Source organism: Macaca thibetana, chromosome 7 (assembly GCF_024542745.1).
Source record: "Macaca thibetana thibetana isolate TM-01 chromosome 7, ASM2454274v1, whole genome shotgun sequence".
NCBI lineage: Eukaryota > Metazoa > Chordata > Mammalia > Primates > Cercopithecidae > Macaca > Macaca thibetana.
In genome coordinates, this window is record NC_065584.1 from 76,577,846 (window position 1) to 76,693,309 (window position 115,464).

At 40.2% G+C, this 115,464-nt stretch overlaps 1 protein-coding gene, 1 non-coding gene and 1 pseudogene across 8 annotated transcripts; 2 read left to right on the top strand and 1 right to left on the bottom strand.

The window, feature by feature from the left end:
- Window positions 1-734: 734 nt before the first annotated feature.
- On the top strand, window positions 735-113,418 carry HECTD1 (HECT domain E3 ubiquitin protein ligase 1). 7 transcript variants are annotated; one of them, XM_050797822.1, is made up of 43 exons: window positions 735-1,148; window positions 2,562-2,722; window positions 33,203-33,437; window positions 36,579-36,806; window positions 37,902-38,183; window positions 38,282-38,552; window positions 39,927-40,003; window positions 40,090-40,188; window positions 42,554-42,668; window positions 43,233-43,407; window positions 53,025-53,163; window positions 53,366-53,536; window positions 60,979-61,201; window positions 62,050-62,313; window positions 62,412-62,488; window positions 67,169-67,303; window positions 67,852-67,998; window positions 70,186-70,280; window positions 72,401-72,506; window positions 75,322-75,456; window positions 76,386-76,525; window positions 76,807-77,130; window positions 78,308-78,474; window positions 78,569-78,745; window positions 82,582-83,418; window positions 84,104-84,325; window positions 88,826-88,959; window positions 90,616-90,738; window positions 92,249-92,405; window positions 95,603-95,825; window positions 98,040-98,094; window positions 98,323-98,505; window positions 98,897-99,104; window positions 99,192-99,277; window positions 99,840-99,967; window positions 103,363-103,564; window positions 105,249-105,386; window positions 105,698-106,305; window positions 107,294-107,372; window positions 107,465-107,558; window positions 110,455-110,605; window positions 112,209-112,353; window positions 112,466-113,418. In XM_050797822.1, the coding sequence occupies exons 2-43, from the start codon at window positions 2,583-2,585 to the stop codon at window positions 112,601-112,603; spliced, it is 7,833 nt and encodes a 2,610-aa protein (XP_050653779.1). In that variant the 5' UTR covers window positions 735-1,148; window positions 2,562-2,582; the 3' UTR covers window positions 112,604-113,418. The 7 variants fall into 7 exon arrangements, with proteins under 7 accessions (XP_050653779.1, XP_050653780.1, XP_050653781.1 ...); XM_050797823.1 differs by having other exon boundaries at window positions 741-1,524; XM_050797824.1 differs by having other exon boundaries at window positions 741-1,148; window positions 88,826-88,953.
- On the bottom strand, window positions 69,067-69,170 carry LOC126960184 (U6 spliceosomal RNA). The gene has a single exon (XR_007727772.1). It is a non-coding gene; the product is annotated as a U6 spliceosomal RNA (small nuclear RNA).
- LOC126958998 (60S ribosomal protein L21-like) lies at window positions 99,974-103,356 on the top strand (annotated as a pseudogene).
- Window positions 113,419-115,464: the final 2,046 nt, after the last annotated feature.

The following is a 115,464-nucleotide window of genomic DNA, read 5'->3' on the forward strand; positions in this document are numbered from 1 at the left end:
CAGTAGGACGTCTCCGGGCTCCAAGTACGTCCTATAACCATTCATCTTTTATTCTTAATGCGTGTGTGAAATAAAGTTTGAAAAGAATAACCACAGACATACTTGTGACCACAAGCCACAAGAAACGTAGTCAAAAGTGCACTCTCAGTGCTGCTGCCGACCGGGCACGGCGCTAGGCCTGCATCTGCGCTTTCCTGAAGCCTCAGTGTCTCATCTGTACAACGTTGATAATCCTCGGCAGCATCTCTTTCCCAGGGTTGCTCTGAAGGGTTTTCTTTGGGGTGAATCGCCGGGCGGTTGGCCTCCCAGGAGCTGGGGGAGGCGCCTTCCTTACGCGACGCACTTCCGTGCGCGAGGAGGGAAGATCTTGGCGGAGTGCGGGTGGCCTGGGCAGAAGGCTCAGCTGGGACAGGTTGGGCCGCAGCTTTGCTGCGCTGTGTGGTGCGACGCCCTCCGCAGTAGTGCGCAAAGTGTTAGCCACCGCGCCAAGCAAGCTGGACGTGCGTGCACGAGCGCGCTCGGACTGACAGGGAAGTGAGAAGGGCGCCAGGGCGCACCATAGAAAAGTCGCGGCATAAACGTACGACTCAGCCCGAGGCGGCGGGGACAAGAGCGCCGGGGCAGGGGCGGCGACGCGGCGGCGACGCGGCGTCCCCAGTTGGCGCCCCTGTGCGGCGGTCGGCCGTCTCCGCAGCGCCCCAGGTGGCCGCCGGCGGGGTCGCCGCCGGGGGAGCGGATTTGCTCCGCCTCCGCAGGGCTCGGCTGCCCTCGGCAGCTTCCCCGCCTGGCTCTCGCTCGACCCTCCTCCCCTCCCCCTCCCGGTTCGCGATGGACGGGGCCTCTCCCCCTCGCCGCCGCCGCCGCCGCCCGCAGCACCGCGCGGGCCTCTGAGCTGCAGGGCCTGAGGAGCCGCGTGCTGGGAACGGGACGTGCGCTGGCTGCTGCCGCACGGGAGAACCTCTCGCTTCCCTGTCACCAGGTCCCCGCGGAGGAAGGGGAGGGACGAGGCGCGGCTTTTCCTGTGCCGCCTGCCCGGTTCGACCTGCGCGGCCTGCGGCTTCTTGGGAACTCTAGGGCCGCGGCCGGGCCTGGCTCTGCCCGCGGCCTGCTGGGAGCTGGATCCGAGCGGTTTGGAACGACAAGCCCGAGTAAGAGCCTGCGGGAAGGGGAGGCGGGAGCGCCTCGGACCGTCGGAAGGGCCCTGCGTGGGGGCCAGGATCCCGGACGCCCGGCGACTGGCGGAAAGCGAGACCCCGGCGCCAAGTGAGGTCGGCCAGGCTGCTGCCGACTTCCCCGCTGGCCCCTTTGTTCCCCTCCCGGGGCCCTGCCGGCGGCGGGGCCCGGCTTGCCCGCGCCAGAGCCCCAGGCCGGCTCCTTTTGCCCTTGAGAAGGGTTCGCTGCCAGGCCTTCGAGTTCCGGGCGCAGCTCCCGGGAGACCCGGCGCCCTGCCTGGCCCGGCGGCCTCCTCTCGGGCACGAAGGCTTGCTGCTGCTTCCCCAGAACTTCCCCTCCTCCTAGACACAGGTAGTTAACTTAGTGGGGTTTGGTGCTGGGAAATCGGAGCGCGGGGACCAGCGCCTCTCAGCTCCCGGCTCAGCCGGGCCCCGGGTGTGGGGTCAACCCCGCTGGTCGCCGCCGTTGGGTGCCTACCGCGCCTCGCCGCCGGCTTCCCACACCTGCGGCTGCGTTACGTAGGACCCAGAGCTGTCCTCCAGTCAGGGCGCTTACGGGGCGTTTTTGTAATGACTTGCCTGTTAGGGCTGCTTCTCGGTTTTTTGTTTTTTTAACCAACTGCCCTATCTTGTGAAGATGGGAAAGAGGGCTCTAGGTTGGCCTATATTCGGATCCGTAACCTGCTAGTCCGTTGCATTTACTTTTAGTCTTTCTTTTTTTCTTTTTTTTTTTTTAACTTTTAAGAATAGTTGTCACGACTGCCAAAATTCCTAACCAACTATTTATTCATAGATAAATCTTATATATAATTGTCGTTTGTATTTGGACATCTTTAAAATAGAAGTAAATTGAGAAGTCAGCAGAATTTGTGAAGTTGGTGGTAATTTTGAAGGAGAAACAATTTGAAGGGGGATTGGATCAAGGTGTTTAGAGTTTCCTCAAAATACTGAATCTAACCCTTATCTGAAGATCAGTTTTGGGTGGAGAAGGAGGGGGATGAAGTTTGCCGGAAAAAACAGAACCTTTAGTTAGGTGTTCTTTGCTTTTTGGCATAGACTTTAGTGATAGCAGTAGTGGGATCTGAAGCTTGACTGTCTTTGACACAGACAGCTCTGGTTTCTAGTTAAGCAGCAACCTAATCAGCTTATATACTCTGCGAAACCGGTTTTCATTTGGTGTGATATCTGTACGTTAAACCTGGCGGATGAGGAAAGTTGAAAAACTGCATTAAGCACTCTTATGTCCAAATGTACTTAGCAGTCTTTTTTAATTGCTAGGAGGACACTATGAAAATTTGGTTCTAGCAGATGTAAAGGAAAAATTTAAGCCCAAGCTGATCAGTCCTGGACATTTAAAGGACTTTTTCCCCTTTACTTTTCAAATTTAAGCAAAGAGGCTTTTAAAAAACCATGGCAGATGTGGACCCAGATACATTGCTGGAATGGCTACAGATGGGACAGGGAGATGAAAGGGACATGCAACTAATAGCCCTTGAACAGCTATGCATGCTGCTTTTGATGTCTGACAACGTGGATCGTTGTTTTGAAACGTAAGTACATTCCTTCATCATCTTCCTTTGGGTTACTGTAGTGACATCTGTTTTCAACCATTCGCTGACTTCAGTTTGTGTAGAAATTTCTCTAGTGAATTTTAACACGTATCTTTAAAAAAATTCCTGAAGAGTTTTGTATTTACACTTTTCCAAGAAATAAAAATTGGTAGGTGAAGTAACTCTAGGACTGATAATTACGATGACACAAATACATATTTGTTGAATGAATGGGGATTAGTAGGAATACTAATTTTAACCCATAGCTTGGTTGATTCATTTTCAAAATATGTCATGAACTGGGGAAAATACAAATATTTATATTCTTAAAGGTATGTATTTCTGTACCATGAAATTGACTTTTGGAATAAGAGATGATAATAAACATATGTTTTGAACTGCCCATTTCTTCATTGATGTTATCATATGACAATACTTTTGTTAAAGCACATCATTGGTTTGTAAATTTCAGTTTGGGACGATATAAATTGGATCTTAAGCATATATCGGAAGAGTAGAAAATTTGGAGTAGTAGAAATATTTTGAAGTTTGGGGAGTTTAAACAATTTTATTGAGAGGTTATAACTTAGTATTTATGCGAAAATATAAAAGATAATTCATACTAGATAGGCCTTAAAGCCATTTTTTTCCTCTTATATAAGTCATAACTTGTCCAGTCAGAATAACCATTCTTCTGAGTGTTGAACATGTGTTTAATTTTTACTGTTTATTTTATATTTGTATTTACAGTTTTGAACTCCAATCATAAGTAATTGAAAACTCTGATGTTTCTTTATTCATTTTAATGCCATTTTAAGGTAATTAGTAGAAAATGTTTCGGTGAAACCCCGTCTCTACTAAAAAGTACAAAAAACTAGCCGGGCGAGGTGGCGGGCGCCTGTAGTCCCAGCTACTCAGGAGGCTGAGGCAGGAGAATGGCGGGAACCCGGAAGGCGGAGCTTGCAGTGAGCTGAGATCTGGCCACTGCACCCCAGCCTGGGCGACAGAGCGAGACTCCGTCTCAAAAAAAAAAAAGAAAATGTTTGAGATGTTGACCTAAAATTTGATATAATTATCTTAATGTGTTTCAGGTGGGAATAAAGTCTATATTACTCAATTGGCAAAATTTTTAAAGTACCTTCATTTTTGATTATTGAGTAACTTTCAGTTGTAACTCTTGTTAAAACAGTACTAAGATAAAAATCCTTATTAATAAAATTTCCAAATTACAGTTAGTTAGTGGTCCATTTATTTCCACCGGTTTTTGTCATTGGCAGAGTTTTGAGTATGTAAGAATAACTTAGCCGTTAGTTGACACTTGTTTTAGCAGGATTTATAGTAAAGTAGATTTTTTAAAAATTTATTTTTTTAAAATTGTTTTCCTCATCCTGACTCTCAAGATTAAAAATTGTGTTCATAGATTTCATTAGGGGTAACCTGGAAGTTACTTTTGGTATTTTAAAACTTATACTTGTCAGTCAAGTCAGTTGTCATTTCGTAGCTTCTGTTTAGTACTAATATGTAGTAGAGGTATTTGTTATGACATTTAAAAAAGTGTTGCCATGTTAAAACAGTTTAAAGGAAATTTTTAAAATGTAAAATTTATCTCTGTAAAATCCTTCCGTCCTAACATAACAACTGTTATTTTTTCCATTTTCCCTTCTAGGCTTTATTCACATATAGTATGATGTAATTTTTTTTTTTTTTTTTTTTTTTTAAGAAACTGGGGCCTCACTATGTTGCCCAGGCTGGCCTCGAACTCCTGGGTTCAAGTGATTCTCCTGCCTCGTCCTCTTCACTAGCTGGGACTACAGGCTGTGACACCATACCTGGCTTTATAATGTAATTTTAAGGAAACGAACCTGAAGTTAAGTCAGATGTGATTTACTATGTGAAGGTACAAGAGTATTTCAAGTTGAAGGGGTTAGCCATGTTTGGTGTACCATACCAGTAACCTCCAAACACTAGACATTTGATTTAATATTGTGATTGTTTTGTTTTTAAACATTAGTTTGCTTTCTTCATTATATAGCCAGATATTCTTTTGTCCTGGTTCCTTCTTGAAACTAGTGAGGCAGGCATAGGGAGATGGAAAGAATGGGCTGTGGCCTCAGAGACTTGGGTTCAGATTCTTAGTCTGCTGTGTTCATTAGCCCCTGAGAGTCTTACTTTCTTCCCCTGTAAAATGGAGTCTCATACGGAGTCTTGCTCTGTCGCCCAGGCTGGAGTGCAGTGGTGCAGTCTTGGCTCACTGCAACCTCCGCCTCCCAGGTTCAAGTGATTCTCCTGCTTCAGCCTCCCGAGTGGCTGGGACTACAGATGCGCACCACCACACCTGGCTAATTTTTGTATTTTTAGTAGAGATGGGATTTCACCATGTTGGCCAGGATAGTCTCCATCTCTTGACCTCGTGATCCGCCTGCCTCAGCCTCCCAAAGTGCTGGGATTACAGTTGTGAGACACCGTGCCCAGCCAGTAGTCTTTTTTCCAGTGGGCTTGGGAGGATTAAAGGAGAGAATGTATGTTAAGTGTTTTGAGTAAAAAAGTGGGCTACCCACTGATACCATCATTAATAAATATCTAATTTTTAATTTTATTTTAGCACTTTATTCCATGAATAAAGTGATTGTTTTGGGAAGGTCTTTTAAAATTCTTTTAAACAACTCAAGGCAGGCAAAAAAAGCAAGATGATGTGCATATTTTGGATATTGGTAAAAATCTTTCATACTACCTTGATTTCATAAAGTAGTAGCAAATAGGATTTAGTTCTAATAAAGCAAAACATGCCTGTATGTCATGATAATATGTTTACCTAGTTAGCTTGTCTTGATAGTTACACGTCTGTTTAGTCAAGAAAGGCAGGTGGTGTGGTAGAAACAATGGCCTCTGCAATGGGATAGACTTGGGTTCAGATACCTGCCTTTTCCAGTGAATAGTTGTATGATAGCCTTTGGAGTCTGTTTCCTCATCCTTGCAGGATTTTTCTGAAAATAAAAGGGATAATAGTCAAGGATTTCTTTTTTCTTTAACTTAGTATTGTACATGGCTCTCCACTTTTTTTTTTTTTTTTTTTTTGAGACAGAGTCTCACTCTGTCACTCAGGCTGGAGTGCAGTGGCGCGATCTCGGCTCACTCAACCTCCGCCTCCCACGTTCAAGTGACTCTCCTACTTCAGCCTCCTGAGTAGCTGAGACTACAAGCATGCGCCACCATGCCCCGGCTAATTTTTGTATTTTTAGTAGAGACGAGGTTTCACCATGTTGGCCAGGATGGTCTGAATCTCCTGACCTCGTGATCCGCCTGCCTCAGCCTCCCAAAGTGCTGGAATTACAGGCGTGAGCCACTGTGCCCAGCCGGCCCTCCACTGTTTGTACCCATTTTGACAGTGTCTTTTTGAAGTTAAAGGAATATAACTTTTTCTGTGATGTGTCAGTGCTTCTTATTAATGCCTGAACTTATCAAGGTAATGCTCCAGAAAGTAAAACATGTTCAAGATTGGTTTTTGCTTTTACTTGTATGATTGAGCTCTAAAATGTAATATGGCTAGGTGTGGTGGCTCACACCTGTAATCCCAGCACTTTGGGAGGCTGAGGTAGGCAGATCACTTGAGGTCAGGAGTTCGAGACCAGCCTGGCCAACATGGCGACACCCATCTCTACTAAAAATACAAAAATTAACTGGGCATTGTGGCATGTGCCTGTAATCCCAGCTACTTGTGAGGCTGAGGCAGGAGAATCTCTTGAACCTGGGAGATGGAGGTTGCAGTGAACCAAGATTGTACCATTGCACTCCAGCCTCAGCGACAGAGTGAGACCCTGCCTCCAAAAAAAAAAAGTAATATGAGTTGTTAGCTAATGAGTACTTTTGTATTCACATCAAAATAGGTGATCATTGTATGTATTAATGTTATAAATGTGTATCATGGACATTTATAGATCTTGCTACTAAATCTTAATATAATTTGAAAGTTATGTCCTCTGGAAATTGAACATCTCAGAAGATGCCTTTAGGTACCAGAAGGCTCTATTTAAAAAATAATGATGTCACTTAATTTTGAGGGCACAAAAGCATATACAGTAAAAAGTCTGTTGTCTTCCCTTTCCTGTCTCCTGGTTACTTGGTTCCTCTTCCCAGCGGAAACCACCGTTAATCATTTTCTAGTGTATCCTTCAAGAGATATCCAAGGAACATTTTGAGTCTGGATTCCAAAGCTGTTGAACACAGTGGTAAAAAAATCTTTTTTGGTATGTTTACACTAAAAGGTAAAAAAATACCTGTACAGAAACAAGTTTTTTAACCTTTAAATTGTCTACTTTATGTCAGGTCTTGGAAAGGTATGATGACCAAAGCAAATACAGGCTCTGCCCTTATGGTGCCTAATAGTCTAATAGGGAAGACATAATTGTGGGAAAAAATTGTGGTTACAAACTGTGTTAAGTGTCATGAAGGAAAAGCTCAGGGTACTATGACAGCATGAAGCAGGGACAAGACCTGGAGAGGTGGGGATGGGCAGAGTGGTCTTTGGGGAAGTGGTTTTTCTTTTTTTTTTTTTCGAGATAGGAGTCTTGCTGTCTCACCCAGGTTGGAGTGTAAGGCACGATCTGAACTCACTGCAACCTCCACCCCGCCAGGTTCAAGTGATTATCCTACCTCAGCCTCCCCAGTAACTGGAATTATAGGCACATGCCACCATGCCCGGCTACTTTTTGTATTTTTAGTAGAGACGGGGTTTCACCATGTTGGCTAGGCTGGTCTTGAACTCCTGACCTCAAGTGATCTGCCTGCTTTGGCCTCCCAAAGTGCTGGGATTACAGGCATGATCATTTTTTCTTTTTTTAAAAAATTAGATGGAGACAAGGTCTTACTAGGTTCCCCAGGCTGATCTAGAACTCCTGAGCTTAAGTGATCCTCCCGCCTTGGCCTTCCAAAGTGCTGGGATTACAGGCACGAGCCACCGTGCCTTGCCAAGAAAGGGGAAGTGGTTTTTCCTAGAGCTAGGAAGGATGAGTAAGGAGAGATAGGAAGTGGGGACAAAACAAACAAATGCTTGTAGACTTGATCGGAGGCTGTGATCCAGAGAGACAGAGGGTTTTGTGGTAAAAGTAGAAAGTTGAATAGATTTGAGAGAGATTTAGAAGGCAAGATAATCAGGACTTGTCAAATGATTAAATATGAGAGAGTGAGAAGGAAGTGTCATGGATGACTGAGGTTACAATGGATGATGATGCCTCTCACTGAGAGAGAACACTGGAAGAGGACCATGTTTTGAGGTATTGAGGTCATGAGTTTGGATTTGGATATGTTGAGTATGCGGTACTTTTGGGACAACTCGGGAGATATTAAGGAAGCAGTTGTATAAAGGACTCTGGAAATTGGAGGTGAAGCCTGGATTAGAGAAAAATGTTAGAGTCAAGCGCCTGTAGAGGTTAATTGTGGCTATGGGATGTGATTGAGGTCTAGGGCAGTGATACTTAAACTCTATGGTCTCAGGACTTCCTTAAGCTCTTAAAAATTATTGTGGATCCCAAAGAACTTTTGTTTATGTTAATATGCTTACTGCTATTTGCCATATTCAGAATGAAACTAGGAAGTTTTTTTTTTTTTTTTTTTTTTTTTTTTTTTTTTTTTTTGAGATGGAGTTTTGCTCTGTCACCCAGGCCAGAGTGCAGTGGCACGATCTTGGCTCACTGCAACCTCTGCCTCCTGGGTTCAAGTGATTCTCCAGCATCAGCTTCCCTAGTAGCTGGGATTACAGGTGCGCACCACCGCGTCCAGCTAATTTTTGTATTTTTAGTAGAGACGGGGTTTCACCATGTTGGCCAGGCTGATTTTGAACTCCTGACCTCAGGTCAGAACCCAGGAGGCGGAGCTTGCACTGAGCCGAGGTTGCGCCACTGCACTATGACCTGGGCGACAGAGCCAGACTCCATCCCCCAAAAAAATTATTATTATAATAATAAACCCCTTATGCGTTAAAATTTTTTTTTTGAAAAATAACTTTTTTGAAAGAAAATATTTTGGGAGGATAGTGGCATTAATTTACATTTTTGCAAGTCCCCTTAAAGTCTGCCTTAATGGAAGATAGCTGGATTCTCATGTCTGCTTCTGCATTCAGTTTGTTGCATTATATTGTTTTGATTGAAATATATGAAAAAATCATCCACAGATGTATTTGGGGAAGGGAAGAATATTATATTTTTTTAACATAATCATGGATATGCTTCTTTAATAACATATCAAAATTCAACAAGTGATAGTTTCTTAAGGATTAGTTATAATGTGGATTCTGTTTTTTTTTTTTTCCTGCGAGACAGGGTTTCGCACTCAGGCTGGAGTGTAGTGGTACAATTTTGGCTCACTGCAACCTCCACTTCCTAGATTCAAGCAGTTCTCCCACCTTAGCCTCCTGAGTAACTGGGACTACAGGCACACACAACCACACCGGGATAATTTTTTTATTTTTAGTATTTTATGTTGGACAGGCTGGCCTCGAACTCCTGACCTCAAGTGATGCACCTGCCTTGGCCTCCCAAAGTGCTGGATTACAGGCATGAGCCACTGCACCCTGCCAGGATTAGTTATACAGTTATATTAGTTATAGTAATGTGGATTCTGATATCATGTCAGTGAACTTATACTCCATTACATTAAAATCTGATGGTCTGTCTTATACTTTGAGTGACTATTTTACCCATATTTACTTTTGCAAAAATCATGCATTGGTCATGTGGAAAATATCAGTCCACTGAGTTACATATATTTTCCAAATGTGGACATATCTCATTCCACAGTGCCAAAAAGTCGTATTTGTTAATATGACTACCACTCTCATCAGACAAGTTTTTAAATATTCAGAAGCTGGCAAGCTCATGGTATGAAATACAAGTTTTCCAAAATTGTCATTTTTACTTGTTAAGTTGAGTGTTATGATTGGCATCAAATACTGTTGTTGTCCTTGAAATGAAAGGCATACGTGATTAAATTTTGAGAAAATGTTTGCCAGATATCTAAGTCTGAATAATCAGTTTGTCTCATAGTCCTTCAAGTAAAAATGGTGTTGCAAGAAAAAAGTGGCTAGTTCAGTTCTCAAGTTATGTACTTTGCCATGATTCTTCAGTATTCAGTGCTTTATAATTAATTCCCATTTCCTTTAAGTAGAATATTGAAAAGATACATCTTCAAGGGTTGAGATTTAGTAGATTTAATACTTTTGTTGCATCATGTAGTTTATTCTTTGGTGAAATTGGCTTTTTTCTTAATACTAGTGCTTGGCAGTGAAGAATACAGTTAACTAGTAGTACAGCTTAGTGCTAGTGCCTTGATTAATGTTAAAGCACATGCAGTTTTATCCACCATTGCTTTTGCATCATTAGTGCACGTGTAACACAGGAAAGAAAATGATTCAAGAAGAGAAAGGGCAATTGTTTTGAATACTAGTGAGAGGTCAAGTAGGGTTAAGATGAAAAGATGTCCTTTAGATTTAGCAACATTCTCAAGGTCATTGATCTTAATGAGAGCTGAGTGGAGTAGTGGTAAGGGGCAGATTTAAATGGGTTGAGGAGTGAGTGGGAAATGAAATTGAGGACATTTGAAAACTTTTTTGAAGAATTGAATTGGAAAAGGAGTGTGAGTTTTTTTTCTCTTAAAGGTCAAAGAGCTAAGAGAGCGAGTGAATAATCCCCAGGGTAAGGATTCTGAAAAACTGGGAGAGAATTGGCTTTTGTATAGAAGCAGTGCTTCTTAAATTTTAATGTGCATAATGAGAATCACCTGGGATCATGTTAAGCTGCATATTCTGATTCAGTTGGTCTTGTATGAAGCTTGATACTCTAAATTTCTAGTATGGTCCTAGATTATGCAGAAGCTGTTGGTCAGAAAATCCCACTTTGAGTAGCAAAACCCTGATCTACTGGTGGAGAGATTGGTTTTAGGCCAGTCTACTAAGAAAGAAGTTGTATACTACCGTTATAACAGAGAAGATGGAGGCGTTAGATGCCCATGTTTTGGGTTTGATGGTAAAAAGTTGAAGCGCTGGGGCTGGGCGTGGTGGCTCATGCCTTTCTGTAATCCCAGCACTTTGGGAGGCCAGGGCGGGTGGATCAGTTTTGAGGTCAAGAGTTCGAGACCAGCCTGGCCAACATGGCGAAACCCCATCTCTACTAAAAATACAAAAAATACAAAAAATTAGCCAGGTGTGGTGGCACACCCCTGCTTCTCAGGAGGCTGAGGTATGAGAATAATTTGAGCCCAGAAGGTGGAGGTTGCAGTGATCTGAGATCACAACACTGCACTCCAGCCTGGGTGACAGAGTAAGACTCTGTCTCTTAAAAAAAAAAGTTGAAGGGCTGGGGGTGGTGGCTCATGCCTATAATTTCAGCACTTGGGGAGGCAGAGGTGGGAGGATAGCTTGAATCCTGGATTTTGAGACCAGCCTGAACAACATAGTGAGACCCTGTCTCTAAAAATAATAAAAAATTAGTTGGGTATGGTTGCATTAGTTGGTTATGGTTGCACCCGTAGTCACAGCTACTCAGGAGGCTGAGGTGGGAAGGATCGCTTGAGCCTCGGAGGTGGAGGCTGCAGTGAGCCTGGGATTGTGCCGCTGCACTAAGCCTGGGCTACAGAGTGAGACCCTGTCTTGAATAAGTAAATAAAATTGAAGGGATTTGCATCTGATGATTATTTTCTTCTTGAAGTATGAGATTAAAAAGAGTGGTAGTATCTGGGATTGGTATGGAAAAGTGAATATGCTCAGATAGTGCTAGTAGCTTCGTAACAGACATCCTTTCATCAAAGCTAACTATAACCAGAGTTATAGTCTTTTTTTTTTTTTTTTTTTTTTGAGCTGGAGTCTTGCTCTGTTATCCTGGCTGGAGTGCAGTGATGTGATTTCGGCTCACTTAAACCTCTGCTCCTGGGTTCAAGTGATTCTTGTGGCTCAGTCCCCCAAGTAACTGAGACTACAGGTGTGTGCCAGCAAGCCAGGCTTATTTTTGTATTTTTTGTAGAGACTGGATTTCACCATGATGGCCAGACTGGTCTTGAACTCCTGACCTCAGGTGATCTGCTCGCCTTGGCCTCCCGGAATGCCGGGATTACAGGTGTGAGCCACAGTGCGTGGTCCTGAGTTATACTCTTAAAAATTGGTTTGCCTGTACTACTGCCTTTTACAGAATCTGTTGGGTTCTTTACCTACTGGGTTAAATTTAAATGTCTTCAAAGACCCCTCCTGCATATTCTCACATGTATACACTACTACCACTTTACTATATTTTGAGTTCTTCACTGGACTACGAGCTCATCTTTGTTTTCCCATTGCTGAGCATGGTGCCTGGCACACAAATAGCTAATATCCAGATGGTGAAGGAGTGAATTGAAGAAATTCCTTATATTGGACCTGTTTTCCACCTAATGCCTAAAATGCCCTGGAAGGTGTTTGTGGAGTTGAGAAACTGGTTGTTAGTGTGCAGGTGGAAGAGTATTGTATTCTTTTTTTGTAGCAGAAATAGTAACAGTATCAGTAAGTACTTTCCTTACTTTCTATGATAAATGTACCTGCCTTTTTTTTTTTTTTTTTTTTTTTGAGATGGAGTCACGCTCTGTCGTCTAAGCTGGAGTGCAGTGGTGTGATCTCGGCTCACTGCAACCTCTACCTCCCGGGTTCAAGCAATTCTTCTGCCTCTGCCTTCTGAGTAGCTGAGATTACAGGCGTGTGTCACCACACCCAGCTAATTTTTGTATTTTTTAGTAGACACAGGGTTTCACCATATAGGCCAGGCTAGTCTCAAACTCCTGACCTCGTGATCCGCCTGCCTTGGCCTCTGAAAGTGCTGGGATTACAGGTGTGAGCCACTATGCCTGACCTGTACCTGCCTTTTCTATATTGACCTGTTTTCTTCTTCTACCCAGTGACAGAGTAATAGGGAAGTGAATTACTTTTGTTGATCAGCCCTGACCCTTCTCTGGAGAAGGAATGTTCATTGATATATTAAATACGTATAATCCTCAAGAGTTAAATAAATGAACCAAACACGGTGGCTCATGCTTGTAATCCCAGCACTTTGGGAGGCTGAGGCAGGAGATGACTTAAACTCAGAAGTTCAAGTCCAGCCTGGCCAACATGGCAAAATCCCGTCCCTACTAAAAATAGAAAAATTAGCAGGGCGTGGTGGCACATTCCTGTAATTCCAGCTTCTCGGGAAGCTGAGGCACGAGAATCGCTTGAACCTGGGAGGTGGATGTTGTGTTGAGCCCAGATTGCACTACTGCATTCTAGCCTGGGAGACAGAGTGAGACTCTGTCTCAAAAAAAAGAAAAAAAATTAAATGAATTTCTGTAAACAGACAGCAACTGTGTATGTGCTTCTTTTCAGTGGACAGCAGAGAGAAGTGCTGGAATGAGAAACATTGTCTGTGAGGGTTTCTAACCTGGTACTCCAGGGGTCCATAGGTGATTAAATTCAGGGAACTTTTGTGATGATTACCAAAGTTTCTGTCAGCTAAAAAAATGTAGAGGCCTTTGCCCACTTTTTGATGGGGTTGTTTGTTTTTTTCTTGTAAATTTGTTTGAGTTCTTTGTAGGTTCTGGATATTAGCCCTTTGTCAGATGAGTAGATTGCAAAAATTTTCTCCCATTCTGTAGGTTGCCTGTTCACTCTGATGGTAGTTTCTTTTGCTGTGCAGAAGCTCTTTAGTTTAATTAGATCCCATTTGTCAATTTTGGCTTTTGCTGCTGTTGCTTTTGGTGTTTTAGACATGGCAAAGGATATGAACAGACATTTCTCAAAAGAAGACATTCATATAGCCAACAGACACATGAAAAAATGCTTATCATCACTGGCCATCAGAGAAATGCAAATCAAAACCACAATGAGATACCATCTCACACCAGTTAGAATGGCGATCTTTAAAAAGTCAGGAAACAACAGGTGCTGGAGAGGATGTGGAGAAATAGGAACACTTTTACACTGTTGGTGGGATTGTAAATAGTTCAACCATTATGGAAAACAGTATGGCGATTCCTCAAGGATCTAGAACTAGATGTACCATATGACCCAGCCATCCCATTACTGGGTATATACCCAAAGGATTATAAATTATGCTGCTATAAAGACACATGCACACGTATGTTTATTGCGGCACTATTCACAATAGCAAAGACTTGGAATCAACCCAAATGTCCATCAGTGACAGATTGGATTAAGAAAATGTGGCACATATACACCATGGAATACTATGCAGCCATAAAAAAGGATGAGTTTGTGTCCTTTGTAGGGACATGGATGCAGCTGGAAACCATCATTCTTAGCAAACTATCACAAGAACAGAAAACCAAACACCGCATGTTCTCACTTATAGGTGGGAACTGAACAATGAGATCACTTGGACTCAGGAAGGGGAACATCACACACCGGGGCCTATCATGGGGAGGGGGGGAGGAGGGGGGGGGGGGGGGGGGGGGGGGAGGGATTGCATTGGGAGTTATACCTGATGTAAATGACGAGTTGATGGGTGCAGCACACCAACAAGGCACAAGTATACATATGTAACAAACCTGCACGTTATGCACATGTACCCTACAACTTAAAGTATAATAATAATAAATAAATTTATAAAAAAAAAAAAAAATGTAGAGGCCAGGCACCACTGGTGGCTCACACCTGTAATCCCAGCACTATGGGAGGCCGGGGCGGGTGGATCGCCTGAGGTTGGGAGTTCGAGACCAGTCTGGCCAATATGGTGAAACGCCGTCTCTACTAAAAATACAAAAATTAGCAGAGCTCTGGTGGCATGCACCTGTAATCTCAGCTACTTGGGAGTCTGAGGCAGGAGCATCGCTTGACCCTGGGAGGCAGAGGTTGGGGTGAGCCGAAATCGCACCACTGCACTGCAGCCTGGGCTGCAGAGTGAGACCCTGTCTCAAAAACAAAACAAAAAAATGTTAAAAACCACTTTAATAGTTTTAACAGCAAAAATACAAGGAAAATTTATCAGAGATAGATTTTTATCATTTTTATGTATAGGTGTGATATTGTGTTTTAGAATACTTTGTAAGTGTGCTTTGCATAGTTCTTTTTTTTTTTTTTTTTTTTTGAGACGGAGTCTCACTGTGTCTCCCAGGCTGGAGTGCAGTGGCGTGATCTCGGCTCACTGCAAGCTCCGCCTCCCGGGTTCACGCCATTCTCCCGCCTCAGCCTCCCAAGTAGCTGAGACTACAGGCGCCCGCCACCACGCCCGGCTAGTTTTTTGTATTTTTTTTTTTTAGTAGAGACGGAGTTTCACCATGTTAGCCAGGATAGTCTCGATCTCCTGACCTCGTGATCCACCCGCCTCGGCCTCCCAAAGTGCTAGGATTACAGGCTTGAGCCACCGCGCCCGGCCGCATAGTTCTTGACTGTATCATTAGATTGAATTCCTCAGAGTCAGTGAAGTCTTTCTTACTCACCTTTGTATCCTACCCCCAACACTTAGCATAGCACTTGGCATAGAAAGGCATTCAAAGGCCGGGCGCGGTGGCTCAAGCCTGAAAGGCATTCAATAGATGTGTTGAATGAATTGCAGTCAAATTTGTATGTGTGTTTCAATTGGAGAAAAGCAAACTCATATCTTATAATTGGACTTTACCCCCTTTTTCTTTGCAAGGGAAAACCATAATTTTCAGCTACTATACCAGGAGTTATTTTCAGCTCAGCAATACCAAGAAAGTTAAGGCTGGGAGCAGAGGCAAAAATGGAATATGAAATGGATCAAAGTATGTTGTGTTATTTATTGTCTTTAAGAAACCAGATGTGTTCAGGTTTTTCAGTTAAAATATTTCATTTTTTAAAAAATGAAGTGCCTGATTTACCAACTATTTTATAAAATATCTCTTCTACAGATAATGCCCTTTAAAAAAAAAAAAAAGTTAAATTCTTTCATGTCATTGCCAGTCTTCTGAAATCTTGGCCCAAGTCCAAGTGAGATAGCCTGAAAAAAGCATATGGTAGTTATAGTACAGAAAATATTACAATTCCCAGGGAAATTCTTTCTCTTTGGAACCTCATGTAACCTTTTTTATTGTTTTCAGATACTTATCTCTGCTTCCATCAGGGAAAGATTCTGATGTCTTTACAGGTAGCATTTTGGAAACCAATGCCTAATTTGGAGTCATCTGAAGATTCTTCTTAATCTCACTTGTGTGGTTGACTACTCTGACAGAAGTTCTGTGTAGACTGATTGATCCTAAAGTTTCCTAAATAGGTCTCCTAATCTATTGGTGTTATATTAATAATATAGTACTCGTTTTAAGATAATGAGAAAGAATTTCTACCTATAATGTAAGAGGTAAATACTTGGCAAGCTTAAAATTTTGAATAACTGTCATTATATATAAAATTTTGTGCCATAGAAGTATCATTTTAGCATTATTCAGGGAGGGCTGTAATTATTCTATGAATGATAGTTAACTTTTTCTTAAATTTGTTTAAATTACATATGGTGAAGTTAACTTTTTATTATTGTACATTGCTATGAGTCATGTAACCGCCACTACAATTGAAATGCAGAACGTTTCCATCACTTTGAAACATCATCTAGTGCTGTCCCTTTGAACTCAAACCCTTTTCCCACCCTAGTGCCTGGCACTTGGTGGCCTGTTTTCTGTTGATATAGTTTTGACTTTTCATATATATAATATGTAGTTTTTTGAGTCTGATTTCTTTCACTTAGCATATTGCATTTGAGATTCATCTATGTTGCTATTGTATCAATAGTTCCTTCTCTTTAATTGCTAAGTAATATTCCTTTTCATGGATGTTTTGGTGATTATGACCTAAACTGCTATAAACAGTAGTGTATAGATTTTGTGTGTGTGTAAGAACATAAGTTTTAAAAAAATATTTGTTTATTTATTTTTTGAGATGGAGTTTCTCTCTTATTGCCCAGACTGGAGTGCAGTGGCTCGATCTTGGCTCACTGCAACCTCCGCCTCCCAAGTTCAAGCGATTCTCCTACTTCAACCTCCCAAGTAGCTGGGATTACAAGTGCCTGCCACCATGCCTGGCTAATTTTTGTATTTTTAGTAAGAACGAGATTTCACCATGTTGGCCAGGCTGGTCTCAAACTCCTGACCTCAGGTGATCTGCCCGCCTCAGCCTCCCAAAGTGCTGAGATTACAGGCATGAGCCACCGCGTCCAGCCGTAAGTTTTTATTTCTTCTGAAATTCTTGGAGATAAATTCAGCAAGATGTAGACATTGAAAAACTTATTTCAAAATTTATATGGAAATGCAAAGGACAGGCTTGCCAAAACAACTTTTATGAAGAACAAAGTTGGGAAATAATGCTACTTTATCTTTCAATATTTTTTATACAGCTGCAGTAATGAAGACAATGTAGTATTGATGTAAACATAGACAAACAGAACAGTGGAACAGAATACAGAGTTTTGAAATAGACTCCCACATATATGGAAAACTTACTTTGACAAAGGTACAAAGGCAGTTCAGTGGAAAAAGGATAGTTTTTTTTTTGTGATGCTGAAACAATTGGATATCCATATGCAATAAGTTTAACTTTGATACATATCTCACACTATATATATTTTTAAAAACCCAAATGAATCATAGACCTAGTTGTAAAACCTAAAACTATAAAACTTCTAGAAGAAAACATAGGAAAAATTCTTTGTAACCTTGAGTTACGCAAATATTTCTTTAGATAAGCACCAAAAGCACAATTCATAAGAGTAAATTTTTATGTTTGAAGGTTTTTACTACTAATTTAGTTTCTGTGATAGATAAAGGATTATCCAGGTTATCTAATGTTTCTTGCGTGAGTTTTAGTAGAATGTCTTACTTTATTTTTTTTGAGATGGAGTCATTCCGTCGCCAGGCTGGAGTACAGTGGTGCGATCATTGCTCATTGCAACCTCCGCCTCCTGGGTTCAAGTGATTCTCCTGCCTCAGTCTCCCTAGTAGCTGGGATTACAGGCGCGTGCCACCACGCCTGGCTAATTTTTTGCATTTTTAGTAGAAACGGAGTTTCACCATGTTAGCCAGGCTGATCTTAAACTCCTGACCTCAGGTGATCTGCCTGTCTCTGCCTCCCAAAGTGCTGAGATTACAGGCGTGAACCACCACACCCGGCCAGTAGAATGTCTTGTAAGGAATTTGTCTGTTTAATCTGAATTTAAATTTATGGGCATAGAGTTGTTTGTGATATTCCCTTTTATCCTTTTGATATCTGTAGGGTCATTAGTGATAAACCCCCTTTTCATCCTGATATTGGTTATTTTTATCCTTTTTATTTTGGTTAATCTGGCTAGAGATTTATCCATTGTCCAAGAATCTTTTCCAAGAACCAGCTTTTGGCTTCATTCATTTTCCCTATTTTTTCTGTTTAAAGTTTTATTGATTTCTGTTCTTTATTATTGCCTTCTGCTTTGGTTTTGTGTTTAATTTGCTCTTTTTTTCCTCTGTTTTCTTTTTTTTTTGAGGAGTCTCCCTCTGTCGCCCAGGCTAGAGTGCAGTGGCGCGATCTTGGCTCAATGCAAGCTCCGCCTCCTGGGTTCACGCCATTCTCCTGCCTCAGCCTCCCCAGCAGCTGGGACTACAGGCTCACGCCGCCATGCCCGGCTAATTTTTTGTATTTTTAGTAGAGACGGAATTTCACCATGTTAGCCAGGATAGTCTCGGTCTCCTGACCTTGTGATCCGCCCACCTTGGCCTCCCAAAGTGCTGGAATTACGGGCGTGAGCCCCCGCGCCCGGCCTTCTTTTTCTTTCTTTCTTTCTTTCTTTTTTTTTTTTGAGACAGTCTTACTCTGTCACCCAGGCTGGAGTGCAGTGACAGGGATCTTGGCTCACTGCAACCTCCAGCTCCCGGGTTCAAGCGATTCTCCTCCTCCTTCAGCAGATTACAGGCGCTCAAGACCATACCCGGCTAATTTTTGTATTTTTTAGTAGAGATGGGGTTTCACCAAATTGTCAAGGCTGATCTCGAACTCCTGACCTCAGATGATCCACCTGCCTCAGCCTCCCAAAGTGCTGGGATTACAGGCGTGAGCTACTGCGCCCGACCTTTTTCTCTGTATTCTTTCTTTCTGTCCTTTTTTTTTTTTGAGATGGAGTTTCGCTTTTGTTGCCCAGGCTAGAGTGCAGTGGTGTGATCTTGGCTGACTGCAACCTCCGCCTCCCGGGTTCAATCCATTCTCCTACTTCAGCTTCCCGAGTAGCTGGTATTACAGGCATGCACCACCACACCTGGCTAATATTTTTTTTGTTTGTATTTTTGTATTTTTAGTAGAGATGGGGTTTCTCCATATTGGTCAGGCTGGTCTCTGACTCGCAACCTCAGGTGACCTGCCTGCCTCGACTTCCCAAAGTGCTGGGATTACAGGCGTGAGCCACCACGCCCGCCCTTCTCTGTTTTCTTCTTTTTTTTTTTTTTTTTTTTTTTTTTTCCCGAGACGGAGTCTCGCTCTGTGGCCCAGGCTGGAGTGTAGTGGCGCAATCTCGCTCACTGCAAGCTGCGCCTCCCGGGTTCACGCCATTCTCCTGCCTCAGCCTCCCAAGTAGCTGGGACTACAGGCGCCTGCCACCACGCCCGGCTAATTTTTTGTATCTGTAGTAGAGAGATGGTTTCACCGTGTTAGTCAAGATGGTCTGGATCTCCTGACCTCGTGATCCGCCCACCTCGGCCTCCCAAAGTGCTGAGATTACAGGCATGAGCCACCGAGCCCGGCCCTCTGTTTTCTTAAGTGAAAGCTGGGGTTTGATTTTTGAAAGCTGGCGTTTGAGGCCTTAAGCATTTAATGCCATAAATTTCTCTTTATATACTACTTTAGTTGTATCCTACAAAGTTTGATGTTATATATTTATTTCATTCAGTTAGTAATTTTTTTTTTTTTTTTTTTTTTTTCTGAGACAGGGTCTGGTCCAGACAGAGAAACCCCGTCTCCAGCCCAGGCTGGAGTGCAGTGGTGTCATCTTGGCTCGCTGCAGCCTCCATCTCCCAGGCTCAAGCCATCTTTCCCACCTCAACCTCCTGACTAGCTGGGATTGCAGGCATGTGCCACCATGCCCAACTTATTTTTGTATTTATTGTACAGACAGAGTTATGTTGCCCAGGCTGGACTGGAACTCCTGAACTAAAGCCACCTGCCTGCCTCAGCTTCCCAAAGTGTTAGGATTACAGGCGTGAGCCACTGCATCTGGCCAGTCACAACATATTAACTAAGGAAATAAGCTAATTATGGGATAGTATTTATAGTATGGTTCTACTTATGAATAATGAAAACACATGGAAAAATGAGGCCAGGCGCAGTGACTCAGGTCTGTAACCCCAGTGTTTTGGGAGGCTGAGGCAGGAGGATTGCTTGAGCCCAGGAGTTTGGAGCTCCTGAAACATCCAGGTAGTAGTGAGTTATGATTGCGCAACTGTACTCCAGCCTGAGTGACAGTGAGATGCTGTCTTTTTAAAAAACAAAACCAAAAAGGTGGGGTGCTGTGGGGCATGCCTGTTATCTTAGCACTTTGGGAGGCTGAGGTGGGAGGATCATTTGAGGCCAGGAGTCAGAGACCACTCTGAGCAACAGAGAGAGAACTTACCTTTTAAAAAATCAATATATAAAAAATAGGGCCCAGCGCAGCAACTCCCCACACGTGGGAGGCCAAGGTGGGAGGATTGCTTGAGCCCAGGAGTTTGAAACCAGCCTGGGCAACATAGCGAGACCCCCATCTCTGCAAAAAATAAAAAAAAATTAGCCAAGCATAGTGGTGTTTAAGGCTGCAGTGAGCTGTAATTGTGCCATTGTACTCCAGCCTAGCCTACAGAGCAAGACTGTCTCTCTTAGAATTAAAAACAAAACAAAAAAACAAGAAAAGGACTAATACTCATCAGTCTTCAGATACAGTATTACCTCTTGTTTGGAATTATGGGGACTTTCACTGTGTACATTATGTGTTTCTGTAGTATTTTCATTTTATTGCTTTGTACTCAGATAAAAGCTAAGATACAATCTGGACTCAACGAGTTCATCCTGATCTTTTGCTCTTTGGCTCTGATTTCCAACTGCACCATGATACTTGCAGATCATTTATATCAGTTACTTACTGCTGTGTGACAAATCACCCCAAAGTTAGTAGTATACAACAAGAATTATGCTAACAGATTATCTGGAGTTTGAAAACTGGAAAGGGTAGAGTGGAGATGGCTTGTCTCTGTTCTGCGATATCTGGGACCTCAGCTAGGAAATCTCAAAGATGGGAAGTGACTTGACACTTAGGCACTAGAATCACCAGATGATTTGTTCTGTTGCATGTGGTTGAGCCTGGCTTCTAGCTGGGACCTTGCCTAGATTTGTTAGTTGGAACACCTACATGTGGACTCTCAATGTGGCGGCTTAGGCTTCCTCACAGGATGGCGACTGGGTTCTAAGAGCATGAGTCCCAAAAGAATGTGGTAGAAGCTGTATCATCTTTTGTTTATTGAGTTAGCATTTGAAGTCACACAGTGGTCACTTTCACTATAATCGTAAGCCTGCATGGATTCAAGTGGAAAGAACACGGGCCCTCTCTTAGGGAAGACTATCAAAGTCACATTGTAAAAAAGAATATGTGGGGTGGGAGATAGATAATGTTGTGGACATCACTGGAAAATACTAGCTGCCTCATCATGTAATTCCTCAAACATCTTTTCTAAGACAGGGTCTCACTCTCATCCAGGCTAGAATGCAGCTCACTGCAGCCTCTACCTCCTGGGCTCAAGTGATCCTCCTACCTCAGCCCTCTACCCCCCATCTGGTAGCTGGGACTATAGGTGTGCACCACCATGCCCAGCTAATTATTTAAATTTTTGTGGAGATGGAATGTCGCTGTGTTGCCCAGGCTGGTCTTGAACTCCTGGGCTCAAGCAATCCCATCTTGGCCTCCCAAAGTGCTGGGATTAATGGTGGGAGCCACTGTGCCAGGCTGATGCATTTGGATTTTATCCTCAGGGTACTGAAGGATATGAAATTAACAGATTTGTGTTTTAAGAAAATATCTTTGGCAATAGAATGGTGAATGGACTGGAGAGTCTAGTGAGAGATTCTGGTTAGGAAGCTGTGGTAGTAATACAGAAAAGAAGTGAGGAGGGTTGGCATTCTAAGGACAGATACTAAACCGAGTTAGGAGGTAGAACCAAGAAGATTAAGTCTTAAATTTTGTATTTTAGAAACGAGTTCTGGAAAACTTTTATGAATTTTGCTTGAGTGACTAAGCATATGGTAGATTAGAGGATATGAGTAATATGGCTTTTGGTAAAGAAGCTTCTTTTAGTCTTGGGCATTATGTTTGACAGCTCCTGAAACATATCCAGGTAGCAGTAGATGAGTAGGGGAGGCAGTTATGTCTGCAGTTCCGTTATTTAGGCTGGAGTTGGCATTTTGCTTTACTATGGGAAATGAGAGAGATGGAAGTGGATTCAGTTGTTTGTGTTGGGAAAGTTGGGGGCAGATGGGTATACCTCAGTCCAGTAGCTGGGACGATAGGCGTGCACCACCACGCCCAACTAATTATTTAAATTTTTGTAGAGATGGGAGGTGGGTGACCCTGTGGGAGTTGGGCCAGGATGAAGTAGTGTGTGGAGGGATGGGGGTGTATTTGTGAGGGATTGGGCATGTGTGGTGGAGGTCGGTAAGGGAGCTGAAGGAATTCTTTTCATTTGGCTTCTCATTCTAGATGCAAAAAAAAGTTATTCAGCATGTAAAACACTAGTGTCACTTCCATGCAGGAAACTCTGCTCCTTGCTGTATGAAATAAATCCCTAGTCCTGAGGAGTTTTTAGGAGAGAGTTACAATGGATAAGAAGAAATAAAATACAAATTGTAAAGGTAAGAGAAAAAACAGGCCTGTTTGGGGTGTTTAGGGAAGGTAGTCTAAAAGTCTAGGAGGTGACATTTAGGCTGAGATAGGAAGAATAACAAGGCCAGGAGCAGTGGCTCACGCCTGTAATCTCAGTACCTTGGAAGGCCAAGGCGAGTGTATCACAAGGTCAGGAGTTCGAGACCAGCCTGGCCAATATGGTGAAACCTCATCTCTACTAAAAATACAAAAATTAGCCAGGTGTGGTGGTGGTTGCCTGTAATCCCAGCTACTGGGGAGGCTAAGGCAAGAGAATTGCTTGAACCCAGGAGGCGGAGGTTGAAGTGAGCTGAGATCGTGCCACTGCACTCCAGCCTGGGCGACAGAGCGAGACTCCATCTCAAAGAAAAAAGGAAGAATAACAAAGAGCCAGCTGTGAAAAGAGTTGGGGGAAAAGGATTTTAGACAGATGGAACAGCACACACATTTTCTTTCTTTCTTTCTTTCTTTCTTTCTGTCTGTCTGTCTGTCTGTCTGTCTGTCTGTCTGTCTATAACTATCTCTGTATTTTGAAAACCATGTGTTCAGGCCAGGTGTGGTGACTCACGCCTGTAATACCAGCACTTTAGGTGGCCAAGGTGGGCAGATCACTTGAGGTCTGGAGTTTGAGACCAGCCTGGCCAGTGTGCTGAAACCCAATCTCTACTAAAAAATACAAAAATAAATCTAGCCAGGGCCAGTGGCTTGTGCCTGTAGTCCCATCTCCTGGGGAGGCTGAGGCAGGAGAATTGCTTGAACCCAGGAGTCAGTGAGCTGAGATTGTGCCACTGCACTTCAGTGATGGAGCAAGACTCCATTTCAAAAAGAAAAACAAAAAACCATGAGTTCGTACAACTATTTCTAGTTCTAATCTAACACCACAGGGCTCATGCTAGTTTTCTCTTTCTATATTTTCAATTCTCTTTTCCTTCAGTGAGAAACATGGCTCCCACTATCCTTAATATATTTATTTGATCAGTTCTCCTGTATGTATCAATTGCCCATCACTGGGACATTCCATTGCACAAGTGTCCTGTTCATTTTGCTCATGCTGTAATATCCTATACCAGAATGATCTCTTCTTTCCAGATATGCTGCTCCTCAGTGCCAGTGCTGGACATAACTCTTATGTAGATGTGTGAGGGGTTATTCCAGTAGTCCAAACCAGACTTTGAAGTTGGCTTAGATTAGAGGTTTTTTATTTGATTTTAATTTAATTTAATTTAATTTTTGAGAAAGTCTCACTGTGTCGCCCAGGCTGAAGTACAGCGGCGTGATCTCGGCTCACTGCCCCCTCCGCCTCCAGGGTTCAAGCAGTTCTCCTACCTCAGCCTCCCAAGGAGCTGGGACTATAGGCACAAGCCACTGCCCCTGGATAATTTGATTTTTTTGTGTTTTTTAGTAGAGACAAGGTTTCGCCACATTGGCCAGGCTGGTCTTGAACTCTGTAAGTCAAGTGATCAGCCCATCTTGGCCTCCCAAAGTGCTGGGATTACAGGCATGAGCCACTGCGCCCGGCCTGTTTTCGCCCAGGCTGGAGTGCAGTGGTGTGATCTTGGCTCACTGCAACCTCCACCTCCCAGGTTCAAGTTATTATCCTGCCTCGGCCTCCCAAGTAGCTGGGATTACAGGCATGTGCTACCACGTCTGGTTGATTTTTGTATTTTTAATAGAGATGGGGTTTCGCATGTTGGCCAGGCTGGTCTCGAACTTGCCTCTAGTGATCCGCCCACCTTGGCCTCCCAAAGTGCTAGGATTATAGACATGAGCCACTGTGCCTGGCCCATAGGATATATTTTGGAGGGCTTAATTGGTGGGATTTTTTTTTTTTTTTTGAGATGAAGTTTCACTCTTGTTGCCCAGGCTGGAGTGCAGTGGCGTGATGTTGGCTCACTGCAACCTCCGCCTCCTGGGTTCAGGCAATTCTCATGCCTCAGCCTCCTGAGTAGCTAGGATAATGGACACGTGCCACCACGCCCGGCTAATTTTTGTATTTTTAGTGGAGATGGGGTTTCACCATGTTGGTCAGGCTAGTCACCTACTCCTGACCTCAGGTGATCCACCTGGCTCGGCCTCCCAAAGTGCTGGGATTACAAGTGTGAACCACCATGCCCGGCCTAATTGGTGGGATTTAACTGATGGGTTGGGTGTGTAATGTGAGGAAAATGGGAGGAAGTCAATAATGATTCTCAGCTTTTTGGCTTTCTGGATGGTTGATATTTACTATGATGGAGGTTTGGGAATAGAGGCACACATCAGGAATTTTGTTGTGAATATACTCATTTTAAGATGCCTGTGATATTTCTAAATGGAGATAGTGGTATTGAGTCAGTCTGGGGTGGAGAATATACTTAGGGAGTTTTTGTGCTATGTAGATGAGATTTATATTTGTGGTGTATGAACTAAGAGAATGGATGAAATCCGTTAAAGAGGTAATTAAAGAGATAACAAAGATGACGAGGGAATCTAGGAAGGAGGCTGGAGTGGAAAACCAGGGGAGTCATAAATCGAGGGAAAATTGAAGAAAATACTCATTCTAGACCGTGAAAGAAATGTAGCAGAATTATCAGGTATTGTGCTCATCTAAGGTTGGTGATCGTAAGTTTATAGTGAGGTCAAATTTCCTGATAATGTGAGTATTTTTTCTTTGTCAATCCCTGATGACATAGATTCAGACCTAGGGAATGTGGGTGGTCGTTCATTTAGCTAGAAATGGGGCAAGGGATTTGAGAGTTTTGCTCGAGTGCTTGTCCAATAACCACAAAGGTCAAGTTGAATTATCTTTTTTTTTAAACAGGGTCTCACTTTGTTGCCCAGGCTGGAGTACACTGTATGATTATGGCTCACTGTAGTGTGGACCTCCCTGGTCTCATGTGATCCTCCTATCTCAGCCTCCTGGGTAGCTGGGACCTCAGGCGCGTGCCCCCACACCTGCTAAATTTTGTGTTTTTTTGTAGAGACGAGGTTTTACTATGTTGGCCAGCATGGTCTTGAACTCCTGGGCTCAAGTGATCTGCCCACCTCAGCCTCCCAAAGTGCTGGGATTACAGGCATCAGCTACCATGCCTGGCCTCAAGTTGAATTATCTGTCAACACAGGGTTTCTCTGAAATGATGCTATGAAATTCCCTAACAGTGGAAGCATCAGTTTTTTTTGTTTTGTTTTGTTTTTTTGTTTTTTTGTTTTTTTTTTTTGAGACGGAGTCTCGCTGTGTCTCCCAGGCTGGAGTGCAGTGGCGTGATCTCGGCTCACTGCAAGCTCCGCCTCCCGGGTTCACGCCATTCTCCCTCCTCAGCCTCCCAAGTAGCTGAGACTACAGGCGCCCGCCACCACGCCCGGCTAGTTTTTTTTTTTTTTGTATTTTTAGTAGAGACGGGGTTTCACCATGTTAGCCAGGATAGTCTCGATCTCCTGACCTCGTGATCCACCCGCCTCGGCCTCCCAAAGTGCTGGGATTACAGGCTTGAGCCACCGCGCCCGGCCTGTTTTTTGTTTTTTTTGAGACAGAGTCTCTCTTGCTCTGTCGCCCAGGCTGGAGTGCAGTGGCGCAATCTTGGCTCACTGCAAGCTCTGCCTCCCAAGTCTTGACTCAGTCTCCCGCGTAGCTAGGACTACAGGTGCCCGCCACCACGCCCAGCTAATTTTTTGTATTTTTAGTGGAGACGGGGTTTCACCATGTTAGCCAGGATAGTCTCGATCTCCTGACCTCAAGATCCGTCTGCCTTGGCCTCCCAATATGCTGGTATTACAGGCCTGAGCCACTGTGCCTGGCCAGAAGCATCAGTTTTTATATCTTACATGTTTAACTTACAATGGCTATATTAAAGCAGAATATCCAGCCATATATCTATTAGGAAATGACACTAGTTATTTGTTGTAGTTTCAATGTGAACTTTCAGGTAATACAATTCTCTCAACTATCTGTATTTTTTAGAATTAAGTAATTAATGTTGGCATTTTCTTCCTGTGTGTTTGCTTGATTTATAGTTAGATTTTTGAGATTTTGTAATTGGCTTTTCAGTTGTGAATAAATACTGTTAACCTATATGCATATGTGTGTATGTGTATATATATGTATATTTACACGTACATTTTTTAGGAGAATCTTACTCTGTTGCCCAGGCTGAAGTGCGTTGTGTGTGATCATGGCTCACTGCAGCCTTGAACTCCTGGGCTCAAGTGATCCTCTTGCCTCAGCCTCCCAAATAGCTGGTACTGCAGACATGTGCCACTATGCTGGCTAATTTTTTTTTGGGACAGGGTGTGTGGCTCACCCAGGCTAGAGTGCAGTGGCGTGATCTTGGCTCACTGCAACCTCTGCCTCTTAGACTCGAGTCATCCTCCCACCTAAGCTTTTCAAGTAGCTGGGACCGCAGGTGCACGCCTCCCTGCCTGGCTAATTTTTGTACTTTTTGTAGTGATGGGGTCTTACTTTGTTGTCCATCCTGGTCTTGAATTCTTAGGAGCTCAAGAGGTCCACCTGGCTTAGCCTCCTAAAGTGCTGGGATTACAGGTGTGAGCCACTGCACCCAGCTGCCTTATTTTTTAATCATTTTTTAGAGACAGGGATCTCACTATCTTGCCTAGGCTGGCCTAGAAATCCTGGGCTCAAGTGATCATCCTGCCTCAGCCTTCTGAGTAGCTGGGATTACAGGAGTGAGTTACTGTGCACGACTTAACCTGTACTTTAATTGAGTACTTTTGTTAGGAATCTTCTAATAGTGTTTTAAAGTTTTCTTAAAGAAAAGTTTTTAGAATTATGTGTAAGATAATGATTACATCTATTTTCACTTGAATGATATGTCTTTATAACTACTTACAATTTTATTATTTTGGGCGAGGTGTGGTGTCTCACACCTGTAATCTCAGCACTTTAGGAGTCCGAGACGGGAAGATCGCTGGAGCCCAGGAGTTCAAGACTAGCCTGGGCAACATAGCAAGACCTTGTCTCTACAAAAAATAAAAACAATTAATTACTGGGTGTGGTGGTGCATGCCTGTGGTCCCAGCTACTTGGGAGGCTGATTTGGGAGGATTGCTTGAGTCTGGGAGGTCAAGGATACAGTGAGCCGAGATCGTGCCACTGCACTTTAGCTTGGGTGACAGAGTGGGACCCTGTCTTTAAAAAAAAAAAAAAAAAAAGAAAATTTACTATTTCAAGAATTCTTATAAGTTTTCAGTTGAGTTGTGATGACAGAAAATTATTGGAATAGCTTTTGACTTAAAAGGCCCTCCACTGAGTTCAGCAGAATTTCTTTCCTCTGAAGACTGAATTATCTGAATTTGAGTTAACATTGTTTACTTCAGATAATTTTGACTAATCTTGAATTTCATATGCTAAAATTTCTTATGTGTTGGAAATTTTATTTGCTGTGGTAGTCTATTATAAATTAATAGATAAACAAAGGGGAAGTAATATACCCTTGAATTCATTACGAAAAAAAACTGTGTTGTTTATTTTTAAAACCTCATTTATGAGCAACTGAATTTATAACAGAATAAACTTTAGAGCAAATTTACCTGTTCCATTATGTAAGTATTGTTAGCATGAGAGATATCCAAGTACATTAACTTTGAGTTAACTTTCAAAAATTTGTTACTCATGTATACCTTTTTGCTAATACAGTTCATGTAAATACAGTGTAATTATATTTATGTATATTTTAAATAAAATATAACAAATTGTGTATATATATTTTTAATGTATATGTTTTCACATACTGATTGCTAGAGGGTTACTGAGTTTTACATCAAATTTCTTGCTTTATTTTTAGGAATCTGATTTGGGATTTTTTTTACCTTTCTTGTGTGTAAAGTAAATTTTAGTTAAGTTTTCATATTAAAGAGATAATTTTCAAGGATTTGGCTGTATTTGCCATAAATTAGTGGCCCTATTACAGGAAGTATCACGTAAATGCAAGGAGTCTGCCTAATCCGGCTGATTTCCTTTTGCATTGGCAATTAATGTATTCATAATAGTAACTTATAGTAATGTGAGTTTTTGTTTGTTTGTTTGATTTAATTATTATTTTTTGAGATAGAGTCTCACTCTGTTGCCCAGGCTGGAGTGCAGTGGCGTGATCTCGGCTCACTGCAAGCTCCATCTCCCAGGTTCATGCCATTCTCCTGCCTCAACCTCCCGAGTAACTGGGACTACAGGCACCTGCCACCACACCTGGCTAATTTTTTTGTGTTTTTAGTAGAGACGGGGTTTCACTGTGTTAGCCAGGATGGTCTTGATCTCCTGACCTCGTGATAGGCCCACCTCTGCCTCCCAGAGTATTGGGATTATAGGCATGGGCCACCGTGCCTGGCCAGTAATGTGAGTTTTTATTAGCAAAACTCATAGAAAGAAAAACTCATTATCATATAACTAGTTTAATAGGAATGTTGGCTGGGCACAGTGGCTCATGCCTGTAATCCCAACACTTTGGGAGGCTGAGGTGGGCAGATTGCTTGAGCTCAGGAATTCGAGACCAACCTGGGCAACATGGCAAAACCGCATCTCTACAAAAAATTTTTTAAAAACTAGCTGGGCATGTTGGCATACACCTGTGGTCCCAGCTACTTGGGAGGCTGAGGTAGGAGGAAGGTTGAGCCCAGAAGGTTGAGGCTACAGGAGCCTGATTACACCACTGCACTCCAGCCAGGGCGACAGAGCAACACCCTCTCTGAAAAAAAAAAAGAAAAAGAGGCCGGGCGCAGTGGCTCACGTTTGTAACCCCAGCACTTTGGGAGGCCTAGATGGGTAGATCATTTGAGGTCAGAAGTTCTAGATCAGCCTGGCCAACATGGTGAAACCCCATTCTCTACTAAAAGTAGAAGAATTAGCTGGGCATGTGGTAGGCGCCTGTAGTCCCAGCTACTCAGGAGGTTGAGGCAGGAGAATTACTTTACCCCAGGAGGTGGAGGTTGCAGTGAGCCGAAATGGTGTCACTGCACTCCAGCCTGGGTAACAGAGCGAGACTGTCTCAAAAAAAAAAAAAAAAAAAAGGAAAAAAGCCACCTTTGATTTTCCTTGAGACCTTCATATAAAAAAAACAGTGCATTTTACATATGAAGGAATATGCCCCAAATACCTTCTTACTGTTGAAAAAGTAACTCAACAGCTGAAAAAATGATTGTTTTGGCCAATAGCCAAAGGCACAACAGATATTTCTTAGGAACACGGTTGATCACAATTAAAATCTGAGACCCTATGAGGTTAGAGCTTTCTGGGTTTTTACCTTTTTTAAACTGGCACTGTGTTTTTTTTGTTTTTGTTTTTGTTTTTTGAGACAGAGTCTTGCTCTGTTGCCCAGGCTGGAGCGCATAGGTGTGATCATGGCTCACTGTAGCCTTGATCTCCTGGGTTCAAGTGAGCCTCCTGCCTCAGCCTCCCAAGTAGCCAGGACCACAGGTGCGCACTACCAGCCTGGCTAGCTTTTTGGTTTTTTGTAGAGATGAGGTCTACTTGGGATGCCCAGGCTGTTCTCGAACTCCTGGACTCAAGCACTCCTCTCATCTTGGCTTCCCAAAGTGTTGGGATTACAGAGTGATCCACTGTGCCCAGCCTAAACTGGCTCTTTAACTACACTTGTTCAGGAAATTCATCACATTTTAGGGAACACAACAGGAACTATTATTCCCCAAATTAACAAATACTGCATTCCCCCATGAAATGTATTAAGTTTATACTAAGCATTGCTCTTAAATTTTATTTTATTTTTTGATGTGCGGTTTTTACCCTGGGTAAGAAAAATGGATGAATAATTGTATTAATATAAAGCATATGGTAAATCTGTTCTTGTCATTTGATACTTGGACTATCAACTTCATCGTTTTATTCTTTATTCACAAACTAGTATTTTCTAAAGAAAACACATTACTCTTTTAGACCGTGTTTTTTCTTTAGTATTAACACTGTAACAGTCTCTTCTCATTTCTTCCGTCTACTACATATGCATATGTAGAGCATATGTATTATGCTCTAACAAGGCTTAAGATTCTGATATGCTAGGCCGTTTTGTTACCTTACCTGAGAACTATGGGACTAGCTCTTACAACCTAGCCTCAAGGCATTTAATTCCTGACTTAGAAATATTACAAATGACTACATATCATAGGTTGCCAGTGTTGCTGGCTAATAAAAAACACCTCTGGCTGGGTGGAGTGGCTCATGTCTGTAATCCCAGCACTTTGGGAGGTTGAGGCAGGCAGATCACTCGAGGCCAGGAGTTCAATACCAGCCTGGCCACCATGGTGAAACCCCATCTCTAGTAAAAATACAAAAATTAGCTGGGTGTGGTGGCGTGCGCCTGTAATTGTAGCTGTGCTGGAGGCTGAGGCACAAGAATTGCTTGAACGTGGGAGATGGAGGCTGCAGTGAGCCAAGATCATGCCATTGCACTCCAGTCTGGACAACAGAGCGAGACTGTCAAAAAAACAAAAACCTGTGTTTAATCAATGATTACTTAGTCATTGCATGAAAGATGTCTTCTATAAATGTTTTATTTTTATGTATTTTTTTAATAGTGAGTCTTGCCATGTTGCCAGGCTGATCTTGAACTACCTCAGCCTCCCAGAGTGCTGAGACTGCAAGTGTGAGCCATCATACTGGCCCTAAAATTTTTTTGACAGTATTCTTTCCTCTGAACCCTTTAAGTTAAGAGTCATCTAAGCCGATATTGAACCATAGAGTTAGATGTACTTTCACATTCATACAGAGTTTTTTTTTTTTTTTTTTTTAAGATGGAGTTTTGCTCTTGTTGCCCAGGCTGAAGTGCAGTGGTGTGATCTCAGCTCACTGCAACCTCTGCCTCCCGGGTTCAAGCAATTCTCCTGCCTCAGCCTCCTGAATAGCTGGGATTACAGGTGCCCGCCACTATACCCAGCTAATTATTTTGTATTTTTAGTAGAGACGGGGTTTCATCATGTTGGCCAGGCTGGTCTTGCTGACCTCAGGTGATTCACCTGCCTCGGCCTCCCAAAGTGCAAAGATTACAGGCGTGAGCCACCAGGCCCGGCCTCATACAGATATTTCTTAAAGGCTACTAAAGGTATGGGAAATATTCATTTGCATACACTAAAAATGGGAGGATAAATTATTCCATTAAAATGTTGAGGATATTACCCTTTGTGTTATCTGTAGCTATAGTTTAGTCTGTCTAGAGAAATTAGAATAATGCATTTGATGTCACATAGCTGAGATTTCTACTAAATGTAAATTATGATCTTTTCATATTTTAAGTGTTGATAAAATATAGGGAGTATTACTGATATCTCAGAAATTCTGTTTTTGATGGAACTGTCTTGTACAGGTTTGTGTAATAAGTATTAGACTGTTAGAGAGGATGGGGACTAAAGTTTAGTTTAATATGCTAGACACTGAGCTGTTTTTAATGGGTATTATTTCATTTAATCTTCATAACCATATAAAAGTATTGTTTTATTTATTTATTTATTTATTTAGAGACGTAGTCTCTCTCTGTCACCCAGATTGGAGTGCAGTGGCACAATATCAGCTCACTTCAAACTCCCTGTCCCGGGCTCAAGTGATTTTCCTGCCTCAGCCTCCCAAGTAGCTGGGACTACAGGCATGTGCCACCACGCCCAGCTAATTTTTGTATTTTTAGTAGAGATGGGGTTTTACCATGTTGGCCAGGCTGGTCTTGAACTCCTGACCTCAAGTGATCCACCCGCCTTGGCCTCCCAAAGTACAAGGATTACAGGCATGAGCCACTATGCCTGGCCTAAAGTAGGTGTTATTTAGCTATTACTTGTGCTTTACAAGAAAGGAAACAGGCGCAGAAAAGTCACACAGTTGCTGTTCTTTTTTTTACCCCAGTCTTTTAGACCCCAAATCAGTGCTTCTTTCTGAAAAATATGAATTGAGCAGTGTTCTGGCCTTCTGGGACTTTTAAGTGAATAAGAAATAAAGGGATGTATTAAACAGTATATGTGCTGCTTTTATGAAGTTTAAGGAACATGAAAGTACCACTTAAGTATTTGGGAGGTTAAGGAAGGTCTTATAGAGCAGTTCATGTTTGAGGTGAGTATTGAATTTTTTGTGTGTTTTTTTTTGAAATGGAGTTTGTTTTGCTCTTGTTGCCCAGACTGGAATACAGTGGCGCGGTCTCGGCTCACTGCAACCTCCATCTCCCAGGTTCAAGCGATTCTCCTGCCTCAGCCACCCGAGTAGCTGGGATTACAGGTGCCTGCCACCACACCCGGCTAATTTTTTGCATTTTTAGTAGAGATGGGGTTTCACCATGTTGGGCAGGCTGGTCTCCAACTCCTGACCTCAGGTGATCTGCCTGCCTCGGCCTCCCAAGGTGCTGGGATTATAGGCATGAGCCACCATGCCTGGCCAATTTTTTTTTTTTTTTTTTTTTTAAAAACATGGTTTCAAGTTAATGCTGCTATTTTAAACCATTTACACCTTGGTATTTTCAACAGTGATGAAATTAGCATGTATTACTATGGAAGCAAAAACAATGTGAGAAATATTACCTAATAAACATTCAGACGTGGTATTGAGCACAGTATGTTACATTATAACTTTTTATTTTCTGTTATTTTCTTAATATTTTGCTGTTAAGAATTTAATAACCCTAGAGGTAATATGATTTCTTTCACTACAGATGTCCTCCTCGCACTTTCTTACCAGCCCTTTGCAAAATTTTTCTTGATGAAAGTGCTCCAGACAATGTATTAGAGGTGACAGCCCGTGCCATAACATACTACTTGGATGTATCTGCAGAATGTACCCGAAGGATTGTTGGGGTTGATGGAGCTATAAAAGCACTTTGTAATCGTTTGGTTGTAGTTGAACTTAACAACAGGACTAGCAGAGACTTAGCTGAACAATGTGTAAAGGTAAGTGTTATTTATTGGCTCATTACTTATTTTTCTCGGACCTCTCAGGGATGAGTATTGGCTCATTTAAACATCACTTAGAGACTGAAAAATATATTTACTAAAAAATAAAATTCTTCCTGTTTTCAGTCTTACTTTGTTGAGAGTAGTTGAGAACAGTGGAAATCAGAACCCTTGTGGTACCAAAGGAGGTCCCATAGGCTTGGGAAAAGAAATCTTATCTTAGAAGGAAAACTGTAGGTCATTGCTATGTTCTGTGCTGCTTCAGTGCACTTCAGTTCCTGGTAGTCTCTTAGAGATAGGTTATCCCTGTTCTTACCCCAAATAATTTTGTATTATAGTAGTAACAATCACCACAACAGCCACCACCACCCACCAGTGCTAGGCATTATTCTGAGCACTTTAAGGTATTAACTCATTTAATCTTCACAGCGACTCTATACAGGATAGGTTGGTGCCAGGAATATTATCTTTTTTTTGTTTTTTTGAGACAGTCCCTATGTTGCCTAGGCTGGGATGCAGTGGCACAATGTCGGCTCACTGCAACCTCCGCCTCCCAGTTCTAGTGATTTTCCTGCCTCAGCTTCCCAAGTAGCTGGGACTACAGGTGCCCACCACCATGCCTAGCTAATTTGTTTTGTATTTTTGGTAGAGACCGGGTTTCACTATGTTGGCCAGGCTGATCTTGAACTCTTGACCTTGTGATACCCCTGCCTTGGCCTCCCAAAGTGCTGGGATTATAGGCGTGAGCTACCACCCCCTGCTGAATATTATCATTTCTATGTTACAGATGAAAAAAATTCAAGTATACTGAGGTTAAGGAACGTACTTGGGAGTAGTGAGCAGCAGAGCCAAGACTTAAAGTTTAGGAATTTGAAGATTAGGAAGTCTGGTTCTAGGGCCCAGGGATTTAACTATTTTTGCTGTATTCCCTGTAGCGTAAGCTGTTGTCTTTATGTAACTCTAAAACTTTGTGTAGTTCTAAAAGCATTAGTACTATATTTTACATTTAGTACTAAATTAATACATTTAGATTTTACATGATTTTATTTTATTTTATTTGAGGCAGTCTTGCTCTGTCTCCCAGGGTGAAGTGCAGTGGTGCAATCTCAGCTCACTGCAACCTCTGCTTCCTGGGTTCAAGCGATTCTCCTGCCTTAGCCTCCTGAGTAGGTGGGACTACAGGTGTGTGCCACCATGTCTGGCTAATTTTTTGTATTTTCAGTAGAGATAGGGTTTCACCATGTTGGCCAGGCTGGTCTCGAACTCCTGACCTCAGGTGATCTATCTGCCTTGGCCTCTAAAGTGTTGCTGGGATTACAGACTTGAGTCACTGTGGCCAGCCCCTGATTATTATTATTATTATTATTATTTTATGATTTCTGCTTCATTCTTTTTATGATTCTTGCCGCTTTAGGTTAGCAGTTCTCAAATTTTTTGTCTCAGGATCCCTTTACAAGTCTTAAATAATTGAGGATACCCAAAGAGCTTTTGTTTATATAGGTTTTGTCTATTTATTTAGCATATTAGATACTGAAACTGATAAATTTAAAATATTTATCTTAAAGTAATTACATGTTATACATAATAGCTTTAATGAAAAATAACTTTTTTTTGTTTTGTTTTGAGACAGAGTCTCGCTCTGTTGCCCAGGCTGGAGCGCAGTGGCACGATCTTGGCTCACTGCAAGCTCCGCCTCCTGGGTTCACACCATTCTCCTGCCTCAGCCTCCCGAGTAGCTGGGACTACAGGCGCCCGCCACCACGCCTGGCTAATTTTTTGTATTTTTAGTAGCAGCAGGGTTTCACCGTGTTAGCCAGGATGGTCTTGATCTCCTGACCTCGTGATCCGCCCGTCTCGGCCTCCCAAAGTGCTGGGATTACAGGCGTGAGCCACCGTGCCCGGCCAAAAAATAACTTTTTAAAATAAAGTTAGTGAGAAGACTGGAATTGTTAGGCATTTTTGCAAGTCTCTTAAGAACACTCTGTCTTTACAGTAGACAGCTGGATCTCCTATCTGCTTCTGCATTCAGTATAGTACAATATCACACCATGCTTAGCTTCTGGAAAATGTTACCCTAGACTCATGAGAATGAGAATGAAAAAGACAAATAGTGTTAGAGTATTATTACAAGCTTTTGCTAAATTACTTGTAGTTCTTTAGCTTGCGATACAGATTTCACTTTCTAAACCTGCACTGTCCAGTATGGTAGCCAAGTGAGTCTACCGAGCACTTCAAATGTGGCCACTCCAAATAGAGATGTGTTATAAGTATAAAGTATACTTGCAGTTTTAAAGACTATACATAAAAGACTATAATATATATCAGTAATTTTCTATATTGATTTCATGTTGAAATGATGATGCCTGGATATATTGGGTTAAATAAAATATTATTATTATTATTATTATTTTTGAGATGGAGTTTCATTCTTGTTGCCCAGGCTGGAGTGCAGTAGCACGATCTCGGCTCACCACAACCTCCGCCTCCCAGATTCAAGTGATTCTCCTGCCTCAGCCTCCTGAGTAGCTGGGATTAGAGGCATGTGCCACCATGCCTGGCTAACTTTATATTTTTTAGTAGAGATGGGATTTTTTTCATGTTGGTCAGGCTGGTCTCAAACTCCCAACCTCAAGTGATCCGCCCGCCTCAGCCTCCCACAGTGCTGGGATTATAGGCGTGAGCCGCTGCGCCTGGCTATTACTATTATTTTTTGAGACAGAGTCTCACTCTCTTGCTCAGGATGGGAGTGCAATGGTGTGATCATGGCTTACTGCAGCCTCGACCTCCTAGGCTCAAGTGATCCTCTAGCTTCAACCTCCTGAGTAGCTGGGACTATAGCACATGCCACTACTATGCCTGGCTAATTTTTGTATGTTTGTAGACATCAGATTTTGCCATGTTGCCCAGGTTAGTCTTGAACTTCTGGTCTCAAGCGAACTGCCCACCTTGGCCTCCCGAAGTGCTGGGATCACAGATGTGAGCTACCACACCCATCTAAAATATATTATTAACATTAATTTCATTTGTTTCACTGTTCTGTTTTTAATGTGTCACTAATAAATTTGGAGAGTGCATTATTTCTGTGATTCTTGAAAATCAGGCTTGCATTCTTTCGTTACGTTTGTTTTATTATTATAGGTATTAGAACTGATATGTACTCGGGAGTCAGGAGCAGTCTTTGAGGCTGGTGGTTTGAATTGTGTGCTTACCTTCATTCGTGACAGTGGACATCTAGTTCATAAAGACACCTTGCACTCTGCCATGGCTGTGGTATCAAGACTCTGTGGCAAAATGGAGCCTCAGGATTCTTCTTTAGAAATTTGTGTAGAATCTCTGTCTAGTTTATTAAAACATGAAGATCATCAGGTAAATAAGTTGCTGTTATATACTTTCCATTTTCAGAAAGTGATTTTTGTAGTGTCCCCTATTTATAATTATGATTAATTTGTACTTTTCACTTGATGAAATAGAGGTAATTCCATCTTCTTTCTCTCATCTCTCCACGTGGTAATCTCCATTTTGGGAATGAAACTTTTCAGATTATAGATGTGATATATGTTTATTCTTAAAATTTAAATACCATAAAAATATTTTTACAGCTGTACTTGTACTGAGTATAATTTTGTTGACTTGGTGCAGTTTTGTTGACCTGATTTTGTTGACTTAAGATAGATCTCATTTAAAGTAAATAAGACAGTATTTTTTATTTTTATTATTTTTTGTGAGACAGAGTCTTGCTCTGTCGCCCAGGGTGGAGTGCAGTGGCATGATCTTCACTCACTGCAACCTCTGCCTCCCGGGTTCAAGAGATTCTCCTGCCTCAGTCTCCTGAGTAGCTGGAATGACAGGCACCCACCACCATGCCTGACCAATTTTTGTATTTTTAGTAGAGACAGGGTTTCACCATATTGGCCAGGCTGGTCTTGAACTCCTGACCTTGTGATCCGTCGGCCTCGGCCTCCCAAAGTGCTGAGATTACAGGCTTGAGCCACTGCGCCAGGCATAAGACAGTATTTATAATCTTATCTGTAAACCCTTACTGAATTAGCATACTTTGGAAAATAAAACTTGACTTTTAATGCCTTTTTATTGTTCAGATGTTATTTTCAGTTGATATAGATTATCATGACAAAAGTACACATAATAATAGTTAATATTTTTGAGCTTTTACTATCCATCTAGATTCTTTATATGTGTTACCTCATTTAAGCTAACACAATGAAATATAGGTACCATTAATATCGCCATTTTACAAATGAGGGAACTGAGGCCTTAAGCAGTTTAAGTAACTTCCTTGGATTATACAGTTAGCAGTATATGGAGTTATGATTCAAATCTAGGCAGATCACATGCTTAATCACTTTGCTACAGTTGCCTTTCTTGTAGTGTCAGTATTGAAATGATCATTACTAACCCTTTGTGGGTGAATTTTATCTGTGGGCATTTTCTTCCCATTGTTAGGTTTCAGATGGAGCTCTGCGATGCTTTGCATCACTGGCTGACCGATTTACCCGTCGTGGTGTTGACCCAGCTCCATTAGCCAAGCATGGATTAACTGAGGAGCTGTTATCGCGAATGGCTGCTGCTGGTGGTACTGTATCAGGACCATCATCAGCATGTAAACCAGGTCGCAGCACCACAGGAGCTCCTTCCACCACTGCAGATTCCAAATTGAGTAATCAGGTGTCAACAATTGTAAGTCTGCTCTCAACACTTTGCAGAGGCTCTCCGGTAGTAACACATGTAAGAATGTTTTTGAATCTTTGCTTTTTTATCTTCAGAAAAAGTGTTTTTATATAATGCTAATATATTAAACTTCTTTCTTCCCATTCTCTTTCTAGGATCTTTTGAGGTCGGAGCTTCCAGATTCAATTGAAAGTGCATTGCAGGGTGATGAAAGATGTGTGCTTGATACTATGCGTTTGGTTGACCTTCTCTTGGTGCTATTATTTGAAGGACGAAAAGCTTTGCCAAAGTCTAGTGCTGGATCTACAGGCAGAATCCCAGGACTCCGGAGATTAGATAGTTCTGGGGAGCGCTCACATCGGCAGCTGATAGATTGTATTCGAAGTAAAGATACCGATGCACTTATAGATGCAATTGACACAGGAGGTCAGAAAATATTTTTTTTAAATACAAAAAGAAAGTTGTGAGATAAGCATATAGGCAGTTCCTAGATTTTGGACAGTACTCTTAGAAATCCAGATAACAAAGTGGCACCCCTTCAATATTATTCTCCACTCTCCCTGTGTATAATTGTGTAATTATCAGCTTGGTTCATGGTGAAACCTGAATAAATGCTTGTTGAATGAGTAAAACTTCTATAAAGTTTGAAATTTCTGTTTTATTACCTGAAGGAGATTTTGTAAATTCTAAGATTTTCTCAAGATTGATGGAAACTGATGTGAATGAATTATAATAATGCAGATTTTTTTGACTGCTGCATGAGGTGATCAGCAAATACAAATTCCTGAAAGATGCTTCTGGGTCATCAGATTTGTTCTTCTGTGTTCTTTGGATTATAGATGTGGATTAGCCACTTTTAGCAACTACTGCCTTATTGTGTATTTAGTGTTTTCCTTTCTTATTTCATGTTTGTTTTTAAGACTTAAAGCCTTGTGAATCCCCAGTGGCTTAAAAATTTTCAAATATTTTTTCTTCTTGTTTTTGCAGTGGGGACAGAGTCTTGCTCTGTTGCATAGGCAGGAGTGTAGTGGTACAGTCTTGGCTCACTGATCCTCTGCCTCCTGGGCTTGAGTGATTCTCCTGTCTCAGCCTTCCGAGTAGCTGGGATTACAGGCATGTGCCACCACACCCGGCTTATTTTTGCATTTTCAGTAGGAACGGAGTTTCACCATGTTGGCCATGCTGGTCTTGAACTCCTGACCTCAAGTGATCCTCCCACCTCGGCCTCTCAGAATGCTGGGATAACAGGTGTGAGCCACCGTGCCTGGCCTTAAATACTTTTTCTTAGCTGACCTCAGGTTTCTGATTATGTACTACTTTATAGTTGAACTAAATATTTAAAACACTCTCAGCCGGGCGCGGTGGCTCAAGCCTGTAATCCCAGCACTTTGGGAGGCCGAGGCGGGTGGATCACGAGGTCAGGAGATCGAGACTATCCTGGCTAACATGGTGAAACCCCGTCTCTACTAAAAATACAAAAAACTAGCCGGGCGTGGTGGCGGGCGCCTGTAGTCTCAGCTACTTGGGAGGCTGAGGCGGGAGAATGGCGTGAACCCGGGAGGCGGAGCTTGCAGTGAGCCGAGATCACGCCACTGCACTCCAGCCTGGGAGACACAGCGAGACTCCGTCTCAAAAAACAAAACAAAACAAAACAAAACAAAACAAAACAAAAAACACTCTCTTGGCTCTTTATTTAGATGATGACTAATGACAATCTTAAAATGGTTCAGCCTTTAGAAAAGTTTTATATTATTTTATTGACTTTAAAAATACATTTTCTTTTTTTCTTCAAAATTTCAGCCTTTGAAGTAAATTTTATGGATGATGTAGGTCAGACTCTATTAAACTGGGCCTCTGCTTTTGGAACTCAGGAAATGGTAAGCTAATAAATAAAAGCTAGTATTTAAATTAAAGATAGATATATTAATAAAAAGCAGCTTTATGATTCGTTATCATTTTACAGGTAGAATTTCTTTGTGAGAGAGGTGCAGATGTTAATAGAGGTCAAAGGTCATCATCATTACATTATGCTGCATGTTTTGGAAGACCTCAAGTAGCAAAGGTAAAGTCTAGGTTTTAAAATTACTAATTTTTAACATTTACATGGTTTAAAAATTAGAATGATATAAAACCTTTTATTTCCATGCCATCCCCATCCACTTCATTCCCCCTTACTCACTATAAGTGTTTCTTTTTAGTGTTTCCTAATGCAGATTCAATAATAACATATATATATGTGTGTGTTTCCTCCTTTTCTTATACACTCACCTGTACTTTGTTTTTTTACTTAATAATATAAATTAGAAAAAAAGTTCTCATGTAGAGAAAGTTCTCATGCATATCCTATACTACAAGTTTATTCAACTAGTCACCTAGTGTTGAACATGTGATTGTTTCTAATTTATTACTCTTGGCAATGAATAACTTTGCCTATATTTTCTGCTGTTTGTATTAATCAATAAAATGTCCCTTTTTAAAAAAATTTTTTTTAGACAGGGTTTTGCTCTGTCACCCAGGCTGGACTGCAGTGGCACAGTAGCAACTCACTGCAGCCTTGAATTCCTGGGTTCAAACGATCTGGTGCCTCAGCCTCCTCCTGAGTGGCTGGGATTATAGGCGTGTGCCATCATGCCTGGCTAATTTTTGTACTTTTAGTAGAGACAGGGTTTTGCCGTGTTGACCAGCCTGGTCTCAAACTCCTAGCCTCAGGTGATCTGCCTGCCTTGGCCTTCCAAAGTGCTGGGATTATAGGGTTGAGCCACTGCACCCAGCCAGATACTCTGTTTGTACAAGAATCACTTGACTCAGACTAGCAAAGGATTTTTGAGAGTTATTTTTATAGTTAGAGAAATTGAGGTTCAAAGAGGTTAAATGAAAAGGTTTACATCAAATATATGAACTAGATGTCTATAATCTGCCAATTGTGAAGTTATTTGGCATAGTACGAGGTTAGTCCACTCTGAAGTTGGGCATACCTGGATTTAAGTCTCAGCTTATGCACAAAAAAGGCTGTGTGACCTTGGACAATTTATTAAGTTTATCTGTAAAATAAGTATATATTCTTAGCAAGATTATTGTGAGAATTAGAAACAATATTGTATAGATTTACTGTAGTTACCAGCATATTGTAGGTGCTCAAATGGTAGCTGCTATTATTGTCATCTTTACACTACAACAAAATTTTCAATAACAGGTTAGTAGCTTTCTAGCCTGAGAACGGTGGCCTCTTCAAGCCTGAATTCTGTTTGTTTGAATTGGTTAGTTTTTAGAGAGAATGTTGCTTCTGAGGGTGACTAATACTAAGTAAACAAAGAGGTTTTAGAGTTTCCCTTTCAAGTGCTTTTAAAGTCAACCGTTAACAAAAAAGTTTTTATTGAGCCATTGTGATTAAGTAGTTGGGGTATGAAATTATGAAAGGTTTAAGGTGTTAGTGGGTATAGATGGATATATTGATGACTTTTATTTTTGAAACAGGGTCTTGCTCTGTCTCGCAGGCTGGAATGCAGTGGCACAATCATAGCTCATGTAACCTTGAATTCCTGGGCTCAAGTGATCCTCCTGCCTCAGCCTCCAGAGTCCCTAGAACTACAGGCGTGTGCCACCATACTGGCTAATTTTTATTTTTATTTTATGATTTATTTATTTACTTATTCGTAGAGATGAGATCTCACCATGTTGCCTAGGCTGATCTTGAACTCCTGGCCTCCAGTGATCCTCTGATGTAGCCTCCCAAAGTGCTGGGATTACAGGTGTGAGCCACCACACCTGGCTGACTTTTTGGTCTAAAATTTAATTGGACTTAACTTGGTAATTGGCAGTATATAGGAGGCGATGTCGTTGATTGTCAGGTCATAAACTATAACAGTACCTGTCTTAAAGAAATTGGGAGGTGGGGTTTGATGGAGAAAGTGACATGTTAAGATGGAACATACTTAATTTGGGAAGATGATAAATAACCAAGTACAATTAATTTGTAAGTTTTTCAAGATATGAATAGGCTGCTTTTTTGTTTTTTGAGATGGAATTTCGCTCTTGTTGCTCAGGCTGGAGTGCAATGGTGCGATCTCGGCTCACCTTAACATCTGCCTCCCGGGTTCAGGCGATTCTCCTGCCTCAGCCTCCCAAATAGCTGGGATTACAGGCATGCGCCACCATGCCCGGCTAATTTTGTAGTTTTAGTAGAGACGAGGTTTCTCCATGTTGGTCAGGCTGGTCTTGAGCTTCAGTCCTCAGGTGACCCACCCGCATTGGCCTCCCAAAGTGCTGGGATTATAGAATAGGCTGCTTTTAAGGTACTAAGTGCAAAGGCAGAGATTTGGATTGCCACCTACTTGATTAAGTAATTCTGGAAAATCTTTCGTTTACATAGTTGGATGTCAAAGAAATAAAGTATTGTTATATTCAAATTAAATGCTTTTCTTCTCTAGACTCTGTTACGACATGGTGCAAATCCAGATCTGAGAGATGAAGATGGGAAAACTCCATTAGATAAAGCTCGAGAAAGGGGTCATAGTGAAGTAGTAGCTATTCTTCAGTCTCCAGGTGAGTGCTACATTCTTTTCCTTTTAAGCCATCTGCTGTTATTTTTCATCTTTCACTTCCATAGCTTTCTGTAGACGCATTAACATTATATAAATGAACTATTCCTATGAAGTCAAATAATTATATATGTATATCCTTACATTTGATAAACCTTTAACAGCTTAATCTTCTATGTTCTTTGAGACCATGACTGCCTGATTCCAGAATGACCAAAATCTGAAATTCAAGAAATATGAGAATGTCAGATAAAGAATACTTTGGTGGTGTTTAGATAGGGTAGTTTGACAAAAGTTTTAAGTTTTCAGAGAGTTGAATCCAGAAGCTCTGTGAAATAATTTTTGGAACCAAGTGGAATATCCAAAATTACCTCCTTAATTTGTTATTGAGCTCATTGAAGTTACTGATGCTCTTCAATATTGCAAGCATAATTGAAACCGTGTTCTAATTTCAGTTTATTTGTTAATTAAAGATAATTATTGTTCGAAGTTGGATATATCTTAAGGTTTTTTCCTTGAAAGCAAAAATTTCCAAAAAAGTATTTCTTTAAAAAATATTTGTCCGCAGGTGATTGGATGTGTCCAGTTAATAAAGGAGATGATAAGAAAAAGAAAGATACAAACAAAGATGAAGAAGAATGTAATGAGCCCAAAGGAGATCCGGAAATGGCACCCATATACTTGAAAAGGTTATTGCCAGTGTTTGCACAAACATTTCAGCAAACTATGCTGCCTTCAATAAGGTAGTTATTCATACTATTTGTATGTGTTAGTCAAATTACACCAATTATATGGTTTTATTTATCTCCCTTTTCCAGAAGGATTTGAGGTTTATTTTAATGTTAAAAAGGTATGGTAAGAATAAAAATTAGATCAGAAGTGGGAAGTCCTATCTTTTCTTCTGACGATCTGAATGAAGAGGAGGGAGGTTTAGAAAAGATTCTTAGATTCTTAACAAATTTTTGGTAGGTCTCTGAATATTAAATCTCTATTTGATAAGTATTGCAAACACTTACTGAGATTTTTGGAAGCCTGTTGGTAGGGGCAGTATGAGATGGCCACTGGAGGAGTTATACAGATAGATGAGACTTGGCTCTTGCTTACTCTTCCCCTTGTGGGCTAGTAAGGCTGTATGTGGGTAAAACACAGGGTGATAAGTGGTAGATTAAGCACATATTCAAGGTTCTCTGGGAATATAGATGATTTAACAACTAATTGGGCTGGACAGATTGGAGACAGTTTTATGCAGAGGTGAGATTTAAATTGTGGTTTAAAGGACACTTAGGATTTTTCTAGGTAGACAGATTTGGAAGCATGGGTGAAGAAGAGTATGTGCAAATGCATGAAGGTATAAATCCATCCATCAGGAACTCCTTGTGGCTCTCCTTCTACAGTGCATCCATAGCTTGCTATTTCTTTTCATCTTTTGCTAGTCAGTACTCTGATCCAAACCTCAAAGACAGTGGTTTGATCACTGTAGTGGCCTCTTAATTAGTCATTCTGCTTTTTCTCTCTTGCTCCTTTACAATGTTTGTACATATTAGGCTGAATTATATCTGTAGATGTGTGTGTGTATATATATTTTTAATTACTTAATTTTTTGAGACAGGATATCGCTGTCACCCGGGCTGGAGTGCAGTGGCTGGATCATGGCTCACTGCAGCCTCGACTTCCTGGGCTCCAGTGATTCTCCCACCTTAGCCTCCCGAATAGCTGGGACTACAAGTGTGCCACCGTACCCAGCTAATTTTTTGTACTTTTAGTATAGATGGGGATTCACCGTGTTGCCCAGGCTCGTCTCAAACGCCTGGGTTCAAGTGATTGCCCACCTCAGCCTCCCAGGTGCTGGGATTACAGACATGGGCCACTACACCTGACCATATATATTTTTAGAGACAAGTCTTGCTCTGTCACCCAAGCTGGAGTGCAGTGGCACAATTATAGCTTACTGTAACCTTGAACTCCTGTGCTCCAGCAGTTCCCTACCCCAGCCTCTCAAGTAGCTAGGACTACAGATGTATACCGCCTTGCCTGACTAATTCTTAAATTTTTTGTAGAGACGTGGTGTTGCTCTTTTGCCCAGGGTGGTCTTGAACTCCTAGCCTCAATTGATTTTTCTGCCTTGGCCTCCCAAAGTGTTGGGATTCTAAGTGTGAGCTTCTGCATTGCACCTGGCCCTGGCCTGAGAATTATGTACTTTTTTTTTTTTTTTCTTAATTTTTTTAGAGACAAAGTCTTGCTGTCTTGTCTAGGCTGGAGTGCAGTGGCACAGTCACAGCTTACTGCATATTTGAACTCCTGGGCTCAAGGAATCCTCCCACCTTAGCTTACTGAGTATCTAGGACTACAGGTGTGCACCACCACACCAGCTAATGTTTTTATTTTTTTGTGGAGATGAGGTCTGGCCATCTTGCCCAGGCTGGTCTTAACTCCAGGGCTCAAGCAATCCTCTGGCCTCAGCTTCCTGAAGTGCTGGAATTACAGGCATGAGCTACCGCACTTGGCTTGAGAATTATATATTTAAATCATAATTATATCACACTACTTTCTAGTTTGAATCCTTCATAGCTTCCAGTTGGCTTTAACTAAAACTCAGCTTCTTAACCCTTAGGCTTGCAAGTTCTTAGATAATCCCAACCCAGCTCTCCACCTGAGTATTACCTAATATTTGGCCCATTACACTTATGCTAGCCTTCTTTCTATTTGTGGAACCCTCCAAGCACATCCTTGCCTTAGGGCTTTTGTACTTATTTGTCATCTGCTTGAGACTTTCTGTCCCCAGATCTTCTGAATGGGTGTTTGCTTCTTATTCAGATCTCAGTTCAAATGTTACATCAATTGAAGTCTGTCTCCCTGATTTAAATTTACCCTGTTACACTTTTTTTTTTTTTTTTTTAATTTGAGACGGAGTCTCGCTCTGTCACCCAGGCTGGAGTGCAGTGGCTGAATCTCAGCTCACTGCAAGCTCCGCCTCCCGGGTTTACGCCATTCTCCTGCCTCAGTCTCCCGAGTAGGTGGGACTACAGGCGCCCGCCACCACGCCTGGCTAGTTTTTTGTATTTTTTAGTAGAGACGGGGTTTCACCGTGTTCGCCAGGACGGTCTTGATCTCCTGACCTCGTGATCCGCCTGTTTCGGCCTCCCAAAGTGCTGGGATTACAGGCTTGAGCCACCACACCCGGCGCCTGTTACACTTTTTTTATCAATAATGTTTTACTGACTTTACAAAGCTTACGCTATCTTGGCTGGGTGCGGTGGCTAACGCCTGTTATCCCAGCACTTTGGGAGGCTGAGGCAGGTGGATCACTTGAGGCCAGGAGTTTGAAATCAGCCTGGCTAACATGGCAAAACCCATCTCTATGAAAAATTAAAAAATTAACTGGATGTGGTAGCGCTTTTCCATATTCCCAGCTACTCAGGAGGCTGAGGCAGGAGAATTGCTTGAACCCAGGAGGCGGAGGTTGCAGTGAGCTGAGATGGCGCCACTGCATTCCAACCTAGGCACCAGAGCAAGACTCCATCTCAAAAAAAAAAAAAAAAAAAAAGGTTACACTATCTGAAATACTGCTTTTTGGGGGCTTTTGTTTGTTTTATTGTCTCTTTAAGGTAAGCACCATGAGAACTGGTGAGATTCAAGTACCTTATGTACTGCTGCATTCCTACAAAGGCAAGGAGGTATAGAATAGGGCCTGATCCTTAGGTCCTCAGTAGATACTTACTGAATGATTGAATGAGTGTGTTTTGTTAGCAGTTGCAAATATTTCAGTATTAATGGAGTACAGGATACATTTGGAAAGCTCAGAGAGTAACGTTAAGAAAGTAGAGAGGAGCTTTTTATAACCTGTGAAGGCTTTTGTAGGCCATGTGAAATGATCTTGGCTTACTGCAGCCTCTGCCTCCTGGGTTCAAGTGATTCTCCTGCCTCAGCCTCCCAAGGGTTTAACAGGGATTACAGGCATGCACCACCATGCCCAGCTAATTTTTGTAGTTTTAGTAGAGATGGCATTTTGCCATGTTGGCTAGCGTGGTCTTGAACTCCTGACCTCAAGTGATCTGCCTGCCTCAGCCTCCTAAAGTACTGGGATGACAGGGGGTGAGCCACCGCGCCCGGCCCTTTAGACATTTTTAAACAATGTTTTAGCTGCAGGGTCTCACTGTCGCACAGGCTAGAGTATAGTGGAGTGCTCATAGCTTACTGCAATATCAAACTCCTGGGCTCAAGGGATTTTCCCACCTCAGCCTCCCAAGCCACTGCGACCGCAGTTGTGCACCACTGCGCCAGCTAATTTTTTGGGGGAGGACAGGGTGGCTCACTCTGTCACCTGGGCTAGAAGGCTCACAATCTCTGCAGGCTCTGCCTCCCAGGCTCAAGCGATCCTGTCACCTCAGTCTCCCAAGTAGCTGAGACTACAGATGCAAGCCACCATGCCTGGCTAAACACCTGGCTAATTAAAAAAAGTTTTGTTTGTAGAGATGAAGTCTTGCTGTGTTGCCCAGACTGGTCTCAAACTCCTAGGCTCAAGCAATCTTCCCATGTCAGCCTCCCAAAATGTTGGGTTTACAGGCATGAGCCACCGTGTGTGGTCTGGTTTTCTTTTCTTTCTTTCCTTCTTTTTATTTTTTATTTTTTATTTTTTTTGTGACAGGATCTTACCCTGCTGCTCAGCCTGGAGAGCGGTGGTATGATCTTAGCTCACTGCAGCCTCAGCCTCCTGGGCTCAAGCAATTCTCCAGCCTCCCAAGGAGCTGATACTACAGGCGAGCACCACCACACCCGGCTGATTTTTTTTTTTTTATGTAAACAGGGTCTCACTATGTTGCCCAGACTGTTGCCCAGATCCTCAAGAGGATCACTCTTGAGCTCTAGTGATCCTCCCAAAGTGCTAAGATTAACAGGTGCGAGCCACTGCGACTGGCCCAGTATTTTTTTTTAAACAGTTTGAGAGAAAAAAGTAGACTTGGTGGGATATAGTGGGAAGTTGTTCTTGGGTGAAAACATTAAATAATCTAAAGACATAAATTCTTCTAAAATTAATTTGTAGGTTATGCAGTTCTAAAGGAAATAACTACAGAATTTGTTTTAGAACTTGACAGATCCCAAAGTTCATCTGGAAGAATAAATAGGTGAGATTATTAAAGAAAAATCTGAAAAGTTAGTGTAACCCTTTAGCAATGAAACCTTTATGATAACTAGCAGAATAGTGTGTAAATCAATGGAATAAAATAGTCCCCCCAATATAGCCAGTTATATATAGGTATTGAATGTATTATAATGAATGTTTCTCAGATCATTCACGGGAGGGAGTACTATTTACTAAGTGGTACTGGAATATCTGCTTTGTAGTTTGATTTTAAAAATCACCCTAATCTTTTATCTTATATTTTAAATCTAAAAAAATTCTAAGACTTAAAAACTAAAGTATTAGGAAAAGAAAAAGGATAAGATACTTTTTTTTCCCTGTCCTCCAAAACTTTTTTTTTTTGAGACAATCTTGCTCTGTCACTTAGGCTGCAGTGCAGTGGCATGATCTTGGCTCACTGCACCCTCCGACTCCCAGGTTCAAGCAATTCTCGTGCCTCAGCCTCCCTAGGAGCTTGGAATTAAGGACATGCACCACCATGCCCAGCTAATTTTTGTATTTTTTTAGTAGAGATGGGGTTTCACCATGTTGGCCAGGCTGGTCTTGAACTCCTGGCCTCATGTGATCTACCCTCCTCGGCCTCCCAAAGTGTTGGAATTACAGGCATGAGCCCCTCCGAACCTCTGAGCAAAGGAAAATATACTTGAATGTTTATCAGACCTTGATAGGAAGAACGGCTTTTTGTTTGTTTGTTTTTTTGGGACAGAGTCCTGCTCTGTTGCCCAGGCTGGAGTGCAGTGCCACCATCTCGGCTCACGGCAACCTCCTGAGTAGCTGGGATCACAGGCACACACCACCATGCCTGGCTAATTTTTTTGTGTTTTTAGTAGAGATGGGGTTTTACCATGTCGGCCAGTCTGGTCTTGAACTCCTGATCTCGTGATCTGCCCACTTTGGCCTCCCAAAATGCTGGGTTTACAGGTGTGAGCCACCACACCCAGCCTGGCTTTTTCTTTTTTCTTTTTTTTTTTTTGAGACAGGGTGTTGCTGTCACCCAGACTGGAGTGCAATAATGTGATCATGGCTCACTGCAACCTTGAATTCCATGGCACAGTGTATCCTCTTGCCTCAGCCTCTTGAGTAGCTAGAACTGCAGGCACACACCACCAGGTCCAACTAATTTTTATTTTTAGAGACAGCCTTGCTTTGCTGCCCAGGCTGGTCTTGAACTCCCAGGCTTAAGCAGTTCCCCTGCCTTGACCTCCCAAACTGTGGGATTATAGGCGTGAGCCACTATGCCTGGCTTACTTTAGAAACTTATTTGCATTAGCCAAATATGTCCTTTTAAATTTATTTTATGTAAAAAGCATAAAACTACTACATACCAGAAACAGTATTAACTGCAGCCACAGATGTCCCAGAATAGAAACTTTTAATCTAAATAAATTTGCCAGCAGGTGGGTATTTGTTAGCAAATATGACAAAGGGATACTGTCTTTATTATATAAAGGGCATATACAAATTGATCGTAAAAATTTCAGAGCCATTTGAGTAAAGTAGCCAATGAAATTAAGGCACAGTGTTCAAGAAGAAACAGCAAAAAATTAATATAGAAAAATATATTTCCTAGCTGGGCATGTTAGCTCATGCATGTAATCCCAGCACTTTGGGAGGCTGAGGTGGGAGGATTGCTTGAGTCCAGGAGTTTGAGACCAGCGTGGGCAACATAGTGAAACCCTGTCTCTATAAAACGCACAAAAATTAGCTGAGTATGGTGGTGCATGCCTGTAGTCCTAGCTACTTGGGAGGCTGAGGTGGGAGGATTGCTTGAGTCTGGGCAGTCAAGGCTGCAGTGAGCCAAGATTGTGCTGCTGCACTCCAGTCTAGGTGACAAAGTGAGATGCTGTCTCAAAAAAAAAAAAAAAAAAAAAAAATTTCCTTACTAGTAAAAAGCAAAACATTTTAGAGATAAGTAAAATTTGGTATCATTTTTACCTATTCGACAATTAAGAAACTTAAAAAATTAGAAATTTTTTTAAGTAAAGAGGAGTATTGTAGATACTCATATTTAGTGATAATTTAAGGTGTTAACAGCCTTTTTTGAATCAGTTTGCCAATACGAATGCAGTACTCATACACATTCAATACTTAATGAAAGTGTTTAGGCTCTTAGATCTGAGAATCCCTCTGTATTGAAGGAATGTGAAGAAACTATTTCCACAAAAATAAATAGTGCTATTTTTAATAGAAAAGACTGTAAACTACATGTTCAAAATTTATATAATAGTGTTAAACAGAAAAATTTTATGTTGTAAGTATTATGTATCATCTGCTGATTAAGAGATAGAATTTGAATACAGGCTCTGTAATGTATTAGCTTGGTGATCTTAGTAGACTGATCTATCTCTCAATATCTTCACTTGTAAATTCGAGATAGTAAAACCCACCTCATAGATTTTGTTGTGTGGATTAAATTAATTATGTTTTTAAAGTGCATAAAAAGATTCCTACTCATAATGCCTCAGTATGTGAGAGAGATAGATAAATAATATATAAACATTCTAATGCATTGTTAATTGAAATAAGTAATGATATAAAACTAATACTTAAATTCTAGTATTTACAATGGAATATAAATAAAAACTGGGGCCAGTAATAAAAACTGGGGCCAGGCACAGTGACTCATGCCTATAATCCCAGCACTTTGGGAGGCCAAAGAGGATGGATCTCCTGAGCACAGGATTTTGACACCAGCCTGGGCAATGTGGTAAAACCCTTTCTCTACAAAAATAGAAAAGTTAGCTGGGCATGGTGGCAGGTGCCTGTAGTCCCAGCTACTTGGAAAGTTGAGACACAAGAATCACTTGAACCTGGGAGTCGGAGGTTGCATTGAGCCAAAATCCTGCCACTGCACTCCAGCCTTGGGGACAAAGCGAGATGCTGTCTCAAAAAAAAAAAAAAAAAAGAAATTTTGGCTGGGTGTGGTGGCTCACACCTGTAATCCCAGTACTTTGAGACGCTGAGGCAGGTGGATCACCTGAGGTCAGGAGTTTGAGATCAGCCTGGCCAACATGATGAAACTCCATCTCTATTAAAACTACAAAAATTAGCTGGATGTGGTGGTGCACACCTGTAATCCCAGCTACTCCAGAGGTTGAGACGGGAGAATCGCTTGAACCCAGGAGGTAGAGGTTGCAGTGAGCCGAGATCACACCACTGCACTTCAGCCTGGGTGACAGAGCGAGACTCTGTTCCAAAAAAATAAATAAATAAAACTAAATTAAAAACAACAAAACAAAAACTGGAAAGAATCAATCCTGTTAGAACAGTTTGTCCTCTGTCCACCTATCATTTTCTGTAATGTACTTGAATTTGTAATAAAGCATATTCCTTCATTAAAGAAATATAATGTTATAACTTCAGCTAGAGAGAGTTATAAAATATGTAGAGACCCCATGCTGTAGAAATACAGTTGTGTCACATGCTTCTCTGGGACATCAGTTGAGAATTTTGCCTCTTTATTCTTCTATCAGTCACCTCAAGGGTAATGATATCTGCAGCTTAGTGCCTAGAACATTGTTAGATACTTAGAAAATATTTGTTAAATGAATTGGTTATTGGCTCTTACATAATAGACAAACCTCTGTTTTTTTGGTTTATTTGTTTTTAAGACAGAGTCTTGCTCTGTCGCCCAGACTGGAGTGCAGTGGCACGATCTTGGCCTGCTACAACCTCCACCTCTAGGGTTCAAGCAGTTCTCCTGTCTCAGCCTCCCGAGTAGCTGGGACTACAGGTGCCCACCCTGCCCGACTAATTTTTATGTTTTTGATAGAGATGAGATTTCACCATATTGGTTAGGCTGATCTCGAACTCCTGACCTCAGGTGATCCACCTGCCTCAGCCTCCCGAAGTGCTAGGATTACAGGCGTGAACCACCTCTCCCAGCCAAGCCCCTTTTTATTAATAGTTTATTATCATTTAAGTGTATGTGGATATGTGTTTTTTATTTTAAAAGATGAGGTTACATGTTATAAAATTGAGGTTAATTTGGCCGGGTGCGGTGGCTCATGCCTGTAGTCCCAGCACTTTGGGAGGCAAAGGCGGGCAGATCACGGGGTCAGGAGATCGAGATTATCCTGGCTAACATGGTGAAACCCCATCTTTACTAAAAATACAAAAAATTAGCCGGGCGTGGTGGCGTGTGCCTGTAGTCCCAGCTACTTGGGAGTCTGAGGCAGGAGAATGGTATGAACCTGGGAGGCGGAGGTTGCAGTGAGCTGAGATTGTGCCACTGTACTCCAGCCTGGGCGACAGAGCGAGACTCTTATCTCAAAAAAAAAAAAAAAAAAGAGTGAGATTAATTTGTGTGACTTTATTGAGTGTATTTTATGGTCTAAGCAAAGCAGTACGTAAATAAAAGGGAAAGAAGGCATGTGAATTTGTTAATGGTGGGAATATTTTTGGGGCGTGGGATTATTAGGATCTCTTATTTTCATTTATATGAGTCCATAGTTGTAGTGAACATGGATTTTAAACTTGATGAAAGACAAATTAATTTAAAATTTTGTTTTTCATATAAATTACATGGTATCTTAAGTTCTTAGAGCATTGTATTTTGGATTATAGGAAATTTTAGATTAGTTATAATTTGTATCATTTCTTTTCTTTTCTTTTTTTTTGAGATGGAATCTCCTTCAGTCTCCCAGAATGGAGTACAGTGGCACAATCTCCTGGGTTCAAGTGATTATTCTGTCTCAGGCTCCTGAGTAGCTGAGATTACAGGTGCCTGCCACCATGTCTAGCTAATTTTTGTATTTTTGGTAGAGGCGGGATTTCTCCAAGTTGGCCAGGCTAGTCTTGAACTCCTGAGCTCAAGTAATCCACCTGCCTCAGCCTCCCAAAATGCAGGGATTACAGGCATGAGCCACCGTGCTGGGCCCCATTTATTTTCTTGGTAGTTGTAGTACTTTTTACTTAATTTTCTAAAATTATCATGACATGTTAATGTTCATGCTGGTAAAGTGTAGAATATAGAATAGAAGAGTGCATTTAAGAAAATTATAAGTCATTTTTGGTGAGCTCAATATATTTATAATAGAAAACAAATGGAATTATCTCAAAAATGAACATGTGCTGAGTCCCAATTTTTTTGTATTTTTTTATTAAGTGTATTCTTTTAGAGTGTATAAAATGTAACATTGGCTATTTTACTGTTCATTAATGCATGCATTTTGGTTTAAGTTCATTTGGCTTCATATAATTCTATTTTTACTTTTCAAGGAAAGCAAGTCTTGCTCTAATTCGAAAAATGATTCATTTTTGCTCTGAAGCACTGTTAAAAGAAGTTTGCGATTCTGATGTTGGTCACAATTTGCCTACAATACTAGTGGAAATCACTGCAACTGTCCTGGATCAAGAGGTCAGTTTCTTTTTCAAAACTCTTCTAGCATTAATTTCCTTTAGGTAGTAGTCTGAAATAAAAATTTTGTTTTAATTTCAGTAAATCATTTTGTGCAAATTACTGCATTTCTCTGCTCCTGGCAACTAAACTTATTTTTACTGTTTTTCTTTCACTTCCTTGCTATCATGTACTTCCCCCCTCCTTTTTTTTTTTTTCTCAGGATGATGATGATGGCCACTTGCTGGCTTTGCAGATCATAAGGGATTTAGTAGATAAAGGCGGTGATATATTTTTGGATCAGCTAGCCAGACTTGGTGTAATTAGCAAAGTGTCAACGTTGGCAGGTCCTTCCTCTGATGATGAGAATGAAGAGGAATCAAAACCAGAAAAAGTGAGTGGTCTTAATTGTAGAGGTATCAGGAAGAGTTACTTTTGAGGAAAATCTAGTTTCGATTTTTGATGGGTTTTGACAAGATGACAATTATCTTGACAAATAAATGACAATGAAATAGTTTTGTATAATTTTTAAATTGGTCAATTTTCTTTTAAAACATTTTATGGATCAACAATTTTAAACATACAGAAATGTTGCAAATATAATTAAAGAATATCAGAATACTCTCTATCCACGTCGACTAGTTATTGACATTTTGCCCCATTTCCTTTAATATTTTTTCAGACACATGTGTCTCTGTGTGTGTGTGTGTGTGTACATTTTTTTTTTTTTTTGAGATGCAGTTTTGCTCTTATTGCCCAGGCTGGAGTGCAATGGCACGAGCTCAGCTCACTGTCGCCTCCGCCTCCCGGGTTCAAGTGGTTCTCCTGCCTCAGCCTTCCGAGTAGCTGGGATTACAGGCATGCGCCACCATGCCTGGCTAATTTTGTATTTTTAGTGGAGACGGGGTTTCTCCATGTTGGTCAGGCTGGTCTCAAACTCCTGACCTCAGGTGATCCACCCGCCTTGACCTCCCAAAATGCAGGCGTGAGCCACTGCCCCAGCCAATGTGTGTACATTTATTTTATTTTATTTTTATTAATTTTTTGAGACGGAGTTACACTCTTGTTGCCCAGACTGGAGTGCAATGGTGCGATCTCAGCTCACTGCAACCTCCACCTTCCTGGGTTCAAGCGATTCTCCTGCCTCAGCCTCCTGAGTAGTTGGGATTACAGGCATGCGCCACCACACTCAGCTAATTTTGTATTTTTAGTAGAAACGGGCTTTCTCCATGTTGGTCAGGCTGGTCTCAAACTCCCGACCTCAGGTGATCCGCCTGTCTCAGCCTCCCAAAGTGCTGGGATTACAAGTGTAAGCCACAGTGCCTGTCCATGTGTACTTTTAAAAAATATTTGATGGTGGCCGGGTATGATGGCTGACGCCTGTCATTCCAGCACTTTGGTAGGCCAAGGCGGGTGGATCACGAGGTCAGGAGTTCAAGACCAGCTTGACCAATATGTTGAAACCCCGTCTCCACTAAAAATACAGAAAAAATTAGCCCGGCGTGGTGGCATGTGCCTGTAGTCCCAGCTACTCGGGAGGCTGAGGCAGGAGAATTGCTTGAACCTGGGAGGCGGAGGTTGCAGTGAGCTGAGATCGTACCACTGTACCCCCGCCTAGGCGACAGAGTGAGACTCCATCTTTTTTTTTTTTTCCCCAGACGGAGCCTTGCACTGTCGCCCAGGCTGAGTGCAGTGGCATGAGTTTGGCTCACTGCAAGCTCCGCCTTCTGGGTTTACGCCTTTCTCCTGTCTCAGCCTCCCGAGTAGCTGGGACTACAGGCGCCTGCCACCACACCCGGCTAATTTTTTGTATTTTTAGTAGACACAGGGTTTTGCTGTGCTAGCCAGGATGGTCTTGATCTCCTGACCTTGTGATCTGCCCATCTCAGCCTCCCAAAGTGCTGGGATTACAGGCGTGAGCCACCGTGCCCGGCCTGAGACTCCATCTTAAAAAAAAAAGATGGTAAGCTGAATACAAAGTTTTCCCTTTTAACCTAAATATTTCACCAAAAAACCAGGACATAGTTGTAGTATCATTATCAAAATTGTACTAATCAGAAAATTTAATATTTATGTAACACTAATATTTTCTCTGGAGACCATATTCAGATTTTGCCATTGTCTTTAATGGCCTTTGTAGTAATTTTTTTTTCTGGTCCACAATGAAATCCAGGAGCACACATTACGTTGCTTATCATATTCCTGAGGACCTGCGACAGTTTGTCCTGAGAACCTATAACAGTCTGTCCCCCTTTCTTTTATTTTCATAGCTTTGGTGTTTATGAAGAGAATAGAACAGTTAATTTGAACAAAGAATCTAACTTTATGTCATGTTTCTTTGTGATTTAATTCAGCTTATGTGTTTTAGCAGAAGTCCTATAGAGGAGATACTATGCTGTTCTAGGTGCATAATGTTCCTTCTTGGAGGCACACTCGTGTCTGTTTGCCCTGTTGGTTATGATAACTTGGATCACTTGTTTAAGTTTTTTCTCTTCCAGGTTTCTCTACTATAAAGTTGCTCTTTTTCCTTTTGTTTTTTTGTTGGGATCTTGCTGTGTTGCCCAGGCTGGAGTACAATGGCATGATCTCGGCTCACTGCAACCTCCACCTTATGGGTTAAAGTGATTCTCATGCCTCAGCCTCCAGAGTAGCTGGGATTACAGGCACGTACCACCACACCCAGCTAATTTTTGTATTTTTAGTAGAGGCAGGGTTTCACCATATTAGCCAGGCCAGTCTCAAACTTCTGACCTAGGTGATCCCCCCGCCTTGGCCTCCCAAACTGTTGGTATTACAGGCATGAGCCACTGCACTTGGCCTCTTTTTCCTTGTAGTAAGTAATTTGTAGGGACATAATTCCAGACTCTGTAAATATGCTGTTTCTCGGTAAACTTAACCGACCCATTTCTGTATTCATTGGTAACTCTTGCCTTAGACTGCAAATTTAAATATACCTTTTCCATCTCTAGTGATTCCCAGCAAGATTTATTTCTAATATTTAGTGAATTCTTATTGTATATTAGTAACAAGGTAGTAATATTTTTGAAAAAAATGGTGGCGTATGAGTTATAATTGTAGAATTCCGAGGGTGGTGAAAAGAGAATGTGTATGTGTTACCCAGATCTGGTTAATTGTCAGAATTACTGGGGGATTTAAGGAAAAACAAAAATATCATCTGAGTTTATTCTCTGGAGCTCTTCCTCTCAAGAAATAGGTTACAGAAATCCCAACCAAGATCCCAGCAGTCTTTTTGTAGAAATTAACAAGGAGATTCTAGGCTGAGTACAGTGGCTCACGAGTGTAATCCCAGCACTTGTGGGAGGCCGAGGCAGGGAGATCACCTGACGTCAGAAGTTCGAAACCAACCTGGCCAACATGGTGAAACCCTGTCTCTACAAAAAATACAAAAATTAGCCAGGCGGCCGGGCGCGGTGTCTCAAGCCTGTAATCCCAGCACTTTGGGAGGCCCAGACGGGCGGATCACGAGGTCAGGAGATCGAGACCATCCTGGCTAACACAGTGAAACCCCGTCTCTACTAAAAAATACAAAAAAATAGCCGGCGAGGTGGCGGGCGCCTGTAGTCCCAGCTACTCGGGAGGCTGAGGCAGGAGAATGGCGCAAACCCGGGAGGCGGAGCTTGCAGTGAGCTGAGATCCGGCCACTGCACTCCAGCCTGGGTGACAGCGTGAGACTCCCTCTCAAAAAAAAAAAAAAAAAAAAATTAGCCAGGCATGGTGGCACTTGCCTGTAGTCCCAGCTACTCGGGAAGTTGAGGCAGGAGAATCACTTGAACTGGGAGGTGGAGGTTGCACTGAGCTGAGATCGCACCACTGCACTCCAGCCTGGGCAACAGAGCAAGACTCTGTCTTAAAAAAAAAAAAAAAAAATTAGCTGGGCGTGGTGGCACGCACCTGTAATCCCAGCTACTTTGGAGGCTGAGGCAGGAGAACTGCTTGAACCTGGGAGACAGAGGTTGCAGTGAGCCGAGATCGTGCCATTGCATTCCAGTCTGGTTGACAGAACGAAACTCCATCTCAAAAAAAAAAGAAAACAAGGAGGGTCTAACATTTATATATAAATGCAAATATTCTAACATTTACATATAAATGCAATAGCCAAAGCAACCTGGAAAAGGAGCAGCATGGAAGGATATACATCAACAGATTTCAAGTTTTTATAAAACTTCAGTAATCAAGGAAGTGTGACAATAGTGTAAAGATAGATTAATGACCCAGTACACATATGGTCAATCAGTTTTCAACAAAAGTGCTAAGACAATCAAGAAAGGATGATCTTTTCAGAAAATGAACAGGTCAATAGCATATGCAAAACAAATTGAACTTCAACCCTTACCGTATATATATAAAATATATATATAGTATCATTTTTCTTTTTCTTTTGTTTTGTTTTTTGAGATTGAATCTGCCTCAGTCTCAACCCTTACCATGTGTATATATAGCATTATATATATACATTGTATATATACATGGTAAGGGTCCCATATACAAAAATTAACAAAATGAACCATAGACTAAAATGTATACACTAAAATTATGAAACTTCTAGAGAAAAAGAGAAATCTTAGTGACCTTGGGCTTGGGAAAGATTTCAAAAATGAAACTTCAAATGGTTATACTGTAAAAGAACACATAATTGCTAAGTTGTACTTCATCATCACACACTTTTGCTCTTCAAAATACATTGAAATGGTCGGCTGGACACGATGGCTCATGCCTGTAATCCCAGGACTTTGGGGAGGCTCAGGTGGGAGAATTGCTTGAGCCCAGGAGTTTGAGACCAGTCTGGGCAAAATTGTGAGACTCTGTGTCTGTTTTTTTTTTTTTTTTTTTTTGAGACCGAGTCTTGGCTCACTGCAAGCTCCGCCTCCCGGGTTCATGCCATTCTTCTTCCTCAGCCTCCCGAGTAGCTGGGACTGCCATAATGCCTGGCTGATTTTTTGTATTTTTAGTAGAGACAGGGTTTTACCATATTAGCCAGGATGGTCTCCATCTCCTGACCTCGTGATCTGCCCACTTTGGCCTCCCAAAGTGCTGGGATTACAGGCCCGAGCCACATGCCCGGCCAACCCGATCTCTATTTTTATTAAAAAAAAAAAAAAGAGAAAAGGGAAGCCAGATAATTCTCTCAGATTGTATTTATCTGAAAATGTCTTTATTTGGCCTTCTTTTTAAATTTTTCTTTTTTGAGACAGGGTCTTGCTCTGTCACCCAGGCGGGAGTGCAGTGGCGCGATCTTGGCTCATTGCAACCTCCGCCTCCCGTGTTCAAGCAATTCTCCTGCCTCAGCCTCCCAAGTGGCCGGAATTATAGGTGCACACCACCATGCTCAACTAATTTTTGTATTTTTCGTAGAGACAAGGTTTCACTATTGTTAGCCAGGCTGGTCTTGAACTCTTGACCTCAAAGTGATCCACAGCACCTCGCCTCTTTTTTTTTTTTTAATTAAAAAAATATTTATTTTATTTTTGTAGAGATGAGGGTCTCACTATGTTGCCAAGGCTAGGTTGGTTTTTGGCCTCAAGTTATCCTCCCGCTTTGGCCTTCCAAACACTGTGATTCTTTGTCTAGTAATTTTTGATTTGCTACTGGATATTGTAAATGTTATGATACTGAGCTTTGGGCTTTGTGGTCTTTCGTAAGGAATATTGGGCTTTGGCCAGGTACCTTGGCTCACGCCTGTAATTCCAGCACTTTGGGAGGCTGAGGCGGACAGGTTGCTCGAGCCCACGAGTTCAAGGTTAGCCTAGGTAACATGGCAAAACCCTGTCTCTACAAAGAATACAAAATTGTCATTGCATGGTGGCAGAATAGCTTTTACTCTAGGGAAGTTCACCCCTGTGATCCTGAATTTGTGATTTCTCTGAATTCACTGAATATCCTGGTGATCCATGAGGATTTTCTACTCTGGCTGTTTGGAATGCAAATGTCTGGCCGCTTGTATGATCTCTTACAACTTTCCAGTTGTTCTTTGCCCAATCTTATGGAGTATCACCCTGTATATGACTGTAGTGCTCAGTGGAAACTACTTTGCAGATTTCTGGAAAGGCTTTTTCTCTTTAGTTCCCTAATAGTGAACTCAGCCTCCACATATTCCAGTTGCCTTAAACTCCTCAAACTCTGATCTGTGTTTTCTTAACTTGTACTGCTAGGATCTGTGTTCCCCTTCCTCATGAGCTCAGCCAGCAAATGGTCTCTACTTTGTTTGCTTTCATTTTCTTAAGGATCATAGTCTTGCATTGACTGTTGTTTAGTGTTTGAAAACACATTTTTCATGTATCTTATCTATATTTTAGTTGGTTGTAATGGATGTATTTAGAGAATTTAATAATTTTTTTTATGTGAATATTTTCAATTTTTAAATATGTCCAAAGAAAGTTTTAGGAACACAGGCTGAGCTACAAAATGTTTATAGATTGTTTTTTTAAAAAAACATGCTCAGTTGGGCACGGTGACTCATGCCTAATCCCAGCATTTTGGGAGGCTGAGGCGGCCGGATCATGAGGTCAGGAGATCGAGACCATCCTGGCTAATACCGTGAAACCCTGTCTCTACTAAAAATACAAACAATTAGCCAGGTGTGGTTGTGGGCTCCTGTAGTCCCAGCTACTTGGGAGGCTGAGGCAGGAGAATGGCGTGAACCAGGGAGGCGGAGCTTGCATTGAGTGGAGATTGCGCCACTGTATTCCAGCCTGGGTGACAGAGTGGGGGAAAAAAAAAAGCTGTAGCTAAAATACTTGTATGATCATGGGAACGAGTATATTTGATTCACTTGGCTAAAAGTGGGGCCTTGGAATGAATGAATGAATTTTATTTACTTATAATAAATAGTATATATTATAACATATAAATTATAAATATATGTAATATATTTATAGAGAGAGACACTGTCTCTATTATCTATATAGAGATAATAGACAGTGTCTCTATTAGCTAGCTAGCTAGATAGATATAGATAATAGAGACAGAGCCCCAGTCTGTCACCCAGGCTGGAGTTCTGTGGCACAATCCTTCACTATAACCTCACATTCCAGGGCCCAAGCAGTCTTCCTGCTTCCACTTCTCTAGTATCTAGAGCTACAGGTGCGCACTGCCACCCTCAGCTAATTTTAAAATTTTTTTTGTGGAGACAGACTCAGTACGTTGCCCAGGCTGATCTTGAACTCCTGGCCTAAGCAGTCCTCCTGCCTTGGCCTCCAAAAGTGTTGAGGTAACAGGCTTGAGCCATCACTCTCAGCCAAAATTTATCTTTAAAAAGCTTCTTTGGTGATTCTGTTATACACTTCAGTTTGGATACCATTGAGCCTCTCTAAATCATCATTTTTTACAAATAGACCCAGAGATGTAGTGAGTTCAGCAAGGTTTTAGGTTATTATCTTGTTTGTAGTGCTCTAATCCATTAGTCTTTACCCCACTACACCTGGACACGATATAATGTAGGTCATTAATTACATGAATTTCTTGATATTTTTAACACTTATTTGTAAGATTTAGTTATAGGTAATTAATTAGAATTGAGAGCCAGGTACTGTGGCTTGGACTTGTAATCCCAGCTACTTTGGAGGTTGAGGTGGGAAGATTGCCTGAGGCCAGGAGTTAGAGGCTTCTGTAAGCTATGATGACACTACTGCACTCCAGCCTGGGTGACAGAGTGAGACTATGTTTCTAAAAGGAAAAAAAAAAAATTAAACTACACGCAATTGAGTATTATGTTCAGAACATTTAAATTTGAAATTAGATTCTTGTTTTTAAAATACGTATAAATATTTGAAATTGAAATTATTTCCCATGTTTAATTGAATAATTCTACACATTTAGGAAGATGAACCACAGGAAGATGCTAAAGAATTGCAGCAAGGTAAACCATATCATTGGAGAGACTGGTCAATCATTAGGGGAAGAGACTGCTTGTATATTTGGAGTGATGCAGCAGCCTTGGAATTATCTAATGGCAGTAATGGATGGTTCAGATTTATCTTGGATGGAAAACTTGCCACCATGTATTCAAGTGGTAGTCCTGAAGGTGGATCTGACAGTTCAGGTAATATTTTGTTTCAATTAAAATATTTTCCCAGTTTCTACAGTTTTTTTTCCTCATATTTTTGCTACCATTGTCATGGTATTTTATTTAATTTTTTGAGATTGAGTCTCACTCCGTCACCCAGGCTGGAGTACAGTGGTGCGATCTCGGCTCACTGAAACCTCCACCTCCCGGGTTCAGGCAATTCTCCTGTCTCATCTTCCCAAGTAGCTGGGACTACAGGCACCTGCCACCACGCCTGGCTAATTTTTGTATTATTAGTAGAGATGGGATTTCACCTTGTTGGTCAGGCTAGTCTCGAACTCCTGACCTCAGGTAATCCACCTGCCTCAGCCTCCCGAAGTGCTGGAGTTACAGGTGTGAGCCACTGCGCCCAGCCCGTCATGGTATTTAAAAAAAATATTTGTTTCTTTATTTTTTAATATCCATTTTTTTGTATCAGTAGAGAAAAATTATTATACCATGAAAATGTTTCATAAATGTCTTTTTACTGCATGGGACAAGGAACAACACTATATCTACTTTTTAAAAAATATCTTTACAAATATAGCTCCTTTTTTGGGGGCGGGGGGAGACAGTGTCTTACTCTGTTTCCCAGGCTAGAGAGTGGTGGTGTGATCATAGCTCATCGCAACCTCAAACTCATGAGTTCAAGTGATCATCTCGCCTTAGCTTCCCAAGTAGCTGGGACTACAGATGTGTACCACCATGCCTGGCTAATATTTCCAGTTTCTAATTTAGTTTTATTGTTTAAAATTTATATTTTAATAGGTCTTTTTTTTTAAGAGAAAATACATGTTATATTTGAAAGAAATAAGATTTTTAAAACAAGTATTTTGTCTTCATAGAAAGCCGAAGTGAATTCTTAGAGAAGTTACAAAGAGCTCGAGGCCAAGTAAAGCCATCTACTTCAAGTCAACCTATACTGTCAGCACCAGGACCCACTAAACTTACTGTAGGAAATTGGTCACTGACATGTTTGAAAGAAGGAGAAATTGCTATTCATAATTCAGATGGTCAGCAAGCTACAATATTGAAAGAAGATTTACCTGGTTTTGTATTTGAATCTAATAGAGGAACCAAACATTCATTTACTGCAGAAACTTCCCTGGGTAAGTATGTAGATATGTAAGGTTAGTAGGTAAAAATAAATGAATATGTTAAATTGTAATAAAGTATGCTCTATGAATGTTCTTTTTTTCCCCCCAAGGTTCAGAATTTGTGACTGGCTGGACTGGCAAAAGAGGCAGAAAACTGAAATCTAAGTTAGAAAAAACAAAGCAAAAGGTATATCTGTTGGATGTGCTTTATTCTTGTCTTTTATACTGATGTTGTAAATTTTCAGTGGTTAAGTATAAGCATTGAAAAAAATTGAGCCATAGAACATAAGCAACCCTAATATAACGTATTTTAGTTTTCCTGTTTTCAGTGTTCATTTTCTTAAATATTTATTTACATATTATTTTTATACCTGTACTAAATACCAACATTAAAACAGAATCAAAATGGATATTAGTATGAAACAAAATGTGAATTACTTATTAATTGCATACAAAATTTAACTCATTGAAATTTTTTCTTTTCTTTTCTTTTCTTTCCTTTCTTTTTTTTTTTTTGAGACTGAGTCTCGCTGTATTGCCCAGGCTGGAGTGCAGTGGCGTGATCTTGGCTCACTGCACCCTCCGTCTCCCAGATTCATGCCATTCTCCTGTCTCAGCCTCCTGAGTAGCTGGGACTACAGGCACCCGCCGCCACACCGGCTAATTTTTTGTAAAGACAGATTTTCACTATGTTAGCCAGGATGGTCTCAATCTCCTGACCTCGTGATCGGCCTGCCTCGGCCTCCCAAAGTGCTGGGATTACAGGCGTGAGCCACCACGTCCGGCCTGAAATTATTAATGATATTAATATTTTTAGTGTTATAGTGGGATTGAAAATGACTATTGTATTTTACAGTCTGGGTTAATACCTTGTGATACAGCAACTTAACTGCCTGGTTCTAAATTCAGATTATTTTGATGCTTAATTTAATGGCTATGGCAGCTGAAATTATTACTTCAAGAAGATACTGTAGCAGATGCGTAATTGACTAATCTTTTAATGCTTTCATCAGGTTTGCATTGTTATTTTCAAATATGGCCAGTATATTTCCATGTTAATCTCATAGTTAGATTCAACATTTTCTGGTGACTAGCATGTTTATTTTACCTGTAATGGTAATATAAAATAGGATTTGTTTTTTATTTGTTTTGTTTTGAAACAGAGTCTCTCTGTGTTGCCTAGGCTGGTCTAAAACACCTGAGTGCAAGTCATCCTCCTGCCTCAGCCTCTCAAGTAGCTGGGACTACAGGTCCTATGCCTGGTTCTAAGATAGTTTTTAAATACAGTATGCAAAGAATGCTTGTACGTGATTGGGATTAGGGGAGAGTTCTTGTGTTTTTTATGGCTTTGACCAGAGAAATTGTAATAATGGTGTTTCTTTTTCTTTTTTTTTTTTTAAAGAAACTTAGCGAAACCCTTGTAATAATGTTTTTTTTTTGAGACTTGGTTTCGCTCTTGATGCCCAGACTGTGGTGCAATGGTGCAATCTCGGCTCAGTGCAACCTCTGCTTCCCGGGTTCGAGCTATTCTCCTGCCTTAACCTCCTGAGTAGCTGGGATTACAGGTGCCCACCACCATGCCCAGCTAATTTTTTGTATTTTTAGTAGAGATGGAGTTTCACCATGTTGACCAGGCTGGTCTCAAACTCCTGACCTCAGGTGATCTACCTGCCTCAGCCTCCCAAGGTGCTGGGATTACAGGCATGAGCCACTGAACCTGTCCTGTAATAGTGGTTTTTATTTGAAGCAGATGTTTTATATAAAGATGTTCATGTCTTTATTTCCTGTTTGAATACGCTAGGTTATCCCAAAGATATTTCAGGTGCCACACTTTGGAAAGAACATAGCTTTTTTGTTTATTTTTATTTTTTTTTGAGATGGATTCTCACTCTGTCACCCCGGCTGGAGTGCAGTGGTGCGATCTCGGCTCACTACAACCTCCGCCTCCCCAGGTTCAAACGATTCTCCTGCCTTAGCCTCCCGAGTAGCTGGGACTACAAGCACATGCCACCGTACCCGGCTAATTTTTTATATTTTTAGTAGAGACAGGGTTTCACTGTGTTAGCCAGGATGGTCTCCATCTCCTGACCTCAAGTGATCCACCCGCCTCAGACTCCCAAAGTACTGGGATTACAGGCATGAGCTGCCATGTCCAGCCAACAGTAGTTACATTTTATAAAGTTGTTGTGAATATTGAACCATTGCTTGTAGGAGAAATACTGGGTTAGATTTCTTCTAGGCCTAGAGCCTGTTGTGACAACATTTTTGTCACCTTTTTTTAAATGTTTTCGATTAAAGACACCTTATTTGCTCCGTATTGTTTTTTGTTTTTTGAGACAGAGTCTCACTCTGTTTCCTATGTTGGAGTACAGTGGCACAGTCTTGACTCACTGCAACCTCCACCTTCCAGGTTCAACCAATTCTCCTGCCTCAGCCTCCCAAATACCTGGGACTACAGGTGCGCGCCACCATGCCCGGCTCATTTTTGCATTTTTAGTAGAGACGGGGTTTCACCATGTTGGCCAGGCTGGTCTCGAACTCCTACCTCAAGTGATCTGCCCGCCTCGGTCTCCCAAAGTGCTGGGATTACAAGCCTGAGCCACTGCACCCAGCCTGATACGTATTGTTGATTTGTTAGTATTGAACTGGCCAACAGCACTGTTATGCTTGAACAAAGCGTATGTTAGCACACACTTTTTTTCTCTTTTCCCCTTGTAAGGTACATCACAGTCTTCTTGTGCTTAGAAACACTGGATAGCACTTAAGTACTGTGTTTGGGGGCCATTTTAAACAATGAAATCAGGAAGAAAAAGCCCCAAAATTTGATAAGTGTGATGCTAAGTAGATTGGGAGTAGGGCACTTGTTTATAGTATGAGACCCGAAGCAAGAAAGATTGTCACCTTTTTGAATTCTGCTGGGAACGTGCATATCGGGCACCGTAAATTTATTGCTGCACTGTGCATGTCCGTGAATGAATGTGAAAGCTCTGAAATGATTGATTTTGAGGTTACAAATTTTAATGAATACTCATATTTGCAAGCATGGAATCATTGAATAATCTGACTATAAATTACCTATCTCAAGAGCTTTTTGGTATACCTAATATGTCATTATTAACCAACCAAATCTAGACTACAGGGGACTGAAATTTTGTAACACAAACTAAAAAAATTCAATGAGAACATTGTCTCAATCTTGTATTCTCATTAAAAAAATAAAAATTATGGAGGGTGTGGAGTGAGGGTGGCAAGAGTTCCAAAACTTGGGTACTATGCTCACTACCTGGGTGTTGAGATCATTTGTATTGCAAACCTTAACATCACAATATACCCATGTAACCTGCACATGTACCCCCGAATCTAAAAGTTGAAATTATAAGATAAAAATTTTAGGCCGGGCGCGGTGGCTCAAGCCTGTAATCCCAGCACTTTGGGAGGCCGAGGCGGGCGGATCACAAGGTCAGGAGATCGAGACCACAGTGAAACCCCGTCTCTACTAAAAATACAAAAAATTAGCCAGGCGCGGTGGCGGGCGCCTGTAGTCCTAGCTACTCAGGAGGCTGAGGCAGGAGAATGGCGTGAACCCAGGAGGCGGAGCTTGCAGTGAGCCGAGATCGCGCCACTGCACTCCAGCCTGGGCAACAGCGTGAGACTCCGTCTCAAAAAAAAAAAAAAAAAAAAAATTTTTTTAAATTGGCCGGGCGCGGTGGCTCAAGCCTGTAATCCCAGCACTTTGGGAGGCCGAAATGGGTGGATCACGAGGTCAGGAGATCGAGACCATCCTGGCTAACACGGTGAAACCCTGTCTCTACTAAAAAATACAAAAAACTAGCCGGGCGAGGTGGCGGGCACCTGTAGTCCCAGCTACTCGGGAGGCTGAGGCAGGAGAATGGCCTGAACCCGGGAGGCAGAGCTTGCAGTGAGCTGAGATCTGGCCACTGCACTCCAGCCTGGGCCACAGAGCAAGACTCCGTCTCAAAAAAAAAAAAAAAAAAAAAAAAAAAATTTAAAAATTATTGCTTCACTTTCTTGATTTAAAATCAGTAGCAACTCAGTGAGTAGGTGGCTGTCCTTTTGCATATATAAACAAGTATGCATCAAAATATTTTAGGCAAAAATAATTTTAACTAATTTTTATTTATTTTTTATTTTTTGAAGCAAAGTCTTGCTCTGTCACCCAGGCTGCAGTGGCACAATCTTGGCTCACTGCAGCCTCCACCTCCCGGGTTCAAGTGATTGTCCCACCTCAGCCTCCTGAGTAGCTGGGACTATAGGCATGCACAACCATGCCCAGCTAATTTTATTTTTAATTTTTAGTAGAGACGAGGTTTTACCATGTTGGCCAGGCTGGTCTTGAACTCCTGACTGACCTCAAGTGATCTGCCTGCCTCCGCCTCTCAAAGTGCTAGGATTACAAGCATGAGCCACCACACCAGTATTAATTAATACTGTTTTATAAAGAGATAGTTTCTTCAAAGTCGTCTGATATCCATGATTGCCATCTTTTAATTCTGAAGGGCATACCAAATTAGAATAGAAAGTATTATTAAGTAGTTTACAGCAATAGGTTTTTTCTGTTGCATTAGAGTTATGCTGGTTTGTTTGGGATTAAAATGGCATTAGGTGAATCCTAAATTTACATTACTTAAGCATATGATTTGTGAATAATATCATGTACTAAATTTCATCAGACCCAGAACATAGGTTGTTTTCTTAAATAACTGTAACTTCAAGAGCTCATTTGCCCAAATGACAGTACATACCTTTTTATGGTGAAATAAGTAAATATGAGTGTCTATAAAAGTGAAGATTTGGTAAAATTATTAATTGTAGTAAAAATTCACATTTGTTATGCTTATTTTGGTAGGTACGAACTATGGCTCGAGATTTATACGATGACCACTTTAAAGCTGTTGAAAGCATGCCTCGTGGAGTAGTGGTAACACTCAGAAACATAGCAACTCAGTTAGAGTCATCTTGGGAGCTTCATACAAATAGACAAGTATGTCAACCTCTAGATTTTGATGATGTGTAGTGAGTTTTAGTTTGATGTCTTCCCCTCTATCCTTTATGTCATGGGTATTGAGTAGGGGGTCAGCACATTATGGCCCAGGAGCCAAATCTGGCCTGCTCCCCATTTGCGTATGACTGCATGAGGTAAGAATGGTTTTTATACTTTTAAATGATTGAAAACAAACCAGAAGGAGAATTTCAAGACACATGAAAATCAGATTTCAGTATCCATATAATTTATGACACGTAGCCATGCTTATTCATTTACATATTGTCTACAACTACTTTGGTGCTACAAGGGCATGGTTGAATAGTTGTGACGTAGACTATATGGCCTGCAAAGCCTAAAATATTTGCACTGGGCCCTTTACAAAAATGTTTGCTGACCTCTGGTAGACATAATTTGTGTTAATCATTTTAACTTTTAATTTTGCTTAATATCTAAATTATTGTCATGATAATTGGTATTCTGATAAGTTATTTTAAGAGCTATGTTTATGTTTTTGGTTGTCTTCATGAATTTTTTTTTTATTTTAGTGTATTGAGAGTGAGAACACTTGGAGAGATTTAATGAAGACAGCTTTAGAAAACCTAATTGTACTTTTGAAGGATGAAAACACAATTTCACCATATGAAATGTGTAGCAGTGGCTTGGTACAGGCACTTCTTACTGTGTTAAACAATGTAAGTTTATCAAGTAGTAAAGAAGAAAAATATAGTTGTAAAAATTATTTGTAGTTACTCCTTTGGTAGAGTAGTTTTTAGTTTGTTTTGTCAAGAAATATTTAAAAGCTGAATGATGTTAATATTTCTAATTTCTTCAACCTTTAAGTTTTATCGTTAGTTTGAGCCAAATGAATTAGATAATGGTTTATTTTGATTTCTAAGTTGCCAGTTATAATTTGCTAAAGGTTTTGTTGACTAAAAACACTGAAGCCTAAGATTTATTATTCACTGCTCTGATTTTTACCTAAGTTATATAAAATAGAATATGTCTGTAGACCTTAAGTACTCAAGTTATATACATAATGTATGAACAGTGAAAGTTTAGGAAGTTTATGATGGAAGGAACTCTCCACAGGGCCTGTTTTCCAAAGAAAAGTATTGTTTGGAGGAGCAAAGTTGTAAGCCTACCTAAGCATATCATAAAGCTATTCAAAAATAACTCAGACCCAGTCTTGTGGATGGAAATGTAGTGCTGGAGTCACATTCTGCTTAAAGTTGTAACAAATACAGATGAGTTAAAAGGAAAAAAAAAAAAAAGACAGTGTAGGAAGTTTATGTGAAAATTTGATAAATATTTGCTAATAACCTTATATTTTTTTTGATTTAAGAATGCCTCTTTATTGTGGTAAAACTTTTTTCCTTTGTTTATATATTTACTTATTTTTGAGACAGAGTCTCGCTTTGTCACCCAGGCTGGAGTGCAGTGGTGCAGTCCTGACTCACTGCAGCCTCTGTTTCCTGGGCTCAAGTGATTCTCCTGCCTTAGCCTCCTGAGTAACTGGGATTATAGGCGCCTGCCACCTTGCCCGGCTAACTTTTGTATTTTTAGTAGAGACGAGGTTTTGTCATGTTGGCCAGGCTGATTTCGCACTCCTGACCTCAAGTGACCCGCCTGCCTTTGCCTCCCAAGTGCTGGGATTACAGAAGTGAGCCATTACACCTGGCTCTTTTTTCCTTTATTTTAATGAAAGAATTATTTTCATTTCAGTTCTACTTAGTTCTATTTAATTAATTATTTATATTTTAAAAAATTTGGAATGCTTCACGAATTTGTGTGTCATCCTTGTGCAGGGGCCATACTAATCTCTGTATCATTTCAGTTTTGGTACACGTACTGCTTGCTGAAACGCAGACTACTCAGTTTTAATTGTTTTTAGTGTGTGTGCCTGTGTGTGTGTGCACTTGCCTGTGCATGTGCATCTGTGTGTTCACCATGTTGCCCAGGCTGGGCTCAAGCTATCTGCCTGCCTTGGCCTCCCAACGTGCTGGGATTACAGGTATGAGCCACTGTGCCTGGCCAGAGTTGATTTCTTGATCTTAATCATTGTATGTGCTGGTGCACTTTTAAGATTTACTTTAGGCTGGGCACGGTGGCTCATGCCTGTATTCCTAGTACTCTGGGAGGCCGCGGTGGGCAGAACACTTGAGGTCAGGAGTGCGAGACCAGCCTGGCCAACATGGTGAAACCCTGTTTCTATTAAAAATACGAAAAAAATTTAGCCAGGCATGTTGGCATGCACCTGTAGTCCCATCTACTCTTCTGTAATTCTGAGGCAGGAGAATTGCTTGAACCTGGGAGGTGAGGTTGCAGTGAGCCGAGATAGCACGACTGTACTCCAGCCTGGGTGACAGAGCGAGACTGTGTCTCCAAAAAAAAAAAAAAAAAATTGCACTTGAACTTCAATGAGTCCCATAGTCCCTTCATAAACTTTACTATTTGCATTTATTCCCATTTATTACAGTGATATATCACATTATATCACTTAGTAATCTATGAAATAGTTTTGATGTACCAGTTTTTTTCTACTACTTATTAAATAGTACTGTTAAAATGGAAAATGTTCATTCCTATATTAATATAATCTGAAACCATCTTGTATACTTGGGGAAACACTGATTTTGCAGCATAATTGCTGAGTACATTATAACATTGAAGAAGGAAAAAATTTTGTATGTTAGCCATGGCCTACTAGTCACATAGTAAAAATAATTTTAATTGAAAGATGAAATGATTAATGATTTTATTCAGATTGTAGTGATCATTGTATAACAATATGTTAACATTTGTCTCTTAGTTTTTGATAAATTTCAGTAAGATCCTTAAATTATTTTTTTTTGAGACTTTATACTTTTTGTTTTCTTTAGAGCATGGATTTGGATATGAAACAAGATTGTAGTCAACTGGTAGAAAGAATAAATGTTTTTAAAACTGCCTTTAGTGAAAATGAAGATGATGAAAGGTAAAACGCCAAATTTCTTTGAATTTGATGTTAGTAATGTTTACACAGTTGGTATGCTTCCTTTAAAATAAGTCTAGTATAACATTTATGCACACAAAAGAAACTCTTATTTAACAAAAAAGTAACATACGTGTATAATAGGAAAATTTTTGAAGTTTTTAATCTAATGGAATAAAAAGAAACATTGAAATTACATGTCTGGTATGCATGCCACTGATCACTTAGTTTACTTATTCATGATAATTATTATTTTGTAAATTCAGACAAGGTTTTGGTCTGTTGCCCAGGCTGGAGTGCAGTGATGTCATCTTAGCTTACTGCAGCCTCAACCTCCTGGGTTCAAGCATTTCTCCTGTCTTGGCTGCCCAAAGTGTTGGGATTATAGGCATGAACCACCGTTCCTGGCCTGATCACTTAGTTTAAATTACATGACTGTTTAAGATAGTTGAAAATTTGAACACTGATGAAATGTTTGATAAATTAAGTGATAATTTCTCTTTTTTAAAGTGTAATACTTTTTAAAAAAATAATTTGTTAGATTTATGTACAAAGACTATCTCTGGATGAAATGATAAGCTCTTTAGTATTTTTTCAAAATATGTAAGAAGGAGAGGCCAGGCACGGTGTCTTACACCCGTAATTCCAGGACTGTGGGAGGCTGAGGTGGGTGGATCACTTGAGGTCAGGAGTTCGAGACGAGCCTGGCCAACATGGTAAAAAACGATCTCTACTAAAAATAAAAAGTTAGCTGGGCCTGGTGGTGGGCATCTTTAATCCCAGCTACTCGGGAGGCTGAGGCAGGAGAATCCCTTGAACCCTGGAGGCAGAGGTTGCAGTGAGCTGAGATCACGTCACTGCACTCCAGCCTAGGTGACAGATTGGCCATTAGTAGCTAATTGCTAAAGCTGGGTTGATGAAGGTTCATTATATTATTCTGTGTACATTTGAATGGGATTGCACTTTTAAAATAAGTTATACAATTTATTCAGATAATTGTGTTAATTTCAAATTTCATTTTTAATGAATGCATATTATATCTTTATGGATGTATAATAATGTATTGAAGTATTGCTATGTTAAACATTTTAGCTCTTTGAAAACTATTACTAATACTCAAATATACTAGTCTCAATGGAAACATCTTTTTACGTAAATTCCGTAAGTGGTAATACTGTGTTAAAGGTTATAGATTTTTTTTTTTTTTTTTTTTTTTTTAAGAGATGGAGTCTTGCTGTGTTGCTGAGGCTGGAGTCCACTGGCTATTTACAGGTGCCATAATTTTGCACTACAGCCTCAAACTCCTGGGCTCAAGTGATTCTCTTTTCTCAGTTTTCCTTGTAGCTGGGACTCCAGCATATACCACCTTGCCCAGCTCTGCAAGATGATTTTTAAAAGTTCTTGATTCAAATTTTCACATTGTTTTCTGGAAGTGTCAACGCAATTTACAGTCTAACAATGAGAAAGGATATGTTGTAATATCCTTGCCATCAAATATTTTTTCAAAACTTTGTTGCTTTATATTCTTTTTTATTTATCAAATATCAAATAAAATTATTTAAACTTTAAAAATAAATCATACGTCTGCTTTAAATATAATTAAGTTTTTATTCGAAAAATGAAACGTTTTATTCTTGTTTTTTTTTTTTTTTTTTTTTGAGACGGAGTCTCACTGTGTCTCCCAGGCTGGAGTGCAGTGGCGCGATCTCGGCTCACTGCAAGCTCCGCCCCCTGGGTTCACGCCATTCTCCCGACTCAGCCTCCCAAGTAGCTGGGACTACAGGCGCCCGCTACCACGCCCGGCTAATTTTTTGTATTTTTAGTAGAGACGGGGTTTCACCGTGTTAGCCAGGATAGTCTCGATCTCCTGACCTCGTGATCCACCCGCCTCGGCCACCCAAAGTGCTGGGATTACAGGCTTGAGCCACCGCGCCCGGCCTTATTCTTAAGTGAAGGAAATTGAGTTGTGAGAGTATCTCTACTCAGACATAATCTAATACAAAAATTAAACTTTGTAGTCATGAAAAAGTAGGGGTATATAGTGAAGTTGATTACTATATTTTCTGCATGAACATTTACAAGTAGTTATACAAAAGCTCTTAATAATAATTATTTCTTCACAGTCGACCAGCAGTTGCATTAATTCGAAAGTTAATAGCTGTACTAGAATCTATTGAACGCCTACCTCTCCATTTGTATGATACACCAGGATCCACATATAACCTCCAGGTAACCATAAAAAATGTAGTAGCTAGTATTGCTGAATGCATCTAGGAACAGTGTGACACTTTTCTTTAAAAAAATTATTTTCTTTCACGTCTGATTAAAATAAAAATGATTCACTTAATCTTTAAAGATTTTAGCTTATATGCCATTCGATTGATCTTAATGACTTGAAATCTGTTTTGTTTGATCAAATCACTGGGAAATGATGCATTTATTCATTTAATATTTGTTAAAAGAATTATATTTCATAGATCATAAGTGGCAAAAGATATATCAGTGGAAAAAGCTGAGTAAAGGGTTCCTCTTATTCTACAATTATGAGTCAGTTCTGTCTTAGTCCATTTGGGCTGCTGTAACAAAATTCCTGCGAACTTAATAAACAGAAATTAATTGCTCACAATTCTGGCAGCAGGGAAGTCCAAGATCAAGGTGCCAGCAGATTTGGTGTCTGGTGAGGGCCTATTCCTCTTAGATGGAACCTTCTAGCTGTGTCCTCACGTGGTAGAAGGGATGAACAAAATCTCTCAGGCTTCTTTTAAAAGGACACTAATCCCATTCATGAGGGCAGAGCCCTCCCAAAAGTTCCGCCGTCCAACATCACTGCACTGGGGATTAAGTTTTAACACGTGAATTTTGCGGGGACACAGACATTCAGACCATGGCAAGTGCCTTCCTTATCTCTATATTGTAAGCATAAGAAAAAACGTCAAGATGTTTTAAGCACAATTTTTTTCAGGTCTTTCTTGATGTCAGTGGTTAGAGTCAGATTGCCCAAGTCTTCACTAGTCCTGTCAGCCACATGGTTTCATAGCCTGTTTCTTTTCCTTCCCTCCTCCTCCCCATATATGTATATCTGTATATAATATGTAACTTCCTATTTATATTCTCATTCATTCAATTATTCTTTTCTTTAGTAGCTGGGATCTAGAGGCAAACAAACAATACATTTTACTAATATCCTAGCCCAGAACTTTTATCACTTTTTTTTGTGGGTTTCTTAAGGGTTTCCTAGCAAGGCCTTCTGCTTTGAATTTTGTTCTGCATTCTACTGAATGGAATAGTTTCTTTTAAATAATAGCCTTCAATGAGTGACTGAGGATCTATATATGCCAAAGCAATGAAAAGCTAACAAAACTTGCCATACCTCTGAGAACCCAGTACTGTTACCAGTGCCAGTAGACTCCCAAACTGGAGTGCTTATCTAGGGAGTTTTACAGTGCAGTAGTTGCACCTGATATTCTATATGTAAAAGATGTAGAGGGCTACTTTGTGTTTTGTTTCAGACAGAATAACCGGGGTAAGGGGGACTGTTTGGTCCATCGTTTTTAAGCTTTGTTTCTGGTAAGTGGATGAGTTGGAGATAAGTCTCAAAGACAGTGCACCAATGCCTTTTATTATGCATTTTTCACTTCAGGAGATTGTGCAAGATCCAAAGAGAGGAAGGCCAGGAATGTGCTCTCTGGTGATTTTGCTGTCTAAAACTACCAAAATGCACATACAAATCTTTAATTGTTTTTATAGGAATTAGTTAAGATTTGTACAGAAATGAAACTACCTAAAATTGCTAGTCCTGTGCTTGTTGCTTACTAAAATGTATTGGATTAAAAACTATTTTGCATCTCTTAAAGTTTATTAGCCTTTGATCATACAGGTTGAGTATTCTTTATCCAAAATGCTTGGAACGAGAAGCTTTTTGGATTTTGTAATATTTGTATTATACTTACCGATTCAGCATTCCTAGTCCAAAATCTGAAATGCTCCAGTGAACATTCCTTTGAGCATCATGTCAGTGCTCAGAAAGTTTCAGATTTTGGAGCTTTTCAAGATTCCAGATTTTTAGATTAGGGATACTTATCCTGTAGAATATATTCTAGCGGAGTAAGCCAATTAGCTACTTTTCAAAAACTTACCTGGAAAATTGTGAGTTATAAGTCACTTTGGTTAAAAAGTTTTATAAGTTTGTTTAAATTGTTGTGTATTTGAAGTTGTTTAGAAATTCTAGGAAGTTAACTATCTTTTTCTTGATAGCCACTGTAACTTACTCAGTGGCCTTTTTATAAAAGTATCTTTTCCTGTAGCGTTGTTTTTTGGAGTGCAGTGTCATGATCTTGGCTCGCTGCACCCTCTGTGTCCCAGGCTCAGTTGATCCTCCCACCTTAGCCTCCCCAATACTTGGAACTATAGGCATGCATGCCCAGCTAATTTTTTGTTTGTTTGTTTTAATATGTAGAGATGAGGTCTCACTGTGTTGCCCAGGCTGGTCTTGAACTCCTAGGCACAAGCAATTGATCCTCTTGCCTCAGACTCCCAAAGTGCTAGGATTACAGGTCTGAACCACCATGCCTGGCCTAAAGAATGTTAAATAGGCTGGGCGTGGTGTCTCACGCCTGTAAACCCAGCAGTTTGGGAGGCCAGGGTGGGCGGATCACCTGAGGTCAGGAGTTTGAGACCAGCCTGGCCAACATAGTGAAACCTGTCTCTACTAAGAATGCAAAAATTAGCCAGGGTGGTGGCATGTGCCTGTAATCCCAGCTACTTGGGTGGCTTAGGTAGGAGAATCGCTTGAAGCTGGGAGGCAGAGGTTGCAGTAAGCCAAGATCAATCCACTGCACTCTAGCCTGGGCAACAGGAGCGAGACTCCATCTCAAAAAAAAAAAAAAAAAAAAAAAAAGAATCTTTAATAGAAAACAGACATTTGTTCATAGTTCCATTATGTTTATACTTCATACATCACAGTTGTTTTAGGGTATATCATTTTTTACAACTCTGAGACAAAAACCAAGACGTTTTCCAAAGTATTTTGATCGTTTTTGTGTAGATACTTACAAGGAGATTACGATTTCGGTTGGAACGTGCACCTGGTGAAACTGCATTGATTGACAGGACTGGCAGAATGTTGAAGATGGAACCTTTGGCTACAGTTGAATCTCTGGAACAGTACCTTTTGAAAATGGTGAGTTTCTGGCAAGGGCATGGTGAAATAGGCATTCTGAGCAGTGGTTTAGCCTTTTAGAACAGTAATTTGGGAAGTATATATCCAGAGTTATGGTAATACACTTTGGCCCAGTAATTCCATTTTAGAACTGATTTCTACATGAAGATGTTTATTATAATTTTGTAATATTGAAATACTAAACAAAAACCTTAATTCAAATCAATGAATTAATGTTAAATAGATAATTCATATTAAAAATTTAAATTTAATTGACAATTGTGTATAATTATTTCTGTTAATTTGAATATCATATAGCCATAAAAATGTATAAAGACTAATGATAACGGAAAAATGTTTTTGTACAGTATGATCAAGAATTTGTTCTATCCATTGGAATAATAAACTAAAGAAATACTCTGTGATTATTAATAGCAAGGTGCTTTGGTTGTGGGACTTTTTATTTTTCTTTATATTTTTTGCATATTTTTAAATGAACATTTGTGTTTTTTTGTTTGTTTTTTGTTGTTGTTGTTGTTGTTTTGTTTTGAGACAGAGTCTCACTCTGTTGCCAGGCTGGAGTGCAGTGGCACAATCTTGGCTCACTGCAACCTCCGCCTCCCAGGTTCAAGTGATTCTCCTGCCTCAGCCTCCCGAGTAGCTGGGACTACAGGTGCCCGCCACCATGCTTGGCTAATTTTTGTGTTTTTAGTAGAGACGGGGTTTCACCATTTTGGCCAGGATGGTCTCCATCTCTTGACCTCATGATCCACCCGCCTCGGCCTCCCAAAGTGCTGGGATTATAGGTGTGAGCCATCTCGCCCAGCCTAAATGAGCATTTGTGATAATAAAAGAAAACAATTCACATTAAAGAGATAGGAAAAAAGTAGGCAACATGCTTGAAAACAGCATTATTAAGGTGACTGTCTTTCATATTTTCTTTGGTTTAGGTAGCAAAACAGTGGTATGATTTTGACCGATCTTCATTTGTTTTTGTTCGAAAATTAAGAGAAGGACAAAATTTTATATTTCGGCACCAGCATGATTTTGATGAAAATGGAATCATTTACTGGATTGGAACAAATGCAAAGTAAGTCAGTCATTCTACTTTAAGCTGGAGTGACCATATTCACTTGGTAAAAGAATTGTAGGAAGTAGAATAAAATTGTTAACACTCTGAATATTCTGTGGTTTAAGGAAGTTTGCCTTGTAGGTAGAAGTTAAGATTATCCAAATTACTTTTTATGAGGAAAAAAATGTCTAAATTGCTAATTCTAGAATTGTACTTAATATACTTTTATATTTAAAACCTTCTGCAAATGCAATTATCTTAACATTGTTGTTTGCTAATTTTTCTTTATTTTTGTATAGAACTGCTTATGAATGGGTAAATCCAGCTGCCTATGGACTTGTAGTAGTAACGTCATCAGAAGGAAGAAATCTACCTTATGGCCGCTTAGAAGACATACTAAGTCGTGATAATTCAGCTTTAAATTGTCATAGCAATGATGATAAGAATGCCTGGTTTGCCATAGATCTGGGTCTCTGGGTGATACCATCAGCATATACACTTCGTCATGCTCGTGGTTATGGAAGGTCTGCACTGAGAAATTGGGTTTTCCAGGTATCCAAAGATGGACAGAACTGGACTTCTTTGTATACCCATGTTGATGACTGCAGTCTCAATGAACCAGGGTTAGTTGAGGAGTCTTTGCAAATTGGAAAACTCACTAAAGAGCTTTGTTTATTTTTATAATTTTATACTCTAGAGCTCTCTTCTTTGTGAAATATTGAAGCAAAATTTTCCTTCTAAAAACAAATCACTTGATACTTCAGGCATTAAAAGTTTGAAACTTTACTAAAACTTTGTCAAAAGGTTTAGATTAAATAGTAGAAAACTGAGCTGAGTATTTTACACTGGATCTTAGCCAAAAGGCTGAGAAGCTATGAATATTTTAAAAATTGGTATATAGCTATATATACATACACACACACACACACACAGAGCACACTAATGGACACAAGTGAAATAAGCTTTCCATCAACTCTCCATATAATCACGTAATACTTTGGAATGTTCAACATATTAGCAGTGGCTATTGCTGGTTGTAGAATTAAGGCTGACTTAAAATGTTTTTATTTTTATCTATCCTTAAATTTTATGTATTGAATTAGTTTTTAAAAGACAAGTCAGTAACTTCTAAAATATTAGTTATACTAAATTTTATTTATACATTTTGGCACATATCAAGGAGTAGATTATGTACTTAAATTGCTTTTGGCATTTGATATGGTATGAGAGGAGCTTCTTAACATTAGGATTAATAGGTGATGTTTTTACCCCTTTTTCATGCTTTAAAGACAAAATATTAATACGTTATTTAAAACTTTGCAAAAAACGTTTTTAAGTCCTTTTTTCCATCATAAGAGAATTTCTCCTACTCTTTGTAAACTTTTTTTTTTCTTTTTTCTTTTTTGTGTGTGAAGAGAATGGGGTCTTGTTATGTTGGCTGCTTTCTAACTCCTGGCCTCAAGTGATTCCCCTCACCTCAGCCACCCAAGTAGCTGAGACAACAGGGGCACACCACTGCACCCATCGTTTTGTCTTTTATCTTTGAATTATATTAATCATAAATCATTAATGTTATGAGTCAAATCAATAGCGTACATTTAAATGTTTCATTTTTAACTTGTTTTCTTGACTACTTTTTTTCCCTTGATTTCTTGATTCTTGTAATGAACTGTTGAGTGAATATGAAAGTTAGTGTATTTTTTCTACAGGTCTCTGTTATATAAAAAATCTTCCCCATCTTGAATTTCTTTTTCATCTGTTTTAAAATATTACATAATTTTTTCTCTAACATATTAACAGGTCAACTGCAACTTGGCCTCTTGATCCACCAAAGGATGAGAAACAAGGGTGGAGACATGTGAGAATTAAACAGATGGGGAAAAATGCCAGTGGACAGACACACTACCTCTCACTATCTGGATTTGAACTTTATGGCACTGTAAATGGAGTATGTGAAGATCAGCTAGGTAAAGAGATGATAGGAGACTTTTCTAACTTACTGAAACAATTACTTTTGTAAAAAGTGTTTTGGTTTTTATTTCTCCAATTTCTGCCTAACAGGGAAAGCAGCTAAAGAAGCAGAAGCTAATCTTAGACGGCAGAGACGTCTAGTACGCTCCCAGGTTCTGAAATACATGGTTCCAGGAGCTCGTGTTATCAGAGGCTTGGATTGGAAATGGCGAGATCAGGATGGCAGCCCACAGGGAGAAGGCACTGTCACAGGAGAACTGCACAATGGTGAGTAGGTGCTCAGCACATTTGTGTAGAAAATGGGTAGTTAAGTTTTTTCTTATGTCTTTCAAGATAATTTATAAATTGCATAAATGTATGAGCACTGTTTAGAAGAACTGTTGATATCACATTGTAAATGGAAAAAATGTAAAGAAAATAAGGGAAAATTTTAAGTTCTTGGGTTTTGACTAGAAACTTGTAATATTTTGGAAGTGATCAAGCCTAGTGTAAGTTGAGTATCTTCAAGATACACTTCTGGTTTTTTTCCCTCTAGTTTATTTTCAAGCTTACTGTGAGTTTTATTTTAACTTCTTATGCTTTTCTTTATCTTGTTAGTGTCACAGGAATCACGCAGTAATTTTTATGGTATCATAAATCATGTAGAAGAAAAAGGATTAGCATTTTTACTTAACTATTTTTTAATAAAGCATGGAACAAAACGCATCGTCTCTTTATCTGTTAGTAGATTATTGTTTCAAAATGTTTCTCAGCCTACCTGCTTTTTTGGGAGGAGTTTATCATGTTTTGTAAATATTGCTGTGTGAATCGAGTTTCTCTGATGCTGCAAAGTTTAGCAAAGTCATCCACTTATTGCTATTAACTTCAAAGCAATTATAGTGGCAAATTGTTTTCTTCAAACTATAAGGTTGATTTATTAGCAGATAATTTGCCTAAACATCAGTAGGTTTGTTTTCATCAATTTTGTATCAGTTTTTAGCATTAAAAAAAGTAAAATGTTTATATTCTCAACTTACAGCACATTTGTTTTTTGTTTTGTTTTGTTTTGTTTATTTTTTGAGAGAGAGTCTTGCTTTTGTTCCCTGGAGTGCAATGGTGTGATACCGGCTCACTGCAACCTCTGCCTCCCGGGTTCAAGCGATTCTCTTGCCTCAGTCTCCCAACTAGCTAGGATTACAAGCATGCGCCACCATGCCCGGCTAATTTTGTATTTTTAGTAGAGACGGGGTTTCTCCCTGTTGGTCAGGCTGGTCTCGATCTCCTGACCTCAGGTGATCCACCCGCCTCGGCCTCCCAAAGTGCTGGGATTACAGGCATGAGCCACCACGCCCGGCAACTTACACCACATATTTAAAGAGCTAGAATAAATGTGAAAGTACTTAGGAGAATGACTGACATTTAATTTCATGTGTTATGTGGTAAAGACATTTATTTATTCAAATAAACCCTTTGATTATATTGCTTTTAAGTACTTAGGAGAATGACTGACATTTAATTTCATGTGTTATGTGGTAAAGACATTTATTTATTCAAATAAACCCTTTGATTATATTGCTTTTAAGATTCTATTTCTTGGATTATTTTACTGCCAAATGTTTTTATGTAGTATCAGGCCCTAATTGCAAATCATTTTAATCATACAGGTTTACAGTGACCTAAAATTCATAAATACCAGTAATAGTTGAGACATCAGTAGTACCATTCAACTCAGAAATTTCAAATTTTCTTGTTTTTTGGGCATCTTGATGATACTTATTAAAAAGTTGTTATTCTATTTCCTGTAATTGTTTTGGCCTTGATGTATGTGACTTGAGAAGAAGAGGCTAGTTAGAGGCGTGTGAATGCAGTTCTTTTTTCTCGGGATGGAGTCAACTGAAGCAATTGCATAGGGAAATTAGAATATTGTTTTTTCCCCCGAGATACAATGGCACAACAGTTTTAATACAACCACCAATCTTCACAAAATAATTTTAATACTTTGTGCCTGGACTAGCAGCATCTTGCACTGTGATATTCCTATACATACATAAGCATTTTATTGAAGTACAAATGTTAAAAGCAGAGTAACTTAAGCAATTGCCTATACAAAGGTAAATAGACACTGTAGGTTATTTTTCTTCTTGATTCATTTTTGCTGCATAGTAAGTTGCAATTACATTTCAGTATAATGTTACTGATCTATAAAATACATTTGAACTGTGAGGTATGGCATCTCCTTATGACAGAGTGCTCACATGTAAATCTGAATATTTTGAGTGTTTTTTTTTTGTTTTATTTTGTTTTATCTGCCACAGATGGGAAAAACAAATCATGTAGCCTAGAAATTTCAGGGTTTAGCATTCAAGAAAGGCCTATTTTTGCTGATCTGACAAATGTAGAAATTTAGTTTTGGCTAATCAACATGGCCGTTCCCATCAAGTTATGCCTTTAAGTCTCTATGTCAGAGAGGGTTCTTAGCTTTCAAATACTTAAGCCAACCATTTCTAATGATGGCTAGTCGTTACTGACTCTATTTTTTTTGTCTATCTTTTGGGCATAGAAGGAGTTGAGAGAGTATGTTTTTTGGGCCAATTAATACAATACAAAAGTTACTTTTATTTGAGATTGGGCTATGTTTTTGAACCTTCTTCTTTTCTCACACATTTCTGTGTAGCAGAAGAGATAGTTAAATGTTGGTTCTTCAGAGATTATTTCAGCATACAGAAAACAATAGAGGCAATTGAAAAATCTCATCTAAGCTACTTATGTAGATTTGGGGCAGTCACTTTTCCTTTCAAAGAACACATGCAGATAATCCCCACAGGTAATTCAATATTATTTCCCTCTGAGTGCCAGCATAAACATATGAACTTGGTGTATGTGTGGGTGGGCATCTGGGTGTGTGGATGGGTGTGTATGTGAACTTGGGCCCCTTTTATGTGTGGGTAAGAACTTTATAAAGGCTTGTTATAGTTTTAAAAAAATGTTTTTTGTGTCTTATGTTTTTCCCTGAAATAGTTAGCTTATAACACTAAAATAAGATTGTAAAATTTATATTAATTTTCTTTTAATAGACTTTTTTTTTTTTTGCTTTTGGAGATTCATTACCTTTTTAAAAAAAGAATATTATTTTTCAACTACAAGTAAATATATAAATTGAATATCATTATGCTCATTAGTTCTGTACATGTTAGTAGCTTTAGCAGATAGTTTCTAATAAAAGAGCTCAGTATGCTCTTTAAATTTTTTTTTAGAATTTTCTGTGCTTATTCAAATTTATTGAACTTAATTATTTAACATAAGAGGACCAAGGAACCACTGAACTTTGAGAACACAACCGAAATGCTAACTTTAGTATTTTATTTGAGCTAGTGACCTAAAATTTCTGTGGTAATATATGAATATTTTGAGAGGTTAGCCAAAATTAATGGTAAGAAATTAATGGTAAGCTAGCACGTTTTTCTAGACAGAAAATTTGACTACACATAATTATACTTAGCAATTTAAAAACTTTTACCTAGATTGTGTTTACTTGCAGAAGTGGCAGTATTTTACCACGTATATCAATCTTTTAAAATTTCTTAAACAGTTCTTCCATTTAAGAAGTAACCAAGCCAGGTGCAGTGGCTCACATCTGTAATCCCAGCTACTCAAGAGGCTGAGGTGGGAGGATCATTTAAGCCCAGGAGTTCAAGATTAGCATGGGCAACGCAAGACCTCATCTCTAAAAATCAAATAATTTTAAAAATGAAAAACAACCCAGTAGATTTAAACATGACCTTTACATTGCTTATAAATGTCATAGACTGAATAGTTCAGAAATAAGGGAAATAAAAGGAAGAATTTTAAACATTTCCTGGAAACCCTTGTATACAGTACATATTTCTTGTCCTTAAAATATTTTTGTCATGAGAGTTAAATATTATAGACTTTCAGATAACTAGTCATATAGTCAAATAATTGAGTCCAAAAATTTACATATATTTTAGTTGGCAGACCTTGATTGACTAGAAATTCAGAAAAGGACAGCACTGATGAAAAGCTGATCCCGTATTGTGGAGCTACTGTCTGACACGCTCCTATCTGCTTTCTGCTGGGTCTCACAAACTCCTGTCCCTTTCCAGGCTGGATTGATGTCACCTGGGATGCTGGTGGCTCAAACTCTTACCGTATGGGCGCAGAAGGAAAATTTGACCTCAAGCTTGCACCAGGGTACGACCCTGATACAGTGGCATCACCCAAACCTGTTTCATCCACTGTTTCAGGCACAACGCAATCATGGAGCAGCTTGGTGAAAAACAACTGTCCAGACAAGACATCTGCTGCTGCAGGCTCCTCAAGTAGAAAAGGAAGCAGCAGTTCTGTGTGTAGCGTGGCCAGTAGCAGCGACATCAGCTTGGGTTCGACCAAAACGGAACGGAGATCAGAAATTGTAATGGAACACAGTATAGTTTCAGGAGCTGATGTCCATGAACCAATTGTTGTTCTTTCTTCTGCTGAAAACGTCCCTCAAACAGAAGTAGGGTCGTCTTCCAGTGCAAGCACCAGCACCTTAACAGCGGAGACGGGAAGTGAAAATGCTGAAAGGAAGTTAGGCCCCGATAGTTCTGTTCGTACTCCTGGGGAGTCTAGTGCAATATCCATGGGAATTGTCAGTGTTAGTTCTCCTGATGTTAGTTCAGTATCTGAATTAACTAATAAAGAAGCAGCTTCACAACGACCTCTTAGCTCTTCAGCAAGTAACAGACTGTCAGTGAGTTCTTTGTTGGCTGCTGGGGCCCCTATGAGCTCTAGTGCAAGTGTACCTAACCTGTCCTCAAGAGAAACATCTAGCTTGGAGAGTTTTGTAAGGAGAGTGGCAAACATAGCACGGACTAATGCCACGAACAACATGAATCTAAGCCGAAGCAGCAGTGATAACAACACTAATACTTTGGGGAGGAATGTGATGAGCACAGCAAGTAAGTGAGCTTTTCCTTCTGGAACCAATGCTTTTTCCACTTGGAGGGATGCAAAGTAGGGTCTCTTGTTCTGGCTGCAGTTTTTAACTAGGTCATTAACCATATTAGATAAAGCTACATCAAATTTAGCACTTCAGGAATATGAAGTTAAGTTCTCTAGAATCATAATATTTTCAGAATTCAGATTAGGTGTGATAAAGAACCTCTTATTCTAGAAGGATAAAACAATACTTCTGATTTTCACTCCTTTATGATACATCATTAAGCAAAGTTGCATGAGGAAATAGATGACTATTAAATGTTATCATAGTGCAGTGAAACCAAAGCATCATGTAAGTATAGCTTTTATTTAGACTCTGCATTGATCTTAGCTTCTGAAAGTTAAATTCCAATTTAAGCTGCTTACAGGTCAAAATAATTCCCTTGGAAAATACATTGGGAATTATTTCATTGCTTGTTTCATTTCTTTAAAAAAGTTAGGCATAATATTTAAAAATATAATAGTGCTATAAAAAGAATTTTTAGTTGGATTTCAGTTGGGTTCCCAAAGTTGTTGCTTTTCAGGAACCATTTTATTATTAGTGTGTTTTATGACCTCACTCTTTAAAAAATATAAAACTTGGTTTTTGTAAGGTTTCTACAGTCTCACCTATTTGTACTGATTTGCTTCATTTTTTGTCTTTAGCTTCTCCTCTTATGGGTGCTCAGAGTTTCCCTAATTTGACCACACCTGGTACTACATCAACAGTGACTATGTCAACGTCCAGTGTTACTAGCAGCAGCAATGTAGCTACAGCAACAACAGTTTTATCAGTTGGTCAATCATTAAGTAATACTTTAACCACCAGCCTCACATCAACTTCCAGTGAGAGTGACACAGGTCAGGAAGCAGAATATTCCTTATATGGTAAGTTATAATTTAAAATTGAAGTATTTAGATACTTAAATAACGATACTTTTATTATGTTTTCTCCTGATATTTTAAACTTTTGTTTAAAGAGAATTATTCTCTCTTCTTATAAATATGTAATCTTTGGGCCAGGCGCAGTAGCTCACGCTTGTAATCCCAGCACTTTGGGAGGTTGAGGCAGGTGGATGATGAGGTCAGGAGTTCGAAACCAGCCTGGCCAACATGGTGAAACCCTGTCTCTACTAAAAATATAAAAAAAATAGCTGGGCGTGGTGGTGGTTGCCTGTAATCCCAGCTACTCGGGAGGCTGAGGCAGGAGAATTGCTTGAACCCGGGAGGTGGGGGTTGCAGTGAGCCGAGATCGCGCCACTGCACTCAGCCTGGGCGACAGAGCAAGACTCTGTCTCAAAAAAAAATTACCTGGTCAGATGTGGTGGCTCGCGCCTATAATCCCAGCACTTTGGGACACCAAGGTGGGAGGATCACTTGAGGCTCAGGAACTCAAGACCAGTCTGGGCAACATAGACCCCCCATCTTTACCACCCCTACACCCCGAAAATTAGCCAGGTGTGATGTCGTGCTACTCAGAAGGCTGAGGTGTGAGGATTACTTGAGCTCTGAAGTTCAGGACCACACTGAGCTGTGATCATGCCACTGTACTCCAACCTCAGTGACAGGGCTAGACCCTGTCTCTGAAAAAATATTTTTAAAAAAATTGCAGTTATCTGATTATACATGAAGTAGATCTAGGGACTTTATGTGTCTTTTTTTTTTTTTTTTTTTTTTTGCCTTTTGTCACAAAAGAAGTTTTAATGGAAGAACCATAAAGTGATTTGACACTCTTATTACTGAGAGAAGAACTGTAATAGATTCATAAGGTTTGTAAAATGATATTCCTTGTATGCTGTTATCAAAGACTTTTGGAAATAATTCCTTAGTTAGGTAACACATGATTCTTGCAAATTAAATTTTATTCAGAAAGTTCAGTAACAGCCTTATGGCTTCCATGTTGTAATCAAAGGGATGTATTTGATTCAGTTAAGATACAGTCTGTGTTTCTATTTCTCTTATTTTATCTTATTAGAAAAATAATGCTCTGAATAGAAACTAGAAGAAAATTAAAATCGTCTAGTCCCCACCTACCAGAGACAACCACTGTTAATCATTTGATGTATATCATTTGATGTATGATTTTGCTTTTTTAACAAAAAAGGATCATATCCTTTTCTGCCAGCTGTTTTCACTCAATACATTGTGAAAACATTTTCACATATGTTGGATGGGTTTCTGTAACATTTGAAATGACTGTCAAATATTTCACTGTATGATCATTTAATAAATTATCAATTTTTTATATTTAAGTTAAAACTTTTTCGTTACCATAAACATCATTATGAATGAACTTTCTTGTACTGTATTTTAGTATATTTCCTTAGGATAAATGCCTAAAATAATAATTACTGAATTGCTTTCCAAAACATTGCACTCCATCCCTATTGTTTTGGAATACCCTCTACCATATATCCTTGATCATATTGCCTGTTTTTCTTTAAAAAAAAATTGGGAATAATTTTAAAGACAAAGTTTATATGAAGATACATTTTTAAAGTGCTATTTTGTGTATACCTCCTTTTTAATGTTTTCTTCATTTTTGTGAGAATATAGCCTCTCCTAATTCATAGCAAGAATTTGATATGATGTTCCAAAGTTTTAAGAAAGTCGTTATATTTCTGTTTCTGCTTTTCTTATCAAACAAATGTGTAGCAAAATGGTGATTATTACACCAAAGTGTTATAAATTGATTGCATAAACTGTTTTCTGATTTATTATTTCTCATGGTGGCCCTGTGCCCCTCTCTACTCATTTGTTATTATGTTCACTTCAAGCATTAGTTCTTGGTCATGGGAAGTTAAAGATGATCGTGGGGAGGGAAGAGTAAACTGGCGGGGCGCTGTGGCTTACGCCTGTAATCCTAGCTCTTTGAGAGGCTGAAGTGGGCATATTGCCTGAGGTCAGGAGTGTGAGGCCAGCCTGGGCAACATGGCGAAACCCTCTTTACTAAAGTACAAAAAATTAGCCAGGTGTGGTGGCCCACGCCTACAGTCCTAACTGCATAGGAGGCTAAGGCACCAGAATCATTTGAACCTGGGAGGCAAAGGTTGCATTGAGCCAAGATTGTGCCATTTGCATTCCAGCCTGGGTGACAGAGCAAGACTCTGTCTCCAAAAAAAAAAAAGTTAGAACTACTGATTGACTTTTAAATTTTGTTGTTAGGTTTGACCAGCCTTAAAAAAAATTATTGTTGGCCGTGTGCAGTGGCTCATGCCTATAATCCCAGCACTTTGGGAGGCCGAGGTGGGCAGATCACAGCCTGGCCAATATGGTGAAACCCCGTCTCTACTAAAAATATAAAAACTAGCCGGGTATGGTGGCGGGCGCCTGTAGACCCAGCTACTTGGGAGGCTGAGGCAGGAGAATCTCTTGAACACGGAAGGCGGAGGTTGCAGTGAGCCAAGATTGTGCCATTGCACTCCAGCCTGGGGGACAGTGTGAGACTCTGTCTCAAAAAAAAATTTATTGTGAGGTGATGAAAAAAAATTTAATGTAATTTTTATTTTAGATTCAGGGAATACATGTGCAGGTTTGTTATAGGGATATATTGCGTGATGCTGAGGTTTGGACTTATATTGATCTTGTCACTCAAATAGTGAACATAGTACCCAATAGGAAGTTTTTCAGTCCTTGCCCACTCCTGATTCCTTTTGGAGTCACTAGTGTCTACTGTTCCTATCTTGATGTCCATGTGTACCCAAGGTTTAGCTTCTACTTATAAGTGAGAACATATGATAGAAGATTTCTTTTTTATATTGTTAAAGCTGGTAGACACTTTAAGACTGCTGGGGTGAAGGATCAGAGTAACATCAGTTTATACCATCTGTATATGCCGTGTAAACTTTTACTGTGTTTTGTGGTTTTTCTCTTACCACAGGCACGAATATCATAACATGTTGTGTTTTGAGAGACATTTCATTCTATGATGTGGTCACATGTGTCAAATATAGAGCTTTTTAATGCTGGTGAAAAAGGGAAGATGAGAAAGAAAAAATGGACATCAGTCAGTTGTAACACATCAGAGATAGAATTTCAATATATGAAGTTAGATTATGTTTCTTAAAAGATAAATAGAGTGGAATAGATTTATTTTGTGTATCACCACATCATACCAGTTCCTAAATTGCAGGTGGCTCCTTACAAGTGTTAAAGGGTAACATATTTTTATCAAATTTAAGATGCCTTTGATTGTAAGACACACCAATTTTTTTATATTGCTAAGGTTAAAAATGTTGCAATTTAATTCTGACTTGCCATTGTTTGTAAGATACATTCTGATTTCAAAGCATTACAATGTTTTAAAAATGTAGACCTTTCAACCTGAGAAAGTTGATTACAAAAAAAAAAAAATGTGTACCCTTAGAAACTAATTAAATATAATGGCAGACTTCTTCTACTGGCCATCCAGTAAAAGGCACTGAATGTTTAGTCCTGTGTAATTATTGGACTAAAAACTAATTGGTTCAGTGGTCTGTAAGTTTCTGAGTAACTATAAATTGTCTTCTGGATGTTCTTTAGCAATATAAAGTATTTTGTTTTTTATCCTTTGTGCCGTTCTGATATTATATTTGACTATTTTTTCCAGATCCAGTAAAAACTTCTGTTTTAATCCGTTTAGTCCTCTTTTTTGCAGTTTTTATGAAGAACAGTTTGTCAGCATCTTCATTTATGCAGGACAATGTAATTTGACCCAGTCTCCATTGAAGGCAAGAGATTCTAAGAAGGAAGGAGATTAAAGTGATTCAAGTTATTTTGAACTTCCTTATGTGCTAGATAATATGGATAATATGAAAGATGCCACATACATTATTCCATAGTAAATAGGCATTATCTTAAGTAGCCATTGTTTTTGAGTAACCTACCAGATCAGTGTCTCTCCCTGTGAGCTTCATGGGGACTCAGACCGTGTCTTCTTTGTTTGCAACTTTATATACCTCGTGCCTAACACTGTGCTTGGCACATAGTATTTGTTCGAGGAATGAGTAACTCCAAAGTGTTCTCTTTTCTAACATGTTCTGCTTCCTGGGACTTATTCAGAGAATGATGATAGGGGTTTCTTTGGGTTTTGTTTTTGTTTTTTGTTTTGAGACGGAGTCTCGCACTGTCGCCTGGGCTGGTGTAAAGGTTTATTTTTTGGTGGTTGTTTTTTAAATAGTCCAAATGGTTATCCTTTTATATTATGATTTTGTAATTCAGGTTTAGTTTATGGTTGTCCTTTATCCCTTTTTTTTTTTCATGGTTGTGTCTGTACTCATCTTGTATGTGGTGGCAGAACGCAACACTTGTCCCTTTTGAACTTTCGTTTTGTAAAAACTTAAAATATAAAGTTCCTTTGTTACACTTTCTTAATTGTATTGACATAAGGTTGTGGATTTTGTTTTCAAGATTTCCTTGATAGCTGCCGTGCCAGTACGCTGTTGGCTGAGCTCGATGATGATGAGGACTTACCTGAGCCAGATGAAGAAGATGATGAGAATGAAGATGACAATCAGGAGGACCAAGAATACGAGGAGGTTATGGTAGAGAGAGTACCCCATTGTCTTCACAAAGATAGGTTGTTAATAGTTGAAATGAAGAAAGGAAAAGCTAAGTCATAATCAGACTTCGAAGCAAGGAAATGTGGCAGCAGTATAAAAAATGTGGTTAAGAAAGGCAGTTTTAATCTGAGCATTTATGATTCTCCACTTAAAGAAAATAAATTGGTTATATTTGAAAAACTATAGAATGTCACATGATGTTTTAACAGGCTTAAAAGTGTGTGAAATTAGGCTGGGTATAGGACTCATGCCTGTGGTCCCACACTTTGACACTTGTAGTGCTGGCTACTTGGGAGGCTGAGGGAGAAAATCACTTGGGTCCAGGAGTTCCAGGCTGCAGTGAGCTGTAGTTGTGTCACTGCACTCCAGCCTGAGTCACAGAATCTCACACATACACGCACACGTGCTCACGCGTGCGCGCACACACACGCAGTGTATGAACTTTGCCAGTGCAGTGACTCGTGCTGCAGTGAGCTATAATTGGGTCACTGCACTCCAGCCTGAGCCACAGAATGACACACACACACACACACACACACACACACACACACACACGTGTATGAACTTAGCCAGTGCAGTGGCTCGTGCTGCAGTGAGCTATAATTGCGTCACTGTACTCCTGCCTGAGCCACAGAATCTCACACACACACACACACGCACACACGTGCATGAACTTCGCCAGTGCAGTGGCTGGTGCTGCAGTGAGCTATAATTGGGTCACTGCGCTCCAGCCTGAGCCACAGAATGACACACACACACACGCACGCACACATGTGTATGAACTTAGCCAGTGCAGTTGGCTCGTGCTGCAGTGAGCTATAATTGCATCACTGCACTCCAACCTGAGCCACAGAATCTCTCACACTGACACACATACGCACACGCACACACGTGTATGAACTTAGTGCAGTGGCTCGTCCTGCAGTGAGCTATAATTGGGTCACTGCACTCCAGCCTGAGCCACAGAATGAGACCCTGATGCACACACACACAGAGAGAGAGAGAGAGAATGAACTTAGCCAGTGCAGTGGCTCGTGCTTGTAATCCCAGCTACTCAAGAGGCTGACGTGGCCCAGGAGTTTGTTTTTTAGTACCTATGGTTTTGCAAGCAGGGTCCATCTGTTTTCTCATTAGTTGTCATATGAAGGAATGAAGTAGAGGCGTAAAAAAAATAATTTGCCCTTATCATCAGAGTTAAGTGGAAGAGTGAGGACCCAAGCCTAGGCAATGTGATCCAGAACTCTCAATACTTAACCACTAGGATTGTATTCTAATTGAAAGTTGTGCCTAAAAAATACCCTTTATTGTAACTAACTGTATATTTAAAATTTCTCTTTATAAAATGTTACTAGATTTCAAAAAAATTGATAAGTTGAGTTTTAATGGGGTAAAGAAGTTTTAAAAATGCTTTTAGTATATGGTTGCTAAGAAAACGCAATACTTCTTATGAAGGAGGTTATTATAAAATGCATGATGAATTTAAAACATCGAACTCATAACTTTTCTGAAGTTGGCTAATGAAAAAGTTTTCAGTGACACTTTCGTTAATAGGGGTTAATATATTCAGGTCATGGCTGAAAGGGGGCATATATGGGTCAAATAATTAGACATATATCTCTTGGGATTGTTTTATTTTAGATTCTGAGACGCCCATCCCTGCAGCGTCGAGCTGGCTCCCGTTCTGATGTAACGCATCATGCTGTTACCTCGCAACTACCACAGGTTCCTGCTGGAGCAGGGAGCCGACCTATTGGGGAGCAGGTAATACCTTCGTGTTTATCTCCCTGCCGTATGTGTATTTTTCCCTTTCATAGTAAGGCACCAACCTAAATGCCTACAAAAATGTGCAGTGTGGAAAGGGTAAGAAGAGGGAGCTATCAAACAGTTACACAAAGAAACTTCCCCTACTGGTTGGGTTTCATATTCCATATAGAATCCATGATTGCTGTGACATAATGCATGCAGGAGCTTAATGCTTGAAACCCCTTTACCTTGCTTTGGGTAATAGTAAACATATATTAAAATGGTTAATATACAGTATCTAAGATTTGTAGTTATAGTAGCAGTAGTAGAGGTAGTAGTAGATGTAGTAGTAGTAGTTTATTAATAGCTAACACTTAATGATCACTAATTAAATGCTAGAGTTGTTTCTGTTTTTGAGACAGGATTTTGCTTCATTGCCCTGGCTGTTCTTGAACTCTTGGACTCAAGCTTGCCTGCCTTGGCATGAGCCACTGCCTGGCTGGCATAGTTCTTAATACTTTATGCATATTAGCTAATTCTTTCCAACAGCCTTTTTAGGGTTATTATTAGCTCTAATTTTCAGATGAAGTAATTGCTAAAAGTCATACATATAATAGTAGTTTTGGTTCCAGGATGCAAACCCAAACATTCTGGAACCAGAGCTGTCAGATGTCAGTTTGTTTCAGTTAAGTGTTTAAACCAAACTGTGGATGTGCACATGTGTGCTTACATGCTATCTGTCTCATAGTAATTTAAAGCAACTCCCCAGCATTTTATTTGGTATGTAAGTAATTCAGTACAAAATGTAATTTACATTTTAAAAGCCAACTTATTTTAAAATAATTATAAGTTCATAGGAGGTTGCAAAAATCCTTGAGAGGTCTTATGTACTCTTTACCTAAGTTTTCCCATTGGCTAGTTTCATATTACCTAATTTTAGTACAGTAACAAAACCAGGAAGTTGACGATGTTTGTGAATGGTTATCCTTTTTTTTTTTTTTGAGACAGAGTCTCACTGTGTCTCCTAGGATGGAGTGCAGAGTGCAGTGGCACGATCTTGGCTCACTGCAACCTCTGCCTCCTGGGTTCAAGTGATCCTCCTGCCTCAGCCTCCCGAGTAGCTGGGATTACAGGTGCCTGCCACTATGCCCAGCTAATTTTTTATATTTTTGGTAGAGATGGGTTTCACCATGGTGGCCAGGCTGGTCTTGAACTCCTGACCTCATGATTCGCCTGCCTCGGCCTCCCAAAGTGCTGGGATTGCAGGCTTGAGCCACCGCACCCGTCCGTGAATGGTTATCATTTGGTGAAATGTGTAGATTTGTATAACCATCATGGATGCAACTTACTTTGGGTAAACTGAAATGATTGAGAAATGTGTGTATCTATACATGTTTAGGTTAGCTCATTTTGGGTTTAAGAAATACGGCTAAGGAAATGCAGTAGTTCTAAAGAACTAACACATTGCTTTTGCAAGAATGAAATTTTGCATCTTATGATGTTTGTGTGTGAAATTTTATTTTGATAGGAAGAAGAAGAGTACGAAACTAAAGGAGGACGCCGGAGAACATGGGATGATGATTATGTGCTAAAGAGACAATTTTCTGCATTGGTTCCTGCTTTTGATCCTAGACCTGGTCGTACTAATGTCCAACAGACAACTGATCTAGAAATACCACCCCCAGGTACAGGATGTTTTGGTTTTATGATTTATATAGTTTTAAAAGTAAGGTGCTGCTTGTATATGCACGTTATTAAACATTTTTTTTTAGTTTTGTGTATACAGGTTATAAAAAAATTTTAGTCAGCCACACATTCTTTAAAAAGTACAGGTTTTTTTAAAGGAGCAAATTACAAATTATTTCAAATTTTAAAAACCAACATGTGTTTTGTATTTGTTCAATTTTTAAGGCAAAGTCCCACTGAAAGGTGGGAAATTCTTACTGTATTTTCTACTGGATCAAAATTCTTAAGGATTTATTCGTCTCAATTTTGACAGGCTCTCCAGTGGTTACAGTTATGCCCTCTAGAGTCAGTTGGTCTGGGTGACAACCTTGTCCCTTAGAAGTCGTATTTTAGAGTGTGGTAGGCATACTAATTGCTCCCCAAAAACATTCAGGTTCTAACCTGTGGAACTTATGATATATTATCAAAGCAGACAAAAGAGACTTTGCAGATGTAATTAGGGATCTTGAGAAGGGGAGATTATCCTGGATCATCCAAGTGGACACAGTGTAATCACAAGAGGCAGGAGTCAGAGAAGAACACATGACTAAGGAAACAGGAGTCAGAGTGACGACGAGCAATGAGCCAAGGAATGTGGGCAGCCCCTAGATGCTAGAAAAGGCAAGGAAACATTCTTCTGTAGAGACTCTAGAAAGAATGAAGCCCTGCAAATCCATTTTAGACATTCGACCTCTAGAACTATGAGATAATAAATTTGTGGTAGTTTTTTTTGTTTTTTTTTGAGATGGAGTCTTGTTTTGTCACCCAGGCTGGAGTGCAGTGGCACAGCCTTGGCTCACTGCGCCCTCCACCTCCCAGGTTCAAACGATTCGCCTGCCTCAGCCTCCTGAGTAGCTGGGATTACAGGCACGCACCACCATGCCCAGCTAATTTTTGTATTTTTGGTAGAGATGGGGTTTCACCACGTTGGCCAGGCTGGTCTCGAACTCCTGACCTCAAGTGATCCACCCACCTCAGCCTCCCAAAGTACTGGGATTATAGGCATCAGCCACCGTGCCTGGCAAGTTTGTGTTGTTTTAAACCACCCAATTTGTGGTAATATTTTATAGCAGCAGTAGGAAACGGATACATTGGGTAAGTCACCAAAACTATCTAAGCTTGAATTTCTTCATCTCTTACATGAGAGAATAAAGGTCCCTGTTGGACAAGATAGTTAAAAAGCTTAAATGAAGTAAGGTATGTAAAGTGCTTAGTGTGCTGCCTGATGTGTGCCTCAATAAATGTCAGCTATTATAATCAGTAAATTATCCTTAACAAAGATTTAAATTGACGATTAAGCGAGGAGGGTTGACCACAGTGGCTCACGCCTGTAATCCCAGCAGTTTGGGAGGCTGAGGCGGGCAGATCACGAGGTCAGGAGTTCAAGACCAACCTGACCAACATGATGAAACGCCATCTATACTTAAAAATACAAACATTAGCCGGGCTTGGTGGCGCACGCCTGTAATCCCAGCTACTCAGGAGGCTGAGGCAGGAGGAATTGCTTGAACCCGGGAGTCAGAGGTTGCAGTGAGCCGAGATCATGCCACTGCACTCTAGCCTGGGTGGTGACAGAGTGAGACTCTGTCTCAAAAAAAAAAAAAAAAAGATACCTGTATTAAATATGAAAGTAAGTATACTCTGTAGTATAAATGTTCTTTGAGGAGGATAGATAGACTGAATCAAGGTGTTTGTTCTAAGAGTCCTTCAAAAAGGAGAATCTTGTTTCTTTGGATCTCAGAGAAAAAAATTAATTATAAAAAAGGAAAACATATTTTAGAGAGTATAAATAGGCACAAACTTTTTGTAGAGCTCTCTACCAGTATATTTTGTATCTTTTGAGAATGTGTTTTTGCCTATGGTAATTTTAAATACTAGCTCTGTATCCCGTTTTGTACACATAGGTGACTGCAGAAGTATTTATATTTTCAAAAAATTGGAAATGACCTTAATTATGTCCAGTAACAGGGATATGCCTCTGTTTAGGTACAGTGGGATACTGTGCAGTGAAAGAAATAATATTTTAGAGGACGATCATGATAATGAAGAAAACATTCATGAGCTAATAAAATATGAGAGCATTCTTCAAATATATGATGAAACTAATTATATTTGTGTGTGTATATGTGTTTACCTCATGATGCAGTTATTCAGTGTGATAAAAGGTTGACATGTCATTGGCCCCAGAATGTGTGGTTTTCTCTGAGTATGGATAGTTTTCTCATTTATATAAAAAAAATTTTTTTTGAGACGGAGTCTCGTTCTGTCACCCAGGCTGGAGTGCAGGGGTGTGATCTCAGCTCACTGTAACCTCCACTCCCAGGTTCAAGTGATTCTCCTGCCTCAACCTCCTGAGTAGCTGGGACTACAGGCGGGCACCACCATGTCCAGCTAATTTTTGCATTTTTGGTAGAGACGGGGTTCACTATGTTGCCCAGGCTTGTCTCAAACTCCTGACCTCAAGTGACCTACCCACCTCGATCTCCCAAAGTGTTGGGATTACAGGCATGAGCCACTGCTCTTGGCCTCTTTATAAAATTAAAATGTTTCCTAAGTATTCATACAGTTAGTATTATTTTCATATAAAAACGAGAGAGCTCTCTATCATACACATGTATTCTCCTCTAGCACTCTTTCAGTAACATAGGTGTAATTATTCCCATTAAAAAGAAACGGAAAACAGGCTGGGCACAGTGGCTAATGCCTGTAGTAATCCCAGCACTTTAGGAGGCTGAGGAGGGTGGATCACTTGAGATCAGGAGTTCAAGACCAGCCTGGACAACATGGTGAAATTCCGCCATCTTTACTAAAAATACAAAAATTAGCCAGATGTGGTGGTGAGCACCTATAATCCCAGCTACTTGGGAGGCTGACGCAGGAGAATTGCTTAAACCTGGGAGGCGGAGGTTGCAGTGAGCTGAGATCGTGCCACTGCATGCCAGCCTGGGCAACAGAGCAAGACTCCATCTCAAAAGAAAAAAAAAAAGAAACAGAAAACAAAAATGTCAAGGCCTAGAGTCTTAAGTAGCTGACATCCTTTAGCTAATGTATGGCAGAGGGGTTTGGATTTCATGTAGCCTTGTCGCCTAGTATAGTGACCTTTCTTGGACTGCTTGTTTTAGTATAATTGTTTTTCACATATCTTCCAAATTTTTAGGGACACCTCATTCAGAGCTCTTGGAAGAAGTCGAATGTACTCCGTCACCTCGATTAGCCCTCACTTTGAAAGTAACAGGTCTTGGAACGACTCGTGAAGTTGAATTACCACTCACCAATTTCAGATCAACCATCTTTTACTATGTACAAAAATTGCTTCAATTGTCCTGTAATGGCAATGTGAAATCAGATAAACTTAGGCGTATTTGGGAGCCCACATACACGTAAGAAATTTTAACTTAATGTTTTGATAGATAATGCCCTAGTGTATGAGCCAAGAAGCATTGTGTTTATTTTGGATTATAGGAACAGAAAAGATTTGGTTTTTGTTCTGTGGCTTACAGGAACAGATAATAGTGTTTGGGACTCTTGGTGTAGAATGATTAAGTTTTAGAAGCAGAAGGACATTTACAATCTACACTAGCTTCTTAACGTAATTGTTGAGAAGAGTGTCATTTGAATTCTTTGACTAATATGAGTACTAAATATTTTATTTCTGTTCTTTATTTTGGGGGTGTGTGGGTTAACACCTGCCTTTCTTTGTACAAATAATTATCAATGACTTAGGGTAAATTTATTTTAACATTTTTGTGCCTCACATTCCTAATCTATAAAATGAGAGTGGTTGTAAGGAATTAATGAATTAATATGTATAAAGTGTTTTCTTTACTTTTCTTTTTTTCTGAGACAAGGTCTCTCTCTGTTGCCCAGCTGGAGTGCAGTGGAGTGCAGTGGAGTGCAGTGGTGCGATCATGGTTCACTGCAGCCTCAAACTCCACGGGCTCAGTTGATTTTCCCACTTCAGCCGCCTGAATAGCTGGGACTACAGGTGTGCACCACCAGGCCTAGCTAATTTTTGTATTTTTTGTAGGGATGGAGTTTTCGCCATGTTGCCCATGCTGTTGTCGAATTTCTGAGCTCAAGTGATCCCTCCACCTCAGCCTCCCAAAGTGCTGGGATTACAGGTGTTGAGCCTCTGTGCTTGACCTGCAAAGTGTTTTCAGTACTCCCTAGGATATATTAAGTGCTCAGTAAATGTTATCTATACTATATATATATATATATATATTTTTTTTTTTTGAGACGGAGTCTCGCTCTGCCGCCCAGGCTGGAGTGCAGTGGCCGGATCTCAGCTCACTGCAAGCTCCGCCTCCCAGGTTCACGCCATTCTCCTGCCTCAGCCTCCCGAGTAGCTGGGACTACAGGCGCCCGCCACCTCACCCGGCTAGTTTTTTGTATTTTTTAGTAGAGACGGGGTTTCACCATGTCAGCCAGGATGGTCTCGATCTCCTGACCTCGTGATCCACCCGTCTCGGCCTCCCACAGTGCTGGGATTACAGGCTTGAGCCACCGCGCCCGGCCAATATTTGTTATTTAGTAATAATAAATTATATCGTCATTCTTACTGTAACTTCACTTCCATTAGTATATTTTCTGATGTTCTCTTAACATCACTGATAATCTTATATAATGGTCAATAAAAGTAATGTAGGTCCTTTTGAGATAGAACAGAAAATCATAATGGTATTCTCCTGCCCTTCTATTTTTTTCTCTAAGTTCCCAAGAGCTAGAAAAACCTCCCTTCAATTTTTATTGCAGTTTCAAAATTGATCTCAACTGCCTTATTTAAACATAAGCACTCCTGATCATTGTTATTTCCATCCTTCATTCCATCTAGACACAGAGAACCTGTTTCTTATCCCATTGTATTTTTACAACAGTTATAGCCATGTGCTATATAACAACTTTTCAGTCAGTGATGGACCATGTATGACAGGGGTCCCATAAGATTATAAAGCCATATTTTTACTGTACCTTTTTTATGTTTATTTACACAAATACCATTGTGTTACAGTTGCCTGTAGTACTCAGTATACTGATATATGCTGTTAAGGTTCGTGGCCTAGGAACAATAGGCTATAAGACACAGCCTAGATAGATAGTAGGCTATACCATTTTGTTTTGTGTAATGCACTCTATGATGTTTCACAACAACCAAATCACGTAATGCTGTGTAACACTTGATACAGTCATATCTTTAAAAGTTCTAGATTTGATATATGCTTTCTTTGTAATGATGCTAAATTTATAAATCATAATTCAGGAATATGGTTTCTGCTACTTTGCCCTTACGTTTAACGAATTAACATTTTTTCTTAAAAATCCTCCTTGAGGCTGGGTGTCGTGACACACCTTAATCCCAGCACTTTGGGAGGCCAAGACAGGAGCATTGCTTGAAACCCGGAGTTTGAAACCAGCCTGGCAACATAGCAAAACCTTATCTCTACAAAATATACAGAAAAAAAGAATTCTTGAGTTCAGTGTTCAGTGCAGACATATGTCTAGTAAATGATGTTCATTTTTTTTAAAAGAATTGAAGCCTTATTGAAAATAATCACAAATTATATGTGAATTAACTTGAATATGTTCATGTTTAGAATCATGTACAGAGAAATGAAGGATTCTGATAAAGAAAAGGAAAATGGAAAAATGGTAAGTTATTTTTGGAAAATTGGTCTTACTCTTGGCTATTTAGTAAAAAGAAGAAAGATAGTAAAACTAACACAGTATTGCAGTTGAATATTGAAGGGAATAATGACTAACATGGAATTCTTTAGATTAGGGTAAGTGCATGATCTTAAAGCTACCTCATGTAATGCATGTGAAATATCATAGACTTTGTAATTGGGAAAGGCCAACATTTGGTTTTTCCTGTTGTAGGGTTGCTGGTCTATAGAGCATGTGGAGCAGTACCTTGGCACTGATGAATTACCAAAGAATGACTTGATAACCTACCTGCAGAAGAATGCAGACGCTGCTTTCCTGCGTCACTGGAAATTAACCGGCACTAATAAAAGTATTAGGAAAAACAGAAATTGTTCTCAGCTCATAGCTGCATATAAGGTATATATTGGCATCAAAACACTATTTTGATTGCAAGTGGCTTTATGCTTTGTTTTGCAGCTTTGGAAGCTTCTTAAGGAACAGCAGTTCATTGAGACATAATTTTTAAAATGAGGTTGAATTAACACTGTTAATGCACAAATTCTAAAATTTCAAATATGGCTTGTAGCATTGAATCTGAATACAGACTTTGACCATGGCTTGAGTGGTTATATTTTATTCGGGAATTTTAATGGTTTAGAATGCCTTGATTTATGTCTTGTGTTATGTTTTTATTTAAAAAGAAGGCACTTTAAAAAATTCCAACCCTTTCATAGTAGTATTGATAGAATGATACACTGTTTTTCTTGAAAATGTGATTAATGGCCAGGTTTTCTAATTGTTTCTATAGGATTTTTGTGAGCATGGAACAAAGTCTGGGTTAAACCAGGGGGCCATTTCTACTCTTCAAAGTAGTGATATTCTTAATTTAACAAAAGAACAACCTCAGGCCAAAGCAGGCAATGGACAGAACTCTTGTGGAGTAGAAGACGTCCTTCAGCTTCTGCGTATTCTGTATATAGTTGCAAGTGACCCTTATTCAAGAATATCCCAGGAAGGTCTGTAAGAAGCCTTGTTTCATTTCTATAGCAGTTTTAAAGCAAGTCAGTTTATATTTTTATTAATTTTATTAATTAATTTTATAGATGGTGATGAACAGCCTCAGTTTACTTTTCCACCAGATGAATTCACTAGCAAAAAAATTACAACAAAAATACTACAGCAGATTGAGGTAATAAAATCAGATAGCTGAACTCTTCATTCTATTACTGTTGGACTTTTCCTAATATTCCCTTTACTTTCTTTTCTACCTCTCACCATCTTTCCCTTCCCTCTGATTGGTAATTTGAGCTATATGGTCCTTTGCATTTATTTCCTAATTACAGGTTTAGAATTGACTCTTCTTTTCTTTTGGTCATTTTTAATAATTGCCTTATAGGGCCAGGTGTGGTGGCTCACGCCTGTAATTCCAGCACTGTGGGGGCCAAGGCGGGTGTATTGTTAGAGGCTAGGAGTTTGAGACCAGCCTGGCCAATATGGCGAAACCCCGGCTTTACTGAAAATACAAAGATTAGCTGGGCATGGTGGCACACGCCTGTAATCCCAGCTACTTGGGTGGCTAGGGCAGGAGGATCGCTTGAACCCAGGAAGCAGAGGCTGCAGTGAGCCGAGATCACACCATTGCACACCAGGCTGGGCAACAGAGTGAGACTCTGTCTCAAAAATGAATGAATGAATGAATGCATGCATGAATGCCTTATAGCACTAAGACATTGTTATTTGTTAATTCACAGGAACCATTGGCATTGGCAAGTGGGGCTCTGCCAGACTGGTGTGAACAGTTAACCAGCAAATGTCCTTTTCTAATACCATTTGAAACTAGACAGCTTTATTTCACATGTACAGCATTTGGTGCCTCAAGGTAAGATGATGATGTTTCACAACAACCAAATCACCTAATGCTGCATAACACTTGATACAGTCATATCTTTAAAAGTTCTGGATTTGATATATGGTTTCTTTGTAATAATGCTAAATTTATAAATCATAATATAGACCCAGTACTTTCTCAGTTTCCTGTTAGGTGAGATGATTGTTTACCTTAAGTACATCTTTTTATGTTTTTAAAATAAGTATATTTTTATGTTATATAAGTTGAAAATAATACAACTATACTGTCAGGACTGATAGAGGGGATATATTGTCTTGTATTCCTATGAAGAATAGTCAGCATTGCCTTTTGGTCTAAACCACCAATCTTCTAGTAATTCACCAAAATGACTAATCCAAAGGAAAGGAGGAGAGATACCCGATAGATGTTCTCTAGGTCTTTTAGAAAACATGGAATTGTTCCTTTGGCCACATATATGCAGATCTAAAAGAGAGGTGACATTGTAGACATTAAGGGAATGGGTACTGTTCAAAAAGGAATGCCCCACAAGTGTTACTGTCGCTAAATGGGAAGAGTCTACAGTGTTACCCAGCATGCTGTTGGCATTGTTTTTTTGTTTTTGTTTTTTGTCTCGCTTTGTTGCCCAGGCTGGGGTGCATTGGCATGATCTTGGCTCACTGCAGCCTCCGCCTCCCGGGTTCAAGTAATTCTCCTGCCGCAGCCCCCCTGAGTGGCTGGGATTACAGGTGCATTCATTGTTGTAAACAAACAAGGGCAAGATTCTTACCAAGAGAATTAATGTGCATATTAAGCACATTAAGCACTCTAAGAGCCGAGATAGCTTCCTGAAATGCATGAAGGAAAATGATCAGAAAAAAAAGGAAGCCAAAGAGAAAGGTACCTGCATTTACCTGAAGTGCCAGCCTGTTTCACCCCGAGAAGCACACTGTGTGAAAACCAAGGGAAAGGAGCCTGAGCTGCTGGAACCTCTTCTCTGTGAATTCATGCATAATGTTTAAAAAAAATAGCTAGGTGCGGTGGCTCACGCTTGTAATCCCAGCACTTTGGGAGGCTGAGGAAGGCAGATCACGAGGTCAGGCGATTGAGACCATCCTGGCTAACGCAGTGAAACCCTGTCTCCACTAAAAATAAAAATTAGTCAGGCGTGGTGGCGGGCGCCTGTAGTCCCAGCTTCTTGGGAGGCTGAGGCAGGAGAATGGTGTGAACCTGGGAGGCGGAGCTTGCAGTGAGCCGAGATCACGCCACTGCACTCCAGCCTGGGCAATGGAGCAAGACTCCGTCTCAAAAAAATAAAAAATAAAAGACCTCTGGACTGTAAAAATGTTTCTCTTCATTGAGTAGAAGTGTGGTGTCCTCTCCCCCAAAGAAATATTTAAGGCAAACTATAATTGTGTCCTAAGCCTAATTGTGTAGTGTCTTTACTATTCAAATTTAATGTATTTCTTGCTGAAAGATGTGCGATGGCTTATTGTGCAACAAATTACTCAATTGGTTAGAAAATGGTCTGATATTATTTACGAAATATTTGTACTGGTTTGAAGATAGTCCCTCTGAATAATCATGGAAGAAATAATTTACCAAAAAAAAAGAAAACATTTAAAAAGTTTCTGTTTCCAGGCTGGGCACAGTGGCCCATGCCTATAATCCCAGCACTTTGGTAAGCCAAGGCAGACACATCACTGGAGGCCAGGATTTCGAGACCAGCCTGGACAACATGGCGAAACCCCATCTCTACAAAAAAACCCACAAAAATTAGCTGGGCATAATTCCAGCTTTTTAGGAGGCTGAGGCATAAGAACTGCTTGAACCCGGGAGGGAGAGGTTGCAGTTAGCCAAGATTGCACCACTGCACTCCAGCCTGGGCGACAGAGCAAGACTCACTCACTGTAGGTGCTCAATAAATATTTTGTTGAATGATTGTTTAAGTACTCTTTCAAAATAATTGTTAAAAAAAGTTATAATTTAAACTGTGTTTCTTCCTTGATAGTTACATTTTTGTACCATTTAATGCCATTTACAAAGCATTTATATACATAGAACTATAGGCATGTTGTGATAACTGGCATTGATAATAATTTCTGTTTTATAAATGAGGAAATTGATTCTGCACGTACTTAGTTAATTTGCCTAAGATCATGAAAAAATAGTAGCACACATGAGAATAGAACCTTCAGCTTCTTATTCCTAATTATTGGTTCTTCCTCCCACCATAAATGGATTATTATTAAAACAAAGAAAATGTGGCCAGGTGTGGCGGCTCATGCCTGTAATTCCAGCACTTTGGGAGGCCGAGGCGGGTGGATCAGTTGAGGCCAGGAGTTCAAGACCAGCCTGGGCAACATGGCAGAACCCGTCTCTACTAAAAATACAAAAATTAGCCAGGCATGGTGGCACGTACCTGTAATCCCAGCTACTGGGGAGGCTGAGGCAGGAGAATCACTTGAACCTGGGATAGGGAGGTTGCAGTGAGCTGAGATCATGCCACTGTACTCCAGCCTGGGTGACAGAGCAAGACTCCATCTCAAAAAAACAGAAAAGAAAAATTGTTTTAAAATTATAATTGATGGTGGCCTTTGTCTCACGTGTCCATGTGAAGAGACCATCAAACAGACTTTGTGTGAGCAGCATGGCTGTTCATTTCACCTGAGTGCAGGCAGGCTGAGTCCGAAAAGAGTCAGCAAAGGGTGGTGGGATTACCATTGGTTCTTACAGGTTTGGGGACAGGCGGTGGAGTTCAGAGCAATGTTTTGGGGGCAGGGGGCAGATCTCACAAAGTACATTCTCGAGGGTGGGGAGAATTACAAAGAACCTTCTTCAGGGTGGGGGAGATTATAAAGAACCTTCCTAAGGGTGGGGTAGATTACAAAGTACGCTGATCAGTTAGGGTGGGGTAGAAACAAATCACAATGGTGGAATGTCATCAGTTAAGGTTATTTTCACTTTTTTTGTGGATCTTCAGTTGATTCAGGCCATCTGGATGTATATGTGCAGGTCACTGGGGATATGATGGCTTAGCTTGGGCTCAGAGGCCTGACAGCTTTCAGTCTGAAAGATAGCTTAATCATTTTTAAATTTCTCCGATAGGAAACATTTGTCCTTTTTTTGAATGATGTTGGGGGCTGGACAACAGATTTTTATTTTTATTGAACTGCTAAAATAAGGAGGGAAAACACAGACCCAGTACTTTCTCAGTTTGCTTAAGGCAGATTATAATAAAAGGAGTTTCATATATTTTTACTTGTGAAAGGAAGCAATTTATGTAACAAAAAAGATTACTGTGTTTTAAAAATCACCTGATAAAATACTATTTTTTAATTTCTTAAATCTTTGAATTCTGTTGCTGGTTTAGTAGTACATTCAGCTGTTAATATATGCTGCAGCTCATAGATATTTTTCTATTTCAGAGCAATAGTGTGGTTACAAAACCGACGTGAAGCCACTGTGGAACGAACGAGAACCACAAGCAGTGTTAGGCGAGATGACCCTGGAGAGTTTAGAGTTGGTCGTCTCAAGCATGAAAGAGTAAAGGTTCCACGTGGCGAATCACTGATGGAATGGGCTGAGAATGTCATGCAAATACATGCAGATCGGAAATCAGTTCTTGAGGTAATCTCATAAAATGAGATTTAGGGAACAGGAATGACACTTAGGGAACCAGCCCAATGTGTCTTCACTGCATTAAAAACTGTGGTAGGTAAACATGAAGAGGGATTTTCCTATTCTGTCAGCAGAAGCCTTCTCTGGCAGAGCATCTTTTTCATAAGAGGATGTCAGTCCACCTCCTTAGGGGTTAGGTCTTGCGCCATTAATGAGCAACAAAGAAGATCTCCACTCTTGAGGCAGCAAAGTGCTTGTTCTGCCTGAGGGCTCCTACGTATTTCATAACAAAGTTGGACTAAAATAATAGTACTCACAAGGGATTCTTTTTGACCCTTATATTAAACTGCACTGTTGGATATTTTGGGAGCACTTGGTTTTGTAATATTGTTTCACTTAAATTGTGCTTGGTATTATATCACTGGTCTGTGTTGAGAGATGTTATAGCAAATGGCAGTATGAAATTTAATATATTTAGTTTAGAAATGTTACTGTGGACATTATTGGTTATATTTCGTATACACAGTATTCCCCATATGAGGAAGAGTGGAAATACCTCTCCTGTCACAGGGGTGAAACCAATTGGTTTGTTTTTAACTTTTGGGTCATAAACTAATTGCAAGAAATATGATACATCTCTAGAAGATGTCCAAAGCTTTACATCTTTCCCTTTATATACAGACTTTCATTGTGTTATTCCTCCTACCCTTACGTTCTTCTTCTTCTTCTTCTTCCTTTTTTTTTTTTAATAGAGACAAGTTCTCACTGTGTTGCCCAGGCTGGTCTCAAACTCCTGGGCTCAAGTGATGCACCTGCTTCGGCCTCCCAAAGTGCTGGGATTACAGGCGTGAGCCACCATGCCCAGCTGCTTACATTCTTCTAATTTAGATAATCTTTTTTTTTAACCATATGCTATAGTTTTTATGATACTTTATGCAATCACTTTAAAGGTTTTTGTCCATGCTCTTCCTGTTGCAAAAATGATTTAAAGCGTCTTTAACTCAGAAATAAGCAGAAGAGGCCAGGCGCAGTGGCTCATGCCTGTAATCCCAGCACTTTGGGAGGCCGAGGTGGGTGTATCACCTGAGGTCAAGAGTTTGAAACCAGTCGGACCAACACAGTAAAACTGTCTCTACTGAAAATACAAAATTAGCCAGGCATGGTGGTGCATGCCATAATCCCAGCTACTTGGGAGGCTGAGGTAGGAAAATTGCCTGAACCTGGGAGGCAGAGGTTGCAGTGAGCTGAGATTATGTCATTGCACTCCATTCTGGGCAATAAGAGTGAAACTCTGTCTCAAGAAAAGTAAAAAAGTGGAAGAGTTTAGGCTTTGGTGTCACACAGACACACACAAAAATCTGTACACCATCATTTCTTCAAGCAAATTATTTCACCTCCTTATGTGAGGTTTGGTTTCCTTTGGTGTAAAAAGGAGATAATTATTTTGCAGGGTTGTCGTGAGAAGTAAATGTGTGAATGATGCTTGGCACAGTGCTTAAGCATGTAATAGTGTACAGGTGGACTCTTCAGAAAAATTACAATAACACTCCTATGCTGTTTATAATATATACACTGCTATTTTGAAAAAAGGTATATTACTGGATCATATATGATAAATTTTGGCAAGAATTAGATTATTTTAAAAATACCCCAAACTTTATTTTAACCCACAATTTATTTGTTCATATTTTAGGTTGAGTTTTTAGGAGAAGAAGGAACTGGCTTGGGACCCACATTAGAGTTTTATGCTCTGGTGGCAGCGGAATTCCAGAGAACTGACTTGGGAGCTTGGCTTTGTGATGATAATTTTCCAGATGATGAATCTCGTCACGTAAGAATATTTCTTATTTTGTGACTTGAGTTGTGACTCTGTTTTCAAAAGTGTTAAAAATAGGTTATGTGTTCAGAACATAAGCCAGGTTTCTGACTCTACTTTTATTATTGAATAATCTTGATACAACTAAAATATTTCTAAAGCGATAAAATTTAGTCACCAAAAGCTATTTAATAAAATTACATACTTTTAGATAGCCAAATTCATGAAGATGTTTAGTTTATGGATTTTTTTCTTAGATGATGATAGGCTTAGTTTCTATTACCTTTTGTTTAATTTTATTTGCATTTCACCCTCTAAAAAATTAGGTTGATCTTGGAGGTGGATTGAAACCTCCTGGATACTATGTGCAGAGGTCATGTGGACTGTTCACGGCACCATTTCCACAGGATAGTGATGAGCTTGAAAGGATCACGAAACTGTTTCATTTCCTTGGAATTTTCTTGGCCAAATGCATTCAAGACAATAGACTTGTGGACTTACCTATTTCTAAACCTTTTTTTAAACTTATGTGTATGGGTGACATTAAAAGCAATATGAGTAAACTGATTTATGAGTCACGAGGTGATAGAGACTTACACTGTACTGAAAGTCAGTCTGAAGCTTCTACAGAAGAAGGTCATGATTCACTCTCAGTAGGAAGCTTTGAAGAGGATTCAAAATCAGAATTTATTCTTGATCCCCCTAAACCAAAACCCCCGGCTTGGTTTAATGGAATTTTGACTTGGGAAGACTTTGAATTAGTAAACCCACACAGAGCCAGATTTTTAAAAGAAATTAAAGACCTTGCTATCAAGAGGCGCCAAATTTTAAGCAACAAAGGTCTTTCTGAAGATGAGAAGAACACAAAATTACAGGAACTAGTGCTGAAGAATCCATCAGGTTCTGGGCCTCCACTTAGCATAGAGGATTTAGGGTAAGCATTATATGTACATTCTTCAATCCAATGGATGAATAAGTTCTAAAGCTTTTGTTTCTTTGTCCTCACTGATTTGCAATATATGAGAAAACAGTCTGTCAAAAACAGTAATATGCTGTAGGAAATACTGATGATCGACTTGAACCTTGATTTAATATTATAAAGACAACACTCAGAATACTAGAATATTAGTTTATTAATCATCAGACCTTTAGAAGATTACCTGACTTAGCCAATGTGAATTTATATGCCTGTGTAAAATGTCTAGAGTCAACAATATTTTGACAAATTCATCTGCTAATATATGGCCCACTTTGCAAAGCTCAAAAATTGGTTGGTATGTCAGCTTTATCACCAATGGCTGTAGTAGCTGAGATGCTGCAGATCTTTTGATAAAACTCTGTTACTTTATGTACAGGTAATTATCATATCTTCAGCTGTGGTTTTAGGTTAACTGCAAGGCCTTTTTTTTTTTTTTTTTTAATGTTTGCTGATAATGTTGGTAAGCTGTGTTTGATAAATGGTTATATAGTCAAGGTTTTTTTTTTTAATGCATATTTTTGTACATAGCATGATTGACTTCAGTGAAGCAACAGTTTCTTCCTAAAAGACTTATAAACGTTGCCATCATAATTAATTGCAAAATTTTTAGTTAATTAATTTTGTGCCATAAGTTAGAAGTAAAATATAGAAAGGTGGTTTCATGCAATCTTCGCAAAGCCAGACAGATTTGGTAATAGCTGGCCTAGTAGATTTTGTCCATAGAATATTGCATTTAAAAAGGCCTCAACTTCTTCTAAGCTGGTGTACTGATTTTGTTGGAGGAGGAGGGGGCTGGGAATTATGGTTTTGATAGCCATGTTATTATATTTATTTAATTTTTTCTCTTGTACCCACTGATGGCAGATAATAGTCATGTTATAAAAATTAAACACCCTTAGTAGTAGCTGCATGTCAGTTAATTTAATCTTTTTTGTCCTCCCAGTTTAAATTTCCAGTTTTGCCCTTCCTCAAGAATATATGGTTTCACAGCTGTGGATCTCAAGCCAAGTGGTGAAGATGAGGTAAAAAAAGTTCTGAAATATCCTCTTAGCAAAGCCAGTTGTACTAGACACTCCTGAAATATTTCTAGATACTGACAGATTTTCTTTTGCAGATGATAACAATGGATAATGCAGAAGAATATGTGGATTTGATGTTTGACTTTTGTATGCATACAGGTATTCAGAAACAAATGGAAGCCTTTAGAGGTAATTTTAAAGGATTTTTAGCATAATTGCTCTCCTTTGACTTTGAGACAGTTGAAATTATGGTCAAGAATTGCTGGTGGTTGGCTGGGCATAGTGGCTAACGCCTGTAATCCCAGCACTTTGGGAGGCTGAGGCGGGCAGATCACCTGAGGTTGAGAGTTCAAGATCAGCCTGACCAACATGGAGAAACCCCATCTCCACTAAAAATACAAAATTAGCTGGGCATGGTGGCGCATGCCCGTAATCCCAGCTACTCGGGAGACTGAGGCAGGAGAATCGCTTGAACCCAGGAGGCGAGGTTGCGGTGAGCCGAGATCACGCCATTGCACTCCAGCCTGGGTGATGAGCAAAACTCTGTCGCAAAAAAAAAAAAAAAAGAATTGCTGGTTGTCGGGTGTGGTGGTGCTCACGCCTATAATCTCAGCACTTTGGGAGGCTGAAGCAGGAGGATCGTTTGAACCCAGGAGTTCAAGACCAGCCTGGGCAACACGGCAAGACCCCATCTCTACAAAACATTTTTTAAAAAATTAGCCAGATGTGGTGGCATGTGCCTGTGGTCCCAGCTACCTGTGAGGCTGAAGTGAGAGAATAGTCTGAGCGTGGGAGGCTGAGGCTGCAGTGAGCCATGTTTGTGCCACTGCACTCCAGCCTGGGCAACAGAGGGAGACCTTGCCTCAACAAAGAAAGAAAGAAAGTGGACATAGGTTGCATACATTCTAGATTACTTGATCAGGATGAATTAAACCATGAAAGAATCATGATGGGAACGAGTATATTATATGGTAAATCACTTTTGAAAATGAGAACACAGTTTTGCCTGACTTGTATGACAGAAACTGCTGGCGAACTCCAGACTGAGTAGTAACAAGAATTTGCATACTGACCATAGCAACTGAATGTTCTCTCTCTCTTCACATTTGTAATAAGCAGGGATTTCTTTTTTTTTTTTTTTTTTTTGAGACGGAGTCTCGCTCTGCCGCCCAGGCTGGAGTGCAATGGCCAGATATCGGCTCACTGCAAGCTCCGCCTCCCGGGTTTACGCCATTCTCCTGCCTCAGCCTCTGGAGTAGCTGGGACTACAGGCGCCCGCCACCTCGCCCGGCTAGTTTTTTGTATTTTTTAGTAGAGACGGGGGTTTCACCATGTTAGCCAGGATGCTCTCAATCTCCTGACCTTGTGATCCGCCCATCTCGGCCTCCCAGAGTGCTGGGATTACAGGCTTGAGCCACCGCGCCCGGCTAAGCAGGGATTTCTTTTTTTTCTTTTCTTTTTTTTTTTTGAGGCAGAATCTCACTCTGTTGCTCAGGCTGGAGTGCAGTGGCGTGATCTCGGCTCACTGCAAGCTCTGCATCCTGGGTTCACGCCATTCTCCTGCCTCAGCCTCCGGAGTAGCTGGGACTACAGGCGCCCACCACCACGCCAGGCTAATTTTTTGTATTTTTAGTAGAGAAGGGGTTTCACCGTGTTAGCCAGGATGGTCTCGATCTCCTGCGCTCGCGATCTGCCCGCCTCGGCCTCCCAAACAGTTTTAATTTCAAGCTGTCTTAATTAGCCGGGCGCGGTGGCTCAAGCCTGTAATCCCAGCACTTTGGGAGGCTGAGACGGGCGGATCACGAGGTCAGAAGATCGAGACCAGCCTAGCTAATATGGTGAAACCCCGTCTCTACTAAAAAATACAAAAAACTAGCCGGGCGAGGTGGCGGGCGCCTGTAGTCCCAGCTACTCGGGAGGCTGAGGCAGGAGAATGGCGTGAACCCGGGAGGCGGAGCTTGCAGTGAGCTGAGATCCGGCCACTGCACTCCAGCCCGGGCAACAGAGCGAGACTCCGTCTCAAAAAAAAAAAAAAAAAAAAAAACAAGCTGTCTTAATTTATGCTTGTTTATTCAAACATTTATGAATGTTGAATATTCATCTTCTGTCCATTTCATTGGTAATGAGTATTTTTTAATTGTTACATAATATATGTACATGTTTATGGGGCATTTTGATACATAAATTGTGTAATGATAAAAATCGGTATTTAGGATATCCATCATCTTGGACATTTATCATTTCTCTGTGTTGGGAACATTAAAATTATTCTCTTCTAGCTTCTTTGAAATATACAATATATGACTGTTAACTATAGTCACCCTACTATGTTAGAAAACCTTAGAACTTACTCCTTTTATTTAATTGTAAGTTTGTACTCATTAAACTACCTCTCTTCATCCACCTCCACATGCAACAATCCCAGCCTCTGATACCATCCTTTTCTTTACCTTTATGAAATCAACTTTGTTGTTGTTTGTTTGTTTAAGACGGAGTTTTTGCTCTTGTTGCCCAGGCTAAGAGTGCAATGGCACGATCTCGGCTCACTGCAACCTCCACCTCCCAGGTTCAAGCAATTCTCCTGCCTTAGTCTCCTGAGTAGCTGGGATTACAGGCATGTGCCACAACACCTGGCTAATTCTGTATTTTTAGTGGAGATGGGGTTTCTCCATGTTGGTCAGGCTGGTCTCAAACTCCCAACCTCAGGTGATCTGCCTGCCTCGGCCTCCCAAAGTGCTGGGATTACAGGTGTGAGACACCTTGCCTGGCCAAGATCAACTTTTTAAGTTCCCACATATGAGTGGGAATATGTGATGCTTGTCTTTCTGTGCCTGGCTTTTTTCACTTAATATAATGACCTCCAGTTCCACCCATGTTCCTACAAATGAAAAGATTTCATTCTTTTTCATGGTTGCATAGTATTCCATTGTGTATATATACCACATTTTCTTTACACATTCATTCCTTGATAGATACTTAGATTGATTTTGATAATGGGTATTTTGGTTTGAAATTTGGTATTTTGGAATCATAACTTGGAAACTGAGTTGTATGTTTTTTGTGTTTCTGTACATGTATGATGTAGATGGGTTTAATAAAGTTTTTCCAATGGAGAAGTTAAGTTCCTTCAGCCATGAAGAAGTCCAAATGATTCTTTGTGGAAACCAGTCACCATCCTGGGCAGCAGAAGATATTATCAATTACACTGAACCTAAGCTGGGTTATACACGTGACAGGTATGTGATACTATTTTCTAAGATCAACAAAATTATATTCCCCAAATCAAGTGACAGGTTCTCTAAAGTAAACTATAACTCAATGAATTACATTCATAAAGTAAGTGAGAAAGCAGTGGTGTCTCACAGTGACCAGAATGCATATCCATTGATAAGGCTGGGAGGATACAAAAAGACAACTGATATCAGGCCGGGCGCAGTGGCTCACACCTGTAATCCCAGCACTTTGGGAGGCTAAGGCGGGCGGATCACTTGAGGTCAGGAGTTTGAGACCAGCCTGGCCAACATGGTGAAACCTTGTTTCTACTAAAAATACCAAAAATTAGCTGGGCGTGGTGGCAGACACCTGTAATTCCAGCTATTCGGGAGGCTGAGGCAGGAGAATCACTTGAACCCAGGAAGTGGAGGTTGCAGTGAGACAAGATCGTGCTATTGCACTCCAGCCTGGGCAACAAGAGTGAAACTCCATCTCAAAAAAAAAAAAAAGACAACTGACATCATGGTTGATGTTGATTCCTTTTCTCATTGTGTTTTAATTGTTCATTTTTAAAATTTGGTAAATTGTAAGCTGTTAGGCTATACTACATTTATATTAAACTTTTTATTGAATATAACAGATAAGTACACACGTCATATATACAGTTTAGAGGATTTTCTCAAAATGAACACACCTATATAATTGGTATCCAGAATATGAAGCAACTTCAAAAATCCCCCTTCCCACGATATTCTTTTCTGTTAATTTAATCACCATATGTTGATCAGTTTTGCTTGCTTTTGAACTTTTAATGTAAAATCATGTAGTCTGTTTTCTTTGTGGTCTGGTTTCTTTTGAGTAACATGATCATGAGATTTATCCATGTTCTGGCATATAGTTCATTTACTATTTCATTACACAAATTTATCACAAGATAATTATTTTGCTGGAACAAAAATCGATTATTTCAGATCCCCTTTGGTATATTTATCCATATTTGGAATGATTTTGCAAATGCATCCTATGTTTTTATGATTTACTGACTTTGTTGCATAATAGATGGACCCCATACACCATCAGTATTTTTTAGTTCTTACAATTTATAAGTGCAAGACAGGCTTTGAGGGATATTTTTTTTTTTTTTTTTTTTTTTTTTTTGAGATGTAGTTTCACTCTTGTTGTCCAGGCTGGAGTGCAATGGCATAATCCCGGCTCACTGAAACCTCTGCCTCCCAGTTTCAAGCGATTCTCCTGCCTTAGCCTCCCAAGTAGCTGGGATTACAGGCATGCGCCACCATGCCCAGCTAATTTTGTATTTTTAGTAGAGATGGGGTTTCACCATGTTCATCAGGCTGGTCTCAAACTCCTGACCTCAGGTGATCCATCCGCCTCATCCTCCCAAGGTGCTGGAATTACAGGTATGAGCCACCACACCTGGCCAGGGATATTTTTAAAGTAGCTTGTCTTAGCCCATTTCATACTTACCCAAGAGTCTCTAGATGTGTTGTTCTTCTGGTGTGAGGATATTGTTTTTTAGGGGGCTTGTTGCTGGCTGACAAAGTAGTGGTAGTGATTTTCATTTAAATCTGCAGTCAACTCAGTATAACTATATTTTTGTTCTTTTAGCCCTGGTTTCCTGAGGTTTGTGAGGGTTTTATGTGGCATGTCTTCTGATGAAAGGAAAGCATTCTTGCAGTTTACCACTGGTTGTTCAACTCTACCCCCAGGTGGACTGGCTAACCTGCATCCCAGGCTCACGGTTGTACGCAAGGTACAAGCTCTGTGGCTAATTGGGAATCCAAATGAAATTTAGTTACTTTACTTTTGAAAGAAAGAAGTATTTAAACTCATGGTCTTCTGTTGTGTTTGCTTTCTTGCTGTAGGTTGACGCTACTGATGCAAGCTATCCATCAGTCAATACATGTGTGCATTACCTTAAGTTGCCTGAATATTCTTCCGAGGAGATCATGAGAGAGCGCCTGCTAGCTGCTACAATGGAGAAAGGCTTTCATCTCAATTGAGCTTTGAAGTGCAATGGGAGACATCAGAGACTTTAAAAATACTAGTGAAGCCTCTTGTGTTTATGTGCAGAGAAGTATATGATCCTCCACGCTAATGACACTTGCCTTTTTTTCCACCATTAAGGCTTTAAGAACATGTGGAATAAGTTTGTTAGCTGCTAATGACAAAACAAATCCTGTAACTACCCAGCCAGCAAGTATATAGCACAGAACACTGTGTTACTTTACAAGGGCTTATGTGACTGGAATAAGGTGGTCCTACTTGACTGTTCCAAAGAGCAGCTTCTCAGATCTTCAGTGTTCACTGGTAAATTTCTAACAGTGTATTTGTGTAAAGTTTGTCATTTCATACTCCATACACTACAGTTGCCGTCACTGATCCCTGTTTTGCTGGCTTTTAAGCTACTTGGTCAAAAATCCTGCTTCCTTAAAACATAGAGAATTAATGAGCATCTCAAGCTTTTTCTTTTCCTTTTTAATGATGCCTGCACTATCAAGAGTATTCTAGTGTTCTCTCTTTGTTTGGCATATAATCATGCACCAACCTTTTATTTCTTTAAGGTGGGAGTATATTTTTATTTGCTAAATGCCGTACTATGAAGATCAAAGTCTTAAGTGTGTTTGTGCAGCTCAAAAATAAAGATGTATTAAGGGGGGAAAACACTGGTCTAAGTGCAAGGCACACTTAAAGCAAGTTTTACTTTTGGTTGTATTTTCTTTGTATATTATAAACATTTATTTAACTTGTTGCCGTTTGAAGTAAAAAATTTCCAAAATGTATGCTCAACAATAATGATTAAAATGTTTGCAGCGTACAAAACTGTGTCGTTTGACTATTTCAGTGCAATCATCAGACTTCAGAGCTTTACCATGTACTTGTCATTTTGAATCATCCACAGTTTTCTGAAATTACTACATAAAGAAATGTGTTTTTCTATAGTAAATACGGTTATTAAAATTGAAAGACTAGAAGAAATATATATTCACACACTTGTGATCCAACGGTTGGGTTCAGTTTTAAAGTATGCCTCAGCTAGAACTGACCAGTTACTTGTGTTAATTGTTTTAAAAAACACCAGATCCACAACTATTATATCTGCAGGGATATGTAAAGTGAGGATGTAAGAAAGATCCAAGAATGATTTTTAAATGTTGTGTTAGTGTCAAAAGAAAACACAAAGATACTGCTGTTTTGTGGTTTTGAAGAAGGGACTGTATTTCCAAATTCCAAAGTGGATTTTCCAAATTCCAGTTATTACCATATCTGTGCTTATAGGTGAAAGGAATGACACTAGGCCTGATTTAGCCAAATAGCTTCTTCTTTTTTTTTTTTTTTTCCTTAAAGATAGGGTCTTGCTGTGTTACCCAGGCTGGTCTCAAACTCCTAGGTTCAAGCAATCCTCCCACCACAGCTTCTGGAGTAGCTGGGATTACAGATGTGTACCACCACACCTGGCTCACATGTTTTTTAAGGAACCAAAAGCATGTTTGAAATTGCCGAATACTGACTGTTTAAAAGGCAAATTCTCTTCCTATAAGAGATACCTTCTGCTATAATTACTAGTCTCTAAGATATCTATCAGTAGTCAGCTTTTACCAAGACTAGCCTGGCACCAGGGTTAGCAAACTATGGCCTGCTGCATGTTTTTGAATGGCCTATGGCTAAGCATGACTTTAAAATTTTAAAATTGTTGGGGAAAAAATCAAAAGAATAATATTTTATGTGAAAATTATGAAATTTAAATTTCAGTGTCACAAACACAGCCACGTTCATTCATTTACATGGTTGCTTTTGCACTACAATGGCAGAATTGAGTAGTTGGCAGAGACCATATGGCCCACAAAGCCTAAAATATTGACTATTTGGCCCTTTACAGAAAAAGCTTGCTGAACCCTGGTCTAGCAAGTGGCTACAGCAGATAAGTTGATAGCTTTACATAAAATCGGGCAGGGCACGGTGGCTCACATCTGTAATCCCAGCACTTTGAGAGGCCAAGCAGGGTGGATCAACTGAGGTCAGGAGTTTGAGACCAGCCCGACCAACATGGTGAAACCCTGTCTCTACTAAAAATACAAAAATTAGCTGGGCGTGATGGCACATACCTGTAATCCCAGCTACTCTGGAGGCTGAAGCAGGAGAATCACTTGAACCCAGGACGCAGAGGTTGCAGTGAGCCGAGATCGTGCCATTGCACTCCAGCCTGGGCAACAAGAGTGAAACTCAAATAAAAACAAAAAGTTTACATACAATCGTAGCTGTTTTTGAAATATTAGGAGTCTTCCTCAGAAAAAATCTAAGAACAAGGTAAGGCTGACCAAATAAATGTAAGTATGAAAAGTCACTTAAAGCATCTTAGTGAAGTTAGATGGAGACACAGCCTGTAAGTACAGATACGCATGAGTCAAGTGTTCTGAGACATCTACTGGGGTCTCCACCTCAACTGTAAGTTCTTAAATATTGTTTCCTATGATACCTACCAACTATTTTTTTTCAACTGTTATTCTCTCAAGGTTCTAAAATCTGTGCCAAGATGTAATTCAACTACTATTTTGGTGTGACCCCAAAATTAATTTTGTTCACTCCCTAGCTACTCTGGTGTACCAGTTTCAGCAGTTACCTGAATGTGCTACTGATTAAGTACCTACCAACTAGGACAGTGTTGCCCAACTACTGTGTCTCAGAAAGGCCTTCATAGCACTTTCGTCTAGACTGGGCTTTCCCCAGACCTTGGCTACTTGATACAAAGGTGTATCTGTACACACAAACCACTAATTGTTCCCACAGGTTGAAGCCTTCCTTTTGCCTTCCTGAACGAGTCCAAAAACAACTTGGGTTTGGAGTCCTCTATTGACTTTCTGCG

Coding starts and splice junctions, on each gene's coding strand:
- HECTD1 (XM_050797822.1), top strand. CDS start 2,583: ATGGCAGATGTGGACCCAGATACATTGCTGGAATGGCTACAGATGGGA. Junction 75,457..76,385: donor AACAGTACCTTTTGAAAATG/GTGAGTTTCTGG, acceptor TCTTTGGTTTAG/GTAGCAAAACAGTGGTATGA. Junction 84,326..88,825: donor AGCAGAATATTCCTTATATG/GTAAGTTATAAT, acceptor TTTGTTTTCAAG/ATTTCCTTGATAGCTGCCGT.